The sequence below is a fragment of the Apium graveolens genome, chromosome 11, assembly GCF_009905375.1.
Source record: "Apium graveolens cultivar Ventura chromosome 11, ASM990537v1, whole genome shotgun sequence".
NCBI classification, from domain to species: Eukaryota; Viridiplantae; Streptophyta; class Magnoliopsida; order Apiales; family Apiaceae; genus Apium; species Apium graveolens.
The window spans coordinates 197,179,705-197,323,883 of NC_133657.1; the positions used below are offsets into that span (position 1 = coordinate 197,179,705).

General features: G+C 35.7%; 9 protein-coding genes and 2 pseudogenes across 9 annotated transcripts; 5 read left to right on the forward strand and 6 right to left on the reverse strand.

Moving 5' to 3' along the window:
- Positions 1-10,059: 10,059 nt before the first annotated feature.
- On the forward strand, positions 10,060-16,196 carry LOC141696796 (oligopeptide transporter 7-like; annotated as a pseudogene).
- Positions 16,197-16,672: 476 nt separating this feature from the next.
- Positions 16,673-19,665, reverse strand: LOC141698102 (MA3 DOMAIN-CONTAINING TRANSLATION REGULATORY FACTOR 2-like). The gene is made up of 4 exons (XM_074502714.1): positions 19,603-19,665; positions 19,188-19,494; positions 18,823-18,914; positions 16,673-18,676 (listed from the first exon to the last, which is right to left on the reverse strand). Exons 2-4 carry the CDS (start codon positions 19,435-19,437, stop codon positions 16,856-16,858), a joined length of 2,163 nt encoding a protein of 720 aa, XP_074358815.1. The 5' UTR covers positions 19,438-19,494; positions 19,603-19,665; the 3' UTR covers positions 16,673-16,855.
- A 25,876-nt stretch (positions 19,666-45,541) lies between these two features.
- On the forward strand, positions 45,542-53,068 carry LOC141697352 (N(6)-adenosine-methyltransferase MT-A70-like). Its single transcript, XM_074501674.1, has 7 exons — positions 45,542-46,849; positions 47,717-47,815; positions 48,299-48,382; positions 48,478-48,821; positions 50,386-50,602; positions 51,326-51,405; positions 52,386-53,068. Exons 1-7 carry the CDS (start codon positions 45,671-45,673, stop codon positions 52,663-52,665), a joined length of 2,283 nt encoding a protein of 760 aa, XP_074357775.1. The 5' UTR covers positions 45,542-45,670; the 3' UTR covers positions 52,666-53,068.
- A 54-nt stretch (positions 53,069-53,122) lies between these two features.
- On the reverse strand, positions 53,123-54,080 carry LOC141697353 (early nodulin-like protein 8). Its single transcript, XM_074501675.1, has 2 exons — positions 53,793-54,080; positions 53,123-53,705 (listed from the first exon to the last, which is right to left on the reverse strand). The coding sequence occupies exons 1-2, from the start codon at positions 53,986-53,988 to the stop codon at positions 53,338-53,340; spliced, it is 564 nt and encodes a 187-aa protein (XP_074357776.1). The 5' UTR covers positions 53,989-54,080; the 3' UTR covers positions 53,123-53,337.
- A 1,445-nt stretch (positions 54,081-55,525) lies between these two features.
- On the forward strand, positions 55,526-58,060 carry LOC141697658 (ASI1-immunoprecipitated protein 1-like). Its single transcript, XM_074502150.1, has 3 exons — positions 55,526-55,612; positions 57,193-57,648; positions 57,722-58,060. The coding sequence occupies exons 2-3, from the start codon at positions 57,202-57,204 to the stop codon at positions 57,872-57,874; spliced, it is 600 nt and encodes a 199-aa protein (XP_074358251.1). The 5' UTR covers positions 55,526-55,612; positions 57,193-57,201; the 3' UTR covers positions 57,875-58,060.
- Positions 58,061-64,435: 6,375 nt separating this feature from the next.
- Positions 64,436-67,141, reverse strand: LOC141698701 (uncharacterized). The gene is made up of 3 exons (XM_074503469.1): positions 66,717-67,141; positions 64,903-65,257; positions 64,436-64,811 (listed from the first exon to the last, which is right to left on the reverse strand). Exons 1-3 carry the CDS (start codon positions 67,101-67,103, stop codon positions 64,627-64,629), a joined length of 927 nt encoding a protein of 308 aa, XP_074359570.1. The 5' UTR covers positions 67,104-67,141; the 3' UTR covers positions 64,436-64,626.
- A 624-nt stretch (positions 67,142-67,765) lies between these two features.
- Positions 67,766-71,857, forward strand: LOC141698431 (uncharacterized). The gene is made up of 7 exons (XM_074503122.1): positions 67,766-68,183; positions 68,269-68,415; positions 68,638-68,736; positions 69,352-69,543; positions 69,661-69,780; positions 70,657-70,728; positions 71,377-71,857. The coding sequence occupies exons 1-7, from the start codon at positions 67,881-67,883 to the stop codon at positions 71,599-71,601; spliced, it is 1,158 nt and encodes a 385-aa protein (XP_074359223.1). The 5' UTR covers positions 67,766-67,880; the 3' UTR covers positions 71,602-71,857.
- A 607-nt stretch (positions 71,858-72,464) lies between these two features.
- On the reverse strand, positions 72,465-75,434 carry LOC141695223 (uncharacterized). The gene is made up of 6 exons (XM_074499479.1): positions 75,133-75,434; positions 74,391-74,609; positions 73,902-73,981; positions 73,247-73,322; positions 73,034-73,135; positions 72,465-72,946 (listed from the first exon to the last, which is right to left on the reverse strand). Exons 1-6 carry the CDS (start codon positions 75,259-75,261, stop codon positions 72,806-72,808), a joined length of 747 nt encoding a protein of 248 aa, XP_074355580.1. The 5' UTR covers positions 75,262-75,434; the 3' UTR covers positions 72,465-72,805.
- A 1,826-nt stretch (positions 75,435-77,260) lies between these two features.
- LOC141696440 (uncharacterized) lies at positions 77,261-79,009 on the forward strand. The gene is made up of 2 exons (XM_074500581.1): positions 77,261-77,270; positions 78,261-79,009. The coding sequence occupies exons 1-2, from the start codon at positions 77,261-77,263 to the stop codon at positions 79,007-79,009; spliced, it is 759 nt and encodes a 252-aa protein (XP_074356682.1).
- Positions 79,010-102,181: 23,172 nt separating this feature from the next.
- On the reverse strand, positions 102,182-103,461 carry LOC141696441 (uncharacterized). Its single transcript, XM_074500582.1, has 2 exons — positions 102,921-103,461; positions 102,182-102,795 (listed from the first exon to the last, which is right to left on the reverse strand). The coding sequence occupies exons 1-2, from the start codon at positions 103,459-103,461 to the stop codon at positions 102,182-102,184; spliced, it is 1,155 nt and encodes a 384-aa protein (XP_074356683.1).
- Positions 103,462-105,995: 2,534 nt separating this feature from the next.
- Positions 105,996-115,572, reverse strand: LOC141697016 (uncharacterized; annotated as a pseudogene).
- Positions 115,573-144,179: the final 28,607 nt, after the last annotated feature.

Consider the following 144,179-nt stretch of genomic DNA (forward strand, 5'->3'; position numbering starts at 1 on the left):
GGTTTGACAATATAATAAAATATGAGATATTTTACTTTATATTATTATAATAGCAGTTGAGATATGTGTGAATTAAATTTATTGATCATGTGAGATATGTTTTTATTATTTTTGTTTTCCAATTAATATTAGGGTATTAACGTGTATTGTTATTTAGATTATTGTCCCACATTGATTAGAAATAAGAAGGGGAAACTCTTCTTGCACTATATAATGTATGTAGTGTATTGTGTTTAACTTGTGTGCTAGGTACTTGGCTCACTTCCCACATTGGTGAGAATGAGAGTGAAGTAGTATCCTTAAGCTATAAATGAAGGCACATACTTGTGGGATGGACTTACAAGTGTGCTAGTTTAATGTTTAATTCCAATACATTAGCTTTTGTCCCACATCGAGATAAAAGTGTGAAAGTGTTAGCCATTTGTCTATATAACTAGAAAGATGTTGAATTTCTAATAATTTAAGGATTTACATAGATAATAACTTCCTAGTTCTAAGGTTTCTTTTCTGTTTTCCCATATTGAGGAGAAGTGGGAAGTAAAACATCAAGCTAAATATTTAAACTCATTTGTTTTCATGATTTTCGAGTGAATAAGGATTTGAAGCATTTGCTTTGTCCGTTATTTTCCTCTTAGAGTAAAATAAAGCAAGTAACTGAGGTTGAGTTGTGTATATAAGAAGTTGAATGTTTTTTGTGCTTAACTCTAACTTGAAATCCCACATCGAGGTGAATAAGATCTGAAAATTTTCTTACTCTCTGTAAGAGTACAAGGTACTTGTAGAGGCATGCAAGTACTTATGTTTTGGGCTTTCTAAAGCACTAATACTAATATTTAGTTAAAATTTATAAATCCAAGAAAAGAAAATAAAAAGCATTTAGAGTTGCCCATGTAAGAAATATTCTACCTAAAATACCATAACGATTAAAAGAATATAAACTTGCCTCTATAAAAGGATTTGTTCGAAATCTTAATTAAAGATCAGAAACAACTAACTCGTATGTTGGGAGATGGGAAGTACACTTAACATCTTAAGTAGTGCAAGTTTTCATAAACATATTAGAGTCCCACATTGATTTGGATACAAATAGTAGGCTGCTATTTATATAGTACTATTAAGCATACATTTAAAACTTAGTTGCACAAATGATGTGGGCGCTGGAGACAACAAAATGTTGGAGTAAATGTCGCAAGTCCACTTGGTTTTATTTCAATCAACTCAAATATCCCACATCAAATTAGTAGGTGAGTAGGGACAAACTCTCATCTATATAAGTGAAGGAAGTCATCCCCTCCTAGAGAAGTAGGAATCAAAGTTAAGCTCAACTTTGAGGTAACTACTTATCTCACTTCTTTTAAGTTATGTATTTTCTACTTATTTTCTTGAATAATATTTCAATATTTTATTAACTTCTTAGATAGTACTTATAATATTATAAGTAGTTATTTAAAGGTTGAATCATGGTTTAATTAACTTAACTAAAGATATAAATTATATCAGTGGCATAGAGAACGATTTATGACAAAGGAAAAAATGTATGATTTTAGGTGATTCTAAAAGACCTTGATCGAAAGTATCTTGTTGTTTAAGCTGGACTTGAAGTAAGTAAAGTACTTAACCGCAACACAAGATTACTTCTTTGAATCTGTCCTTGGTGATTGTCAATTTTGTTGTTACTTTGTGATGATTGAAATGGTTGTAGTTACGTGACTTGATGCGTGTATTTATCATGAAATTTCGATAACATATATTGTTATATATATATATATGAACTTATGCATGATCAATTGGGAATATGAATATATATTGAATTGTGTCACTGTTACGAGAAGATGAGTTTTTACCAAGCCTTTTGTAGGCTAGTAAGGGTAGTCCATGATGGGCAGGCCAGGTTCGGTTATCGAATATGAATTGATCTTGCCTCCTCCATGTGATTAAGATCTATGTGATCTAAGATCTATGTGATCGGATACCGCAGAGCAAGGCCGCCTTAGGTCTTGAGCTCGACGGGGCAACGATGGAATAAGGTATACAACGAGCCACTATGTTGGTAATGGCGCCAGAGGAGGTTTCCCATGGGATATTATGTTGTGAGAAAGCCCTGCAGGCAAATGTATTGAACATGGTGCACTAATTAAATGTCTCGTGATTCATAAATAATAAAGATAAGATGAAATTCACTTATACATGATGAGTTTCTTATGTGTGTTATTTATCTTTAGTTACTTTACTTACTGAGCGAAGTAGCTCATAGTTTTCTTGTGTTGCAGGCAAGGGTAAAGATAAAAATAGGTAGAAGTGGGACCGAGCTGAAGCAGAACCTTGCCTGGATGATGTACATATGGCTACTTTGACCTGGGGATGGCCTATCTATATGTTTTGCTATATGTCACCTAGTAATGACACATTTTATAATACGTTTTTAAGTATGGTTTGTATTAAAGAATAAAAGTAGACTTTATATGTGTGTAATGTGGTTTTGTTGGAGTTAAAAAAAATCATTGAAACACATTGAAACTGCACCTATGACCCAAAGAACAGATTTATTTTCCATTGAGTGGAGAAGAGAAAGAGAGAAGATGAAAGAGAGAAGAGAAACAGAGAAGATGAGGAGAAAGATGAAGTGCGGGAAAAAAAATATATTAGACAATCGGGCCTTGTGCTAGAAGACTATAGTCTTGTACTATAGTCTTTTGTTATAGCCTTTTGGGATGGATGTGACAATTAGAAGATTTTGCTAGATCTTACAAAATATTTCTGACTAGCTATTAAAACTCCTGCTCAAACTGAAATTCACTAAAATAAAATATCTTATTTTATTGATTGGAAAATATGATTTTAAATATTTTATTAATTACTTGTTATAATATGATTTTGGATAATATCTTATATGCTTACATGGTATAATCTTTAACCTTCTTTCATTAATTTATGTTGTTCTTTTTATTTCATTTTGAATTTTTATATGTTACAATTGTTGTGTGATAACCTGGTTCTTGCAGTGGTCGACTGGTTGTTGCGTGATCGTGAGAAAATCATAGCTGCAGCGGGGGTGTATCTGAGGATGCCTTTGTAACACCCCAACCCGAATTACTTAACGAAAGAAAATATACTAAAATAATATTTCGATTTCATCATATAAGCTTCAACATTTTTTTAACTCCAACAAAACCACATTACACACATATAAAGCAAGGTAACTGAGCTTTTACTCTAGGAACGTATGTTTCTAATGTACATAAATTCACACTCTAATTATCTGAGTTCATTTTACACAATATACAATTCAACTAAGAAAAGTACTACATTGAAGTAAAATATTTTCATACTAAAATTAAAAATTTGAAGTACTTGAAGACCTGAAATTTTACTTATAACATTACAATAGAAACGGGTGATCCTAATGTATATTATAATTTTACATTAGTAACAGGCATGTTTATTGTACACCGTCCGTTACATTATAGAAATGCTCGTTTCTATTTTACCCTATTTGTTACATTATAGAAACGCCCGTTTCTATTGTACATATGTTCTCATATTACAGTTCAGTTCCTGATGTGTTGATGTGCTAAAAAACCAGGCGTCGAAGAATTGAAGGATGCGAGTCAACTGATCAAAACGTTAAGTCAAGACTCCTAACATAATCAGCACGTCGAAAACCAGACTATTACTAGAGAGGAAGAAATGAGGATAATTAATACATTCCAAAAGTTAATCATACAACACTTAAATTAGAAGTTTGGGGATACAAAAATTAGATAATGTCCTAACATAATCTATAAAAGTTAAACATAAATCCCAACCAAACCCACAGTTAACATCCTCAAAAGATGATCACGTTCACGCCTAGCTAAATTAATATCTCCCTCCTTACTTCGACTTGTTGCTTCCATGTACATAGACCAATGGATAAAGAGGAGGTGACCAAATTTCATTCATCGGATAAAGCGTAGGTGACAGAGACGAGACCTATGAATGAAAAGAAGGTGACGGAGATGAGGCCAATGAATGAAAAGAAGGTGATCGAGACAAGGCCAAAGAAGCATCACTGCAAGCACTTTGTGAATCGAAAAGGTCCTTGAGCATGACTGCCAAAACAACAAAAATTAAATAAGAAGTCAGGACCCTATATCAATCAGAGACAATTGGACGCAATTATTATTTCCTGCTAGGGGAACTAATGTGTAGCAAAACTATAAGCAAACAAAACAACTGCTATTATATCAAGTATTTGAGCTAGTCACACAGTTATTTTACCACAAAAAAGTCAGGACCCTATATCTGCACAGAATAATCTAAAGCCCTACTATTAGAAGTCGAAGCAGGCATTAATCCTTGTGGCATAAATGTTGTATTAATACTTTCTCTTGGCTGAAAACTCCTTAATTGTAATGCCTTGCCTTAAGAAGCAAGGAGTTCACTGATAGGTTCGAGTTTAAGTACAATTACCGTAAACTATTCTGAGCATGGTATCATGGTCGGACTCAAACTCTTGTAACACTAATATCATGGTCGGACTCTAAACAATTAGTTCTGTAGAAGGAATAGTCAAAGAACATTAATATCATGCTCATCATAGTTGAAGCAGCAGCTAAAACAATATGAGCATCAAAAGTGAAACAATACCTTGAGGCTCCTCCATGATGGTATATATAGGATATCGATCAAAGAGGGAGGTTTGTAGGTGGTGGAGGTGGAGGTGGAGGTTTGTAGCCCATTAGACTCCTAATGGCATGCCTACGAGAGGTGGAGGTGGAGCTGGAGGTGAAGGGGGAGGTGGAGGTGGAGGGGGAGGTGGAGCGGGATATTATCCAAACCAATACCCAAAGACCTAAAGCAATAAACACATTGAAACTGCACCTATGACCCAAAGAACAAATTTATTTTCCATTGAGTGGAGAAGAGAAAGAGAGAAGAGAAATAGAGAAGATGAAGAGAAAGATGAAGCGCGGGAAAAAAATATATTAGATAATTGGGCCTTGTGCTAGCAGACTATAGTCATGTGCTATAGCCTTTTGTTATAGCCTTTTGGGATGGATTTGTCAATTAGAAGATTTTGCTAGATCTTGCAAAATATTTCTGACTAGCTATTAAAACTCATGCCCAAACTGAAATTCACTAAAATAAAATATCTTATTTTATTGATTGGAAAATATGATTTTAAATATTTTATGAAATCCTTTGGGTTGTAAACTCTGCATAACATATGTGTCCTGGGTCCACATAAGATCGTGTTTAATAGGAGAAGTAATGGGGAAAGCTCCCCATCCCCAATCCCTCCTAATAGCCTCCATCCTCTCCCACTTTAGCCTCTTATTTATCTCTCATTTCTCTTCCACAAGGCGGCAGACATCCATCTTCTCAGCCCTCGAAGAAGACGACACTGATGCAAATACAGATGCATGTGTAGGGGCCTGTGACACCTGCTGAGACGGCTGTGTCATGTCAATGACATCGGGCTCTCGAATCCCTCCAACTGCAGGCCTCATCGCCTTGGGAGATAGCTGAACATGCTGGAACAATGGAGCCTTATATGTCGGACCTCTAACATCCTGCATGAATCGACAGTACGGCTCCACAATCATAGGGGCGATCCTTCCAAACTCATGCTCATACTCGGGGGGAATGCTGTTATCCATATCTTGCAGACATGTCAACCCCTTCTGTATCTACAAAGACATTTGTGGAATATAATCAGATGATACTATAATGCAAAGGAAGAAACAATTATATAAATATGGGAGTATAGTGGGAAACAATTATAACAAACTTCCAAGGTCAAATGCCTGTGAGTTGTTAAATAACTCCCGGGTGCTGTACTATGGCTCTGGAACTGGGTTTGGCTTCCCAACACACATCCGTGCAATGCCTGAGTACCACTGCATATAGCCTGTGTCATCCACTAAGTCTGGCTATTGAGCCACTACAACCTCGGGGTGATGACTAAAATGGTTCCACTCACCAATCTCATCAAATCATATACCCCGCCAGTCATAGGGATTGAACGGAATCATAGGCTTCCTATACTCTGTCATGTTAACCGGTGACCGTGGGATACCCTGTCTGACCCCGAACTGTCTCATCACCCTTCAGAATGCTGATACTCAACAACATCATAACATAGCACTGGAACCCTTGCAAGACCAAAGAAATGAGCCTCCCAATCCTCAGCAGATATGTCATGATCCTCATCTGAATCCTCCTCTACCTCGTGAAAGTGGGCATATGGCGTCCACGCCACAATATCAACTGCAACTCCATCAAACTCGCCTCTATAATGTGGCAAACTATGATGAGGCTCCAATCTACAATCATGCTTTCCAATAGCCCGTTTCCTCTTAACAACAGTTCCAGTCCCAAGAACATCCTCATCCATAGCATCATCAAGAACAACATCATCCTGCACCTTACCCTTCCCCCTACCCTTACCCCTAACCTCCTTCTCCTCCGTCACCTTCTTCCCCTTAACCTTATTCCCCTTCACCTGCTTCCCTTTCACCTCCTTCATCTCTTTCCCCTTTTTCTCCTTAGGCTCCTCATCCGCCTCCTCATCCACCTCCTCCTCCTCCTCAGCAACCACCTCATCAACCGGCCTAGCCAGAACTCAGCAACTGGATATGAATCCCTGGTAGAATCAGGAAGAGGTCTCTCAATCAAGAAGCACTCATATGCCCACAACTACAACAACCACGTACAACAAGAAATCCTCTTCGCCCCCTTCGCTGATGCATGCTCGAGCCCCCTGTATAAATATGAAAGAACCGCAAAACCCCAAGACCATGTATGCACACCCCTAAAAAAGCGTAGATTTCTAATGTACTTCGTGTGCACCACATTCCTACTACTGGTAGGAAACAGGACAGAACTAACAACCATGAACAAGTATGCCTGTGTGTGGATAACAATCCTTCTCGGATCAGGACCCGGATCAGCCCTCCCATATCTCTGATACAACCATGTGTACTTTTTGTCGGCTCTAGCCCATGCCACCTTCACCTCCTCTTCATCTAACGGCTTAAACCAATGTCCCGCAAAGTACCCCCAAACCACTCTCAAGACCGTCGCCAACTATCGGAAGTTCAGCAACCGGTAAACCCAAGATATAGCCAACATCCTCCAGAGTCACTCTCATTTCCCCTTGTCTCATGAAAAAGGTGTTGGTCTCGGGATACCACCTCTCCACAAGTGTCGTGACAAGCCTCGCATCATTCTGCAAAATCACACCCGGATTTGCAAACACACCAAACCCAATGCTATGCAACAAGTCCTTCTGAGCATCAGACAAAACCCAATTACGCATATTTCTGTTCCCACAATAACACTCCAAAGGACCACGCTCATGTCCCTCCCAAACATCCGAACTCACATGATACTCGTTATCAAATATAACAGTATGACTTACTTGACCCGGCAATATATTATCCATCCTAAAATAATAAACATGAAAATAATTCAATAAACTAAACGTAAACCATATAATCCAAAAATTTGTATGTGCAAGCTATCCCAACGACAATAATACACAACCAATCTCAATCATATAAGCAAAACTTTGAATATTCTATTCAACAATTTAACCAGTTTCACAAATAACATTCATCTCCCGAAAGAATAACACAATCATTCAATTATATATACAAAGAACTGCATAATCAAACAAACTCCATTTCCATAAATCATAAAACATACGCATTCTGTATAATCAATAACACAATTATTCGATTATATATATAAAGAAGTACACAATCGTTCGCAACTATGACAAGAACAAGAACACGAAAATCACAAACTAAATTTGACAATACAGTGTATATTCTGCTGGTCTAACATCAGAAAGTAAATCCTAAAGAATTTTCAAGCTTCACAACACTGTCAATTACAAATCCACCAAAACATCCATTCAAAAACCTCCCAACCTCCCAAAAATCAATTCCAATATACAAAAGCTAACAGAATACAATCACAAAACAATAAAACCGCATACATAATCCAACCAGGAAACATTACACCAGGAAACATTCGATATTACAATTTATATGTATATAAATAAATAAATCACATACATAATCCTAATTAACCAATAGTACATGATAAAAAACATACATAATTCAAATTCAAGCACAAGCACACGGATTATCAACGACAATAACACGATCATCAACCGAATCGTGTTCAAGAACTAACCTAACCCTAAAAACCCGATTGTACCCTAATAACCCGACACAACCTGACAAAACTACATAGAATTAGATAGAAATCGAACCTTTTATGGGTGTTGAACCGTGTTTATGCTTTCTCCTCTCCAATCGCACAAAAATCTCCTACAACTGCTCAGAATGTGTAAAATATACGACTTTAACTGCTATCCGAGTTAGAAATTGGGTTTAAACGACTCTCCAGGCCATCCGCGTAAAATAAGCGCAGAAACAAATTAAGAAAATTTTTGTCATTACCCGTTCCGCGTATATTATGCGCGGAAGCCCTTCGTTTCGCGAAAAAAAAAAAGCACGGACATGGGATTTTTTTTTAAATGCTGGCCGCCAAGAAGCAGTGTGTTGGATAAACGTTCCCTGACACATGATTGTCAGGGAACAAGACCCATCATTTTAATCATCAAACTTAACGGGTAATATTAAAATCACTAAAGTCAAAATAAATATCAAACAGATACCTCAAAATATGTGTTCGAAAATTAAAAATTTATATTATGGAGTACTAAATTTTTTTCTTAAATCCTATTACAACCAAATTAAAATGTATGAATTCTAGTATTTTATATTATATAGTAAGATTTTTAAAAATTTATCTACTATTTATTTTTAATTTTGTAGTCATATTATTTGTTTAAATAAAATTAATTAGTAGATAAATTTTTAAAAATCTCACAAAATTATCTAAAATACTATGAATTCATAACTTTTTATTTGATTGTAATAGTATTTAAGAAAAATGTTTAGAACTCCATTAAAAAAATTTAATTCTCGAGTACATATTTTGAGGAATCTGTTTGATATTTATTATGACTTTAGTGATTCAAATAATATCCCGTTAAGTTTGATGATTAAACTGATATATGGTTTTCAATTGAGTGACTATTTTGATATTTAACCATTTTCAAAACTACATCTACATAGTATTATAAGAAAGGTCTTAATCCCTGTTAACATCAGGAGTCGAGTGTTTTATCTCTTAGATCATTATTCAAAAGGCCGAAATTTAAGAAAAAAAATTCTCGAATAGAGATTTTTTTCCGCGAAAAATATCAAATATAGATCCAACATTTGTGAACTAGTGTGTTATTTAAATGATTCATGACCAGGACCCATATAAGAATTGTTTGTTGATTTGCCTTCTTTGATTTAAACTCGTATGTGATGCTAATTAAAACAAAGGTTGTGTTTACTTGGGGAAAATGAAATGGAGGAATGAATAGAATGAAAAATTAAGCAAAATATACGGAGAAAGAGAGTATATATAATAATATAGGGAATGAAAATGAGGGAGAAGAAATTTTATATGATGAAAATTGTATAGAAAATGATGAAAAGCAAGGATGGAGTATTCCCCCCAAAACACATGGATTTGAAATGTTTAAATTGTTTGGAAAGTAATTAAGTAAAGAATGAAAATTATTAAAATTTCATCCAATCTTACCTAAAAAGAGTAATTTTTCAGATTCCAACGCAAACCAAATTTTGAAAAAAAAGTAGAAGACTCAGTTTAAGGCCTGCGAGAACCAAAAATTCTTTTTTGATTTCTTTATGTTTTCTCACGTTTTCGATAAAACCTTCTCGTAAAAGTATTTTATCTGGCCGAACCAGGTCATGTTGTAAGTGCGATCGAGTTTTTCATGCTCTTTTCCGGATTAGATATGATATTAGAGTTTTTGAACCTCTTGTACACACTACCCCCTGACAAAAGAAGTAAAGTTTTGAAAATGCAAGAAACAAAAAGTTAAAACTTACTGTAAACATTTCTTTTTCGGAAATCCGAAATAGTAAAATACAAGTTTGTTGGGCAATTCCGAATATATACATGAACAGATGCTGCATTGAACTCACAAGTCACAAGTTTACAAGGTCATGTAAATATCTTGTACAGTTTTTACCTGAAGAGAAATTAAACAGCTGGCTGTTATCTCTTTAGAGCAAAAAAGCATGGATGAAGAATCAATCTCTCATGAAACACAAACTCCTCTATGTAAGTATACAACCATCTTACTTCTCATGTTTCTATAAATAGTATGGGTGTGTGCTACTGTATTTTTTATAGTAAGTAACCGCGGTTAAACTGCAGCCGTTATCATTCGGGTATTTATTGGGTAAACCTTACAGGCTGACGTAATATGCTACAAACCATGTGTACTGTGTTAGCTACGATTAACCTTAAATTTCAAATTTTTTGACCAGTATCGAATTTTCCATCAAGTTCATCACCAAAACAAGAAAATGAAGAGTTGCGCGATGAGTCTCCGATCAGGCAGGTGGCACTCACTGTCCCTAACACCGACGACGATACCCTGCCAGTACTCACATTCCGAATGTGGGTTTTGGGGACTCTCTCCTGCGTTGTCTTATCATTTCTCAACATGTTTTTTTGGTACCGAACGGAACCCTTGACCATCACGGCGATCTCAGCTCAGATCGCCGTGGTTCCACTAGGTCAACTCATGGCAGCTAAAATTACTAACAGGATATTTTTCCGAGGAATGAGATTCGAGTTCACTATGAATCCAGGGCCATTTAACGTCAAAGAGCATGTTCTTATTACAATTTTCGCAAACTCTGGCGCTGGCTCTGTTTTTGCCATTTACGTGGTCACGGGCGTAAAGATTTTTTATGCGCAACACATCACCGTTCTTTGTCTCTTTGCTTCTTAGCCTAACAACTCAGGTATCACCCTTAATATTAGTACTCTTCCGTCCCAAAATAGGAGTAGCTTGGACCTTTAGCACGTATTTTGCGGTGTGAAAACAAATCTTTCGTCTGTTATTTCTCAAATTATAGCATACGAAAGTAACATTTTTACACCTCAAGATACGTTTTCAACAGTAAAACAATTGGTTTACTGGGGATATATGAAACCTTATACTAAAGTTTAAACAATTGTAAAAATTAAAAAAAAAATGGTTGTGTTGAATGGTAGATAATGGGGTTTGGATGGGCTGGAATATTCAGAAGATATTTAGTGGAGCCAGCTGCTATGTGGTGGCCTGCTAATCTCGTTCAAGTCTCCTTGTTCAGGTACTTTCACCCCAAGTTTAACTGAATATAAACTCTGTTAAAATTATTAAAATTAACATAAGATCTCGGCAACGACATTTTTTAGCACAAAGTTTTAGGAGAACTGTCCGGTTAACAGGTTAAAATGTCTCTATTTTGGATCAATCATTAAGGATTTGTGTTCAGTTGTAAAGGACTTGAGGTCCTATCTAGTTTATTTTGTTAAAGATCAGCGAACTTAGCAGCTCATTGTGGCTAGGGAGGCAAGTTCTTTGACTAATCGTAAGGAGTGGCTATCCTTCCCAACCTTTCTTTATCAATGTAATTCTTCGTGATATGCAATAAAAGATCTTTTTATTTTCAAAAACAAAAATGACTCAAAATTAGTTTAACTATGATTTTATACTCTAGCTTCGCCCCTGGTCGAATAATTTTTAGGCATGTAATAAATGGCTATTAGACCAAGTGGTATAGATTGCACATTTGAGAAATTTTAAAATAAGTACCTTATAACTTAAAATGAATAAGTGACTTACAAGTGATAAGTAGATGAACACTTATAAATTACATAAGTGTTTGGATAATTTTACTTATAAGTCACACTTATAAGTTACATAAGTGTTTGGATAATTTTACTTATAAGTCAGAATTTTTTTTACTTAAATTATTCAAAATAACTAATTTTTAAATATAATTATCTTATTTCGTGAATTTTATATTAGATTAACATTTAAAAATATTTTTTTTAAACCTACGTTAATAAAAAGTCGAAAAATCAAAATAAGTTGAGAAAAAATACGTTGTTACTAACATTCAACTTATCAGTTTATAAGTTGAAAATCTAACTTATAAGTTGGGTCGACAAACATCGTCGATAAGTACTTACGGACTTATAAGTTAATAAGCTAACTTGTGGTGCCAAACAGGCAGTAAGAGTGTAAATGTTCATAAATAAATGGTTCGACTTCAGGAGCGAGTTTGTGCAAATTGTTCATATAACAATGTACCTCTGAGCACCATACTGGGGATCATCTTAACTACTCTAGTTGAGCTTTTTATACAAATGATGGACGGCTTTAACAATCTTTTGTGCAGGGCTCTTCATGAGAAAGAAGAAAGGTCCAAAGGCGGATTGACTCGTACTCAGTTCTTCCTGATCGCGTTCATTTGCAGCTTTGCTTTCTACGTCTTCCCTGGCTACCTCTTTCAAATGTTAACCTCCTTTTCATGGATCTGCTGGATCTTCCCAAGATCAGTTCTAGCACAACAACTTGGTTCTGGACTCCACGGCCTAGGAATTGGTACCATTGGCCTTGACTGGTCTTCCATTTCCGCGTATCTTGGAAGCCCATTAGCAAGCCCATGGTTTGCCACTGCCAATGTTGCTGTGGGTTTTTCCTTACTCATGTATGTTGTGACAACTATAAGCTACTGGCTGAATTTTTTTGAAGCAAAAAAGTTCCCCATATTTTCAGATGGTCTCTTTACCTCCTCTGGCCAAGCTTACAATGTTACAGCCATTATTGACTCAAATTTTCACCTGGATTATGTGGCTTATGAACGCGAAGGACCCCTTAATCTTAGTACATTTTTTGCTTTGACATATGGTGTTGGATTTGCAGCTCTCTCTGCCACTGTTGTACATGTTTTTCTATTTCATGGAAGGTAACATTTTCTAATTCTCAATTACAGATAGTGCACTTGTTTGGCGTCAAAGGTAATGTCCAAGTATTTCATTAATATATGCAGGGAAATATGGGAATGGGAGCAAAGCAAATCAAGTTTTAAAGAAAAGGAAATTGACATTCATACAAGACTTATGAGTAAATATAAACAAGTTCCGGAGTGGTGGTTTTTGTGCATCTTAGTGACCAACATAGCACTTGCAATATTTGCCTGCGAGGTTTACAATGATCAACTACAACTTCCTTGGTGGGGTGTATTACTAGCTTGCCTCATTGCCTTCTTTTTCATTCTTCCTATCGGGATCATCACTGCAATTACTAACCAGGTTTCACGCGATATTGCAATAACTTGAATTCTCTCTGTATCTGTTCATATACGAGTATACAGCATGTAATTATAATCTAAAAGTCTGTCATAATAATTTTCCATAAATCTATAGGCACCGGGCTTAAACATCATCACAGAATACGTAATAGGATACGTCTATCCAGGGTATCCGGTTGCTAATATGTGCTTTAAGGTGCTTGGTTGGGTGAGTATGTCTCAAGCAATTACCTTCCTTCAAGACTTTAAGCTTGGTCATTACATGAAAATTCCACCCCGGACAATGTTTATGGCGCAGGTTAGTTTAATATTCATATATCTAGAAATGCAACATTTTTTAGGGTCTGATTATTTTCAATTTTTTCAGATAGTGGGTACGCTTATAGCAAGTTTAGTGTGCTTGATAACAGCCTGGTGGTTAATGAAAACTATTCCTGAAATTTGTGATACTGCATCTTCTGGTGGCACTGTATGGACTTGCCCAATGGATCATATCTTTTATGATGCATCCGTTGTCTGGGGATTAATCGGACCTCGCAGAACTTTCGGAGATTTAGGCACTTATGCAATGGTGAATTGGTTCTTTCTGCTTGGAGCAGTTGCTCCTGTTTTTGTGTGGTTAGCTCACAGAGCATTTCCTACCCAAGACTGGATTAAGCTCATAAACATGCCGGTACTAATAGGCGCAACAGGACTGATGCCAGCTGCTACTGCAATTAACTACAGTGCATGGATTATAGTTGGATTTTTATCTGGATTTGTAGTGTATAGACATAGACCGGATTGGTGGCAGCGCCATAATTATGTTCTTTCTGGTGCACTTGATGCTGGACTGGCTTTTATGGGAGTGCTTTTGTATCTATGCTTAGGACTGGAAAAAATTGGTCTTGATTGGTGGGGTAATGGACTTGATGGATGTCCTTATGCTTCCTGTCCAACAGCTCCGGGGATTGCAGTTGATGGATGCCCTGTGGTTTTGTAGCCACAAATCAGGATCAAAGTCATGCATATCTTTCATTGTGGCTTCAGTCTGGAATTGTTGGTGTCCAGAGAATTGTGCAAATTGCTGTCAGTTGATTCTTGAACAAGGTGTCTAATGATTTACGACTCACCCGACAATCCAGTATCGAATGATACAGCTTAGGCATGATACAGGAAAAATGTTATTTCAAGGAAAATTAACATTTGAAGATGAAATACATTTTTACTAGTTATTGCATTGTTGACAGTCAAGTATAAATTTGGTTTTGATCATAATGTATGCCAAGAAAATCTTCAGCTCGGTTTTGTTAGTCGCTAAACGGTTTGAATATACTGATTTATGTCCGCTGACAACATTTTATGCTATTCGAGTTCTTCCTTGCAACATCATACAAGGATGATTTGAGGCTAGTTGTGGTAGAGTTGAACTATATATATGATGCTCTTTTCACCAAATTGCGTGTGTTGCATCACAAATTCGGCTACTGCAGCAGAACTCGGTCCTTCATTGCAGTAGTTATTTCCTTGGTCCTTCATTTAAGCATCAATTAAGCCGGTTCTCAGACGTAAGGATGAATATACATTGTTATTGTTCAATGCATCTGTATTGGCCAAAGAGTTAAAACTTTTCGTTCAAATCTTCTTAATTTTTGCTGGAACCTTTAGAAGGTCTTCACACAAATGGATTGTCATTATTCTGTGGTTAGCATATTTGCTTGCAGATGTTGTTGTTGCTGTTTTCGGGCTCGGACTCACTGTAAGCAGGCAAAGTTTGTATTCTATATACTGCGGTGACAGTCTAACCTATGCTTGTTACCAAGAGATAAACTTCTGGTCAGAATGAATGTGGATGCTTTGTCTCAGTTACAAGTATTGCAGTATGCTTTTGTATACTTCACGACATTCAAAGGACTTATTGTCGACCTCATTCTCGGGATCCATGAAGGCAACCAGAGCCGAGAGTTCTTCCTTGCAACATCATATAAAGATGCTTTCAGGATGGTTGTCGTAGAGCTGAATTATAATTATGATGTTCTTTTCATAAAATTGCCTGTTTTGCATTAAAAATTCGGTTTCTGCAGCAGAACACTGTCCTTCATCGCAGTTGTTGTTTCCTTAGGGCTCTTCCATTCTGACGTAAAAGGGAAACCAATTTTATAGAGTGATTCAATTTTTATGCTACTTTTCTCTGACCGTCCGACCGGACAGTTGTAAAGCTTAGGCTTCTGTTTGATACAGACGCCAAGCACAAATCATGGAAACATGAGTTTGTTGATTGAATATTGTTTGGGAAAAAGATTTTTCTAGTCTGTGCCTATGGGCACATGCTAAAAGTTAGTTCTTGATGAGGTGTCCACAAAATATTGGTGGAGAGCTCATTAATAATGATGGACCCCCTGCATGCATAAAAATCTCCACCAATAAAATTTTTACAACTAATTAATCACACTTTCTTAGCATGTGCCCATGGGCACACACTAGACAAACCGTTGTGAAAAATACTAGAAATTTGTTCCTAGATTGGTCGTCTGGTTTCGTTAGAGACAGAGATCATCATTGCGCGTCAAAATTTACTAATCGTAGCTGGGCTCAATCTTTGTCAACATTCAAGTTCCTAGATACTTGCACCGAGGTCAAAAAATTATTTGACACTAAATTACCTGAACTAAAGAAGAGAACGTGCTGTTTCTTTGGCAAAGACAGCAAGGAGAGGGAGGCCTTACAAATTAAGGCAAATAATTCTTAGCATCAATAGAGAATTTAAACCGGTTGTCGCACAGAAGGATAAATATAAATTATTATTGTTCAATGCATCTGCATTGGCCAAAGAGCTAAAATTGTTATCCTTGGAGAAGAAATGATTGGCAATAAGCAAATTGTGGGTGGAACTGCTATCATTTGTGGCAAGTCATATCAGGTCAAGTGCTCATGCTCAGCAACTAAACAAAGGCGGTGAGCTAATAACTGTTGTTTGCTTACTGGTGGCTCATTTTGGCTTGGGAGATCAATACGAGATTAGCCCGGGAATGGAAGGAGAAAGCTGATCGTCTAAGAAGTCCAATATTTTATTATTTTTCAAATATTGATACTGTATGTGTTATTTCTTGTTTGTGCATGTAATGATATGTTCCTTATATGTTTTGTTTTAAACAACTTCTGTTAATTTTGGTCATCCAGAACTTCAGGATATTCAGATTAATAGCTCAGAAAATTATTAAGAACTCATACACTTTCTTTAACTCGGTAATGGGGATTATTGGTGACCGTCCTTTTATCTATTTAAGGTGCCAACAGCCAAGTAATGGCATTACAACTTGGTTAGTATAATTACATTAATCTGTGACAAGTATAGCTAACACAAAATCAACTAGAAAGGGATTTGGGAACATAACTTCGTGTTTTGGTCTTAAACAGATGTGTCCTCTCTAATGTCAAATTAAGTAATTAGCTGGATGAAAAATCAACAATGATGATGAACAAGAAATAAGTATCATCCAGTGGTTTAAAATGTTAAAAAAACAATCTTGAAAGTAAAATGTTATAAACAGTTACAGCAGATATCTACGCATATCATGGATTCAGATGTAGCTAAATGTAGTTGTAATTGGAATGAGAATTAATAAAGCCAGCCTTAAATATCATGAGAAAGCTCCATTTTCTACAACATGTCCCGATCTCTGGAAACTCACAGATGAATCCAACCAGCCTTCAGCCTTGGCTTGTTCAACATACTGTGCAAACTTCTTCTCCGCATCAGGAACATCCAAAGCCAAGTCATCAAGTGATTCTGCTAATCTGCCAAAGCCTTTGGTCATCTGATTCATGGTTATGAGCCCGGTGCTAAAACACTGTCTGAGTAAACCCCACAACCTGTCATTTTTCTTTTCTATGAGTGCCACTAGTGATTTCTTAACAACCTCATGATTGAAAAATGGCATATTCAACTCCTTTATGCAACGACAAGCTTCTCTAATATCGCCTCCAGACTCATACTCCTCCAACAGCTTACCAATCTTGTCTTTGACATCTTCAATTGCCCTTCCACCACCACCCCAACACCTCAATATCCGTTCTCCAGAAAGACGAGCGTTGAGCAATGATTGTGCCATTTGCAGCACTTTGTTCCCACCCGAGTCTGTCCCTGAGCACTGGCTCTTAATATCTTCTAAGTGTGAAGGAGCAAGCACTTCATCTACCACTGCCCTAGCTAAGAACATTGCAAGGTCCTCAACCACAACTGGATTATCTAAAGCAGTATCATCAGCAGATTCAATTAACATAGTAAATCCATTTATGACATCATCAGCTGGAAAACACAAAGACGACAACAGAACAGAAGCCATCTCTTTCTCTCTGTTCTTACGGTCCATTGCCAGCGTTATTAGCCTCTTAACAAATATTGCATTCAGTTCGGCTGCACAAAAACTGTTTTTTGAATCTAGACACCGACTTACCTCTTCAATATCGCTTGAAAGAAAATACTCCTGAATAATGGACTGGGCCTTCATCTTGAAAGCTTTGGCCGCTCTATCTTCTAATCCCTTCTTTGAAGTCGGTGATGACAATGACTTCAAAGATGAGGCGCATACCCAACCTTCTGATGCTGCTTTTGATATAATATTCTGCAATTTCTCCCTTGCATTTGGTATGTCAAGTGACAAGTCATCAACAGTGTCAATAATCCGACTAAATCCTTTTGATATTTGACTAGAATTGATTAAACACTCATCAGCGGCAGTATTTAATAGATCAAGAAGACGTCCCTCAGCTTGGGGCCTTTCCATTGCCATTATTATAGCTCGTTTAACTATCTCATGGTAGAAAAAAGGAACATTAAGATCTTTGATGCATCTGCATGCCTCTTTTTTGTCACCACTGACAACATATTCTGCTAAGAGGTTGTTAATTTGAGCCTTGACATCTTCAACAGTTTTGTTCTTGCTTCCACCCCAGCGCCGCTCAATGATTTCTGCATGGAGAGGGGCTGATAAATATCCCTTCTCGGCTCTCTTAATCACATCTATTCCTTTAGAATCCTTGGGCAAGGACTCCAAAATCTTTTTCAGAAATGCAGGAGGAAGTATGTCATCTACCACAGCCCGGGCAATAAACAATGCGAGAACATCAACTGTGTCTGGAATATCTACAATCAAGTCATCTGCTGCTTCCACTAGCTTACTGAATCCCTTGTAAACTTGTGGGGGATCAATGACATCGGCATAGAGGGAGGATAACAGAATAGCGGTCATTTCTTTTTCTTTGTCATGCCTATCCATTGCCATAGACACAAGCTTCTTAACAAAGTAATAATTAAAATTTGGCATTCCAAGTTCCCGCAATTCATTAGCAGTTGAGACAACATCATCAGTCGCGAAATACTCATCCACAATCACTGTTGCCTTCTTTTTGTACTCTAGAAGTGGTGAATTTGGTTGTGTTGCACGTGTTTTATCCTTATCCTGCAATAACAGAATTCCTTGACAAACATATATAGTTGGCTAATACTAATAAATTTACTTGTCAAAATTCCCACAAGCAAGAATAGAAGGTTTTAGCAGCAATTTCTTAAAAACGCAGAAAAAGGAGTTAAGAGTTACTATTTTACCTCAGCACTATTATAGTTTGGGTCATTAGGGTCAAGGTGTTGATCATTCATATCAAGCATGCCACCCCAGGTTCCTTTCCCCCCACAACCGCCTGCAAAACAATTACACCATTCATCAACGTGACCTGTGAACTATCAAATAATCTTTACAATATCCATCAACATTATCTTCTTTTTTTCTAAAGAAAATTTAGAAACTACATGCTACAAACAGCAAATATGCGACAAGAAGGCCCTTTAGAGTACTATGGTTATAAACTTATAATCATTGAAAGGCAGTAGGACTTTATCTTTTGCCGGAAATGTACTGCAAGAGAATATAAATGTTGTATTCATGATACCATTATAGCAGATATGTCGGTTACCTTTCTTAGGGCGACCGTCTCTTCCAGAATGCGAATGCCTGTCATTCTTAAGTGGACTCCCAGGCTTGGCAGTGCCATGTTTTCCATGATGAGCATTAGGTGACCTTGGAGACTTTGGAGATCTGGGTGACTTGGGAGATTTTGATGTTGAAATCTGTAATGGAGAAACCGATAACGGGTCTATACTTTCTGAAGCAGCTCTAAGTTGTTCCTGGCGCTCATTCGACATAAATTTGTCACCATACTCCATGTTTAGAGCAGCTTCAACTTCAACTCGGCTTCAGAAAACCATGGTTTCTTAGAGTTTCTGCAACACATTACATAACAGAACCACATTTATATGAACAAAAGATAACAATAATAAAAATTGTGTATGCATTTAGAAACATTCATGAAAAAAGTTACAAGACATTACCAGTTAAGAAATGGTGTAAGAAATGATGATGTGAAAAGATAAAATTAGCATGATGAAAGAAATATAAATAGAATTAAGCGGAGGAAGAAGAGGTCTTTGAGTAGAAAGTGTGGCAAGTAACGTGATTAAGCAAAAAAATGGGAGAAATTACAGGGTCTGATGACCTATTTATCATATGACCGAGGATTTGTGTCTGTTGTAGGTTTCATCTGCCCTTTCTCTAACATAAAAATCATGTTACATTTGTACTTTATTATCCTAGGATTTTGTATTCATTTGACGTTTTACTACAAGACTTATTAAGCTGTTTTTGTAATTACTGTTTTTTTTATAATTAATACAGTTTTATGTTTCTCTTTTCCATTATATTTTTTTATAGGTAAAATAATTCGCCAGTAAAATATATGGCGCCTAAAAAATAATTAAAAGTAAAGGAACATATGAGAAAATCAAATCACATTTTTTTGCTCAAGCTATAATTATGAACATATCCTGCCGTGTGGATCGTCTCTTGCTCGTATTTTCTGGGAAATACATTTTTTTCATATCTTTGGGTTATACTGATCTTTTCAAAAGAAAATCTAACAATTTAATTTAAAGGTCAAAATTATAAATCGCTCCATTTTCAAAGAACTCACATAGTAAAATTTCAACAACAATCGAAATATCATCGATGAACAATATAGTAAGTCGCTTTTATGATTCTACTGCTATTGGCACAGATTTTTGAAAAAAAATTGATCTATGTATTTTTACCATTTTTTTACTATTGGACCAAGTTAAAAAATTGATATAATATTTTTTTAATACTTAAAAATATTATTCATTCTGCACCTGTATATTCTATAGCATGTAAATCATCGGCCTTTAATTCTATTGTGAGCTACTTTTCATCTACGGTGTTTAGACTTTTTTACTCGGTTTGTTATATTTACGGGACGGTCCCTGACAATGATTTGCCAGAAAACCTTATACAACAAAGAGTTTTATAGCCGTTAGATGGTTAATCCAACGGCTGTTATTGAAATTCGATGGCTCGATAGATAAAATAATATTCTAACTGTCAAAGCAAATGGGACAGTCTCTTATGCAAATGGGACAGTCCCTTTACAAATGAGACAGGGTATGAGACAGTCTCAATTACACTGCAGAAAATAAATAACAGAAATAAAATGCAGAATGCTGAAAACTGAAAAGTAAAAACACCAGAAGTTTTCACTTGGTTCGGCCCCTACACCTAGTCTATGGCCTACATCCAAATCCCCATGCCAACTAGCATAGAGAATGTATTATATCAACTTTAATAAAAGAACTTACAATCTTTTCCTTGATTACAAATATAGCACCTGAAAGAAACCCTTTCCCAAGCTACCTTGCTACCTAGCCCACTGCTATTCCTTAGCCTTCTAGCTACCTTGCTATACTTTGAAATCAAGCTTGCCACAACCCGGCACAAAGTTGATATGAATACACAAGTATAAGAATAAACAAATTGATTACAACTTAAACTAGGTTTCTTGTTTTTCTGGATATGAATATCTCGGGTATGAAACAAGAAAATGATTTCAGATGATGAAAGATTCTCGTGAAAGTGTTAGCTACAAATCTGAAATGAAGAGTTGTATTTATAAGCAAAGTTCTAACAGATTTATTTTCAAACACAAGATAAGGTTGGAAGATAAGTTTGTTTGAAAATATTTGAATGAAACTTTTAAACTGATCTGTTAGTACGTTTGAAAAAGAGATAAATCAAGTAAAGAGATAAGGCTTGAGAGATTTAAACTTGATTTATAAGATAAGGTGATGAGTTTGTTTGAGATAAGGTTTATCCAGATAAACAAGATTAACACAAAACCCTAACAAACTTAATCCTGAGAAATAGCCTCTGCTGGAAAATCTGAATCACTGCAATCTCTGGACTCTAAACTGCTGTTATGTTGCAATCTGAATATCATCATAAACTCGTAGATTAACATTCTCCCCCTTTTATGATGATGACAAAGAAAGCATAAATGCTCCCCCTATCAAAAACACTAAAGGCCTGTAAAACAGAGTTAGATACAACAGAATATTTTGCAGTTTATGATATGTGCAATCAATATGAGAATGAGACAACTAAAGACTGAGTGAGACATGAGATCAATATGCATAAAAGAAACAGTCTCAATCAATAAACCCTTAAAACAAAAGACAACCCATCCATAAACCAGGATGTCCAGTTGCAATAGTTATCTAACAAATCCAGAATATCAGTTAATCACAAAGTCATCCAAAAACATTCATCAAAAACATAAACCAACATCACAAAGTCATCCACAAAACATCCATCAAAAAAAAACACCCATTCAGAAACATAGTCTTAACCAAATAAACCCATAAACCCATCATCGTCTAAAAATATCAATCAAACATCTTAAAAACATCTCATAATTTTCTCCCCCTTCATCATAAAAGGGTCCTTCAATCAGAATCGTCATCAACATGAACTGGAGCTTTGTCTTTGCCTTTGCCTTTTCCTGAATCAGAAGCCTTGTTCTGGGATGAAGGAAACACCGGAGCTGAGCCGTACTCTGAAAATAGCTTGTCAAAAGCTTCCTGAGCTGGTGCCTTCCCGTCCCGTTCACGAAGCCATTCAAATATCTTAGCCTTGTATTCTTCTCTGGTCATACCAAAAACTGAAGGTGGAGGAATGGCAGGGAGTGGCAGAGGAGCAGTGATTTCTTCTAAAGTACAATCTCCAATCCAGTCTCTTTTCTTGTGCCAATACATCTTGCTCTTGTCTTGCATGGCTGACAACTGCTGAGATAAAAACTTAGTCTCTGACCCAAGCTTAAAAAACAACTTAACAAATTCCTTTTCCCATGCCTTAGCAGAGGAAACCATCCCTTCTTGCAGAGTCCCAAACTCAAAATCTATGGTCTTAGACAACTTGACATCAGAAGTATGCAATACAGAGAGTTTAGCATTGATATCATCCAAAGACGAACAAACATACTTCCTAAACAACTCAAAAGAAGCATTTAGAATACTAACTTCAGAAGTTAGTGATCCAAGAGTTTTGACAGAAGCAAAATGCTGATTTAAATTAGCCAAAGCAGCAGAATTTTCATTTAATTTGATTAACAGAGAATTAAGAAGAGTATTGGTAGGCTGATCAAAGGGGTCTGAGGCATAATTAGGAGACTTAGGAATACCACCAACATTCCTAGAAGCATCATCAAAAACTAACTCATTGGACTCAGAAACAACTAAACCATTTAAGGTTAATACTGACAAGTCAAAGATTACGGAAATCTTATCAGACACAGAAGCAGGGGTCAAGGCACAAAAATATTCAAATACTCGAGACAAAAGACCAGGGTATGGCAAGTGCATAGAACCATGCTTGGCACAGTGAGCCATATTGGATATAATCAAAGAAGCAACATTGCACTGAATCTTTTTAACAAAAACAGACATAAGAATACAATCTTGAAAAGTGACTCTATCACGACCAGATTTACGAGGCATAACATTCGTATGAAATAAACGAAACAAAACAAGAGAAACTGGGGTTAAATCATTTACCGAAGGTTTGACTGACACCGAAACAAAATTGTCACCAAGAATGACCTTGAGCTGTTCCTCGTACTGGAGACCAGGAACGTCTTGAAACGCTTGATGAGTTGTCGACGGACAAACTCCCTTGTCAGAAACACCAGTAAGCCGTGCCAGAAGATCGGCCTTAAAACAAACAGGATTCCCTTGGACTTCTGAAAACACAATATTTCCATCCAAAATACGAAGCTTGGCATAGAATTCTTTCACTAACTCGGGATAAATAATCTCCGGGGGCGACAACAATGACGAACAACCTACTGAATCAAACAAGTCCGCAATACCGATTTTCTTCAGAAGATCCAGATCACACAGGCGTTCCTTCAGAATCAACTTTGACATCACTTTCGTCGAAGTAGTCTCCTTTGCATGTCGCTCAAAAGAACTATCAGACATTCCGCTTGATACTTCCGGTTCAAAATTACCGACCCATTGACGCTTGGAACCTGAAGCCGCATCAGTTGGGGTACGTTGAGCGGTAGATCGAGAACGAGTGAAAGGGGTAGATTTGCGTGCCATGGATAGAGGCGAGAAAATAGAAAAGAAATGGAGAAAGGTTTTCGATTGTGTTTGAGAGAGAGAAGATGAATAGGAAACTGAAAGGGTTAAGAAGATTAGGTTAAATAAAAAATGAGAATTGAAGAGATAGAGATTGAAAAGAAGTCGAAGAGATGCAAGACAGAAGTTATGTACTGAAAGAGTAATACATGCACGAGTTTCAAGGATATGAAAAGTCTAATCAAAAGATTTACAAAATCTAATGTTATATACACGCATAATCACACGGACAAATAAAATAAAATAAAAAAAAACACAAATTCATAAACAGGAACCTAATAACTCAAATAATAAATACACAACATATATTTAAGTATTATGACATAATTCATATTTAAACACATAAATTACATAAAATCACGTAGTAAATTACAGAGAACACATACCTAATTCACGACGCATTTTACAAAATCTATCTTCAGCTAAAGGCTTAGTGAAGATATCTGCACGCTGTTTCTCAGTAGAAATATAAATAAGCTCAATATTACCTTTAGAAACATTATCCCGTAGAAAATGATGACGAACATCAATATGCTTAGTACGAGAATGCATGACAGGATTTTTAGAGATATTAATTGCAGAGGTATTATCACAATATATAGGAATATTTGAGTAAGAAATACCAAAATCCTGCAATGTTTGTTGCATCCACAAAATTTGAGCACAGCAACTTCCAGCTGCAATGTACTCTCCTTCAGCTGTAGAGAGAGCTACTGAAGTTTGCTTTTTACTATGCCATGCAACTAAACAATCTCCTAAAAATTCACAAGCACCACTTGTGCTTTTTCTATCAACCTGTGACCCTGCATAGTCAGCATCTGAAAAACCGATTAAGTCAAAGGAAGAGGAGCTTGGATAAAATAATCCCAAGTCACTCGTACCTTTCAAATATTTAAAAATACGTTTAACGGCATTCAAATGAGATTCTTTAGGTTGAGATTGAAAACGAGCACACAAGCATACACTATACATAATGTCAGGTCGTGAGGCAGTTAAATATAACAATGAACCAATCATACCTCGAAATTTAGTGACATCTACAGGTGTACCTTGTTCATCCTTAGTAAGCTTAACTGAAGTACTCATCGGAGTTGATTTAGGTGTGACATGATCAAGTGCAAATCTTTTGAGTAAATCCTTTATGTACTTGCCTTGGTGAATAAATATTCCTGCATTAGACTGATTAATTTGCAAACCTAGAAAGTACTGCAATTCACCCATCAAACTCATATCGAATTCCTTATGCATGCAATCAGAAAACCATCTACACAAAGATTCGTTAGAAGATCCAAATACTATATCATCAACATAAACTTGAACTAAAAGAAAGTTATCACGTTTATGAAAAATAAAGAGAGTTGGATCGAGTGTACCGCGAATGAAACCATTGTTCACAAGAAATTGACTGAGACGCTCGTACCAACAACGAGGGGACTGTCTCAATCCATAGACAGATTTTTTGAGCTTGTAAACATAGTTAGGGTACTTCTCGTGAATAAAACCTGGAGGCTGCTTCACGTAGACTTCTTCCTTGAGATAGCCATTTAGAAATGCGCTTTTGACGTCCATCTGATAGAGCTTGAACTTCTTGTGAGCTGCAAAGGCCATTAAGATTCGAATAGCTTCTAAACGAGCTACTGGAGCATATGTCTCGTCGTAATCGATTCCTTCCTGCTGGTTGTATCCCTGAGCAACCAACCGAGCTTTATTTCGAATGATATTTCCATCTTCATCTTTCTTATTCTTGAAAACCCAACGAGTACCAATGATCTTGGCATCCTGAGGAGGTGGGACGAGTTCCCAAACATCACAACGCTCGAACTGGTTCAATTCCTCCTGCATTGCAACATACCAGTGTTCGTCTGCAACTGCTTCTTGAGCATTCTTTGGTTCGAATTCAGCAACAAAAGCACAGAATGCACATAGATTATAAAGTCTGCTTCGAGTAGAAATCCCTTGATCTAAATCAGTAAGAAGATTATCTGGTGGATGATTCTTCACAGTCCTAGAAGACTTAGGAAGTTGAATATTACTCATTTCTTCCTCATTAGAATTGTCTGCCTGGAAATGAATAGGAGTTGTCTCATTCAAAAGAGACTGCCTCATTTCCGCTTGTGAAGATTTATCCAGAGGAGTAACAGAATTCAAATTTGAAACACTATCGGGAGTCTTTGGAGAGCTAGAAGATTCAACTGAAGCTTGAGTAGATCCGCTTCAGCCCAAAATTTTCTTGGAAGCTTACTCTCATGCAGTAGATTTCTGGCAGTTTCCTGTAGCGTCCTGTTCTTGCGTTCTACTACTCCGTTCTGCTGAGGAGTTCGAGGAGCTGAGAATTCATGAGTGATTCCTCTTGATTTACAGAAGGTTATGAAATCCTTCTCGAATTCACCTCCATGATCACTACGAATAGTCTTGAGCTTAAATGAATACTTAGTCTCAAGGTTAGTAATAAGATCCTTAAACTCAACAAAAGCTTCATCCTTAGTTCGTAAAAATAATACCCAAGTGAAACGGGAATAATCATCAACTATAACAAAAGCATAATTCTTACCTCCTAAGCTTACATACCTTTCTGGACCAAAAAGATCTAGATGAAGGAGCTGCAAAGGAACAGAAGTTGATACTTTATTCTTAGCAGTAAAGGAAGTTTTCACCTGTTTTCCAAGTTGGCAAGCTGAACAAGGTTCTATTTTCTTGTACTTCAGCTTTGGTAGACCTCGAACCAGATCATGAGAAGATATCTTCCGAAGAAGATCCATGTGAACATGGCCAAGACGTCTATGCCACAGATCTTGTTGTTCTTGAAAGGTAGCTAGACAAATTTCTTCTTGCTGTTCATCAAAATCTAATACAAAAATATTTCCTTTTCTTTTGGCAACTAAAGCAAATTCGTTAGTATGAGTACCAATATAGCATACATCTTTATCGAACTTAACCTTATGACCAGCATCAGTAAGTTGACTTACACTAATAAGATTATATTTCAAACCATCAACTAAACGAACATTAGAAATGGCAAACCTATCATTACCAATGGTGCCTTTTCCAATAATTCTGACGGTGTTTGAATCTCCAAGAGTAACTAAGCCACCTTCCTTGGCAACTAGAGATAGAAACTTGGATTTATCACCTGTCATGTGACGTGAACAACCACTGTCGATGATCCATTTATTTCGCGGAACATGGACCTTCAAACAAACCTGCAAAAATTGCTTTATGTCTTAGGTACCCACTTAACCTTGGGTCCTGGTTGGTTAGTATCACGAATCTTATATAAATGTCTATCTGATTTCTTAATCCACATCTGAACGATATTAACAGAAGTATTAGCAGATTTATATCCAACAGACGATTTATAAGATGAGTTAGAGAAGTGGTCCTTGATACCACATAATCTAGATTCAGCTGTAGGGTGGCCAGCTTTGCCACAATCTCGACATTTCTCATAAGGCATCTTATATTTCATAGGAGCTCGCTTATAACCGCCTTGAAATGCACGTTTCTTGATTGACTCACATCCTAAACCTCCTTTATCGAGAGAAGATTTTTGTTCACCAAGAAGAGCATTCAAAGTTCCTTCTCCATGAAAACATTTAGCTAAATCCTTTTCAAGCTGTTCGACTTTCTGCTTTAATTCAGGAACAAGGGGATCAGGAGCACTGTCTTCTTTAACGGTTTCTGAATCAACAGATATTGACTCTTTCTTCAAGGCTTCAAGGCATACATCCTTCATCTCAATCTCATTTTTGAGATATTGATTTTCTTCAGTAAGTTTTGAAACCCTTTCAAGTAATGATTTGTTCTCGGCAACTAGGGCTTCTTCCTTCATGGAGTCATCCATTTCACTAAGAACTTCACTTAAAGCTTGCTTTAAATAAGCATTCTTTTCTTTCAACTTCTTGACCTGGACCTGCAAATTTAAAATAGACGAAGATATATTTGAATTATACTTAATATTCTGTACCTCATCATTATCACTGGAGTCGTCCTCTAGTCCAGCAAAGCAAAGTTGAGCAACTTCATCGTCTGAATCGATCTCCACGTCAGATTCATCATCACTCCAAGTAATTAATGCCTTCTTTTTGTTCTTCAGCTTGTAGCAGTCCTTTTTGAAGTGCCCTTTCTTCCCACACTCAAAACAAGTATCTTTGCTTTGATTCACTTTAACCTCCTTGCTCGAATTAGATTTGAAGTCCTTCTTCATAAACTGCGATTTCACAGGTCGTTTGGAGGCATTCCGTTTGGCAAGAAATTTATGAAACTTCTTTGTTAGAAGAGCAATATCTTCATCAGAATCGTCAGGAGACTCATCTGCATTAAGTGCAAGAGTTTTCTTACGAGGAGCTTCATCTTCTTCATCATATCTACGTAGCTGATTTTCGAATTCCTCCAATTCACTGAACAGTGTTAGAGTATCCATAGTCGAAAGCAGTGTTGAATCCTGCAGAATGGTAACCTTTGGAGCAAACTTCTTTGGCATTGCTCTGAGGATTTTCCTATTTATCTCAGATTGAGGAATGATCCGTTCCAGAAGTGAGATGGAGTTCATCAATGTCAGAAACCTCCCTTGAGCATCTCGCACGCTTTCATCTCTTTCCAAACTGAAACCTTCATAGTCACTCATTAGCATACTTAATTTTACTTCACGTACCTTAGACGTGCCTTCGTGGCTGACTTTGATCGTATCCCAAATCTGTTTGGCAGTAGTACATGCTGAGACTTTTCTTAATTCTGTAGCTACCATGCCATCGAGAAGTGAATTCATAGCTTTAGCATTGGAATTCATTGCGTTCACTTCTTCGGGAGAGAGATCCTTGAGAGATTTTGGCTTCCCTTCTTTCATAGGAATTGTGAAACCATTTTCTACAGCATCCCATTCAAATGCATCACGCTGGAGAAAGATTTTCATCCGAAACTTCCAGTCATTGTAGTTTTCAGCACCATGAAGCAGTGGTGGATAATTGTTTGAATACCTATCTGGTTGAGCCATGGATCGCTAGCAAAATAAACACTAAAAAGAGAATTAAATGCACCTGCTCTGATACCAAATGAAATTCGATGGCTCGATAGATAAAATAATATTCTAACTGTCAAAGCAAATGGGACAGTCTCTTATGCAAATGGGACAGTCCCTTTACAAATGAGACAGGGTATGAGACAGTCTCAATTACACTGCAGAAAATAAATAACAGAAATAAAATGCAGAATGCTGAAAACTGAAAAGTAAAAACACCAGAAGTTTTCACTTGGTTCGGCCCCTACACCTAGTCTATGGCCTACATCCAAGTCCCCATGCCAACTAGCATAGAGAATGTATTATATCAACTTTAATAAAAGAACTTACAATCTTTTCCTTGATTACAAATATAGCACCTGAAAGAAACCCTTTCCCAAGCTATCTTGCTACCTAGCCCACTGCTATTCCTTAGCCTTCTAGCTACCTTGCTATACTTTGAAATCAAGCTTGCCACAACCCGGCACAAAGTTGATATGAATACACAAGTATAAGAATAAACAAATTGATTACAACTCAAACTAGGTTTCTTGTTTTTCTGGATATGAATATCTCGGGTATGAAACAAGAAAATGATTTCAGATGATGAAAGATTCTCGTGAAAGTGTTAGCTACAAATCTGAAATGAAGAGTTGTATTTATAAGCAAAGTTCTAACAGATTTATTTTCAAACACAAGATAAGGTTGGAAGATAAGTTTGTTTGAAAATATTTGAATGAAACTTTTAAACTGATCTGTTAGTACGTTTGAAAAAGAGATAAATCAAGTAAAGAGATAAGGCTTGAGAGATTTAAACTTGATTTATAAGATAAGGTGATGAGTTTGTTTGAGATAAGGTTTATCCAGATAAACAAGATTAACACAAAACCCTAACAAACTTAATCCTGAGAAATAGCCTCTGCTGGAAAATCTGAATCACTGCAATCTCTGGACTCTAAACTGCTGTTATGTTGCAATCTGAATATCATCATAAACTCGTAGATTAACAGTTATTATAAAAATTAGTCAGAGGGATCGCGGACAATGTTAGGAGTCCGGACAAATTATTTTTTTCCCTCCGGTCACGGACCGCGGACATTGTTGGAGGTTAGGACTTTAAATCATCCGTTGATGTTAATGTAGGGGCAATCTATTTTAAGTCTCAACAGCTGACAATATCCGCGATCCGTGAACAGGGACAAAAAAATTATTTCTCCAGACCCCAGACAAGTTCAAGGACCAAAAAAGTAATTTTTCCGGACCCCAGACAATGTTTGTGGTCCCTGTGACTAATTTTTTTTAATAACAGTCGTTGAATTAACCATCTTACAATTATAAAACTCTTTGTTGTATAAGGGTTCCCCGACAACGGTTTGCCAGGACCCTCATTGTAATATTGATCATAAAGTAGTATGTTGCCCGACAAAAAAAAGGTGGTAAGTTATCTTAATAATATTAAAAAACTAGTATCTAAATAAATTTTACACATTTGTTAATAATTATGAGTAAGTTCTTCTTTATTCAACTATAGAGACCAACAATGTACCTTATATACATCGTTAGGTGGCAATGGGGAGACTGACGAGTTGTTCTGGAACGAAGATCTGAATGATAAGTATATTGTTAGAAGTACTTATAGATTGTTTCAAGCTAAGTTTAGCTGGTGGAAGCAGTGACTTATGGAGGAAATTCTGGAGAATAAAAGCTCCTCCTAAAATGATAAATATGGTGTGGCGAGCAATAAATCGGTGTCTACCAACAAAGGTTAATCTGGTATTTAAACGAGTTCCAGTGAGTGAGATTTGTCCAATATGTAATGGTGGTGCTGAAATAATTATTCATGTTCTAGTCATTTTCCCATTTGTCAGTCAATGTTGGAGATGTAGAGGTGGTTTTAATCAAAGTGCAGATGATTATACTTTTGATGAATGGTTAGAACATACAGGAAAAGATGTTCATGGAGAAATAGCAACTGTGTGTCGGACTATTTGGTAGGCAAGGAATGGATTGGTGTGGGATAATTAAAAAGTTCAATAAATCATGTAGTGTTTTCGACAAAGCAGTATCTTGTAGAGTGGAAAAGGCCCAAAGTAGTTCGACAAAGGCTCTGTATCGAGATGTAATTCAAGAATACGGAGCAAGTTCTTGGGTTGGGCCAAAAATGAATAGTCTGTTGGGATAATTTAAATTTGGTTTTATGTTTTATTTTATGTTTTAGTTTTAATAATTCAACTGTAACCATATGTTTATGCAGTTGCGTTAAATCGACTTAGTCGTAGGTGAAAGTTTAGCTTTGCTGGGTTTATGGAAGTAGTGGAGTAGAAATAGGATTCTTGGTTGCTGGTTTACAGGCGTCCACCTCTTAAACATTTATATTGCATGTATTCTCAGGTTTTCATGTTCCAGACTCTTACTGTGTAAAGTGTGTGTGAGTTATAAGTATATCAGCTTTATATATATCATCTGTCAATCCTTTTATTTGGTATCAAAGCAATATAATATACTCATACTAATAACAGGACTGCGACATGGATGCTGGAAAAAACAATGGAGGATCTTATGGGCTGAAATATCCAATGCTGGCCAAAACAAATTACACAGCGTGGGCATTGAAGATGAATGTGTTTATGCAAGCTCAGGGAGTATGGACCGCCGTAGAACCAAGTGATGGAAAAATGGTTGAGGAGAAGATCGATAAGGTTGCTTTGGCTATGATCTATCAAGGCATACCTGAGGAGATGTTACTGTCGATTTCTGAGAAGCAAACGGCAAAGGAGGGTTGGGAAGCCATTAAAGTCATGTGACAGGGAGCTGATCGCGCGAAGAAGGCCAGAATTCAGACACTTAAGGCGGAGTTTGAAATGCTACATATGAACGAAGGCGAGCAGCTCGAAGATTTTTATATGAAGTTAAATGGGTTAGTGTCAACGATCCGAGCTCTGGTGGAAGAAATGAATGAGTCCTATGTTGTCAAGAAGCTGTTGCGGCCTGGAGAACATATCTGTAGAGTAAGCCATTGTTTCACTTCAAGCTCATGAAGAAAGGCTCAAGGGACAGAATGAAATCGCTGGAAGCAAGTTGTTGCTAACAGAAGAGGAGTGGTCCAAACGTGAGCGAAACGAAGGCAAGTTGTTGCTTACCCGGGAAGACTGGTTTAAAATATTGAACAGAAAAACTGCAGATGGGCAAACGAGTTTCAAAGGTGGTCGAGGTGGTCGTGCTTTTCAGGGTGGACGAGACAAGAGCACTGTGAGATGCTTCAACTGTAATATTTTGGGTCATTATGCCGCATAATGCAAGTGATGAGCGCGCACTTTATCTTAATATTATCCATATTTTTTGGTTATTTCGCATTGATTTGAATTTTTATTTAATAAATATTAATATTTTATTGTAGGTATCAAGGATATATAATAAAGGAAGGTTTGGAGTTTACAAAATCAGATTTGGAGTTTAATTTGATTAAAAATCGGATTTTATGGCCAGATGCGCAGTCCACACTGTTTGGGCCATATCTAGAGTTTTAGAAGTCCGATTCTGACGATTCAACGGCCCATGGAAAGCTTATGAGAAGAGATTCAATTCATAATTGGTCTTGAATTTATAATCCAGCCGAATCAGCCCAGAATTAGAGCCCAAAAGTCAACTACGAATTTTCACTTTCTTAGAATTCAATTCTAATTGGGAAATCTCCTTATATTTGCTTTAATTCATTAAAAAGACTTTTATTATATATTATTAGATTATACCGGACCTAATACACAGAGTGAGGAGTCAAGAGACAAGTAGTCGCACGAAGGAGGAGGAGAAAAAACCATCAACAGAGAAGAATTCAGCCACTGAAGACATTCAACTGGCTTTGTTTTCTCTTATCTTTTATTTATCTCTTCTTATGAACATGTGTTGGTTATCTTGGGATTGTTTTGATACTTTGATTATGAACTGAATTTATATGAGTTAGGATTTTTATGGAACCCTAGTATGTGATTGTTGGTGTTTTGATAAGAAGTATTGTATGCAGTTTGCGGTTTATTCGTTCAAGTGTTTTTCACGATACATACTTGCTATTGTCTGATCAACTCTAGTAGGTTAACGAGTTAATTATAATACTTAGAGGGTTATAGTTAATTGACACAATACTTGAATGGTGCATGCTTATATCTTTTGATTATAACATTGTTACGGTATAGACATATATTGTGTCTATGCATAGCTTTGTGAATTGGTGCTTAAATAAATTCTGAAGAGTAAATTGACATAGACATATGTTAGTTTATTTTATAGGAATTATACCGTAGTGATTTCGAGAGGAACCTACGACCATTGAAGTCTAGCTATGAGCTGTGATCTTGCTATAGTATTACACTGCTTTATTACCGACATGAACATATTAGGGGGAAGTAATTATCTTGACTCGGCTTCTTGTATTTGAACATCCAACTCTCTTTGCTAGCATATTATTAATTAGTTAATCTAGTTATTAAATAGTTTAATTAGATAAATCAAAAACTTCATTCTTGTGTTCTATAACCCAATTATTGGATATTAATTGTGATTTATACAAACATACAGTCCTTGAGGAACGATATCTGGCATTTACTACTATATAACTTGTTTGCGATTGTGTACACTTGCACGTCAGTATTTTATGCAATAAGTTTTTGGATGCAAATCTTGCTACAAGTCACTAGAATAGATTCTTTTGAGGAGCGGAGGAGGTTGAAAATTATCATCAAGGATGTGGTCCCGAACAAGATAATTAAGTGGCCATTACGAGATGCGGTGTGGAATTTTACACCACGGTGTGAAATTGTCAAGTAAAGATTGGTTTTACATCTAGCCAAAGACGTTAAAGAAAAGCGCTTCTTGGGAGGCAACCCATGATTTTGGAAAAAAATCTTAGTTGAAGCTTATTAGGAAAATCAGAAATTTTTCTGGAAATCAGAACATAGAAGAGGAGCTGATACTGAGTCTCACGCACGTGACTTTATGTTTTTTGGATCAACACTTCGTGCTTATGCACTAGGGGAGTGTTCTAACTTTTATTTGTATTTTTTATATATTCTTTTTGTATTTTTTTAGGATGATATTAGTTATATATTATATATTTTTATTCATTGAGGACAATGAACCACTTTAGTGTGGGGAGGGGTTTTCGACATTAAATTAAATAAATAATTTAAAAAAATAGAAAATTTAAAAATTGATTGTCGTGTCAATATAGCGTGTTAATAAGGATAAGTACACACCATGCACACTTATTTTTCGTGTGTCATATGTATGTTTTCTTGGCGTAAAATACCTTTTGCATGATGATATCTTGTACGTACTTGCAAAAATTTCAAAACTTGAATGTACGTCATTGTCAATTTTGACGAGTATAGCATGCTATTATCCTGTGAGATCTTGGGCTTAATTTATGATTGATGCATACTTTTATCAATCTATTTTTTTTGTGAGTTATTCGTCATTGTGCATGTTGCTCTAGAACTTGCTTTAAAACTAGGTGGTGTGCATACTGATATTGTGTATGTGTAAAAATGATAAATGCACTAGGATTAACCGTATTGTCCCAAACAGTACCCTAAAAAATAATCCTTAGTGAGCCCCCTTGAGCCTATATCCTTTTTTTCGTATATCACCAATTAAATCTTGAGCTTAATTATTTATTCTTGTCTTGATTGACTAGTAGAGCATGGTGAGTTATGTTTGGGATGTGTAAAATTATAAGTGTGGGTATTTTTTTGTTCAAGTAGGATATTTGGTGGGAATTAATTACTTGATCTTCTAAAAAAAGAAAAAAAAATGAATGCATTGCAACAAAGTATCAAGTACTCCTTTGAGATCAATGGGTGACAAGTGTAATGTCATATGAAAGGAACGATCCATGTACATGTGCTGGTATTAAGTACAATGTCTTGGTGACTTCTCACTGCCCTTGGTTACCGGAGAATGACTTGACTTTGAAAAAATACAGAAGAAAAAAAATTGAGCAAGAAGAAGATCAAGTAAAGTTGGTGTTCACTGGTTTGTATAATGTGAAAGTGGGAAGGTACGTGATCTACTTTTCATGTTGGGTGTTATAATTAAAAGTGAATACTTTGCTATGCTAGTTATCAAGTTTAGCCACTTGTTAGCTTATGTCTTTGATATCCTACCCTTCACCTAAGCCTCGTTACAACCCTTGACAAAGACCTTTTGATTTATACATGCGCAAAGTCTAGAGATTTTGGTCGACAAGCAAGCTTATGGTAGCACATGTGCATTTGATTGAAATTGAGTGATACAGTTACACCTAAACACTTGTGTGATTTGAGTGTTTGTGAGGTTATTTTTCTATCCAAAGCATGTTATTTTCTTGTTGATTGAGACTTTGATGTTATTCATGATTATTTTAGTCTTGTGAGACTATGTGTGCGTGCTTGAATAGTTGTGTTGGTATGTAAAGTTGAGGAACTGTATTATATGACATCTATGAGCTATTACATCTCTATGTTTGCATGTGTGGAGTGTTATGATATATTTCATGTTTGAGACTTGGCAGTTAGAAAAAATATGGGAATTTTGTGGGTACATTCACTATAGGCCCTCATGAGACCTTACTCGTCCACTAGGGCTACCTTGGGGTTTAAAGGGCTTCTTGCATATGCCAAATGCAACCGTGATCACCTACGGAAGTGGTACTAGTAGTTTAGGACTTAGACTTTTTATTTATTCTTTGCCCGAGGAAGTGCAAGATGCTAAGTGTGGGGATGTGATGAGCGTGCACTTTATCATAATATTATCCCTATATTTTGGCCATTTTGCATTGATTTGGATTTTTATTTAATAAATTTAAGTGTTTTATTGTAGGTATCAAGGAGATATAATAAAGGAAGGTTTGGAGTTTACAAAATCAGATTTGGAGTTTAATTTGATTAAAAATCGGATTTTATGGGCCAGATGCGCAGTCCACACTGTTTGGGCCATATCTGGAGTTTTAGAAGTTCGATTCTGACGATTCAATAGCCCATGGAAAGCTTATGAGAAGAGCTTCAATTCAGAATTAATCTTGAATTTATAATCCAGCCGAATCAGCCCAAAATCAGATCCCAAAAGTCAACTATGAATTTTTACTTTCTCAGAATTCAATTCTAATTGGGAAATCTCCTTATATTTGCTTTAATTCATTAAAAAGACTTTTATTATATATTATTAGATTAGACCGGACCTAATACACAGAGAGAGGAGTCAAGAGACAAGCAGCCGCACAAGGTAGGAGGAGAAGAAGCCATAAATAGAGAAGAATTCAATTGGCTTTGTTTTCTCTTATCTTTTATTTATCTCTTCTTATGAACATGTGTTGGTTATCTTGGGATTATTTTGATACTTTGATTATGAACTAAATTTATATGAGTTAGGATTTTTATGGAACCCTAGTATGTGATTGTTGGTGTTTTGATAAGAAGTACTGTATGCAGTTTGCGGTTTATTCGTTCAAGTGATTTTCATGATACATACTTGCTATTGTCTGATCAAAGACGTGTATTATATCCCAACTCTCTGTAGCAACATTATTAGTCTTGGGCAGATATCTGAAGAAGGACGCAAGGTAGTGTTGCAAGGTGAATTTTTGTGGGTTTACGAGAGTGATGGAAAGCTGCTTATGAAGGTGAAGAGATCAACAAACCGGTTGTATAAGATTTTACTCGAGGAATCTTACCAAACGTGCATGCTTATGAAAACATAGGAAAATTCATGGTTGTGGCATTCACGTCCGGGGCATGTAAATTTTAAAGCAATGGAACTTATGAAAAAGAATGATATGGTGGTGGGTCTACCAAAGTTGATGCAGCCTAAAGAAGTGTGCAGGGGATGTCTTATGGCCAAACAAGTGAGAGCTCATTTTCCTTCTCAGTCTAATTACATGTCAAAGAAAGTACTGGAGCTTGTACATGGTGACATATGTGGACCAATCATACCTCCAACACCGTCCGAAAAAAGGTATTTCTTACTCCTAGTTGATGACTAGAGTCGTGTGATGTGGGTTTATTTTTTAACAACAAAGGGCGAGGTATTTGAGGTATTTAAAAAATTCAAAATGCTTGTTGAAAATGGAACTGAGAAATGGATCAAGGTTTTACGTATAGACAGAGGGATAGAATTTTGTTCTTCACAGTTTACTAATTATTGTGAAGAGGGAGGGATTCTTAGACATTATACTACCCCCTATTCACCACAACAAAATGTTGTGATGGAACGGAGGAATATGACATTGTAATGCCTATCAATACTTCATCATTTTCTCTTTTTATATATACTGCATGCTCATATGGGCATTTCGTAAAGCCCAAACTCTCCAAACATTTATTTAATTTAGCGTACCAAGCCCGCGGAGCTTTTCGAAGCCCGTATAATGCTTTTGCCAGCTTATAAACCATATTCTCCTTCCCAGACTTTACAAAACCTTCTGGCTGCAGTACATACACATCCTCTTGCAAGTCTCCATTTAAAAAGGCCGATTTAACATCAAGATGGTGAATTTTCCAACTATTCTTGGCTTTCAAGCGTGTAACGGGCGCAAACATTTCCTCAAAATCTACCCCCTATTTTTGGACGTAACCTTTCGCGACAAGTCGTGCTTTGTATTTAACAATTTTACCTTCCGTATTTTTCTTTAGTTTGTACACCCATTTCAACCCTATAGGTTTCTGACCTGTTGGCAACTCAACCAGTTTCCACATGCAATTTCTCTCGATAGCTTCAATTTCGGTTGTCATGGCAACCTACCACACTTTTTCTTGTACAACCTGATGGTACGTGACTGGCTCCTCCACAGCCAGCAACAACAACTCTTCTTCATCAATTTCAATTTCCTCTGTATTTGCATACCTCTGTATTTGCATAAATATCATACAGATTTCTGAAATGTTTTGGGGTGGTACTCTTGTCCGACTCCTCTGTATCTGTTGCACTATGTTGAGACAGCACATGTGACTGCTCAAAAGGCGATGTTGGAGACTGTTCTGGGGTTGCAGGCTCCTCTGCATCAGTTTCATATATACTATGTGTGTTATCTCCTTCAACCAGGAATTCAATATGGGTCTGTTCTGCAACATTTCCCGCATCTACCCCTTTAACGTGCTAAACTCACTCCTTTGCTTCTACAAAAACCACATCTCTACTGATGTGAATCCTTTTCTCCTCTGGGTCATATAAACGCTGAGCTTTGGTGCCTGGTTCCCTACCAAAATATACTACATGCTTGCTGCGATCATCCAATTTTTTATGTGTACATTGGGTACCTTCATATACGCACAACACCCGAAAATCTTAATATGACCCACATCCGATTTTGTTCCAGTCTAGACTTCATATGGTATAGCATTTGACAGTGCTCGAGTGGGCAATCTATTTAAAACATACACAGAATGACACACCGCTTCCCCTCAAAATTCTGACGGAACTTGTTTTTCTTCGAGTGGGCAGTCGATGATGTATTATTTTCTGAGTCTTCGAAATTATGGTGTTGGTTTGCTAGCATGGGATGGTGAAGGTCAGGTCGTTCAAGTTAGATCAGAAGTATTCGAGGGAGAGGTTAGACCGGAGTTTGTAGAAGTTGTAGAAGTAAAAGAAGTTTTAAGTTGGTTCAAATCTTGTGGCTGGAGAGAGGTGGTGCTGAAATCGGATTGTTTGGCAGTGGTACAAGCTATGGGTAGTAAGATTAATTTATGGTCTCCTTTTGGTAGTATAATTATGGAGTATCTTAGAATGCTAGTGGAGTTAAATATTAAATTATTTTTTATTACACGATATGCTAATATGGCCGCTCACTGTTTAGCCAGGAAATCATTGTTATTTCCGGGTCATATTTTCGATAGAAAGTTTGTTCCTGTCAATTTGCAGTCTTGTTTGATAGCTATTTTCCAGAGTAATATAATTTTTTCATCAAAAAATATGAGTAAAGTCTTCATTGTAATATAATTTTAACAATATTTGATAACCATACACAAATTCTTGGTAACATAAATGAGGTTATTTTCTTTATAATTCTTACAACATTTTGTTATGCCCAAAAATTGGTATAAACAATATTCATATTGAGATTGGTAAAATAGTCAAAATTGAGGAAGAAACTCCTAAAAATGAGGAACATATAAGATTTTTTTTCTATAAAAGGAAAGAGCACGCCCTATGTGTAAGCAGGACGCGCCTTATGGTGAAAATGGCTGATGGAAAGTTGTAGAAGTTATGCATGTATGGGGAGGCGCGCCCTCATGAAGGAGATGAGGCACGCCATGTTATTGAGAAAAAGATGAGGGATTCCCTGATTGGGTCCTTCCTTGAGGCAATCCTTAGGGCACGCCTTGAGTTAATAAAATGTTTTAGGAAGACTTCAACATGAAAACTTGGACAGACTCTTTGGAAGATCCAAGGAAGATGGAGAATTATTATTACTAACCCATTTGATGCAGGTACTCTATTGAAGAACTCTTTCTTGTAGCACATCTACAGGAAATACGGTGTACGTGGTCAGAGAACTCTGGGGGTATGCCTGATGAATGAAGACCTCCTCCTGTAGTCAATGGGTGTCCTCATTGGGGATGCGGGGTAAAATCTGGTGTGTGCTTTGGGAGCTCTGTCTCTGTAGTCAACGGGTGTCCTCGTTGGGAGACTTTGGAGTATCCTGCACTTTGCACCCAAAAGCTTGGGATCACTTGTCCTATAATCTGGTAGGGGCTCCTTATCGGGGACAAGGATGCGTCCAACATTTGGGGTGAACCACGGGTGTATCTCCGTCCACGGGCTAGAGAAACAGCTGGTAGCGGAGGATTTTCCTTGGCCAGGGAGATGCCTTATCCGTGAAGTCTCGAAGCTGCGGACGAGCCTTGGGCCTTTGTGGTTGGGCCTCATCGGCGTACATTCCTAAAGCTAGTAGAAGACGGTCTCCAGTGGGTTTCCCATTGGGCCTCGGGATAAGAAATCTAAACCCGTTAGGTTTTTTGTTTCCCAAGAACTACGTTGGCTTGATCCGCTATAAATAGGGGTATGTAGGCAAATTGTAAGGGGTCAGAAGCGAGAGCGCAAAGGAGCCACCACTAACCCTAAGCAATCTCAGCCACCAATAACCACCACCACCAAACACTGTTCATCTTTTCCGATGAATACTGTTCATCGGATCCACCGATTACTGTTCACATTTCCGACAAAGAACCACCATCACAGATCTTGTTTTCGGCTACGAACCTCAGACTTTGTTGCTCCCAAATTCCTCCGTCAACAAATTGGTGCTAGAAGGAGGGGCTCATCAATATCTGCATCTAGGAGGAGAGATGTCTCAATACCGTGATGGATGTTTTTATGATGGAAGCTCTGAGGAAGAATCTGATCATGTCTACGAACATGAACCTTACGTTCCGCCAATGACTGATCGTCCCACTCCGGATGTTGGGGGACAGCCGCCCGTGCTCATCAGCAACGCTGACTTGTTGGAACAACTGTATCGCATGGGAGATGCTCTGAATGGCTTCGATTCAAGGCTGAGCACCGTGGAGCGGCGCAAGACCAGAAGGGGCCTTCGCCGCAGCCGTGCTACTCATGCACCTGGAAAGCACCTATGACTGATAAAGATGCCTCGGCCGGCCACGGTCATACTGGAGGAGAACGTGTGCCGATAACCCCGCGACGCCTGAACTATTCCAATGATATATCTCTAATCATCGAGCTGGTGGAAGAAGATGTTGATGGTCGAGAAATCCTGCGGACGGATAACCGGGAGGTTGCCCATCCGCACCGGTCTGGACGTCTTTCCTTGACTTGGGTTTGTCGCCAGGGCGCGCCCCAAATGATTTGAGGATCCTCGGAGGAGCCATTTCTGCGCAAAATATACGACAAACATTAGTCAAAAGATAACAAAACGACGCGTCAAGAAAAGAGGACGCGCCATAGCAAGTTTTGAAGTATAAGTCCAAGGTAATGTGATAGACGCATAGAGATGACAAGAAAAGATAAAAACCGGAACAAAGTACAAATAAGCAATCTATGATTAAGAAAAAGTAACATATCAAGTAAATAAGGCGCCCTCACAAAAAGGCGCGCCCTTAAGGAATATGAAGTCTAAAATCTAACATGATATGCAAAGATTGAGACTAACGAGAGATTGTGCCTAAAAATAAAGTTCCTTTTTATAAAGAATGCGTGCCAACATGGGGAGGCGCGCCATACAAAACTTAAAATGGATAAACCTGAAGGGAGCTCGCCTTGAAGGGAACTATCCTCCAATTCTTCATCTTCTTCCTCAACGTCTTCATCACTGTCTAAGTCCATAGCACACGAGACAAGAACGCCTTTCCTAAATCTCATGAATTTACGTCTCACCCCCATCTGGTCAGAAAGGAATCTAACCCTCATAAGGTTGGTCCTGGTAACCAAAGTTTTTTAGTTCCACTTCTCAACAGAAACTCTGAGCAGAGCTTCAGCCCGCCTTTTGGGCTCGCCTCCGAGAGCTTTCATCACTGGTTTGTCTAAAGGAAAAGGAGGGCTATAAGAAACAAGCAATGAGTGGAAATGGAAAAAATGAAAGAGAAGGCGCGCCCTTACTTGGGGATGTGTTGAACTGAATTCTTATCCTTGGAACATCGTACAGATAGAAAATGTTTTCTTTCCAGCCCTTTTCATGGCTGAGTTTTCCGGAAGAAAACCCTTTTTTGTTGTACTGAGCTACTAAGTAATAATAACCTTGGTCAGATTTCCTTAGGCTAAAAAAGTGACTTACCTCGGCCATTGTGGGCTGGGGAATACCTAAATCAGTGTAAAGGATGAATAGAGCGAGGACGAATTTACAGCTGTTGGGGAAAAGTTAAAGCGGAGCTACATCATAAAGCTCGATCACCTCCCTAAGAAAGGGGTGTAGAGGCGCGCCCACTCCAAGTGAAACCAGCTTAGGGCTGGTCACCTTTCTGGGAATCCTAAAATTCTGTCCATAATTGAAAATATGGGGCCGCATCATGCTTAGAGGGCGCGCCCATATACCTTCCATATCGTAATACTCCATGAGTCACTCTAACTGTTCGTCTGAGCAGGCTCAAGGGAGTCCAACACAGAATAGCTTCCCATGCTCCTTCCTGAAACGTTTCTTCACAGCTTCAGTACATGGTTCATATTCATTCCAGTCAAAGTTCAGCTCGCTATCAGAAACTTCCTAGTGTTGAAAAGGGATGGGAGAAGGATCAGGAGAGGTAGAGAATTGGAAGGTGTCCTCATTAAAAAGTTGCTCTCATCACAGAGAGGCGAGGTGTTCTCTTCAGATGCGCCCTCAGACTGTTGAGGAAAGGGCACGCTCTCAGAATGTTGTGGAGAGAGGCTTGGAGAAACAACCCTGTAAGAGACCTTGGATGATCTAGCCCCTACATTGATACCAATTTCAACACCCCTATATCTGTCCGCATTCAAGCTCTCTAGCCAGCCATCATCATCTAGTTTTGTACTAACAGGGACTGGGGATCTCTCCTTTTGGATTAGCTTTTGTTTCCCATTCCTACGAGACAAAGGGACATTGTCCATGGAAGAACTGTTTGAAGAGTCAGCCATCAGGGTACCTTTTTTGGAATCTTGAACAAGACGCGCCACCTGATTCAGAAACTCGGGAGTATGGTGGGCGTTTGGAGGCTGAGGGTCGAAGTAGGTGTTTGGGGGCGAATAGATTCCCAACTTGATATGGAAATATTTGAATGGGTGAAAAGGAGAAGACGCGCCCTCGTCTTCCAGCTGCCAGTAAAACCAAAGAAATATTGAGGGCGCGCCTAATTCGAAAGAATGAAAGAAGAAAATATAGAGGAAAACAAATAAGAAGTGGAGAGTTTGAGAAGATAGTATTCATTGTGTTAAGGGTGACCTATGTTACCCTTTAACTAAGGCGCGTCCTATGTTAAGAAGGCGCGTCCTATCAGTTACAAGGCCTAAAAAGTTTATTTTAAGATGTTTTGGGCGCGCCCTAGAGAGGTCTCGCAGAATATACGTTTTTAAACCTAATTGAACGTGAACAGTTGGGATTCCTAGAAACATAAAATTGAAAATTGAACCAAATGATTTTGGATCTAAAACAACAAAGATTCAAAATTTTCAAATATACACAGATATATACACCGTTTATTATACATCAAGAACAATTAAAGAAGTCGAAAAGACAAAGTGATATGCAGTATGACATACATAATAAAACACAAAAAGGAGAAAAGCTTTACATACCTTTTTGAATAGAGAAGAGATTGATCGGAAGAAACTGGGGAATGATGTCCGAGATAGAGGATTCTGAGCAATAAAGTAGTACCGTCGGTGGTGGTGCTTTGAGAGAGAGAGGGTAAAAGTAAAAAGTAAAAGAAAGGATGTGACTGGTATTTATAGCTGAAAAAGTGACAGCTGTTAAAACAAGTCACATCAATCACGTCGGGCACGATTTCTAAATAATTAGGGGAACCGTTTAAAAATGTTTAAAATTCTAGGACGCGCCCTCTTGAAGGCGCGCCTCATATGATTATCACGGTAACTTGAAATTCTGAATGCAAAAATTTGGAACTTTAAAAAGGCACACCCTGTTGAGGGCGCGCCCAGTAAAATAGTATTGGAAAGTTTGTTTATACATATTTTGATAAAGATGAGGAAAAATTTCAATCCCATTTTCAATGACATATGGAATTTGGGGGGTAGTTGTCATGCCCAAAAATTGGTATAAATAATATTCAGATTGATATTGGTAAAATAGTCAAAATTGAGGAAGAAACGCCTAAAAATGAGGAACAGATAAGATTAACTTTCTATAAAAGAAAAGAAGGTGCGCCCTATGTGTAAGCAGGACGCGCCTTATGGTGAAAATGGCTGATGGAAAGTTGTAGAAGTTGTCCATGTATGCAGAGGCGCGCCCTCATGAAGGAGAGGAGGCGCGTTATGTTATTGAGAAAAAGATGAGGGATTCCCTGATTGGGTCCTTCCTTGAGGTAATCATTATTGCGCGCCTTGAGTTAATAAAATGTTTTAGGAAAAAATCAACATGATTGCTTGGACAGACTCTTTGGAAGATCCAAGGAAAATGGAGAATTATTATTACTAACCCATTTGATGCAGGTACTCTATTGAAGAACTCCTTCTTGTAGCACATCTACAGGAAAGGCGGTGTCCGTGGTCAGAGACCTCCAGGGATATGCCTGATGAATGAAGACCTCCTCCTGTAGTCAATGGGTGTCCTCATTGGGGATGCGGGGTAAAATCTGGTGTGTGCTTTGGGAGCTCTGTCTCTGTAGTCAACGGGTGTCCTCGTTGGGAGACTTTGGAGTATCCTGCACTTTGCACCCAAAAGCTTGGGATCACTTGTCCTGTAATCTGGTAGGGGCTCCTTATCGGGGGACAAGGACGCGTCCAACATTTGGGGTGAACCACGGCTATACCTGCGTCCACGGGTTAGAGAAACAGCTGGTAGCGGAGGGTTATCCTTGGCCAGGGAGATGCCTTATCCGTGAAGTCTCGAAGCTGCGGACGAGCCTTGGGCCTTTGTGGTTGGGCCTCACCGGCGAACATTCCTAAAGTTAGTTAGAGACGGTCTCCAGTGGGTTTCCCATTGGGCCTCGGGACAAGAAATCTAAGCCCGTTAGGTTTCTTGTTCCCCAAGAAACACGTTGGCTTGATCCCCTATAAATAGGGGTACGTAGGCAAATTGTAAGGGGTCAGAAACGAGTGCGCAAAGGAGCCCCCACTAACCCTACGCAATCTCAACCAACAATAACCACCACCACCAAACACTGTTCATCTTTTCTGACGAATACTATTCATTGGGTCCACCGATTACTGTTCACGTTTCCGACAAATAACCACTATCACCGATCTTGTTTTCGGTTACGAACCTCATACCCAAATTCCTCCGTTAACACATTTGATAACCATATACAAATTTAGATTCTTGGTGACAAGTTGTTTTACTTGTTAGTTTCTTTAAGTTGTTAAATAAATGCATCCGTGAAATTACGATTTTTGTTTTATCAAAATTTACAATCTTTTTAACTTAACCATACTATTATCACACTGCCAAAATTATATTTCCCCCTTTCGGTGAATTAATGTTCCCTTGTACTTATATGTCATGAGTTCTCCTATTTTTTTTTCCCAAGAATTCTCCAAATTTCAATATACTTAAAGTTTAAATATTTTAAAAATGAAATTCAATTTTTTTTGTACGTAATTATATTTTTAAACAATGTTGAAAAGTGTGTAACCAAAGAATACTCCTCAATATAGAATGCCATTTTTTTGTCTTATTTACAAAATTTAAGTGCATATTTGGCTGGTGATCAGATACATATTAATAACAAAATATAAATTATAAATCAGTGACCAATTAGTGATTGATATAGATATAATTAGTAATTATAAATAATTCATTTATATATTTATGACGATGCCACCATTTATATATTGATCAATTTTATGTAATTTAGTGATTATTTTTTGGTAATTTAGTAATCGCCTCTAAATTGTTAATATATAATTTAATTTTATATTCAGTGATTTTCAGTATGTAAATTAGTGATTAATTTATAATTTTTATTTTAATTTAGTTTGTATTTGAGTAAGACTCTATCTATATATTTTTATGGACAATTTTTGCCAGTTTTTTTTTTAAATCACCTGTTTTTTATAAATAAATCTTACAACATGTCAAAACAATTTTCAGAAAAGAGAAAAAAGTGTTTTTTTTAGAGTGTAATAGTATAAAGTTAACATACTCATAATTTTTTTCGAATTTTCTCATTAAAAAAATGCACTTGCTCCAAACAGCACCTTATTTTTCTCCCTCTAAATTAAAAACCTTCATAAACCCTAATCACAAAAAACCCAAATCAAACACCTATACATACACACACATATCTTTATCCAAATTGAACACAAACCAACATGGAGGACAAAGAAGCAGAGATGAAAGAGAAGCTAGAATCAAGAATAGACAAATTACACAATGCCCAGATGGATCTAATTGCTTCTCTTCAAGTTCAAGTCCCTGACATTGTGTCTGAAATTGATCTTTCATTAAAAGTCATATCTTCTTTTAGTGGTAAGCCTTTTACACCTTTATCTAAAACTCCACTTCCAATTCCTAGTAAAGTTCCCAAGATTTCAAAAACCCAGATCAAATCTGTTGAGAGATTGAAGAATGAGGGTGTTTCGCAATCTTTAGGGGTGAAAGATGAGATTTTTAAGGGTTTGAGTAAGTCGAATGAGGTTTCAGGTAGTGGGGATGGGGAAAGATTGAATCTTGATGGGAATGTGGGTGGGGGGAGGAGTTTTTTGTCGATTGTTAGGTGTATGGTTGCTGGTTGTTTGATGGAGAGGGTTCCGTTTACGCCTATTGATTCGTCGACTGTGTTGATGAAGTTGGAGAATAATGTGGGTGGGAGTGAGGTGGAGAAGGTTGCGTTGAGGGAGTTGGGTGGGGAAGGGGGGATTGGTGGGGTGGAAATGGCGTTGAGGGCGATTGCGGAAGAGAATGGCGGAGTGGAGTTGGAGGAGTTTGTGGTGAGTGGGAAGTCAAGGGTTATGGTTGTGGAGATTGATAGGGGGAGGTTGGTTAAGGAGTTACCGGAGAGTAAACAGATTGTTGTTAAGAGTGAGGGGAATACGAGTCAGGGTCAGCAGACAGGGGTTACAGGAGGGGGAGGAGGTGAGTTTAATAATATTAATAATAATAATAACGGGATGTTTGGGATGGGTCCGATGGGTAGAACGATGCCAGATGTGTGGATGGGACCCGGGGATCCACATTTTCAGGGAATGCCACCGATGTTTCCTGGGGGCGGAGGTCCGGGTGGAATGATGGGTCCAAGGGGACCAAGAGGAATGGTGAATATGATGGGTGTTCCTCCAATGCATAGGCCTCCGATGGGTCCGAATGGACAATTTGGTGGTCCTAGTCCGACTTCTATGAAGCCGCCCAGGAGTGAGGAGGATGATTTGAAGGATCTCGAAGCATTACTTAATAAGAAGTCTTTTAAGGAAATGCAGAAATCGAAAACTGGAGAGGAGCTTCTGGACCTCATTCATCGCCCTACTGCTAAAGAAACTGCTGTTGCAGCTAAGGTTTGTTATTTGAAGAGCTCTAAAACACACACACGCCCACAATACATTTGCCATTTTGATGAATTAAACAAACTTGGGTTTGTTGATAATGACATTTGGCATCTGCATTTTTTAAGCATAGTTTAATTTGCAGCAACTTTCTCTGTGGTTTTTTAATCACACATGGTAGACAGCTTGTAATGTAGAACAATGTTTAAGTTTTGTGAGCAAATGGTGTCTAGGACATATTGGTGCATAAAACGATTTTTTTTCATGATTATTATTATAATAATGTGAAGCGGCTGAAAATCGAAACTGGTGGATTCCTGATCGATCAAATCATAGACTGTCCTATTGCCTCCTTTTTAGGTGTGTATAATTGATAATACAGTGAGGATATGGGAGAGTACATGGAGTATCTGTGTTTTTGCATTCTTTTATGTCATGGAAATGATAGTAGTCTACATGTTAAGATGATAGCTGAACATTCTAATGTGATTGTGTGCGTCATTTTTATTTTTGATACTTTGTATTAAGTTGTCTGCGAACCATCTTTATCCTTTAATGTAAATAAGTGGGTAAGCCAATGTATTATGGCATTTTGTCCCTTCTTTGATATTAGTCCCTGTCTCTAGTTAGGAAATAATACACATAGGCCCACACACACGCACACGTTTTGATTTGGTTTGTTAAGCTGGTAAAAAATGAGAGGTGGCTAATAATTTATGTTACTGTGGAAACTTCCATATTTTGCAAATTATGTGGACATTATTCTTTGTAGTTGTGAATGTATACAGTACGTACTTCTGCATGCCCCTGGTTTTTTTTTTGGCTTACGTTGTTAGTGCTTTTACCATTTTGACTGAATTAGTATTGCAATTATTTCAGTTCAAAAGCAAAGGTGGTTCCCAAGTAAAGGAGTATTGCTCAGCTCTTACCAAAGAAGATTGTAGACGTCAATCTGGTTCCTTTTTTGCGTGTGAGAAGGTCAGTATAGCTACATTTCTTGTCCTTTCGTAACTTATTACAAACTCTGGACGCAACTGTTGCTAACGAAGTCAACTTATATTCTTATTCTAAATGTCAACGAAATTGTTTTGTCTATTCTTCTAAAAATCAGATATATATTACTTTGAGCTAGATCTATGTTAGGTACTTTTTAAATATTGTCACAAATGACGCCCTAATAGGTATTTGCGTGCTGGTTCAGTCAGCTTTCAACTCTGGGTGACTTTTGGCCTGTTATGGTGGTTTTAATAACTTGCAGCAATGACTATAAATTCAAATAAGATAGCTAAAACATGAACAGCAGTGGCTACTTACGTGATTTGATCTTAAAAGCTGTTAATGAACACAATTATATATGTTCATTTGATGGAATGTAAAAAGAAGGAAATTGTAATTATGGAACTACTCTGTTTGAAACAACCACAGTTATTTAATGGTGTTAAATAATTTTCATGTTCTCAGGTTCATTTTCGGCGCATTATTGCCCCCCATACCGATGTTAATCTTGGGGACTGCTCCTTTCTGGATACATGCCGACACATGAAGGTGAATTCCGTATTCTTTAAACACTATATATGCAGGGAAAAATATTCTTGTGATTTACTTTACTAACAATTCACATATTTGTTATTCTGTGATAGACATGTAAGTATGTTCATTACGAGCTCGACTCAACTCCAGATATATCACAAGTGATGATGGGAATTCCTCAAAAGACACTCAAGCCTCAACGTGCAGAATATTGTTCGGAAGTTGAGCTTGGTGAATCACAGTGGATTAATTGTGACATTCGCAACTTCAGGATGGACATTTTAGGGCAATATGGAGTTATAATGGCAGATCCACCATGGGACATTCATATGGAATTGCCCTATGGTACTATGGCTGATGATGAAATGCGTACCCTTAATGTTCCTGCATTGCAAACTGATGGTCTAATATTTCTTTGGGTAACTGGACGAGCGATGGAGCTTGGACGAGAATGGTATGTCACCACATGCATTCTGACTTATAATGACAAAATTGATATTTGGGCTGAGTATATTTTTGGAGAGTACAAGTTATAGAAGTTTATGATCTCCTTTTTGCCCTAGATTTTTCATTGATTAGTCATTACTCATTAGATATGATTTTGTTTTATCTTCCTTGTCTGTTCCCTGCTTCTTCTTTTTCTGCCTTTCGCATGTCGTAGCACCCTTTAGGTAAATTTCAACTTTTGCATTACTTAAAGCCTTAAATGCATATCCAACCCTAAAATTTTCCCTAAATTTGACTATCAAATGCTGATGGTTCGATTTTAACTTCGGAGGTAGATAATTAAAATAAGCCTTTTAGCTAGAAAATTGTTCAATATAATTGATATGGCACATATATGAAGTGCATTTTAATTGAAGAGTGATTTAACTGAAACTATTTGGTTATCCCTTTAATTTAATTGCAGATCATGTCTTCTCTTTTTAGTCATGAACGTACAAATATCTGGCTAAGAGTGTTGTGTTCTAATTATGTTGAAATCTGTTTGAACAAAATCAAAAGATCAAGTTCGAGTGTCAACATGCCAAACTTTGTGGTATACACTAGTCAAGTGTATATTATATTGTTTTGTGTTTATCTCAAAGTAGGAGTGTAAAAATGCAATGTTATGAAAAGCACTCTTACACTGGAAATGCAATTCAAAAAGATGCAATTTGATGCAAGTTTCAAATTGGCCCAAAAAGTGTGTTTAGTCGTGCTTAGTGACTTCCACTTTAATATCGACTCTTGTACTTTTTGTGCGTTAGTGCCTTTCACAACAGTCTTGTAATAATTTAGCAAAAAAAAACAGTCTTGTGATGACCTGTGTTTAATTTAAGAGTTCAACCATTAGATAAATGCATTTAGTGAGTTTCTCTCTCTATCAAAGAATTATCACCTCTATATAAACAAGTCCTTAATATTAATAATCTCTTGTGTCAAATTTTACACGTAGATCATTGAATACTTATAAGCTTTCTTTGTGTGTATTAAACTTTTATCACAATAGTTAATGTCATCTTTTTGTGGTCACTTCTACTCGGCCAATTTTCTAATTTGTCATTCAGATTTTACATATTCCTTTAGTCTAGATGTCTATTTAGCAATTAGCAGTCCAAATCTTATCACAACAATTAGATATAGAAACATTATGTATGAACATGCTTGCATAGACATTCAAACAATTGCGAGACAATTATAGGTATCACCGTATAGAGCAAATATGTGTTTGTTTTCATTTCAATTTTTGAATTTGATATCATGTGTTAGCCTGCTTAATACAATAGTTTAAGCTTTGTACTGTTTCCGTGAGCAACTGTGTATCACTTTCGTTTATAAATATGATGTTATGTATGTTAGCCTATACAATAGTTAACCCTCTATGCTGTGTCCTTGAGAATGATGTTTGGGCTAGAGCAAACATTTTCGTGCATACTGTTCTGTTGATATCCTACAGCACCTTTTTGTTATGCTAGACAGTGGCTTCAATGTTGTATCTTAGTTTGTTTGCTTTGCATCTTTTCTTCTATTTTCAGTCTTGACCTTTGGGGGTATAAGCGTGTGGAGGAGATCATCTGGGTGAAAACTAATCAACTTCAGCGAATAATCAGAACAGGACGCACAGGTCACTGGCTTAACCATAGCAAGGAGCATTGCCTTGTTGGAATAAAAGGAGATCCAATTGTAAATAGGAACATCGACACTGATGTGATTGTTGCCGAGGTTCGAGAAACAAGTCGCAAGCCAGACGAGGTAAAATACGTGCATGTCCTTTTATCTAGATCTAATTGTTAGATGCTTGTTACAAGCTTATAATTTTTTATATTTATATCTAACACTAATATAAAAAATGAAGATAGGACCAGAACAATTCAGAAATGTTCAGATATTCAAGTTGTCAAAGCATGTACGAAGCAAAGCACTTGAAAGCTAATATATAGTTTTTTGCTAAGCAAGCTAATAATATAGAGTTGATTTACTGCACATACACAATGGTTAAATTAGGATACATTTCTGTACTATATACATTGATCAATGAACATGGATGAATAAAAACCCTTACTAAGTATTGGCTCAGGAACATCTTAATCTTTTTGGGGCAGCATCTGCATACACAGTCATGAGCGGTCACATGAATTTGAAGACATCTAAATTCCAGATCAATCAAGATAATTTAGGTCTTCTGAAACAAAGTAAACTTTTTTTTTTTTGCTTTTTTCCCCTGTATTATTCCCTGAAGACTAAAGGTCAAGCATGCAGAGAATAAGGACGTCACATGCTCTTTTCCTTTTAAAATGGTTACTGTTCTAATTTTAAGTAGTCCATTGATAATACACCTAAATAAATAATTCTATTGTATCTGGCTTCATCCTTTTAATATTTGTTGCACATATTTTGGGCAATCAAGTTTTGTTTTTTCTAAGTGTCGTTAAAGATTTGAAATTAGCACTAATATAGTGACCTATTACTTCATAGATGTACCCAATGCTCGAGAGGATAAGCCCAAGGACAAGAAAGCTTGAGCTGTTTGCTCGCATGCATAACACACATGCAGGGTATGTTTTCTTGCCAATTTTTAGTTGAAGTGCTTTTGAATTTTTTGATAAATGAATTCAACCGTTGCCATCTCCTGCTGCCAAGATCATCTCTGTTTTTTTACCGGATAAATTTGCTGTAAATATGGTGTGAAGTAGAATAGAATGATGCGTAACTATCCAAATAATTTCACCATTTTAGCTGGCTGATGTCTGCAAAATGAGTTTCTATTCCCAATAGGAAGAGCAGAAGCTCTATCTTTCCGTATATGAAGGACCCAAAGTGGAGTCAAATAATTAAATGTTGGTTCCCTATATCTGCACTGCAGTATGTACTAAAAAATCCTTTTCTGATGGAGGTAATAATTGTTGGTGCCCTGTAAATGCTTCCTTGGCATAAAGCTGGTGCTTACTGCATTTATAAGAAGTTGAATAAATTACAGTACAGTATAATGAAATGGGAGGAAGATGCGAGTATGTTAAGACTGATATTTATTATGTTTCAGTTGATGATTTCGATTGTAGAAATTCGCAGCAGAATACAAGTATCTACATCTCTTTCAATATATATACATATACCCAAGTTTTAAAATTTCCAATTCAAAAGAGCTAAACCTGTCAAGCAATTTCTAGTAACAAAGATTTATTTGATATAAGAAATCTAGGCTTGTGACCCTGCGACGGGGTTAACTGTCTAAGCCTCTTCAGCAATTGCTATTAATAAAGATTTATTAATTGGTGTTTGATAAAACATTAAAACTAGATTAAAAAGCCACGGGTGTGCTGATTTCCGCCTCTTCCTGCAAAAGAATGTTATTATATTTTTTTATGTGCTGAGTGCTTTGCTGTTCTAGAAAATAGTTTTAAACTCGTCACTTTTAAGCTAAATTGTTTGGTTCTTGGTGACAAATTGCAATTAAATTTGAGCTAAATTCTTCCAGTTTTGCAAGCGTTAGCTGTAGTATGGGATTTCCCTTTAACCAGTTCCTTGCATAAATCAGGTGGATGTCACTAGGGAATCAGCTGAATGGAGTACGGTTGGTTGATGAAGGGCTCCGAGCGAGGTTCAAAGCTGCATATCCAGAAGTTGAGGTCCAACCTCAATCTCCTCCCAGGCCTTCTGCTATGGAAGTGGACTCTACTGTGCCTCAACCACGAAATATGTCCAAAGGGGGTGAATCAACATCTACATCAGCACAGTTTGCAGAAGAAAGAGCTCAAGAAGCGGCCTATGTACCTGACAAAAAACCAGTAAATGTTGATGTGGAAATGACAAGCTAACTGTGTTCGTTCACAATAGTAGGTCACAGCTGTTTGGAGTTCATTCCAGAACCTACATAAGATATTAACGGACCTCAATACTGAGAGGATAGCCCAGAAAGAAAATCTTAATCATAATGTCTATATACTAGGTTGGTCATCACTGTTTTGGTTGCTTTGGAAGTGAATTTTGATGCTAGATACAAATTTGTTGTGCCCATAGATTAACCTTGTGTTCGATGGAAACTACATAGAGGCTTTCTATCTAGCACAAAAAATGAAAAGGCTCTTGTATCAACTCTGTAAATTCTGACAGGAATTGTTAATGGCATCTCTGTTCATTAGTTTTTTCATGCCTTACAAATATTGTCACTTAAATGGCACCTTTTTGTCCAAAAAGTTATCACAAGGAAATGTTCACCTTTGTTCTAGTATACTCTTTAAAACTTCAGAAAACTAAATTTATTCTTTAAACAAAGAAACATAATAAGCATTAAATATATAACAGATGTGACTTTATAACACTTGTAGAAGTACAAAATTGGTCCCCTTTAGAGTTTTACACTGCTTGCCATAACAAAGAATCTTACACATATGTTAAAGAATCAATTTAAGTATTGAACCTATAATGAATGAAGTATTTTTAGAATGGACAGTTGAAATTTAGTGTGTTGTTTCATATGGCTGCCAAGACTAATGAACATAAACCAGGAACCCCATGGCTACTGACAAGAAGACTGGAATGTTGATCGATGGCGATGAAGAAGGCGGTGCTGGGATTGATCCAAACACATTTTGATAAGAGGGTGATGCTGCTGGACCATAAGGAGGTGCTGGTGCTGAAGAAGACCCATTACCCGAAAGCATTGAAATCTTGAGTTTCTGGTATTTTTCACAGTGGCCCTTTTGTCCACTGGTGAAATAATAGTTATCAAGAGAAGTAATGTTGAAGACAGAGTTGCCATTGTTCATATACAAGATTGGATCTGCAATGTTACAGCTGTTATAAGCTTCTTCCGTTACTTGCACAACTGAATCTTCACTTGGTGGATACAGAAAAACTGCAACATAATAAACAAGATATACTTAGAGCTGGTGATTGACAATGCAGTCAAGAGAAAAGATCAAACAAGAAATCGACAACTTACGTAGAGAGTCTCCAATCTTTAAGCTGTATTTTTTTGACCATTTGGCATAGACATTTTTATTCGATGAAGAGGGAAGTCCCCAGGCACGTAAATCTCCAACCTTGTATTGGTAGCACAAGACTTGAGTTTGGATCAGCATAAAAAACAGGAGAGTTGTAAAACATAGCAGCTGTTTCTGAAAACCAAGACTCCCCATTTCTGTCAATATTTCTCTCTGGCTCTTGGTTTATAATACAAGTACTGTGGGACAGATTATATACAGTTGGCTAGAATAGTGATAGAGATCTAGCTTATTGGACTGTGAAATGTCAAGTTGAAAGGTATTTTTTTTAATATATTCATGAGCATCATGTAATGTGATTGGCAGCTTCATCTGTGGACACTTATTTAATAGTGAACCCCACATATTGATGACAAAGATAGCACAAAAAATATGACATCCCAAGATCTACTATATAAAGTTTGGGGTAAATAGCACAAGGGTCTAGGATGATCCCAAGTCAAAAACTTGTATTCTTTATAGTTCATACAAACTTTAGGTAGTAGACCAAACCTTTGATACTGCATTACACAGAGAGATGTTAATCTATATGCACGGGACTGAAACAACAATTGTTAAGAAAAGTTAAGAGAAACAATTTAGAATTTTTACCTTCCCCGATAATAAGCGTGAAAAGTGTGAAATTTTTATGAATACAGGATGTAATCATGTAAATGCATGATTAGTAGGCAGAAGGACTAGACCAACATGAACATCAGAACAATAGCATGTGAGATGACAGTTGTAACATTACATCAAATGCTGCACCATGAAACAATGGAAAATGATATGCTAGGAGACCAAAAGACGGTGGGATAGATTGCGTGATATTTCACAAGTATTTACACATTTCATTTGAGATAGTAAAATCTAAACACTAATCAAGTTAAGTTTACAAATAACCGAGTCCAAGTGATGATCTTCACCTAAAAAATATCAAAGCAATTCAGAAGAAATGATAACTTAACAAATATTTTAAAATGAAGGTACTTGGTTTATACATATATTTTATGTATTTCAAATATTTTTGGATATAAGTACTGATTTTTTTAAGGTTTTTTTGAAAATATTGGCAAAAATACGGGACAATCAATATGCAACTACTTATATCGATCTTTTTGATTATATCTGAGGTTGTACGTAGGTTGCGACCAGTTGCAAAAAATCATATTTTAACAAAAAAAAATTTGAAAAACATTATTTTTGTAAATAAAAAATATTTGAGAATTTACTAAAAATACTAACTTTTCTAAATTTTTTTGTGATTTTACTATCTTCAGATTTTTTTGGGCAAAAATACGAAATCAACCAAAATCAACCAGATATGCAACTAGTAATGAAGTTTTTTTTGTTGCATTTGAGATTGCATGTATTTACAGAAACTCGTCAAATGTTAAATCAAGTTGATTTCAGTCGACAAAAACCGTATTTTTGCAAAAAAAATTGAAAAATAGTATTTTTGCAAATTAAAAAATATTTTTTACAATTTTTTTTAAAAAATAACAGTGTTTTTGAAAAAATATTTTTAGACTTGGTTATTTTTCAAAAAAACCCAAAATATTTTTACAATTTTTTTTAAAAAGTGACAAGATTTTTGCAAAATCGTTTTGAATTTGGGTATTTTAAAAAAAAGTTCAAAATTACATAAACTACACGATCTAATATAAAAACGGATCAGAGACAAATTAAAAAAAAAACATAATAACCCCCTTAAACTAAACAGTGCTTTTCAGTTTTCAAGTTTCAAACTGTCGCTTCGCTCTCTCTACCTCTCTGCTCGGTAATTTCTTATCTTCTTCTTTTCTTTTATTGTATGTATATATTTTTGATTTTGTATGTATACATTACTGATTATCAGACATACAATGATCTTCGTTTTGTGTTATTTTTAAATTGGGCACACATATAAACCCTAATTTTTTGAATTTATTAATTTTAATTGTGTCGCAAAAATTAATTTTATTGAAATTATCACAACATTGAGAATAATTGTAGATGATCAATTGCTTAGAAATTGAGTAATGGCCTGTTTGTAGATATTTGAATTGCATTTTTTAACTTGTTTGTGGTATTAGAGTAGTTCTGCTTGATTTTTTTCGAGCTTCGGTAATACTTATTTGATTAGTATTTGATTCTGGATTGGGAGACAGTTTAGTTATTTATTTTTTTGGAGTTTTTTTTAGTCTTTGGTAGTTTTGTTGATCGTAGTAGTTAATAGTTAGTTTACGATTTTGTAATTTCGATTATATTCGGAATGTAGTTTTGTTTTGGAAGAATTTATTGTGATACTTTGATTGGTTCATTGTGGTAATGGTTTTGTACTATTGACTTATAGTTGTTCTCGAACTATTGCACGGCCTTAGTAAGTCGTAATGGTTCGTAAATATGTATTTCAACATTAGAACACTATTTATGTATTTCAATATTTGAATACTGCCCCGATTGAGTTTCAGTTTATGTGGATGTAGTCTTGAAATATTAAAGTATGTAATATATGATCGTTATTTGTTAGAGCAAGTCCAACAATGTCCTAGTGAATGCCGTATAATATACCCCCTCTTGTCCACAATATAGGTCATTTGATTTTTTGCACACAACTCAATTGCTTTGAAAAATGTTAATCCTAACTATGTTTTCAAAGCTCTTAAAAATACGTAAAAAAAGCCAAACACCCTATATAATGGACGAGAGGGAGTATCTGAATACAATTGGAGGGGAAGGGAAAAGATTACAGGAGAGAGATGTGTAAAAAAAGGAGGGAAATTAATTTTTTTATTCATAGAAGTGAAATAAGGCATGCATAGTGGTGCCTTAGAAATAGGGCTTGAAGAGTTTGATGTAGTGATATATAAGGTATCATTAGGACATTATTGGAACAACTTTTTTTGTCAAATAACTTAAATTTTAACTTAGGACGACATATAAGGACCTTGTTGGACTTGCTCTTAATAAAGCATTTGTTGTCATAAATTTGTAACCCGGGTCAAATCTCCTGTCTTTTTCCAAAATCGGGTCATGTTTGGATTATGTGTCCGAAATTAGGTAAAGCATACGGGCCCAAATACGGGCCCAAATGCAGCCAATTTACCAAAAGTCCACCACAAGCCCCAAAAGATCATGATTTGTTGGTGCACATAAGTAGTAGTATTTGGCCTTATAGAATGAACAGAAGTTCCAAATTTTATCGACATGGGACTGGGGTGTTACAAAATTGGTTTTGGTCATTTCTTGATTAGGCTATATGTATGTAATGTAATGTGACTGATTTAGCTTTCGGAAAGGTTTTATCCAAGGGAAATTTTCTGATGAACTTCTTGTAGAAATTAGGTAGTATTTAATTGTTCTCTGCTTTTCATGTAGTTTATTGCCATGGAACTCTCGGATGAAGAAAAATATGCTGCCTTTAGAGAGAAGGTGAAAAGGACGGTTTATGTTGACAACCTTTCACCTCTAGCAACTGATGCTGTTATGAAAACTGCTCTGGATCAATTTGGAAATGTTCTTAGTGTCCAATTTATTCATAACTACGTTGGACCTAGTAATATGCCAGCTGCTGCCTTAGTGGAGATGGAAACCGAAAAGCAGGCTTTGAAAATTGTAGAGGAAACTGCCGAGTTTCCTTTTATGATATCTGGGATGCCAAGGCCTGTAAGGGCATTTCCAGCCGAGATAGAGATGTTTGAAGATCGTCCAAGGAAGCCAGGTAGAACGATACAATGTCGATGGTTGGAAGAAAACGATCCTGATTTTCAGGTAGCACAACAGATCAAAGAACTTGTTAAATACCATGCCAGTGAGGCGGCTTTCTTGCTCAAGGTAGACTCCAGCCTTCCTCAAATCTGTCATAGTTATTAAACTGGTTTAATTTATTTTTGTTTTTTTTTTGTAGCAACAATTGGCGGAAGAAGAGAGACTTCATAATAAGCATGGAGAAACCCTAAAAGCTAACCGCAAGAAGTATGATCTGATAGAAAAAGTTTTAACTGATGGAAGTGCTAGAAAGTTAGGGAGCTGCTATAACATAAAGTTGCAAGAAAATTAGCACCGGATATATAGTCTTAAATGTCGTTCATGTAGTTTTCATTCCAAGTACAGTTGCAAAATTTTCCAATGTGCGAGTACTTGGAGGTTTTTATTATAAATTTTAATGTATCCAACTGGAATCAGATAGATAAGCAGCAAGCCCTAAGATTCTGGGTAGTGCTATTCATGAATGTTAATTAGTTATTGGGGAAACTGTACATATTATGAATTCACTTGTCGGACCATCTCGAACCCACGTTTACACCATTGTAGTGTAAAAGTAAGTTTTAACCGTTAGGGCTTGTTTGACAAATCTGAGCTTAATGACTTATAAACGTAATGATGTGTTTTTTCTCAACTTATTTTTTATTTTTAGCTTTTTTATTAATTTTAGTTTTAAAAAATATTTTTTAAATGTTAATCTAACTTAAAATATAAGAATTAAGATAATTATATTTAAAAATTATTTATTTTAGTTCATTTAAATATAAAGAATTCTAAATTATAAGTAAAATTATCCAAACACTTACATAACTTATCAACTTATCAATTATAAATCACTTTTAAGTTATAAGTTACTTATTTAAAATTATCCAAACATTACTTATTTTAAAATTATCCAAACATGCACCAAGTCCAGAAGTCACATTATATCAGTGGAAATTTGGTGTACTCTGAGAGAATTATGATTAATCTTTGGGTTTGAAATCAGTAATTGTATACCCGGTATTGGTCATAACTCACGAGTTTTTTGAAATCTCTTCAGATAGATGATTTCTTGATTTGATGATCCCCAACAGTGTATCAATTTCCTAATTTGTTGATGCCCAATACTAAAATATTGTATAAATAATTGCTTAATCAAGTTTAAATACCATTGTTTTAAAATTGTCGTCAAACAATCGTGAATCATGTCAACAATAAAATTCGATTAATCAAGTTTAACCGTTTTAAGTTGTAATGAATTAACTTGTTTTAACAAAGAGAAAAAGATAATTTTACTAATATTAGCAATGGATCCACGAATATTGATAGTTTACTGGGACAGAATCGAGACGCCCAGCCGCCTCCCTATCTCAGCTATTACACAAAACAATTCATCCCCCAAACCCTAGCTTCTCCCCCCGTTAACTCTCTTCCCCCTTTAATTACTATATTGCCCTTTGACCCCTTTCTTTTTATCCCACTGTTCACCCAAATTAGTATTTTACTTTTTTACCCTTCCAGCTTTGTTTTTCCTCCTTGAATACATCATTGGCTGTTTAACGGACACTTGGGGTATCACATTACCTCGCCCCCAAAGATTCACCTTGTCCTCAAGGTGGAAAACAGGAAATTGCAATGCTGTCCGTTCCACATCTTCCCAGGTGGCCTCGAACCTTGGTAATCCCTTCCATTTGATCAGAGTCTCCATCTTTACAACGGGGCCTTGTTGCACTTGCCGCACCTCCAATAATTCTTCAGGTTCGACCATCATCTCCAGTTCTGCATTCAGCTGGTATGGGAGAGTTGGGTTTACTGGGACATGACCTACAGCTCTTTTAAGTTGCGAGACATGGAAAACTGAATGTATTTTGCTGTCTTGTGGAAGATCTAACCGATAGGCCACTGCTCCTATCTTCAAGATAACTTTGAAAGGCCAGTAGTACCGGACTGCCAACTTCTCAAAAGGCCTTTTTGCCAAGGATTGTTGTCTATATGGCTGGAGTTTGAGAAATACCCAGTCCCCAACCTCAAAACTTTCCTCACGTCTATGTGCATCAGCAGCTTGCTTCATACGTTGTTGAGACCTGTGCAAATGAAACTGCAAATCATCTAAAATATGGTCCCTTTCGAGAAGCATTTCTTCCACACTGTTCACTGTTGCCTGACCTCTGTCGATTCTCAGCACGGGTGGTGCCTCTCTGCCATACAATGCTTTAAAAGGGGTAATTTTAGTGGAGAGATGAGGGGCGGTGTTGTAAGAATATTCTGCCCAGTGAAGCCACTTGGCCCAATTTTTAGGCTTACCCCCTACGAAACATCGAAGATAAGTTTCCAACCCCTTGTTCACATTTTCGGTTTGCCCATCCGTCTGGGGATGGTAAGCTATGTTGCGCTTCAATGTCGAGCCCTGTAGCTTAAACAGCTCTTTCCAGAAAGTTGAGATGAAAATACGATCTCGGTCCGACACGATTGATCCTGGAAACCCATGCAGTTTCACAATCTCCTTAATGAAAACTTTAGCAACAGAGAAAGCATCAAACGGATGGCGAAGACCCAAAAAATGTGCATATTTGGTTAATCGATCGACAACCACCAATATAACATTGTAGCCCTGGGACATTGGTAGTCCTTCTATAAAATCCATCGTTATATCTTCCCACACCATAGTTGGAATAGGTAGGGGTTGCAATAGCCTTGCTGGTGATTGTTGCGAAACCTTTTGTTGTTGACATGTCATACACTTTTTGACGTAAGCTGTCACATCCCCTCTCATCCCTTTCCAATACCATTCACCAGCTAACCTCAAATACATTTTTACTTCCCCTGCGTGACCCCCAACAGGTAAGTCGTGGTAAACTTCCAGCAGTTGAGTTACGACCTTTGAAGATCTTGGCACCACTATTCGTCCCTTATACCTTAACTTCCCATCGACCAAGTGGAACTTGCCGGGTTCTGGGTTAGCTTTCTTTAACCCTTGCATGATTAATTGCAGATCTTTATCAGCTGCAATCTCCCTATCTAACTGTTCCCACAAAACCCCATGTATCGACACCATTTCCCTTAACACTACCTCTCCTGTTTTCTTCCTGGATAGAGCGTCGGCCACTCGATTTGCGGCCCCAGGTTTAAATTGTATTTCGAAATCAAACCCTAACAACTTAGCAACCCATCTTTGGTAATCTGCATTAATTTCTCGCTGCTGGGTTAGGAAATGAAGGCTCTGTTGATCAGATCGTACCACAAAGTGCCTTCCCAATAGGTAATACTTCCACTTTTGGACTGCCAACACAATAGCAATAAGTTCTTTTTCGTACACTGATTTTTGCCGCCCTCGTGTCCCCCACAATTTGCTAAAAAATGCTATAGGTCTGTTCTGCTGCATAAGCACCGCACCTACCCCATATCCCGAGGCATCAACTTCGACAATAAACGGTTGCTTGAAATCCGGTAATAGAAGTACTGGGGCATGGGTCAGGGCTTCCTTGAGGTGGTTAAAGGCTTGCGTTGCAGCCTCACTCCAGCCGAAATTGTCTTTCTTAAGTTGTTCGGTGAGGGGTTGAGCCAACTGGGCATAATGTAATACAAATTTTCGGTAGTAACCGGTCATCCCCAGAAAACCACGCAACTCCCAAAGATTAGTGGGTTGAGGCCAGTCCAGAATTGCAATGATTTTATCTTGATCCACTTCCACTCCTTTGTGTGAGATGACGTGCCCGAGATATCCAATTGACTATTTACCGAATTCGCATTTCTTTCGATTTGCTACTAGACTGTGGTCCTTCAATTTAGCCAAAACTGTTTCAAGATAGGTGGAATGTTCCTCCTTATTTTTGCTATACACCAAAATATCGTCGAAGAACACCAACACAAACTTCCTTAAAAATGGACGGAACACATCATTCATAAGCGATTGGAAGGTGGCCGACGCATTCATTAGCCCAAATGGCATCATCAAAAATTCATAATGCCCATCATGTGTTCTAAAAGCCGTCTTATGAGTATCCTCCTCCCGAACCCTTATTTGGTGGTACCCCGCCTTCAAATCTAACTTCGAAAACACGGTTGCTCCATTTAATTCATCAAGTAGCTCATCAATCACCGGAATTGGGTACTTATCCGAAACTGTTTCTTTGTTCAATGCCCTATAATCAACACAAAAACGCCAAGACCCATCCTTCTTCTTTACTAAGAGCACCAGGATTGAAAAAGGACTTATTGATGGTTTTATGATTCCCGCAGCCAACATGTCCTTGATGAGTCTCTCTATTTCATCCTTTTGACTCTGGGGGTATCTATAAGGCCTAACTCCCACTGGACTACTACCTTCCTTCAATCTTATGGCATGCTCATGAGCTCGTTTTGGTGGCAGACCCTGAGGCTCCTCGAATACTCGGTTATACTGCTTCAGACTTTTCTTCAAAAATTCTGGGACTCCTGATTTTTCCTCAGTTGTATGGGGAGTCCATGTCTCTGTCTGTTGTAACGCAACAACCTCCATCTGCCTGCATTCTACAACAAATCCCCCACCTAGTTTTTGCATCGATTTAATCATGGCTTTTAGCGAGATCTTTGACCGCATAAGGGAGAGGTCCCCTGTTAGAGTCACTGGGTTTCCTTGAATGTTGTAGGTCATCTCCTGCTTCTTCCAATCTGTCATTACCACCCCTAAGGTTTCTAGCCATTACACCCCTAGAATAATGTCTGAGTTGCCCAATCCTAGAGGTAAGAAATCTGATATCACTTCTACACCCCCTTCCAACTGTAACTTCATCTTGCGGCATATGCCATTTCCTTGAACCGAGTCTCCATTACCCAAACACACGCCAAAGCTTCCCGTTGGTTCCACGGGAAGGCCCAACTCCTTAATCAACTCGAGTGACACGAAATTGTGTGTCACCCCGGGATCAATTAACACTACCACTTCATAATCACCTATTGTTCCCTTTAGCTTCATGGTCTTGGGGTTCGACAAGCCCACCACCGAGTTCAAAGACACTTCTGTGATGACTTCCTCTGGGGTTGAAGGTAGGCTTTCCCCGTCTTCCCTTTCGAATTCACCCTCTTCTTCTATTAGCAATACACTCAACTCCTTTTTTTGGCAACGATGCCCAATGGACCACTTGGCATCACAACAATAGCACAAACCTTTGGCCCTCTTCTCTTGTAGTTCCCTTTCTGTTAGCCTTTTAATTTCTCCTGGCACATTCCTGGATGCGGACCTTTCACTTGGGGACTGGACAGAGGCTTGGGACTCATGAGATCTTACACTCCAAGGTCGAGACACAGGGGGCTGGTAGGAAAGCCATAGGATTGTTGCGAAGTTGATGACGTTCCTTTAGAAAAATTCATAAATGACCCAGTACGAATAGCACCCAGCCCGGATTTTCTCCCTCCTGCCACACGATTTTTCTCCTCCACCCGCATAGCCACTTCCATTGCCTGCTCTAAACTCATAGGGTTTATCAATCACACCTCCATTTTCACTTCTTCTTTCAACCCATTATTGTACTGCCCCAACAAGATATTCTCAGCAACACGATCTAACGGAGACGCCGTCTCAATGAACTTTCGGTTGTATTCACTCACAGTAGTTGTTTGCACGGTGGAGAGCCATTGTTCATATAGTGATCCCTCACTAGATGAACGAAATTGTCGCAAAATGAAAGTTTTCAAATCAATCCAACGACGAATTGGGTGCCTCTTGTTCTCCCACTAATACCACCTCAAAGCATCACATTCAAGTGCTACTGCTACCGCATCTAACATCTCCTCTTCTGCTAATTTATAAAACTGGAAATAGCGTTCCACCCTAAGAATCCAACCATCTGGATCACTACCATCAAACACTGGCATATCCAGTTTACGAAACCTCCAATTTCCAGGACCTCCTCCAGAACCATTACCTTCGTTTCTACCCACACCTCCACCATACACGTCCCAATGTCGAACACGAAAACCTAATCCATTATCATCAAAATCCAATAAAGGAGTAGGAATACCTTGGACAGGAGTGTTCACACCCATAATCCCCGAGCCTGGTTGATTTACACTGCCTTCGAGCTTCTCATTTATGGGTACGTGGATAGCTTGAAGTTCCGTCAAAGTGCTGCGTATCTCGGTTTGGAATTTGGCCTGCTCATTTCTCATGCTGTTAATTAACGACTCCTGGTACTCCCGGCTGCGATTAATCCTTCCTTCTAAACACTCAGCCACAAGATCCAGCTCTGCCCCCAATTTTTTTGTGGCTTGGTTGTATCCATCGATTAAAACCTCGGTCAACGAATGCTTCATAGCCTCCACCGCCTTTTCCACGGCGTTCGAGACCATCGTCGACACCGTCGTCTCCAGATCTGCTAATTTTCCTTCCATTTCCTCTACTCTTTGGTTCATCGTCGGTGGTCCCATCGGAAATGTGCTCTGATACCACTTTGTAATGAATTAACTTGTTTTAACAAAGAGAAAAAGATAATTTTACTAATATTAGCAATGAATCCACGAATATTGATAGTTTACTGGGACAGATTCGAGACGCCCAGCCGCCTCCCTATCTCAGCTATTACACAAAACAATTCATCCCCCAAACCCTAGCTTCTCCCCCCTTTTAACTCTCTCCCCCTTCAATTACTATCTTGCCCTTTGACCCCTTTCTTTTTATCCACTGTTCACCCAAATTAGTATTTTACTCTTTTGCCCTTCCAGCTTTGTTTTTCCTCCTTGAATACACCATTGGTTGTTTAACGGACACTTGGGGTATCACATAAGTATCATATCTTTGACATTGTCCTCAAACAATCGTGAATCATATAACTCAAAAATCTTATTATATCAGATGAAACTCAACAAGGATTAATATGGTGCTAACACGAAATCACAGTAGAAGTCAATTGCAGTAAACATTGAGCATAAAAATTACATTGTATCTATTTACAATTCTTTGATGAGCAGGTACTTGATCCTCCTACCAGCACATGAGTAACACTTTAATTCTTAAGATAAAACTAACATTATATGAAGATGAAAATTATCTAAAGAATGTATCCGGAAGTGACTAATTATTTTCTTTCTTCAGTCCGAACTTTCGATAGGAAATGGGCTTATAATCCGCAATTTCATACAGAAATCCAGACCAACAGTAGCAAAAAGAAAAATCAAAAGATTCTCAGACACAGAAATTCCACCATCATAAGCATGGGACAGAAAACTATTAGCATTAAACTCCAGAGGAGGTCCGCCTCCAACAGCAGCTAGGCCTGCGTAGCAATCAAGTTTTTCATTAGCCTCAGACAAACTACTAACTATACTTCTGCTTGATGTTTCAAATGATAGATAACAAAAATGTACCTTTAACGATGCCAAACGCTGCAGCTGCCCCTGTCTTCAGGTGAATATCTTCCAAATCTCTTCGTATCACATATCTGTAGGTTACACCATATAATGCACAACTGGCGAAAGTGATTCCTAAAGGGATTATTAGCTCGGTAATGTTGGTCGGTCGAGCCAAGGAGAAAGGCAGCCCCGCTAATGTCCCAACTAAAGCTGCAACGATTGCAGCTTTTATAGACTCCAGTCGTTCTTTATTCTTTCTGATTGCTTTGATTTCATTCTCCGTGAGGTCATCTGGTCCAACAGCTAAAGAGCGCTCTGCCTCTTTCACTAATTGACTAGCTTCAAGAATTTCTCTCTGACATTCTTCAATCTTCATAATTGAAAACATTCATGATAAGCAACTTGGGACTTCTGGTATATGCAGGAAAGCTATTTGTTTTAAAAAAAAAAATTCAAATTCTGATGTACAAGACCAAATGTGACGAAATATCAGTAAATTCAATAATTTTTTGGAGATCAGTAACTACGACTGATTGAAGAGTGTTCCTTATTCTATACTTCATACTGGCATTCTATACAACAAGAACTATAATATCTAGGAGATCAATAACTAGGACTGATTCAAAAGTGTTCCTTATCCTAAACTTCATATTTGTATTTTGTGTCAATTTATGAGCATAAGCCTTATTACTAGAGTAACAATAAATAGAGAATTATCATATCTTAATAAGTACATAATATCAACTTAAATAATCAAACAATCCATAGCATTTCTCATGGATACTAAACAGTCGCTTCGCTTGATCATTCAAAATTATGAAATCATACCAACCAGTATCAGGTTAAATAGCTGATACAGATATTAACAAGTACACAAATCTACCATTGCCTAAGCATCTCAACCACTGAATATCCCAAGCATACCAATTATCAAAAAAAAACAATAGACAGCAGTTTTTCAGAAGCCCCATTTCATAGTTAGTACTGGATGTTATAAATGAAGAAAACAAATGCAATCTTCCCCGCTTGAATTTATGTCGGTACCAAATGTTGTAAATATCAACACAAATATTTGTGCCCTTCATAGTTGGTACTAGATGTCCTAAGATTCGACAAAAAGATTAAAACTTTAACTTTACGCATAGTATACAAATTACTACATAACTACTCTTTTATATAGTTCCAACTGTTACAGAATTTCAAAGCAATCGTGTTCTATAAAATAATAGAAAACATCACATAATACATTTTCTTTTTTTGAAATTGAACATACTTAATAGAAACCACCCCCCCCAATAAATTTTTGGTTCCTGCAGAGAGACCCTTCTACTAAAGAGGGAGAATATACCTAAATATACACTACTCCATTACATATAAACAAAAAACAAATATAGACATGATCCGAGAATTTTATTCATTTATGAGATCAGTTAAGTAGGTTGGGACCTATAATAATATTAATTTATCGATATTGTACAATTTAATATTTATACCCCAGAAGCCCTGGCTTCAAGCTGTTTAACATAGAGAGTGGACCTTTAACTACATTTACATACAAAAATTGAATTAAAATGTACATGATAAATAAATACACTCTGAACCGGAAAATTTTACTCATTTATTGAATGTCAGGACCTAAAGAAGATATTAAATTTATCGAGCTTATTCATTTATCGAGATTTTACTATAGGTACCTCAGAAACCCGGCTTCAAGCTGATTAACATAATCTTGATCAGTTAAACTCTATTATGTCAGTACCGAAAAAAAAGATATTAAATTTATCTAGCTCATCCATTTATCAAATATTCATTTATCGAGATTTTACTACCTCAGAAGCCCTGGCTTCAAGCTGTTTAACATAATCTTGAACTCTCTTAGCCTCAGCTTCTTGTTTTTCAATCTCAGCAAGTTCCATTCTTGCAATCTCAACTCTCTCAGCAGCTTTTTCCAACCCATTCAACAACCCCTTGTTCTCTTCTTTCTCCAAAAGACTCTGCACTTGCTCATCCACTATTCCATACACTACATCTTTAAGCCCTCCTTGTTGGTTTTTATTTTCACCATTAATATTTGTACTAAAGCATTTGAATTTGAGAGATGAGGAAGAAGATAAGAATGGTGAAATGTGGAGGAATGGTGAGTGTGGTGGATGGTGGTGGTGAATGAGGTTCATGGGTGGTGATTGATTTAAGGTTGGAGTGATGATGGAGGTCATCTCAACTGTGAAGCCAATGGATGTGTGTAGATTTTTATTTTATCTCGTTTTTGGAGGAGAATGTGTAGATTTATATTTTTCCATTTATATTTTACTTGCCAAAATATAAAAATAAAATTGCTTTTTGTTAACTCACATTCACATCACATAATATTAATATCATTATTTGAAATATTATAGTTAACAAAAGCTTTAATAAATAAATTAACGATTTTTCTATTATATGATAGTGGGCATCTGATAACCGATAAGTATGAAAATTTACAAGTTCAGTGTATTTTGATTGATTTCTTTTTTTTATAATAGCGATGATCCCGTGCATTTATACAATTTTTTTTTTAACTTAAATCCTTGCTCCCGAGTTTTTTAAAGGGAAGGAAGTAACCGATTAGGCCCATTTTTGGAATGAAAGTTTTGGGATGAAAGTATACTAAATTTATATTTATTATCACTTATTTTCTTCCTTTTTAAAATTCGGGAGCATAAATAGGAGTGATAGTAAAACTATTTTACTTATTTTAGGTTTGTTTCCCTACCTCTTTATAACTCGGGAGCAGGAGGTAAATAACTCATTTTTCAACCACAAAATAAAAATTCAGATAATTTAATTAAAACAGTACTTGGATTCATGGCCCTTGAGTAAATCAGATTACTGCAAAAAATAAGAAACTGAAAATCGATTGATATACTTTTGACTGTTTTGACACCTTCATTAACAACTAGACCCTAAACCCAAAGGTCCTGTCCTATATATAAAACACACACACATACACAGTAATGCTTTTAACAAGACTGCCGCAACTCAACACACACTTTCAAAGACTACCCTTTACAAAACTCGACAAAAGCTTCAATCTTTGCAAACCCATTTTCACATTCTCTCTAATGGCCTCTCCTTCACCTTCGCAATCCCCAATTAGGGTTTCATCTTTTTCCACAAATTCCCCAACTCCCCTCTCTTCAAAACGCGTTGGGACCCACAATGGGAGCTTCCACTGTGATGAGGCACTTGGGTGCTTCATGATTAGGCTTACCAATCGGTTCTTTGGGGCTGAAATTGTTAGAAGTAGAGATCCTAAGGTGTGCACGCTAAGTGTTTGATGAAATGTCTGACTGGGTTTTTGTGTTTTTGATGATTTGTGATGATGGGTTTTGGTTTTTGTAGGTTTTGGAAGAGCTTGATGCTGTTCTTGATGTTGGTGGGGTTTATGATCCTAGTAGAGATAGATATGATCATCATCAGAAGGGTTTTGGAGAGGTTTTTGGATATGGGTTTAATACTAAGCTTAGTAGTGCTGGCCTAGTTTATAAGGTAGTTTCATGTTTTGTGATTGGCCCTTTGTGTTTTCTTGCCTGTTTATTTTGAAATTTTGAAATTTTGGTGTTTGTTAAATTAGAATATCGTGTCTTGTTTTATTTAGTATTGTTTTGTGCCTGGATTGTTATTAAATATGGGTTAGTTTTGTGTAAGCAATTTTGTGAAGGTTTATGTTGTTTATTTAAGGCAATCTGAGTGGGAAATAATATTTTGTAGCATTTTGGATTGGAAATAATTGCTAAAGAGGTTCAGCTTGATGAAACTCATCCTGACGTGATGCGCTTGTACTTGGCCATTTACAAAAGCTTCATGGAGGTACCAAATTTTGAATTATTGTTTTTTTTGTTTAGCCTGTGATATATGCTGGTAATAATGGATCTGGATGATACTTTGTCACATGTTGGGCATTGCAAAGTGGTTTTGTGGGACAGTTTGAAGTAAGGAAAAAATGAGTTTATAAATCTCAAAGGAGTAAAATTCTATGCAAATTATTCCCTATTGGGTAATGAATTATCTGTTAATGTATAAATGCATTTTGTACTTCGGTTTGAAATACCATTTGTTTTAATAGTTTCAGCTTATGTGTTGCCACAATGATTACGATAATTATGTTCTTGTTCTTCAATTTTGTCTTGTAATTGTCATTGGATTTTTTTCTACAACTTCAATTTATTCCCACAAGGCCTACAAAGCTAATATCATGTTTTTAGCAAGTTCCATTGAGGTATTTATTGGCATAACAGGCTAAAAGTGAATTATCTCTCTACATACACGCATTACACTTTGAGTCACTTGAATCGTGGCTTTCCATAAGCTGGAGTTAGTAAACTGAATATCACTTATTTATGTGTGGTTTACAAAAATGATGGATATCATAAAGTTAAATAACTAGGCATCACCAGTTATTACTAATAATTTTCTTCACAACAGGCAATCGATGCAATTGATAATGGGATCAATCAGTATGACACGGACCAGCCTCCAAAGTATGTAAACAATACACATTTGTCCTCGAGAGTTGGAAAGTTCAATTTGGACTGGATTGACCCTGATCAATCTTCTGAGAAGGAAAATGAGGCATTCCAACGTGCCATGGCTCTAGCTGGAAGCGAGTTTCTCGATGTAAGATTTCTGTTAGGAGACTGAACATCTAAATTATGGGTTTTCCAAAGTTGAAGGTGTTGGGAGGTATTCGTGGATCAACATTTTTATGTTTTTTTCCTTTCCTTTTATTCTCAGAGTGTTAGATTTCATGCAAGATCTTGGTTACCAGCCCGCTCAATTGTGATGGAATGTCTTGCAGCAAGGCAAACAGTTGATCCAAGCGGAGAAATTATGGTTTTGGATAGATTTTGCCCTGTAAGTAGTCATTTCAATGTCTCAGATCATGTTAACTTATTTCGTTATCGCTAATTTGAGCCAGTCCTAGAGCCTAGAGGAGTGTTAATCGCTTGTATGTTACTAATTTTCAGCATTGATAACAAACAAGTTGTATTAATCTTGAAATTCAATGCGATTAATTCCACTAGTTCGAATTAGGGTTTCTCATATTGCAAGTCTCAGCAAAGATTAATTCATATGCTGCAATATGGCCGCTGTTTCTGCAATAAAAATAAGATTTAGTCCGTTGATGATGTGCATTATACTTTTTTCCTCAACTTAGTAAACTGAATTGTCCATATAATTATTTAAAAACTGATTGGCTAATAGGATGAGGGGAAGGCTTATGTAGCCGATTTCAAAATGTTTGCCAGTGGTCAACCTGAACTGGGTTTTTTTTTGTTCATAGGGAAAAATGTTTTTTTTTAATTTGATGTTTTCTGGAATTACTTAGTTACTGTCATTTCTCAGTTAATGTTCTGTATGTTTTATATAATTTTCATGATTGTATGTTATTTTCTGTACAATGAAGTGAAGCACTACTGTGCTAGATATTATTGGTCCTAGTTTCTGTTTATTGTAAATGCATCTGGAATAACAGTTCTACTGCTATCTATTGTTATTATATTTTAATAGTTCTCTTCTCTGGAAGTGCCTACTCGCAGTTCTGATGTTTGTGCAAGCATTAGTAGAATGTTTCTTAATTACTCTTGCAATTGTCTGTGCTTGTGTTTGTGTATTATTAGATTTTGTCATTAGATAAACTTATAAACATGTCTGATCATTTTTTAGGATTTACTACTAACTATGATGGTGAATTTATGTTAGCGATCTAATTTAATTTTTATTTAACAGTGGAAGCTTCACTTGTTTGAGCTTGAACAAGAGATGAAGATAGAGCCATCCATTAAATATGTTCTCTATCAGGTCTGAAAGTTGATCTTGTATTAATCTCTTCTTTGTTCACCTATGTATGATTTATTTCTGTGAGCTACTTGAAATGTTTTGTCCCCTTGTGAATATGTGGGTATGGGGGGTGGCTTTGAGGGTGATATTATGCTGCGTATGTCTTAAGGGTATGATATCTATCGTTTTTTTGCCAAACTGATATCTATCTTTTTTACATTATGAAAAGCCATTTCAAAAAGAAAAACAAAAAAATTGAATTTATATGTAGTGCAGACTGTTAAGGTTTAGGTACTAGTACTCTGGAAGGAGAAAAGTAATGTAAGGATATATGGAAGTAAAGAGTACCTGTGCAGTGGTCCTGTTTCTGGTCCATTTGGCATATAAACTTCTCTAGATTGTTTTTAGGAGGCCCGGTTGTTTGCGAGTATAGTGAATTTTTGTTTCTATCAGCGTGCTCTATCAGCATATCTTAACACTTCCCTAGATATTATTAAATGACTTTTGAGTTACGGAACTCTTTATAGACTTATAGTAACCATGCTTATTTCTTAATTATCGCATGCCTTTCCCTTGTACATGTTGTCAGTAGTACATTTTTCAATAAAATTGCATATCTTTGCTCTATATTTCTGAAATTAGTTTTTTTCTTAATGATAAAAAACATAGGATGAAAGAGCCAAACAATGGCGAGTACAAGCAGTTTCTTTAGCTCCGGACAGATTTGAGAGCAGAAAGGCCCTTCCAGCTCAGTGGCGAGGTTTGAGAGACGATGAGCTGACAAACGAGGCAGGAATTCCTGGCTGTGTTTTTATCCATATGAGTGGTTTTATTGGCGGAAACCACACTTTTGAGGGTGCACTGGCTATGGCTAGAGCTGCATTGACACTTTGAACTACTAAAGCTGCTCATTGAGATATACTGGCAGCAGCACTTGGGATGTTTAAATAGACCATAGACAACAATGGCAATTGTTTTCAACCAAAAAAGGATTCGAGACTTAGCAAAGTTATCCATCACAGATTGTTGAGTTTTGTAACTTGAGAATATAGTTTAATATTTAAATCAATTGATTAATACTTGTCCTCATTTTAGGTCAGCAAATGAAGATTATATAAATTTTCAGAATGTATGTCAAAATCATTTGAAAGTTTTGTTCTGTGTTTGTTTATGTGCTGAAACATAAAGTAACCTTGACATCTCAGAATCTCCCCAACTATTATGTATACTCTATATTCATATTCCTATATATCTGCTAATATTCTCTACAATCTCTATTGTAGAGAAAATTTGCCCTCATTTTTCACCCAACCCACCATCTGTTTTTTACTTCGTTAAAATTAGCTAAATGCCATCCTTTACTTTTTTAGTTCATCAGCTTCCACCCCCATTCTCTGTGACCAAACAAAGCATAAAGATCACATTGCACCATTAAGGAGGCATTTGGTATACGTGTATCACGAGTAGGGGTGAACAAAAAACCGACAAAACCGTAAAACTAACCCAACCCATTCCTTATTTTGGTCGAAGAAGCCGAACTATCCAAAATCCGAAGTTTAATTGGTTTAATGTTTATCAACCCGAATATAATGGGTTGGGTCGGGTTTAAAAAAATTTAAACCCTTGCTAACCTAACATCCAAGTTCTTGTCTTAAGCCGAGATAAACCAATAGTAATGTAACTTTCAGAAAAGCTTGATTTGAATTATATAAGCATAATACACATAAGCATTAATGTAAAATAAGCAAACACAGCATGATGAAATTGCAAGCATTGTGAATAATCCTTGAGATGAAAATTTAGCTCGTAATCAATGTTAAATTCCTTTAGTTAGACTATCAAGGACATAGCTAAACTATTTTTCTTCTCCTAATCCACAGATAACAAATATATATGTCAACTTTCTAGATCATATACCTATTGTACTTTTCCTCTATAAACCAAACATATTGAAGAAGCAAATATATGATAAACTATTGCACAAGTAGATTATGCAAATGACACTATCCTACACTGACAAAATGCTGTTTCTTCTGTTGCTCGAATTTCAAGCATAAATGAGAATGATGTCTAACATGTTCATAATCCAAGAAATCTTCTAGTGGATTTCCTCATCATCAAGTTCACTCTGATTCGATTTTTCAAATTCTTCAGAAGGCTTTTCAGGAACTCTCCATCCATCTACCTTTCGAGCTTGTTCCTGGGCAGAAGGTAGGTTCTGGTAATCTTTTCTCCTCTCCTAATCACACACATGAGACGTAAGTACAAATTTAACTTACCTTAACCTATAAATCTTATACGGCACACATGTCTCTGGTCACTGTACCTCACTAGTAATCGTGTCATCTTTCTTTCCTAATAAGTCCTTGGCACCTTCACTAAATAATCGAAAACCCTGAAGATCGCCATTTTTTATGCTGGCTTCTAGCTGTTAATGGATAAAAAAAGATACAGGATTGCTTTAAGGGGTACCGAGAAAATAAAAACTATAGAAAACACTACTTTACAAGCTATCAGAAAGAACGCAAGGAATTCCTACCTGAACGTGAATTATGCAGGAAATAATGCTGGCAATAGGCAACCAGCTATCTTCAGGCAATAGTGACATGTTTGACCTATAACCAAAGAAACATTCACCTTTATAGATGAAAATACTTGTATAAAATCACATGAAATACCCAAATCAACAAATAAACAATTAATGCTTATCAACAACTGGCTTGTACATTGCCAAGTCCACTAAACCAACATGATGTCATTGTAACATTGTAATAGCATGATACTTTATGTTGAAGTTCTTTTCTTAAGCATGAAATTGATAATTTGAGCTACCTTAGTCGTTTCACTCAGAATCCTTAAAGTCTTGTAAGGAACTCCGACTAGTCCTAATTATATTCTTTACTTGCATTTTTATACATATATCCCAAATAAATCACTTTCTGCTCAAGTATACTTAAGCTCCATAGTTTGCAGAGACGATTACAATACTAGTAGTTGGATAAGAGGGCAAAGACGAACTATTCTGTATGAAGGTCCGCTTCTATCTAAAAAATTATACATCTCCCAACGTCCTTTCACGTGATTACATTACATTTTCCGCAAATTTGATACTTTTACTCTATTGTTTTTGGGTATGAAGTTATAATCAAAGCCTCACATTGTACAAAAGGTGTACATACGAATGAGTAGCATACCTGAAGTAAGGTGCCAGGTAAACTAATGCATAGACAGCATAGCGCCTCTTAGCTGTATCAGTCCACGCAAACACCCAACTCTACATAAACACAGACACGGGCATTATACCTCAAATAATTGTATATACAGCCATCGCTACTACAATAAGTAGTCAACTAGTAATCGCTATAGCAGATAGGTAATATTAAAGAAAACAAATATCAAACACATAGCATACAAGATAAAATAGGATTAGGAATCGGGAGACTACCATACATATAATCATATAGACACATTTAGGATCATAATAAATATGCTACAGCCTACAAACCAATTTAGCCTGCAAAATCTATAGAGCAGCTACAAATCAATAATCGTGGTAGTACAAATCACTGTCACAATATTATAAATCCCCATCACTGTACTACAAATCACTACTTTGTAGGCCAAATTAGCTTTGCATTGAACGAAAATTTATACACACATTAGAGAAAGGAAAGGGGGCTAACCAGCCAATTGAAGTAAGGGATGAAACTTATAATCCCCATGACAGCAAACCTCGTATCATCAGCATCAATTACAGGGGACTCAGAATCTTGATCATCATCTTGTTTAGTAGGCGGTGTCTGAAAAACTAAAGAATTCAAAATGCAAGCACCAATAGCAACTGCAAAAGGGGCATCCTGAGATAACACTGCCTTGCAACACCATCCTTTTCTCCTCATCATCTACAATCCAATCATACCATTAATTCGACATATAACACCAGCAAAAAGTTGGGTTCTTTTTACTTACAAGTCACAATAACACAACATATATCATAAAGTTAGGATCTTTTTTACTTATAAGTTGCAGTTAGTCTTTATACTCAACAATTCAACTATATAACATCATACACACAGTAAAACACACACACACAAATTATGAAGTTAGGATCTTTTTTACTTAAAAGTTACAGTTAGTCTTTATACTCAAGAATTCAACTATATAACATCATACACAGTCAAGAATTCAACTATATAACATCATACACACAGTAAAACACCCACACAAATTATAAAGTTAGAATCTTTTTTACTTATAAGTTACAAGAAGTCAAATTATACTCAATAATTCAACTATATAACACCATATACGCACTAAAACACACACACAAATTATAAAGTTAGGATCTTTTTTCACTTCCAAGTCACAAAAATAATAAAAATAAAAATTTAAAAAGTAAAAAAGATGGTGAATAAAAATTTAAACCTGTTGATTTATTTTTGTGGGAGTGGAGAATAAAAGATGGTTCTGCGTTCTTGGAGTCCATTGAAGAGAAGTCTTGAGGAAAAAACAAGAAGATGGTTGAAGTCTACTGATCACCAGATTCAAAGACATTATGTGTGTGTGTGTGTTTGTTGTGATTGTTGGGTTAAACACAACTAGTTCAAGTGACTGGGTTGTACTACTAGTCTTGTACTGTGTACGATGATAAACAGAGCCGTGTTGGGGATTGTGCCATAAATTCGAGAGTTGCCCTTTTTCTTGTGTTCTTTAAAAATTGAAAACTTTTGCTTTCCTGACTTAGGACAATGATCAAGACATTCACCTTGGCCCATTGAGATTGACTTTTTTTATTTTAAAAATTTTTAACTAAAATTTTTTTAGAGAAGCCATTTTAATGTTTCCAAAACTTTTAAGCAGAGAAAGAAAATTAGAAAAGACCTGAGTTATTTTTTCTCAAAAAACTCTTGAAATTGAAAAGATTGCGAGGAAAGACAAATATTGTATCGTAAAATGTCTATAAATTAATAGGGGTAATTATCAAATAGATCATTTATTACATCCAAATGTATCAAGTGAGTATTACAAAACTAATTGAAATGAGTCACTTATTTAAAAATTTGTTTCAAAAATATTATCAACATTTTTAAAAGTATTATATATTGAGTTTCACACATTTTCAATGAATGATATTACATCCAAATGAAAGGTTTCGAGTTCTACTATTTTAGATAATACTGTTAGATTTTTAAAATTTTATCAACTATTTATTTTTAATTTTTTGATTATTTTATTTGATTTAAATAAAAAAATAGTAAATGAATTTTAGAAAATTTAAAAATATTATCTAAAATATTAGAATTCAAAATATTTCATTTGGATGTAATATCATCCATAAAAAATGTGCGAAACTCAATTTATAATACTTTTAAGAAATTCGACTAACGCTAGAGTGATATTTTTTATACAAATTTTCAAATGAATGACTCATTTGAGTCAGTTTTGTAATCAGCAACTCACTTGATATATTTGGACGCAGTAAGTGACCTACTTGATAATTAACCCTAAATTAATATTATCGGCATTGGTAAAATTTATTGAATTATCGATATTATTAAATGATTGAGATTAAATATTTTTTCGTGTTCCTAGTATATTACGAGTGATAAATAGAGTAATACACATTCAGTTACAGCTCTTGTTAGTCTAAAGTCACAGCACAAAGCCACAATAGCTCATGCCTTGGATTCTCAAATAAGCAAAACATTACAGAGTAGTATTTGGACTTGACAGCTGGCCATTCTATTACATTCTATTTTTTCATGTTGAACTTTACTATAAAAACCAGTGTTGTCTTCATTTCTGTAACTTTGATAAAATAGACTTTCATTTCTTACTTTTGAAGTTATGTAGTTATATACATTTACACATCTATATCAGCAAATCTATTATGGTATCAGAGCCTTCATGATTGTTTCGATCAATCTCCGCATAATGACAATGATATATACATTCTAGATCGCTTCGTCGTCAAATATATCTTCAAGTTTTCGTCTTTTCGATCGCGTTTACGATCTCTACAAACCCTAGATACAGGTTTTTCGTGTTTTTCGTCAATTTCTGATATTATCTCTTCTTTCAGATTGTCGAGATAGATATTGTGTTGCTTTGAGATTGTTTTCAAGTTAATTTCTTCTTATTTCGCCGAAATTTTATTTTCGTACAATCGCAATTGTATGAAACCATAGATTTACATGTTATTATTATTTTTAATAATAATTATTATTTTATGAGCTACATATAAATATATCAATTATATTTGCTATTTATTATATTGCGTTAAATTAAGTGATCAAATAAGAAACCCAATTAGATTTTATTTTATTGTATGGACCTAATAAGTGGGTACATAATATCAGGCCCAATTAAATTATAATGGGAGATTTAATTAGGTGGTATATAAAAAGGGTTATAGTCCCCAATATATCAAGTACACGCGCTTATCTTCTACCCATCAGAGAGAGCTATTGAGAAACCCTAAGGAGTACTTGGTTGAGGAAGATAATAATCAAGAAAATAATACAGATTCAGATACCACAACAATTATCGTCTTATGGATTCAGGTACGCTTCTGCCTTCGGTATTAATCTCGATAATTAGATATGATGATTACGGTCCTTGTCTCTATGTTAGAGAATTATATGTTTATAGAATTCTTAGATACTATCAATTGATATCAGAGCTTCTTCATATATTAGTTATCGGGAATTATAATTTTTATTTATTTCGAGATTGTGGCGTTTGGCATGTAAGTCTAGTGTACAGTTTGTTTGTTTTTTACACGTGAATTGCTTTTGTCCGGATATTATGTATATAGTATATGTTGGATGCTTCTTTTAGCTTTACCAGGAGAAGCAATATTCTAATAATCAATTTTGGAGTTACATACTTATGTTGTGTGTATTTATATTGATTAATTAACTACGGTTCATTTGTCCTCTTTGTATACATAATATAATGATGTGGATGTCCGATCGGTATTTAGTCTTATACAAATTAGTACCTTTGTATATAGCTGAACGATTTAAATTTCGGATCATGCGGTACAATAAGGAATATTGTTATATATTTTGTGATGTTAATTTAATATTTGGCAATTAAGTTTAATTTATTTATTTAAGTGGTCGGATATTTTAAGTTAATTGATTGAATCAATATGTCGTCAAAGTGGCCTCTTTTGTGTAGATTAATTAAATTAAGAATATTATTATGATGATAGAATATTTAATTTTATGCAAATTTTATCGGCCCAAAGGAAGGTAATATTTAGATAAAATTAAAATATTCTTGTGATAATAAGTATGTAACAATATCAAGTTTTTCATGTGAATAATAAGTCGGTCCAAAAAAAGGCATATTATTTGACAGAAATTAATTGTTAATACTTGATTATTGCGTGGAGAGTACCAATTGTAAATTAAATTTTCTGTCCAAAGACTAAAATTTAATGTTGCGCTAGGTATCTTGTGATGGTGCTGCCAATATTTAAAATTTATCACATTATTGTGTATACTAGTTTTGAGCATTTGTCATATATTTGATTTATATTTCAGTTACTGCTAGTGTTAATTCTGCTTCTGCTCAATTGAGCATGATTCCAATGTTGAATGAGACAAACTATGTCACGTGGAAAGAGAATGTTGAAATCGTTCTTGGGTGTATGGATCTTGACCTTGCGCTAAGGAAAGAGCAACCAGTTCCCACTACGGATGATCCCAAAACGGATCAAATTGAGAAATGGGAACGCTCTAATCGCATGTGTTTGGAGATCATGAAGCGAACGATTCCAACTGGCTTTCGGGGCTCTGTTGCTGAGAGCACAAGTGCCAAGAAGTTCCTCTCCGAGATTGAGCGATATTTTGCTAAAAATGAGAAAGCGGAAACGAGTAATCTTCTGTCAAAACTCGTGACCATGAAGTATAAAGGAAAGGGGAACATAAGGGAGTACAGCATTGGGATGTCTAATCTTGCTGGCAAACTCAAAGAACTCAAGTTAGAACTTTCAGATGAGTTACTTGTTCACTTGGTTCTTATTTCTCTGCCTCCTCAGTTCAGACACTTTGTGGTGAGTTATAATACTCAAAAGGAAAAATGGACTCTTAATGAGCTCTATTCACACTGTGTGCAAGAGGAAGAGAGAGTTTTGCGAGAGAAGACTGAAAGTGCTCACTTGGCATCAAGCTCTAATGATAAGAAAAGAAATAGAGGTAAGGATATTGCAAGTGGAAAGCCCAAGCATCAGTTGCAAGAGAAGCTGGATAAGGGACAACCTGCTACTTTTGTAAGAAGGGTGGACACATGAAGAAAGAGTGTTCCAAATATGCTGCTTGGTGTGTGAAGAAGGGTAAGACTTCTGTCTTTGTTTGTTCTGAAGTTAATTTGGCTTCTGTACCTAAGGATACTTGGTGGGTAGATTCTGGTGCTACTACTCACATAAGTGTATCTATGCAGGGTTACCTGTGGAGCTGACCTCCAATTGATGCCGAAAGATTCATTTATGTGGGCGACGACAATAAAGTTTCAGTTGAAGCTGTTGGAACATTTAGATTATTATTAAAAATTGGTGTTTATTTGGATTTACTTGAGACCTTTGTTGCACCGTCTTTTAGATGGAATCTTATTTCTATTTCCTGTTTGGACAAATATGGCTACACTTGTTCTTTTGGAAATAATAAAGTGTGTTTATCTTTAAATTCAAATGTGGTTGCCACCGGTTCTTTAATTGATAATCTTTATATGTTTGATATTGTTACTTTTAATAATGAAATTTTTCACTCAAGTACAAGAGGTACAAAGCGTAAGTTAACTGAGAATTCTGCTATGTTGTAGCATAAGCGATTAGGTCATATCTCCAAACAGAGAATTAAAAGGCTTGTGAATGATAGAATTCTTGATCGTTTAGATTTAAGTGACTTTCAAGTCTGTGTTGAATGTATTAAGGGAAAACAAACAAACTCGATAAAGTTAGGTGCCAATAGAGCTACAAGTGTCTTGGAACTGATTCATACCGATATATGTGGACCATTCCCTACGGCCTCTTGGAACGGTCAACGATATTTTATCACGTTCATAGATGAGTACTCTAGTTATGGTTACCTATACTTGATACATGAGAAGACACAAGCTCTGGACGTATTTAAAGAGTATAAAGCTGAAGGTTTAGTCACGTAAAGTTTGTGATGAATGCCGCCATAATCTCATACATATATAATATACGAACCGAATTATTTTGGTAAAATCTAAGGACGATAAATAGCATAAAGTTGCGCACTAAAGTTTTGTATAATTGATTCTTGATTCATATGAAGCCCAAGTGGGAGATTGTTATTATTATTTTTAATAATAATAATTCTTTATGGGCTACATATAAATATATCAATTATATTTTCTATTTATTATATTGGGTTAAATTAAGTGATCAAATAAGAAATCCAATTAGATTTTATTTTATTGTATGGACCTAATAAGTGGATACCTAATACCAGGCCTAATTAAATTATAATGGGAGATTTGATTAGGTGGTATATAAAAAGGGTTATAGTCCCCAATATATCAAGTACACGTAACGGTTTATCTTCTACCCTTCAGAAAGAGCTATTGAGAAACCCTAAGGAGTACTTGGTTGAGTAAGATAATAATCAAGAAAATAATACAGATTCAGATACCGCAACAATTATCGTCTTATGGATTCAGGTACGCTTCCGCCTTCGGTTTTAATCTCGATAATTAGATATGATGATTACGATCCTTGTCTCTATTTTAGATAATTATATGTTTATAGAATTCATAGATACTATCATTAAAGTCATGATGCGTTATAGCTATGCAAATCTTGTACAAGGTGGTGAGACTAGTAAAACTGCTAATTCTGCTCATACTAATGAAGATGATAATTCAGATGAAAATCAACAAAATAATATACAACCTCCTCCATTGTATAATCCTGATGTTGTTGATAACAATTTTCATCCCTTATTTTTTCATAATACCGATCATCCTGGCTTAATTCTAATTGCAAAGAAGTTAATTGGACTGGATAATTTTGCTCCCCGGGTTAGATCTATGTAGATTACTCTTAATGCTAGAAATAAGTTTGTCTTGGTCAATGGCACTTATGCAAAACCAGATGTTACCTCTCCACTTTTTGCACAATGGGAGCGAGTAAACGATTTAGTCATTACTTGGATCCTTAATTCTGCGGTAGAGGAAATCAGTGATGGTTTGAACTATGTAACAACTGCTAGTGAAGTATGGCAGGAATAACATGAAAGATTCTCGGGAGTTAATGGGAACATAATTTTTCAAGTTCTAAAAGATATTCACAGTCTAGAGCAAGGAAATAAATCTGATGAGGTGTATTTCCATAAGTTGAAGGATTGTGGGATAAATATTCAGTGTTAGAGCCTACTGTTAATTGTGTTTGTGGTGCACACAAGGTTCAGGTTTAAAGGGATCAAAAGAGGAAGCTACTTCAGTTTTTGATGGGGCTACATGACACAATGCTACTATTCGAGGACAAATACTTATGATGAGTCCTTGCCTTCACTTTCACAAACTTATGCGTTTGTCAAGCAGGATGATAAAGCAAGACAAGGATATCAAAGTATTGTTGCTACCAATACTCCTTTTGCTAATGCATTAGTCACTAATTCTGGAAATGCAGTAGCTGTTCATTCTAATTTTGGTTTTAAGAAACCATCTCAGAGTTTCAATGGTACTTCAAGACCTGTGTTGAAGTGTACTTACTGCAATTTTAATGGTCATACAAAGGAAAATTGTTATAAGCTGATTGGTTATCCACTCAACTGGAAGAAAAAGAAAGAAGGTGCTGGTGTTTCTCCAAGCTTATCTTCAGGAGGAACTGACAATGCTGGTCAATTTCGACCATTACCTAAAGCTAATCAGGAAAATGCAACTGTTAATTCTTCTTCTGATCAGTTTACACAGATGCAACAACAAATCAATCAACTCAGTCAAATGATGACTTTCTTTATGGGTTCTGGCAAAGGTTCTAACAACCCAGAGGATCACCTTGCAGGTATGGTTACTTCTACAGTCAATTTAGTTGTTAAAAACTCTTCTACTTATGCATGGCGTATAGATACAAGGGCCACAAATCATATGTGTTGCTCTCTGTCACTTCTCACCGATGTTCAGTCTTTAGTTACCCCTATTAATCTTGCATTGCCAATTGGAGCTACCATTGTTGTGCATAAAACTGGAATATTCAGAATTCATCTACAATTGATATTGTACAATGTGTTTTTTGTTCCTTCTTTCAATTATAATCTTCTCTTTGTTTCCAAGTGGATGACTGATTCCAGAGGGTCTGTTTCATTTTTCTCGGATCATTGTGAGTTTCATGATCACATTTTCAGCAGGTTGTTAGCATCTGGTCAATTTGTTGATGGTCTATTTCATTTAGAATTTCAGCCAATTATAACCTCAACAATTACTGCTTCATCATTTTATATAAAACCTTGTATTAATGTTGTTCAAACTAAAACTCAGTAGAGTGCCCTTTGGCATTTATGATTGGGACATGTTTCTAGTGATGTTTTGCATAAGATTCCTGAGATCACTAATTCTGTTGTTGACACTTGCAACCAATTGTGTCCTATGTGCCCTTTGTCCAAACAAACCAAATTGCCTTTTCCTCTTAGTGATAGTCGAGCTGTTTATAGCTTTGACTTATTACACATCGACTTATGGGGTCCTTATGCATCTAAAACACATCTTGGTTGTCGGTTTTTTTATCACCATCGTGGATGATTTTTCTCGAAATGTTTGTACTTATCTTATTCCTACTAAACAACATGTTGTTTTTCAACTCAAAAGCTTTTTTGCTTACGTTGAGAATAATTTCAAATACCACTATCAAACAAATCCGTAGTGACCATGGCACCGAGTTTTTCAATGCTGCTTTCAATTCATTTCTTCTTGATAAAGGTGTGTTTCATCAAGCCTCTTGTGTGGGTACACTAGCTCAGAATGGACATGTTGAGCGTAGGCATCGATAATTATTGTCTATCTCCAGATCTTTACGTTTTCAATCTGGTTTATCTATTCGTTTTTGGGGGGAGTGTATCCTCACAACTACTTACATTATCAATACGATTCCCTCTCCTGTTTTGGATCATAAATCTCCTTTTGAATGTCTTTACAACATGACACCAGATTTTAGTCGTTTCAAGGTTTTTGGCTGTTATGCTTCTGTGCATGACAATGATAAGTTTGAACCACAGGCAATCCGTTCTGTTTTTCTTGGGTATCCTCATGACCACAAAGGCTACAAATTATTGAATCTTGATACTAAACAGATCTTTATTTCTCTTCATGTTGTCTTTAAGGAAACTGTATTCCCTTTTCACAATAATACTCATACCAAGTCAAGTCATGATCCTTATTTTCTTACTCAATGGTTAACTAATCCTGATGAAAATGGTTCTCTTTTGATTTCTTCTCCATCTAATAGCCAACATGAATTTTCTGCTAATTCAGACGTTACATCTCCTGGTCAACAATAACTTTCTGATATTTTTATTTCCGAACCTACACCTACTGAATTTTCTCTTGTTCTTCATTCTTCATCTCCATCTGATAATTATTTTATTGATCAATGGCATGATTTACCTCCTGATATTGATACTTTAACAAACTTGCATGCTGACATAAGTTTGGATGTTCTTTCTAATGATAATTTTGTTCGAAAATCCACCAGAGATCGTAAACGTCCTTCATGGTGGGACGATTATCAATGTCATACAGGTTCTTTAAAATATCCAATGACAAATTTTATTTCCACTCATTATTTCTCTCCTACACATGCTGATTTTATGACCCAAGTTGTCAAGCTCAGAGAACCAAAATCTTTTGCTCAGGCAGTGATTGATCCCAAGTGGGTCTCGATGCCATGAACAAAGAACTTGCTGCCTTAGAGGCTAATAATACATGGGTTCTTGTTTCTCTTCCTCAAGGTAAACAAATCATAGGATGTAAGTGGGTTTATAAGATCAAATATCATGCCAATGGTGATATTGATTGTTATAAAGCCCGTTTAGTTGCGAAAGGGTACACTCCAGCTCCTGAAACTGATTTTTCATGACACTTTTGCACCTGTGGCAAAGGGTGTTACAGTCAAGGCAGTTATTGTTGTCGCTTCTTCTAAAAATTGGCCGAATTTTCAGTTAGATATTAACAACGCTTTCCTTCATGGTGATCTTTTCGAAGAAGTCTACATGGATTTACCTTTGGGTTATAAGGTGGATTATTATACATCTCATTTGGTTTGTAAATTAATCAAGTCGATTTATGGTTTACGTCAGGCTTCTCGTCAATGGCATAAGAAGCTTTCTGATTTCTTGTTGGAACTTGGTTTTAAACAGTCTTTGGTCGATTATGCCTTTTATTTACTCATCAAAATGGCTCCTCTTTTACTGTTGAATTAGTCTATGTTGATGACATCTTATTGACTGGGAATCATCATGATTTTATTGTTGACATAAAGGCTGCTTTACATTCCAAGTTTAGTATTAAGGATTTGGGACAAGCCAAGTATTACTTGGGTCTTGAGATCTCCAGAAATGAGACTGGTTTAGTCTTAAGTCAACAAAAATTTATCTTAGACATGTTGTCTAGCACCAATCTGTTAGATTCTAAGCCTCTTTCAATTCCTCTCGATCAAAATATTAAGTTGTTTGACAATGTTCAGTCGGAAACTTTGCTTAAATCTCCTTCTGTTTATCATAGTTTGGTTGGTAAAATGTTGTATTTAACTTTTACCCGGCCATACATTAGCTATCCCGTACATTTACCGAGTCAGTTCTTGCATGCTCCTAGACATAAGCATTTTGATGCCTTACTTCGTGTTCTTCGTTATCTCAAAAGTACTGCTAGATTGGGTTTGTTTTTTCCTGTCAACAACCCTTTGGTATTGTCTGGCTACTGTGATAGTGATTGGGGTGGATGTACCATTTCTGGACGTTCCGTCACTGGTTTTTGTCTTAAGTTAGGGTCTGCTCTCATTTCTTGGCAAGCTAAAAAATAGTCTGTCACTTCTTAAAGCACAACTAAGGCTGAATATCGTGCTTTAGCCTCAATTACTACTGAGATAATGTGGCTCAAGTATTTGTTATATGATCTTCTTATACCTGTCACTGATGCAGTTCATGTTTTCTGTAACGACCGAGAATTTTGCGTCTAATTAAGAGAATAAAGTATGTGTTATGTGATGAGATTATAATTATGTGATTAAGTGATGATTATTTGTCTTATCTGTATACTAGAGTTAAGGATCGTGGATAAAAAACGTTCCAATTTAAAGAGTCAGCTTAGAAGTTAAGCTTGATGTCGGGCCGTCAGGTAGAACGGAACCCGTCCTAATACGGAATTAAATAATATAAAATGTGAGTTATATGTGAAGTGAATAAATAAAGTATTTCGCGTCTTAAGAGACGTGTTGATTGGCAAAGATAATGAAAAGCGTAATCGAAACGCTGAGCGTCGGGCCGTCAGGCTAAACATGACCCGGTACGCGTAAAAGAGGATAAGGATTAAAGAGGGATATATTCTATGATCAGACCTGAGTCGTTATGTGACTATATGTGTGTGATTGCTTGACTGTGTGCATGACTATGTGTTCTGTGTCAATTTTGTGAATTTTAAAGGAATTACGTGATTTAAGTAAATGTTTAATTAACCTTCGCGCATTTTTATAAAATCATCCGAGAAGGATAAAAAATGGGATTTGTTCTGTTATCTTCGTAAAGATCCTAGAGACTTTTTAAAAATAATAAGTGAACTTGATTGTTGATCTTTGCATTTTTAAATTGATTTTATGTGGAAAATATATTTATTAAAGCAAGTTTGCGAAAATTCATATAAAATCAACCGTTCGCTCAAAAATTTATTATGAGTAATGGTTGGAAAGCTAATTTCGAAACCTACGTGTTAAAGATTTTTATTCAAGAAAATTTCATCTTTCCGAGAGAGAAATATTTTTATTTTGAATTTCATTGCATTTGAGTAAAAAGAGAAAGAAAGTGCCAGTCAAAAAGGAATTATTGAATTACTATTTTGCCCTTAATCTTGGTGGAGTATAAAATACTCCTTCCTCCCCCATTTTCTTCTTCTTTTCCGTGCACTCACTCTTTTCTCTCTTCTTTTTTTCTCTCCTCTCTCTCTCTCTCGAACACTCTCACTCTCTCTCTCTCACTCCCTCTCGGCTCTCTCATCTCTCACCTCTCTCACTCGCATGCAACCATTAAAACACACTCAAACACCGAGATATTGCTTCCATTAGTTGTTATTCTTGGTATATACTTCGATTGCTACTTGCATGTAAGTGATTATAAAGGTTTTGTTGAAGTAATCACTATGGTTGTGTTTAAGAAAAACAATTTCTTGATGCATAACTAAGAGAGTGAATTTAAGCGTGATTGGAGGTCATAAACTCGAGAAGAGATCCGTTATGGACTCTCTCAAGTTCGACCACCACCGGTCATGATCCAAAGGAGAGCCGGTGGATTTTCCATGATGAGATCGTTGGATTTTAGTGTTGCATGTTATGATTTCTTGAAAATTTAGAAAAGGGTTTTGTGTCTTTGATGAAATTCAAGTGTGTGCTTGATTAAATGATTCCATTGATTGTGTTAGGAAGAAAATGAATGTGTGCATATGATTGTTGCTTAGAAAATCAAAAATTGAGGATTTGCATGTGAGTTTTTGCTTCGGTTTTTGCTAATAAAGAAGAGGACTTCGGGTTTTGTGGGTTAATCTTGTTGAACACTAGGTTGATGTGGCTTAAAGGTGATTGCATGATAGTTTTAAAGAAGATCAATTAGTGCATGTTATTGATTAGTCATTGAGTTGAAAATTATGTTTTTGCCGAATGAAAACAAGATAAAAAGGGGTTAATTATTGATTGAGCAAATGCATGTTGGTTGAATGAGTTAGGTGTTACATGATTTGGTGTTTAAGTGAATGGAATGATCTAGTTAAGAACTAAAATAAATGGGAAATGTGATTTATTGCTTTGCATGTTAAAATCCATTCTTGTATGTTGATTTATGGAAAAAAAAACCCAAATGGATTCTTAGGAATAAAAAGGTGAAATTAAGTGGATTGAATTGCTAAGTGAGATTTTGATTGCATGATAAAGATTAAGAAATGATATGTTCGAATTTTGGTAATTAAACTGGAGTGTTGATTTCGATCTTAATAAAAGTAAGATTCGGAATGAAGTTTAAAGTGCTAAATGATCCTTGTGAATTGCATTAGTTGTGCTTGCTTATATGAGGTTGAAAATGAATATATGTGGATGTGTTTTGTATGTATGGTTCGAATTAAGGAGCAAAAGAAAAGGAAATTAAGTTGATTGATATAAGTGATAGTATATACGTAAATATTTGGTTGTAAATAGATCTTGTACTCGTAAAAGAGAGTCGTGTTAGTGTGAATTGAGACATAGCCAAGGTCAAGCGAGTACGCTTTGATTGCTAAGTATATAAGGATTATGATATGTGCTAAGTGCTATGTGCTTATATGTATAAGCTATATTTGTATGCTCGAGTCAAGGATATAATCGATTTACCGTATAGTGGGATCGTTCCGGGAACGAGAGTTGGGAATCTAATTAAGATTTTGGTTTTATTATAGATTCGGAGCGTGAGGGCATTCACGCTAGGAAAGGAAAGGATTTACTAGGTGGCAGTAGTTCAACCCTCAGGAAAGCAAATTCAGGCAAGTAACTCTGATTACTTGTGTAAATGATTATAAAGGAAATGTTGTTCATACCATGTAGAGTATTGAACTGTTTAAGCATGAAACCCTTGTTTTATGAGACCCATGTTTTATGAAACCCTGTTATTGATTTAAAGAATCCATGTTCTTGATAACCTGTTATTGATAAGCCTATTGTTTTCACTCATTGATAACCTGACCTTTCTGTTCAAGTTACCTATAATGTCATGATTCATATTGAACCTATTGATTATCTTGGTTAACTCTGTTTAATGATACCCCGATTCTCTTGATCACCCTATTGATCCCTAAGTCAATGCTGATCTTTCTTATCTAGTGCCTTGTCGTCCTTGATACAGAATTCTTGTGAATTGTTCCTTGCGTATCTTCGATTCACTCCCTGAACTTTGTTTCTTTAAAATCTGAATGGAGAATGAGTTTCGACTTGAAAGAGTCTGAATGATTTCAAATGCTTGGTAATGATAAAATGAATTTTAGAAAACCTATTTGTTTTTCCATACTCAAGGTTTTCCAAATGAATTCCTGATGGATTGGATTGAGACGTAAGAGGCTAGTGGGACTAGTCCAGTCATGGTAAGAGGCTAGTGGGACTAGTCCAATTTAAGGCTGAAATTATGCCGATTGATACCTTAAAGACCGGAATGGAGGTCGATACGGGCTGATCACCCGTATATAATGAAATGGAAAGATAAAGTGATCCAATCAAGGGTTCTAAGTGAATATTTAAAAGGGAACTGAAACTTTTATTCAGTAAATTGATTTTGGAAATGAAAATGGTTTATATTGCTTTGAAAAGAGTTGATTATGTCATTGTGGAGCTTAAGGCTCGAGAACCCTGATTCTTGAAATTGTTGATCATATGATTGATTCTATATCTTGAAATGCTGTTGCTTTCCTCTATCGGAAGATCTATTTTGATCCTATAATGATTTGTGATGAATGTCGGCTTTTGTCCTGTTTCGAGCCTTGTTTCTTGAAAGCCCAACTATTCTTCGGATACCTTTCCTTATCCCAAAGAAAAAAAATGGAAATCTGCCCCCTAGATTAATTAAAGTAGAATGCCCTAGTTTGTTCAAAGTATATTATGATTTGATATTATAGAACTGCTATATAGTTACTTGATGAGTTTTATACTCATTTGTTTTGTCTTAATCTAACCATGACAGTTAAGCAAGAAGATGGTCAGGCTTAGGCGCACTGCTCGTAAGAGCGTACCTGGTGGTCCCTACCGTGTTGAGGGCTTCCGGTTGCCAGAGCAGGTAGTGGTTGTTATGAGTGAGCTCACGCCTAGAAAGAAGTGTTTAAAGATACAATGGGTTATCTATCGGTTCCCAGCCGGAATCGATATTGTTTATTTAATAGTATTTCGGGCTTGTAAGTTATATTTTGTGATTGGTAGTTGTAATCTTGTCTCATACTTTATCCTGTTGATCCTGTTAGTAGTTAATCGGGGTTTATGCATATTTAATTATTAGATTAGAGGTGTGTGAGTCCTCATTTCCTAACCCCGAGATTGAGGGCGTCACAAGTTGGTATCAGAGCTACAGGATCTAGTCCCTGAGACAAGTTAGGTTTTAAAAAGGGTATTTTGGGAATATATCTATATCGCGAGAGAGTTCGACTCATTTAGAGTTGAGTTAGACTATTAGGTATAGTCTAAGTAAAGTGTTGATTGGTAGACGGGCCTTTAAGCTCATTGGCAGTGGAGCCATTTCCAGTTTGTGAATCCTGCTTGGAAGGTAAAATGACTAATAGGCCTTTCAAGGCAAAAGGGAATAGAGCCAAACAACTGTTAGAATTGGTTCACTCTGATTTATGTGGACCCATGAATATCCAAGCAAGAGGTGGTTATGAATATTTCGTCACTTTCATTGATGATTATTCTAGATATGGGTACATTTATTTGTTGTACCATAAGTCTGAGTGCTTTGATAAGTTCAAAGAGTACAAAGCTAAAACGGAGAAGCGACTTAATAAAAGTATCAAGTCACTACGATCAGATCGTGGTGGCAAATACTTGCTTGGAGAATTTAGGGAATATTTATCAGAAAATGGGATAGAATCCCAGTTAACTGCACCAGGCACACCCCAGCAGAACGGTGTAGCAGAGAGAAGGAACCAGACTCTTTTAGAGAGTGTTAGATCGATGATGAGTTATTCGGATTTACCCAAGTCATTTTGGGGACATGCCTTAGAGACAACAACTTATCTTCTGAACTTAGTACCTTCTAAGTCGGTTCCTAAAACCCCCTTAGAATTGTGGACCGGGGATAAACCGAGTCTAAGACATATTCGAATATGGGGTTGTCCAGCACATGTGCTAAACAAGAACGCGACTAAGTTAGAATCTCGTACAGAAGTAAGGTTGTTTGTAGGCTACCCCATGGGAACGAAAGGATATTTATTTTATAGTCCGAAGAATCGGGATGTCATTGTTAGCACCAATGCAAGATTCTTGGAGAAGGACTATATAATGAATCACAAACCCATGAGTAGTGTCGTTTTAGAGGAACTAGTGGGAGGGACAAATAATACCCATGAAGCTGTAGTACAAGTAGAACAACCACAACATAATGTACAGCCTGTCACTAATACCGCACCAGTGCCTCGTCGTAGTGGGAGGGTTGTTCAACAGCCTGATAGATTCATGTTTTTGGGAGAGTCTTCAGACTTGGTCCCTGGTGAAGATGATGATGATCCCCGTACATACGAAGAGGCAGCACAAGACAAAGATGCAGATCTTTGGCAAAAGGCGATGGAATCTGAGATAGAATCAATATATTCTAATCAGGTCTGGGAGCTCGTGGAACCACCCAAAGGTATAAAACCTATTGGATGTAAGTGGATCTACAAGAAAAAGAGGGGATTAGATAAAAAGGTGAAAGCCTGGAAAGCAAGACTTGTTGCGAAAGGGTATACTCAGAAAGAAGGTATCGATTATGAGGAAACCTTTTCACCAGTAGTCATGCTTAAGTCAATCCGTATTCGTTTATCTATAGCAGCTCATCTCGATTATGAGATTTGGCAAATGGATGTCAAGACAGCTTTTCTTAATGGAAGTCTTGAAAACCATCTATATGTAGCAACCAAAAGGATTCATTGAGGAAGGCCAAGAGCATCTGGTATGTAAGCTTAAGAGGTCTATTTATGGACTTAAACAAGCTTCTAGAGACTGGAATATTCATTTTGATCAGGCAGTCCAGTCATATGGATTTGATCAAAGTCCAAGCAAATCGTGCGTGTATAAGAGAAGTGAAGGTAATGCAGTGGTTTTTCTAGTACTATATGTAGATGATATTTTACTCATTGGAAACAATATTGAGATGTTGTCATCAGTAAAGGCATGGTTGTTCAAACAATTTGACATGAAGGACTTAGGTGAAGCGGCATACATCCTTGGGATCAAAGTTATAAGGGATCGCAAGAAAAGGATGTTGGCTTTATCTCAAGAGCCCTACATTGATGAAGTATTAGCTCGTTTTAACATGCAGAACTCCAAGAAAGGTTTTTTATCCTTTTAAGCATGGAGTTGCTCTATCTAAGAAGCAGTGTCCTTCGACACCTAAGGATATAGAGAGCATGAAAGCAGTTCCTTATGCTTCAGCATGTGGAAGCTTAATGTATGCTATGTTATGTATGAGGCCTGACATCTGCTTTGCTGTAGGCATGGTTAGTAGATATCAGTCGAACCCAGGTCAGGAACATTGGAGTGCAGTAAAAACTATACTCAAGTACCTGAGAAGGACTAAGGAGTATATGTTAATTTACAAGGCCTCATATCTATTTCCTTTGGGATATACCGATTCAGATTTCCAATCAGATAGGGATAAGAGGAAATCAACCTCGGGATATGTTTTTACTTTGGGAGGTGGAGCCGTTATATGGAGGAGTGTAAAGCAGAAATGCATTGCAGACTCCACCATGAAGGCCGAGTACGTGACGGCCTCTGAGGCTGCCAAGGAGGTTGTATGGTTCAGGAACTTCCTTTTGGACTTAGATGTGGTACCTAATTTGCCTAGGAGCTTGACGGTGTATTGTGATAACATTGGTGTTGTGGCAAATTCAAAGGAACCGCGAGACCACAAAGCAGCTAAACATATTGAACGTAAGTATCATCTCATACGAGGAATCGTAAAGTGAGGGGATATAGTTGTGGCTCACATATCATCAGAAGACAACCGAGCAGATCCTTTCACAAAGAGCTTTCCAACCAAGGTTTTTGACAAGCATGTGGAAGCGATAGGAGTCAGATGGATGGACACATAGATTTTTATGTAATAGTGGATTAAATAAACACTGATGTACACATATAAAATTTTGAGTATAAGTGGGAGATTGTTAGTGTATACTGAAAATATTTATTTGAAGTATGTACATTTATTTCTGGCCAGTTTATTTGAGAATCATTTGAATGTTTACATGTTGTCTAATATTATATATTGTGAACAATCTAGTATCAAATGGGATACAGAATATTAGATTTTTAAATACGGTTATATAATATAATAAGGTTCACAGCACAGGTGGTGTTGGACAATCCACTGGTATGACTGTAGTATTATTTAGATTAGTTTATATAGACTAATAAATAATACTAGTATACTTTGTGTATATTGAACAAGATCAAATTTAGAATTGTTCCCTTAATACTGATTAAGAAGGAGAACTAAGATTCTATGTTATTATTAATGCTTAGGTTCTTAATCCGGAAATAGTAATTGACACGTGTATATTATTTACATGCTTTGATTTATATATGAAATAATTCTTTTGAATTATATCATTATATTTTGGGTGATGGAATTATATACATGGTGGATATTATTTATTGAAGGAATCCATGTCCTGATAATATTCGGGTTAATGATGTCCCCTTGAAAGCTCAAAAAGATTTAATTATGTGAAACCCTGCAGGTGGAATTTATTCTGGCATAATTAAATAAAGGTTGAGTGGATGATCAAGGATAAAAGATATTAATTAAATAAATTATCAGTAATTTATTTAATTAATGGACATATGATATTTTAAATATGGGGAATTTAATAAGCAAATAATATTGGAACCGAATTAATTAAATTACGGTATTAGGAAAGGTAGTGCAAATATTAATTCTTTAGTGGATTGAATTAATATTTAATTACATTGGGCTAGGCTCAAGATGTAATTAGAAGGCCCAACCTAATTATCCATGGTCCCTATTGTAGCCTATATATATTCTTATTCTCTTCTTGCTTGACAATTGTGTGAAAATATATTGTAGCCACCAAGGAGCAAGTAGAGAGGATAACTTGAGAAGACGGAGGCCACACTTCGCTCAAGGGAATTTGGGAATACAATAGAAGAGCGTGGAATCAACCATTAACAAGGTAATCCTCTTTTCGTAATCTTTATCGTAAAACGTAGTAACACCCTAAGTCCGTGGTTCCCAACATAAAGTATATCTTTACTTAGAAAGAACTGAATATGCGACAAAGAAGGTGGTTGGAATTGATCAAAGATTATGATTGTGCGATAAACTATCATCCTGGAAAGGCAAATGTGGTAGCTGATGCTTTAAGTCGAAAGGAAAGGTTGAATATGTTAACGTCATCAGAAGAATTAATCGAAGACTTTGACAAAATGGAAATAGAGGTGCAGACTCCAGAATGTGGAGATGAAGTTATTTATGCAATGCTGTTTCAACTTGAAATTTTGGAAAAGATTCGATGTTGTCAAGAGCAAGTGATGAATCGCGAAAGGAATAAGTTGACGGGAGAAGAAATTAAATCTCAAAAGGATGGAAAAGGGATATACCGTGTTAACTCACGTATTTGGATACCTAATGTTGTGGAACTAAAGTACGAGATTTTGCAAGAAGCGCATAACTCGAGATTTTCAATTCACCCTGGGAGTACGAAGATGTACCAGGATTTAAAAGAGAATTATTGGTGGCCAAACATGAAAAAGGAAATTGCGGAATGGATAAGTAGATGTTACACGTGCCAAAGAGTTAAAGCGGAACATCAAAGGCCAAGCAGATTGCTTCAGCCACTGGACATACCTGAATGGAAATGGGAACATATCGCGATGGATTTCGTGGTAGGATTACCTAAAACCAAGTCAAATCACGATGCGATTTGGGTGGTAATCGATCGGTTGACAAAGTCAGCACATTTCTTGCCGATAAACGAAAGGTTTTCATTAGAGAAGTTGGTCAAATTATATCTGGATGAGATCGTGATGCATCATGGAGTTCCTGTATCTATCGTGTCTGATAGAGATCCAAGGTTTAATTCGAGATTTTGGCAACAATTCCATGATCATTTGGGAACGAAATTGAAAATGAGTACGGCATATCATCCACAGACAGACGAACAAAGTGAAAGGACAATTCAGACGATTGAAGATATGTTGCGAACCTGCGCAATAGATTTCAAAGGAAATTGGGACGATCATTTGCCCTTAATTGAGTTTTCCTACAACAACAGTTATCACGCAAGTATAGGCATGCCGCCTTATGAAGCGTTGTATGGAAGAAAGTGTAGATCCCCTACTTATTGGGACGAAGTTGGTGAGCGCAAGTTAATTGGCCCAAAGCTAGTTCAGCAAACGAAGGAAAAGGTTGAAATGATACGAAAGAGATTAATTGCAGCTCAAGACCGACAGGCAAAGTACGCAAATCAAGAACGGAAAGATGTACAATTCGAAACTGGAGACAAAGTCTTGTTGAAGATATCTCCTTGGAAAGGTTTAACTCGATTTGGAAAGAAAAGAAAGTTAAGTCCAAGGTACATTGGACCATTTGAAGTATTGCGACAAGTTGGGAAAGTGGCGTATGAATTGGCGCTGCCGCCGCAAATGCAACATCTGCACAATGTGTTTCATGTATCTCTCCTGAAGAAGTATAATGCTGATGCGAGCCATGTGATCGAGTTGGAACCAGTGGAAATCCAACCAGATTTATCCTATATAGAACAGCCTAGTGCGAATTTTGGATCGAAAAGAAAGGACGCTTAGAAATAAAGTTGTACCTCTAGTTAGAGTGTTATGGAGAAATCCATTAGTCGAAGAATCGACTTGGGAATTAGAAAGCGAAATGAAAGAAAAGTATCCCCATCTGTTTGCTTAGACTAGATTCTGGGGACAGAATCCTTTTAAGGAGGGTAGACTGTAACGACCGAGAATTTTACGTCGTAATTAAGAGAATAAAGTATGTGTTATGTGATGAGATTATAATTATGTTATTAAGTGATGATTATTTGTCTTATCTGTATACTAGAGTTAAGGATCGTGGATAAAAAATGTTTCAATTTAAAGAGTCAGCTTAGAAGTTAAGCTTGGTGTTGGGCCGTCAGGTAGAACGGAACCCGTCCTAATATGGAATTAAATAATATAAAATGTGAGTTATATGTGAAGTGAATAAATAAAGTATTTCGCGTCTTAAGAGACGTGTTGATTGGCAAAGATAATGAAAAGCGTAATCGAAATGCTGAGCGTCGGGCCGTCAGGCTGAACGTGACCTGGTACGCGTAAAAGAGGATAAGGATTAAAGAGGGATATATTCTATGATCAGACCTGAGTCGTTATGTGACTATATGTGTGCGAATGCTTGACTGTGTGCATGACTATGTGTTCTGTGTCTATTTTGTGAATTTTAAAGGAATTACGTGATTTAATTAAAGGTTTAATTAACCTTCGCGCATTTTTATAAAATCATCCGAGAAGGATAAAAACATGGGATTTGTTCTGTTTTCTTCGTAAAGATCCTAGAGACTTTTTAAAAATAATAAGTGAACTTGATTGTTGATCTTTGCATTTTTAAATTGATTTTATGTGGAAAATGTATTTATTATAGTAAGTTTGCGAAATTCATATAAAATCAACCGTTCGCTCAAAAATTCATTATGAGTAATGGTTGGAAAGCTAATTTCGAAACCTACGTGTTAAAGATTTTTATTCAAGACAATTTCATCTTTCCGAGAGAGAAATATTTTTATTTTGAATTTCATTGCATTTGAGTAAAAAGAGAAAGAAAGTGCCGGTCAAAAATGAATTATTGAATTACTATTTTGCCCTTAATCTTGGTGGAGTATAAAATACTCCTTCCTCCCCCATTTTCTTCTTCTTTTCCGTGCACTCACTCTTTTCTCTCTTCTTTTTTTTCTCTCCTCTCTCTCTCAAACACTCTCACTCTCTCTCTCACTCCCTATCGGCTCTCTCATCTCTCACCTCTCTCACTCACATGCAACCATTAAAACACACTCAAACACCGAGATATTGCTTCCATTAGTTGTTATTCTTGGTATATACTTCGATTTCTACTTGCATGTAAATGATTATAAAGGTTTTGTTGAAGTAATCACTATGGTTGTGTTTAAGAAAAACAATTTCTTGATGCATAACTAAGAGAGTGAATTTAAGCGTGATTGGAGGTCATAAACTCGAGAAGAGATCCGTTATGGACTCTCTCAAGTTCGACCACCACCGGCCATGATCCAAAGGAGAGCCGGTGGATTTTCCATGATGAGATCGTTGGATTTTAGTGTTGCATGTTATGATTTCTTGAAAATTTAGAAAAAGGTTTTGTGTCTTTGATGAAATTCAAGTGTGTGCTTGATTAAATGATTCCATTGATTGTGTTAGGAAGAAAATGAATGTGTGCATATGATTGTTGCTTAGAAAATAAAAAATTGAGGATTTGCATGTGAGTTTTTGCTTCGGTTTTTGCTAATAAAGAAGAGGACTTCGGGTTTTGTGGGTTATCTTGTTGAACACTAGGTTTATGTGGCTTAAATGGTGATTGCATGATAGTTTTAAAGAAGATCAATTAGTGCATGTTATTGATTAGTCCTTGAGTTGAAAATTATGTTCTTGCTGAATGAAAACAAGATAAAAAGGGGTTAATTATTGATTGAGCAAATGCATGTTGATTGAATGAGTTAGGTGTTACATGATTTGGTGTTTAAGTGAATGGAATGATCTAGTTAAGAACTAAAATAAATGGGAAATGTGATGTATTGCTTTGCATGTTAAAATCCATTCTTGTATGTTGATTTATGGAAAAAAAAACCCAAATGGATTCTTAGGAATAAAAAGGTGAAATTAAGTGGATTGAATTGCTAAGTGAGATTTTGATTGCATGATAAAGATTAAGAAGTGATATGTTCAAATTTTGGTAATTAAACGGGAGTGTTGATTTCGATCTTAATAAAAGTAAGATTCAGAATGAAGTTTAAAGTGCTAAATGATCCTTGTGAATTGCATTAGTTGTGCTTGCTTATATGAGGTTGAAAATGAATATATGTGGATGTGTTTTGTATGTATGGTTCGAATTAAGGAGCAAAAGAAAAGGAAATTAAGTTGATTGATATAAGTGATAGTATATACGTAAATGTTTAGTTGTAAATAGATCTTGTACTCGTAAAAGAGAGTCGTGTTAGTGTGAATTGAGACATAGCCAAGGTCAAGCGAGTACGCTTTGATTGCTAAGTATATAAGGATTATGCTATGTGCTAAGTGCTATGTGCTTATATGTATAAGCTATATTCGTATGCTCGAGTCAAGGATATAATCGAGTTACCGTATAGTGGGATCGTTCCGGGAACGAGAGTTGGGAATCTAATTAAGATTTTGGTTTTATTGTAGATTCGGAGTGTGAGGGCATTCAGGTTAGGAAAGGAAAGGATTTACTAGGTGGTAGTAGTTCAACCCTCAGGAAAGCAAATTCAGCAAGTAACTCTGATTACTTGTGTAAATGATTATAAAGGAAATGTTGTTCATACCCTGTAGAGTATTGAACTGTTTAAGCATGAAACCCTTGTTTTATGAGACCCATGTTTTATGAAACCCTGATATTGATTTAAAGAATCCCTGTTCTTGATAACCTGTTATTGATAAGCCTATTGATTTCACTCATTGATAACCTGACCTTTCTGTTCAAGTTACCTATAATGCCATGATTCATATTGAACCTATTGATTATCTTGGTAAACTCTGTTTAATGATACCCTGACTCTCTTGATCACCCTATTGATCCCTAAGTCAATGCTGATCTTTCTTATCTAGTGCCTTGTCGTCCTTGAAACAGAATTCTTGTGAATTGTTCCTTGCGTATCTTCGATTCACTCCCTGAACTTTGTTTCTTTAAAATCTGAATTGAGAATGAGTTTCGACTTGAAAGAGTCTGAATGATTTCAAATGCTTGGTAATGATAAAATGAATTTTAGAAAACCTATTTGTTTTTCCATACTCAAGGTTTTCCAAATGAATTCCTGATGGATTGGATTGAGACGTAAGAGGCTAGTGGGACTAGTCCAGTCATGGTAAGAGGCTAGTGGGACTAGTCCAATTTAAGGCTGAAATTATGCCGATTGGTACCTTAAAGACCGGAATGGAGGTCGATACGGGCTGATCACCCGTATATAATGAAATGGAAAGATAAAGTGATCCAATCAAAGGTTCTAAGTGAATATTTAAAAGGGAACTGAAACTTTTATTCAGTAAATTGATTTTGGAAATGAAAATGGTTTATATCGTTTTGAAAAGAGTTGATTATGTCATTGTGGAGCTTAAGGCCCGAGAACCCTGATTCTTGAAATTGTTGATCATATGATTGATTCTATATCTTGAAATACTGTTGCTTTCCTCTATCGGAAGATCTATTTTGATCCTATAATGATTTGTGATGAATGTCGGCTTTTGTCCTGTTTCGAGCCTTGTTTCTTGAAAGCCCAACTATTCTTCGGATACCTTTCCTTATCCCAAAGAAAAAAAATGGAAATCTGCCACCTAGATTAATTAAAGTAGAATGCCCTAGTTTGTTCAAAGTATACTGTGATTTGATATTGTAGAACTGCTATATAGTTACTTGCTGAGTTTTATACTCATTTGTTTTGTCTTAATCTAACCATGGCAGTTAAGCAAGAAGATGGTCAGGCTTAGGCGCACTGCTCGTAAGAGCGTACCTGGTGGTCCCTACCGTGTTGAGGGCTTCCGATTGCCAGAGCAGGTAGTAGTTGTTATGAGTGAGCTCGCGCCTAGAAAGAAGTGTTTAAAGATACAATGGGTTATCTGTCGGTTCTCAGCCGGAATCGATATTGTTTATTTAATAGTATTTCGGGCTTGTAAGTTATATTTTGTGATTGGTAGTTGTAATCTTGTCTCATACTTTATCCTATTGATCCTGTTAGTAGTTAATCGGGGTTTATGCATATTTAATTATTAGATTAGAGGTGTGTGAGTACTCATTTCCTAACCCCGAGATTGAGGGCGTCACATTTTCATGTGATAACCAGGTTGCAGTTGATATTGCAAACAATCCGGTTCAACATGCTCGAATTAAACATATTGAACTGGATTGTCATTTTATTCGAGAAAAGGTACATGCTGGTATTATTGTTCCTGTGAAGATTTCTACTAAAGAGCAGATAGCAGACATCTTTACTAAGGCATTGGGGAATGTTGCTAATTGGTATTTCTGTTTCAAACTTGGTTTACACAATCCTTGTGTTGCTCCAGTTTGTGGGGGGAGTATTACGAGTGATAAATCGAGTTATACACATCCAGTTGCAGCTTTTGTTAGTCTAAAGTCCCAGCACAAAGTCACAATAGCTCATGCCTTGGATTCTCAAATAAGCAAAGCATTACAGAGTAGTATTTGGACTTGACAGCTGGCCATTCTGTTACATTCTATTTTGTCATGTTGAACTATACTATAAAAACCAGTGATGTCTTCATTCCTGTAACTTTGATAAAATAGACTTTCATTTCTTACTTTTGAAGTTATATAGTTATATACATTTACAGATCTATATCAGCAAATCTATAATATTATGTTGGAACCAAAATTTATATTAAAATTTCCTAATTTATAGTAGGTAATTAGTTTAGAGAGACTTTACTCTTAAAGTTTTTTTTTTTGAAGAGAAATTTCATTAACAGGCAAACTCAGAAGGAACCATTTCCACCAACAAATCTGGAGGAGATGTAAAACAATTAAAACAACTCAACAAGCATGAAACTCGAGCCATAAAATGCGCAGCCCTATTTGCTTGTTTCTTAACATGATAGAGCGAAAGATCGCTTCTATTCATCAAAATCTCACTACACTCATCAAGGATGTGTCCAACTTCTAACTGATACGGCTCCCTCGCCTTCACTGCATTAACTACCACCTGTGAATCACTTTCAATGACAACATTGTAAACCTCAAGCTGTTGGATCCATTTCAATGCCTCATACACTCCTCTAGCTTCTGCCTCCAGGACTGAGACTTCACCTGCAATCTTCATGTTCTTTCCCATCACAAACTGACCGGTCTCATTGCGAAGCACCATTCCCAGAGAGAATAAATTATTCCCCCTAATAACCGATGCATCAACATTTAATTTGCAGAAGTTTACATCAGGAGGTTTCCACCTTACACTCTCCTGCAATTCTTGTCCATGGTTACTACTAACGGCTGAGACCTTACACTTATTTGCTTCTTGCAAATCCTGAACTTGCTTGTTACATAGCTCCATGGTCACTGTCGGAGAAACGACTGCCTCCTCCCAGACTTTTTTATTCCTTGCAAACCAGATTCCAGATAAAACAATAGCCATCCTCTGAACTGTGTCTGCACTTTCTTTGCTAATCATCTCAAGTAGCCAACTCGAAGCCGATTCTACTTCCTGAAAATCAAGCGATAAACCTGATTTATGCCAGCATTCTAATGCAAAGGGGCATTCACAAAACAGATGCCTCAAGTGCTCTATGTCAATGTCACACATAGGACACATAATCGTAGTTTCCACCCCTTTACTTCTTAATAACTTTCTAACAGGAATATTATTTCTGCAGAATCTCCAGAGAAACAATCTTAACTTGTAAGGCAGATCCATCCTCCTCAGTCTATTCCATCCTTGAGAATCAACTATATTTTCACTACTTATATTACACTCTGCCCAATACCTGTAACATGATTTCACAGTGTATATGCCCTTACTCGAACCAGTCCAAGCTAAACGATCCTTGACTTCTTTTTGTGGAATCTTAAACTTAAGAATGAGTCCGCTATCATCGACATGAAAACTCTGTTCTACCTTATGCACGTCCCAGTCTTTACTATTAGAACGGAAGTATGAACAAACCTTCTCATCTCTGATTGCATTCAAGTGACTATCCTCAACACAAAAATCCTCTTTACCCTGCAACCACGGGTCTTTAAAAGCTCTGATCTCATGTCCATCCCCCAACACCCAATGAAATCCACCCTTCAATCTCTCCTTAGCCTCCCAAAACCCAATCCAAATAAAGCTAGCTTCATTCCCTTTATCTGCTTGCAAGATATGTTTACCCGGAAAATAACGAGCCTTGAAGACACGTACAACAAGAGAGTTTGGTTTTTGACTAAAACTCCATATGTGTTTACCAAGAAGGGCCAGATTGAATCCATGTAGGTCACGGAATCGTAATCCCCCTTTACTCTTCGCAATCGCCATCTTGTTCCAAGCCAACCACCTTAAACCTCGACTGTTATTTCCGCTCGATTTCCACCAATAGCCGTTCATTAACCTTTCAATCTCAGAGCAAATTGATTTCGGGAGTAAAAAACATGACATGCTATATGACGAGATCGTTTGCGCCACATTCTTCACCATTACTATTTTACCAGCTTTAGATAGCATCTTATGACTCCAGTCTTGAACCCTTTTCCAAACCCTGTCTTTAACAAAATCAAAAACCTTTTTTTTCGATCTTCCCACAAGCGAAGGAAGACCTAGATACTTGCTATCTCCCAGGTCTTGATGCACTTCTAGAATATTCTTGATCTCTTGTTGCTTATCCCTTCTGACATTGGCACTAAAAAAAATACCTGATTTCTGATAATTTACTACCTGCCCAGATTTACTCCCATATTCAACCAACAAAGATTTAATAGCCCTTGATTCATCTCCCGTAGCTTTGAAGAAAAGGAAGCTATCATCTACAAACAGCAGATGAGTAACTTGAGGAGCATTTGTGCAGATTCTGCACCCACTAATTATCCCTTCATTCGCTGCACTTGAAAGTGATTGGGAAAGACCCTCGACACAGAATAAGAATAGATAAGGAGACAACGGGTCTCCTTGTCTTAAACCTCGAGTAGGAGTGATAGATCCCACTGTACTTCCGTTGAAAGCTATAGAATAACTAACTGTTGTGACACAGAGCATGATCCAATTGATCCACGTACTACTAAATCCCATCTTCCGCATCCTCATTTTTAAATAGGACCAATCGACTCTATCATAAGCTTTCGAAATATCCAACTTCAATGCAATTTCACCCTCATGACCTCTATTTTTCTTCTTCATAAAATGCAAAATTTCGAAGGCAACTAACACATTATCAACTATATTTCTACCTGGCACAAACGCGGATTGATTTTCAGAAATCACCCCAGGTAGGATGGTCTTTAACCTGTTAGCTAGAACCTTTGCTAGAATCTTATACAAAACGTTACACAGAGCTATGGGCCTTAGGTCTGTCATTCGATCTGCATTATCTTTCTTTGGAATAAGGATCAACATAGTGTCATTCAAGTTTGCTGGAAAAGTGCACTCAGTCAACCACTCTTTACAGCACTGAAAAACCTCCACTCCAAGTAATTCCCAGAAATTCTGAAAAAATGCTGGATTAAGCCCATCAGGCCCAGCACTTTTGTCTGGGTGCATTTGTTTTACAGCCAACCTGAACTCCACAAAGTTGATTTCAGATGTAAGCTTTTTCATTCTGAGCATCAGATATAACACGATCGACTTCATCATCAACATTGACAGAACTGCTATTAGCTCCTGTAAACACACTCTTGAAATATTCCACAGCCTCTCTGCACATATCATCATGACTGCTAATAATCTCATTCTCATTGTTAACGAGATGAGATATAAAATTACTCTTCTTCCTCTTCGATGTTGTTGCATGAAAGAACTTCGAGTTTGTATCCCCTTCAGTCAGCCAAAACGCCTTAGCTCTCTGCTTCCAATATTGTTCCTCATGTAGTAATAATTCCTCCAATTTTCTTCTTTCCCCAAAGTAGCACCTGACACCCTCTTCATCACTTCTGTCAATCAGTTCGTTCAGAATCGCCTTCTGTTTTTTGACTTTGTCCCTAAACTTATGGAAAAAATTTCTTCCCCATTTGGCCATAAACGACGATATAGACATTAGCTTCGGGAGTAAATGCATCCTAGGAATTTCCTTCCACTGATTAGAAACCTCCTCTCTAAAACTTGGTTCGTGAAGCCAGGTATTTTCGAATTTAAATCTAAATTGCTTCCTAGAGAACTCACTGTTAAAAAGCTCTAGAAGAATAGGATCATGATCTGATTTAATTGAATGAGTCACAGATAACTTACATAGAGGGAACTTTCTCCACCACTGATCGTCTGCAAAGGCTCTATCCAGTCTTTCCCTCACCCAATTTTCTGTACCTCTACCTTTTTCCCACGTGAATTCACCCCTGTTAAGTCTAACTCCACTAGACTACTATCTTCGATTGCTGCTTTGAAACCATCCAGTAACGACTGAGGATGGCCATGAGACCCAGATTTATCCGTCACAAATAACATATTATTGAAATCGCCATATATGCACCACATAATATTATCATGTTTAACTAAGCTACGAATAAGATTCCAAGAATCATGTCTTCTATTTCTCTCTGGCAAACCGTAAAAGCAAGTCAATCTCCAATCAACATTCGACCTGTTCATAATGTGGACATCGATATAATTAATTGAGTGATTAACCACCCTGCAATCTATAGTCCTTTTCCACATAATAGCCAAACCACCTCCTCTCCCTACTTTGTCTATAGCAAAATAGTCAAAAAAACCAAACTTCTCTGATAACTTCTTAATAACCTTTGTTTCCACCAATGTCTCTGATAAGAACACAAAATCAGGGTTACGCGATTTTAATAAATCTCCAAAAAGACGAACTGCACGGAGGCTCCCCAAACCTCTGCAGTTCCAGCTTAAACAATTCATAATGGCTGGCTAGCTTGCACTGCAAGCTTAGCCAAATCCGTCGAAGAAGAAACTAGACAATCAGAATTAGAAAGACTAGTTTCAGAGTACACGTTTACTTTTTCACTTCTCTATTTCCATAAAAGAATTAACATCTGGGCCTCTCCTTCTTTTACTACGTTCCTTAATATTAAGCCCATTTAATTCCTCCTCAGAAGGCCCAACTTGACTTTTGAAATTGGCCGCCAAAACAATCTCATTTCTATTATTATAATTAATATCCAAATTGACAGCTTTATTAGAAAATGAGTTGCTAATATTACGCCCAGGAACCTCGCGATACACCACCTGTTTACCAGACTCCCGTGAAAAGTGTTGATCAAAATTTGAAATCCCTTGATTCGCGCCCCAGGCTTCATCTCTCTCATCCCGGAGAAACTTACTCCGATCATTTCCTGCCGCTCTTCTTGCCGGAGCCCTAAGCCAAACCCCCCATTCTCGTACACCATCTTTGATTGACAGACTAAGTTTTTTATCACAGAACCTTTCCGTATGCGTCACGAGACCACAAACGAAACAGAAATCCCCGAGTCTCTCATACTTACATTGAACGATACACTCCGTACCATTTTTCCTACATATCTTCTTCTTACGCTTCAACGGGTGCCTTACATCGACACTGATTTTGAGACGCATACTTTCACGCCAGATGCTATAGTTGTTATTTGGATCATAAGAGATAAATGAGCCAAAAAAATTACCCAGTTGAAACTCAACCGCCTCTGTCATTAGTCCCGAAGGGACACCATATAATTGAATCCAAAACTGTAACTTAAAAAGAGGGACCTCCAATGGATCTTCACCAGCATTAATCTTCCCAATAACAAGCATTACATTGTCAAAAGTCCATGGGCCACCATTCAACACCCAATCCATATCATCAACATGGTAAAACTGAAACAAATAGACACCTGGCCTCAGGTCCTTAATGTTGATTCCCCTTGCTGGACGCCAAATATCTGCAAGTTTGGATTTATAGCCCTTACATTCAAGTTCTTTTCTGTCAAAAAACTGACCCACTAAACACATCTGAAACTTATTGGATACGTCCTCCGCCTCCTCATCGAAGATGAGTTCTGTATTCTCCTCATCATCGATTCCCATCCCTTCCATTTGAACATTAATATCATCAACCCTCGCTATGACAAAAGCTCTCACACTCTTACTAAGAAGATAGGAGAGAAAAACAAAGGCTCTCAATTCATAGGAGCAGAAAAATATTCACTTATTAAATTTATGCATACTCTTAAAATTATTTTATTCTATCCCGGTGACATTTTTTTCTCTACAAAACCTATAATGTAGGGGGTTATAACGATTTTTTTCCGCGTAGATTGAACTGAATAGTACCAACTTTATTTTAAAACTAAGTAGAGTAATTTATAAAATTAATAAAATCCACAGTTCATTAGTGAGAACGTATTCAAAACCTGAAATAAATAAATTATTACTACTTTCACGAACATCCTGTATTCAGGCCAGACCATCTGTCTGTTTATATTATGTCCTTTTCCTACCTTGATCTTATAATTTGTTCATATTTCTCAGTTGCTAAGTTCAGCCATGATCTTCCTATCGGCATTGCAATCTCTCATTTTGCGGATACGGACTAGGCCCCCACAAATCCCCTAAAAATTCATATATGTTGTTGCATTGAAATACAATATCACCATTCACCATCATAGGTTTGCTGTATATTACATGTACAGTATATTGTCACGCCCCGCCAAAATTCATTTTTTTTTGTAAGCGAAAGATTTAGAAAAGATCGGAATGCTCTGGATGACTCTAGAATATAGCAGAATATTATAAATATCTTTAGAAGGCGCTTGAAGATTCAAGAATGATCTAGAAAAATAACCTAACTCGGGGAGCATGGTGGAACCTCCTTGGAGTTTTTTAGAGATTTTGTATGTGTGCTTATGTATATTCTAGATAGGCAGATTCTATATTAATAATGTATATATAGTTATTGAAATAACCTAGAAGCATGTGAGATATATGAATAAGCAAGACCCCTCATTTAGAAAGGCATAGAAGAAATTGCGAGAAGTCAGGGGAGAAGATCTCTTGCTGCGGAATGACCGTACCCTTACATCTCAACTGTAAGAGGGACATGTGTACTGCGAGCGAGTGCTAAACTTTGTAATACTGGCAAGAAGGGTTAGTGTGGATCAAGATCCGTAATATTGGATTACTAAGAAGGGTCATGGATGGACTTGGAAGGGACGAATTCCAAGGCCGTGAAAATATGTTCCAGGCATAAAATGGGAACAGCATAAGAAAACACAGTTTGCTGCAAAACAATACCATTTAAAACTCTTCAACGGATACATAGGTAGCTTACTAGCTTCGATGCACGCATCTGCGGCCAAGGACCTGTATCATATTTAGAAGCAAAACTACATGTTGCACCGTTGTTTCACCATTATGACGGTACTTTGCTGCCACAAAACTTGTTGATTATTCACAAAGATAGTACCCAGAAAAATAGCTAACCACAATGTGCTATTTAACTACTACAAAATTCTGGTATTATAAATTTATAAATTTATGATAATACAAAAGATAACACAAATAAAAAAGGATCCATCAGATCCAAAACCAGGCTCCCGTTTCTACATTCTCATGACGACTGAATCATGAGATTACCAAAAGTACCATCTGGCCTAGAGAAAGGTTTCTTTTTTTGTTTGTTTGAAATATGTATCTGAACCAAAAGCTTGAGAGCTGATTATTTTGCTTATGTGCACTTCAGGGCTGGAATCTTTAAAGTTATTAGATGATTTTGGACAAAACCCAGACTCCAGATGTATGACCTATCACCGCCTCTACTTCTGCAATTCAGCAGCAAAGAATATTACTTAATAAACAAGGGAAAAGATACATATTATAATATTGTCAAGGGTGACTGGACTAGTAAACATAAACAAGATTCTGAGCATGAAATTTACCCGAAAATGCAAAATGGTTTCACTATACACTTCTATGAGAACCATCTAGTTACATATCTCTTAGCCTATCCTCTTCCCGACCATTTGTAGCATTTAGTTGCTGTTGCAACTGAGAAACACAAGAAAAGATGTAAGTTGTCAAAGCACATCCAAAGATTATCCAAAGATATTTAATTATATCCATAACAAATTGAGCAACGTAAAACTCACCTGTATATATTTAAGTTTTTCCGCAGTCAACTCGCTAGTTAAGCTTACCAACCTGTAAGATACCACACACAAAGAAGCCACGAGATTAAACTTGCACGTTAGGTATTTGTGTATACTTTTTTACCAACAGATAAAGCCTCTTCTGCTGCCTACCTAGTTTGAAGTTCAGAAATCTTGAAAAGCAGTAAACGCTCCCTTTCAGAAGCAGATTCAACCTGAACACACGTAGAGTGGTAGGCCATTACGAAATAGAAATTCTATTAATAACATCGTTACTTGTAACTGCAATGGGCCATGTATACAGAATAATGACTACATGCTCAGGCATGTGGGTTCAATATGTAACCCATCACTTTATACTACCAAGGAAACATCTAGTGTTTTTCAAAATAAGAATCAGAACAAGGAGCACTTTAAATTTATTTATACCAACTACCTTTTTTTTTGCAAACAAAACAACCTTCCTATTAAGGTTAGCATACCAAGTTCTAAGCCACAATTTTTTCAATTGAAAAACATGATTAAGCCTTTTTACAAGCATAATCTGCTGTCCCCTCCCCCAAGCTAGAGTTAAAACATGAAAATTAACATATTACGCGGAAGCAAGTGTCAATTTACATTTGCTTTAAGTTAAATTTTGTCCATTTACCCACATGAATCAAATATAATCATGTAGCGCTCCACTAACATATAACACTAAAACAAGTGTTCGAATCTAATGCAAAATTTATATAATGTGCATGTTGCAGTTCAATTTATCACTAGAAATAGTACAAAAGCCTTAAATATGGATATATGCACCTACCGTGCCATTATTTTCTGAACTACGAGGTAGAGGGGGTAACTTTCCATTTGGAGAACCTGAAATAAAAAATAAAATGTTAAGCTTTCATGTTCGCAAAAAAACATGATCATTTTCCACCATAATGTAATATTACACCCCCTCCATTACAAAAGAAGAGTCCCTTTCAGATTTTGAAGTACTACATGAGCAAGAACCCCAATGCAAATTTGATCTGTTGCACTTTTAATCTCACCAAGTGCATAAAATAAATATAGAGACATGGTATACACGAGCTAAAAAGAAGTTCTATATTAGGAACGCAGAAAGTAATATGATTTTTTAAAATTCTGCTCACCATCTACAACCTCAGACATTTGCAAGCTATTCAACAAATTCATAATGAGATCCTGGCATAATAACAGAAATTCATTAATCCCGTATCCAAGTCTACATGCCAAACATCAGATTCTAGTTACAGTCATGCAAGGTCCTACTTTACCTGTTGGATTGATGTCTGCTGAGAAAGGTTTTGAAGATGTGGCAAAAGAAGAGATGCAGGCAGATTCTTGTTGCTAGTCTCCTTGGGTGATTGCCCAACAGGCTGAATACATGATAACAATTCATAAGAAAACATAAGACTACCAATGAACATAAAATTCATACAATTAACAGACATGAATACAATAGCATCTCATAACATACAGCAGCACCCATGCTTGAAAGTTATATTGGCAGAGAATAAAATGTCCAATTTGCTATCTTCTGTTAATTGTGAATTTTAAACAAGGAATGACAAAAGGTAAAAAGAGAGAAGGTAGCCTTCATTTTATTTACATTTCTTATAATGCCACTTGTGAGATGGAGGAATAAAGTTCTTTTTCTATTTTCTTGACATGAAATAGAAAGCAAAAAGAGTATTTTCATGTCTTTGATATTTGCAAGAAAAAAATGCATGTTATATTATTCTCTCCTCTAATCAAATACATTCCCGTGTGAAGTCTTATTCTGTTACTGGGTTTCAATTTCATAAAAATTCAAGAGTTCAGCAGACAAACCATTTGTTTAGAATCGAACATCCAATCTCCAACGCTAGCAGACTTCTTTATAGGGGAACCCTAGAAGATAGTGTAACATATATCAGAGTGCACAAATTATACATGAACATACTTCACACACTACTGCGGTAAAAATCATTACGATCATTCAATCAAATAGAATATCTTAAGAAAGTGACTTTACCTTGAGATCTACATTTTCCGATGTTACTGAGAACCGCCCCCTTATTTGTACAAAATTTGTCTTTGACTTGTCATCATCTCTGTATCCTGTTACAAAAATTACAACATTACACAATTAGTTATAGAGTAAAAACTTAATTGTTCTCCTCAACATTATGCTGGCAGCTAATAATTTAGTCATCACATTCATAGATGTCATACTGGTGATGTGCATGTAAGTAAAATCTAGTATAACCTGCTGAAGGTTTTATTGGAGCTGATAGACTGTTTGCTGAAGCTCGATTTGGTAGCATCAAGGGACCGCTAAAGCTGGGTGCCCTCCGTACTTCACGGTAGACTTTTTCGGCTGGTTGTTGGTTTTCAGTCTCGGACCTAAATCAATCAAACCATAAGACTAAAATAACACCACCACAGAGACATTGCTCATATGTAAAATAAGATTCACCTAGTAGAATGTTATGTATCTCAAGGTCATAAACATGAAAAATATGCAACATAGTGAAATCACTGTCATATGCATATATAACATACAATACAATAAAGTACATCAAATCTATTAGTACGTGCAGAATAACCTTTCTAAGATGCGCATGCGCTCTGATATTGCACCAGCCACAAGAGGTCCACTCTGGCTTTGGCGACTTGTCCCGGTCAAAACTTTAGTCTTGGCCTGTGCTGTGCTACTTTCTGATGCGGAAGGTAGTAGATCGGGTTTTGAACTGTTTTTTACTGTTGGACTGGCAAGCATCAGAGAATCACTTTCAAGATTTTTTCCTGTCTTGTTTAAGCTTGCAGCCATAGGTACCTCATCCCCGAATTCCTCTTCCCTAGTAAAATAAAGAATAACAAATATAAAAAATTAATGTAACACGACAAAGCACAATATATATAGGAACAAACACAAACATAGACCAGCAATGGGGGCACCGTGCTGCCGTGTTGAATAGAAAACAGAGATGAGGGAAGGAATAAATTCTCTTTTATAGATAAGACAATTCGATTAGTTGCTCCTTCATTCCAAATAGATTACCCCAAAATAGAGTAGAGACTTCACTAACAGATAATAGAGGTTATCAAAATATTTAATTAGAGAACGATGAAAAAGCATAAGGTACATAAAACAAGAGTATATCTTTTTTTTTAAAAAAATACCAAGTGATCTCAAAGATCACATACAGGCAAACATACAAGGTTTACAGAGAACAAAAATAAAGTCTACAGTTTCCGGTATAAACATTTACAGGTAGTACAAATTATCCAAACATAAATGAAAAAACATTTGCTAATTTAAAATATCGTAGGAGGAGAAACCCTTTCAAAGAGGGATTAGGCCAGGATAGATCGAGTTCTATCAATCTTTGTCATTAGCAAGACTTTACTTACTGTAGACGTCTGCTTTCACAATGACTGTAGGATATCGTAAATATTAAAACTGCGTGGTGGCAGAATATTTACCTGCAGACAATATCACTCGTGGAAATGGATTTCTGTAAACTAGAACTAGGACCCGCATCCTGCGAAGAGCAAGTAGTTATAGCAATATTAGCTAAACTTGAATTGAATGACCTATATGTAATACTGCTATGGTCCATATTAACAAAAAAAGTACAAAGAACCAACCTTCCCACGCATATAAGAGTTCATGCTTTCATCTCCCAACCTACTCTCGACTGTTTCGTCATCATCTTGCACCTACCAATAAGTAGCAGTGTTGTACATTGATCAATTATTATGATGAGCTGTGTGGCTTAAAGAAAAAATTAAAAGTATAGGTACCAGTGATGCTTGCACTTTTAAGTCCTCGATGTCGAAGTTCCATGCACTAACACCTCGTTGGTACTCACTCTGGAAAGAATGGATAAAAATGTTACTACAAATTGATGAAAGGAAGGAGAACAAGGAAATAAAAATGCAAATGAAGAAAAGCAGGAGATGAATTGATAAATTAAAATTGAAATATATTCAAATAATAAACATTCAGTATCGTTCATTATCTCTGTTTAAATGTTTTAGCAAGACAAATATTCAGGGCCATAGTAACCTGATCGAGTATTCCAAAGAGCAATTACTAGTAACTATCACTTATACTATATGGTACTGGGTTAACAATGGAACCAAGTAATTACATGCATAAAGGATTTTGCATTCAGACCAATTAAATATCACTATTGCCTCGGTCAACAGCTATGATTAATTATGATAAATATAATTATATAGTCCTTAAGCAATATTGCTAAATTTTGCAGTTACCCAATAAACAATTGGGAAAGTGTATCAGAATTTGTAACATGAGATTTATGAATAAAAACAAAGAATTTACAGTGATAACACAAGAAAGCATGGCGTTTAACCTATGTTGTAATGCCTCTACCTGAGAAATTGCTTCTTGCTCTGCAGAAGGCATTTTTTTAAGAGCTAATTGTGCAGCATCTTTTTGCTGCAGAAAAAGTATAGGTAAGCTCTAAATTAAAAAAATAACAATAATAACAAAATAAAAGAAAGAACTCAGATTCTAAATACGACAGCATGCCTGGAGGGATTTCACACGATTCCATAGCGGTGGCAAGTCAGCAAAAAGTTTCCTTATAGAAATCTCGGGAGGCTTTGCATACTTGAAAAAGGAATGTTTCAGAAGCTTTTCAGCAGTTGGTCGTTTTGTTTGATCTTTCACCAAGCACATTGCGACCATTTCTTTGAAAGACTGTTGACAACTGGATGTTTTGTAATTATCAATCTATTAAATGATACATAACAATAAAAGAAACACACAGCTTCTTCAATGAGTTAAGAAAACATTTAATGTTTACGCCTGCACAGATTGAGACATAAACATATTAATGTGGCATAAACAAAGAGCCAAAACAAACAGAGCACCTTGGAGAATCGTTTGTCACGGTCATAGTCCAGTCCAGGTGGTGCATTTTGAATGGTCATTAAGAGAACCTGCAGAAGAGCAGAAGAGAGTACAATGTTGTCAATGCCGGATGCAAAGTAATTGCCTTAAAGGTAATACAGATGCTTTGTTATATTCATTCTGTCAGCATAGTGACATAGACACTGTACCTTCATTGGAGGATATTTTGAAAACGGAGCGTGCCCATGTGCCAATTCCAATGCAGTAATTCCAAAAGACCATATATCAGCTCTGTCAAAAAATACAACAAAGAAATAACCAAATGATAATTATCCTTGTGATCCCCTTACTCTGTTCATAGAAAAAAGAGCAACCCTCGTACAAACATGATAACATCTTGTCATTAATATTGAGTTTTTAGGAATATAGTATATTCGTATCGAAATACTTTGGAGTGGACTACATATTAAAAAAACGACTGCTTGAGAATATTAAATTGAACAGATGAATAGATTTCAAATATGTATATAGATAACCAATTAACTTCCTACAAAAGACTCAAATAATTAAATAAAAAAGTTATAATTCTATTCTCTATTTCTCACTCACTTTTTGTGTGTGCGTGTGTGTGTGTGTACGAGGGAGAAGCATATAATGTAACGAATGAAATGATTAGAAAGGATATTAATAACACTCACAAAGTTATTAAATTACTCTACATTATTAATTATGCAATATCTGAAAGGTGGAATCTAGAGGCATCGCATCTCAAAAGTGATAGAGAACAGCTAAGACCTTTACTATAAGATATCAGGGAAAGAGAAACAAAATTTAACTTTATTGGTCGTCCAAAGTTGACCAGTAAATATATATTAATTATTTATTTAATAAAACGACCATACGGATGTAGTAACAGACTAGCACTGCTTTTTCCCCATCCTTAGCATCACTTCAGTATAAACTTTATTGGTAAATTAGATACAAATATAGATACCTAATCATAATGCTTTCCTCATTTCAATCTTTACCAAACAACAATGAAAAATTGTGCGCTTGTGTGTTTCTGTGTACAAAATTTCAGAAAATGCCAGCATCTCAATTAATAATCTGCATGCCATGCACATTCCTTAGAAGCCGTGTGCACTGCATGAAACCTAGCTCAAGCTACTGTAATATGTATGCACACAAGAAATTATAGATTCCTATTACTTGCCACTTATTGGAATACAAACCTAGAACTACAAAAGTATAACTACAAAACTGTGCCAAAAGACACTTTATAAACAATTCAGCAATTTAGGAAAACCAATTATAATCGCTGAAATAACAATCATGAGTTAAAAACAGGTGGTATTTTAACTATTACTTGTCATATTGTACTTCTCACTTCTATATGGTCATATAAATACTGCTACTAAGGCCATCTACTATTCATGGAAAAGGAATGATAAAGTTTTGAAGAAAAAATGTTGACAAAGATATAGAGTTGTTATATATTAAAAATACAGTGGTGAAGAAACACTCACTTGAAATCATACCCACTTCCAGGTTGTAACACCTCTGGAGCCATCCTACAAAACAAAAGAACATAATTAGATCAATCTGTATCATGTTTAGATGCTTGATGTATAGTAGGGATTCCACTTTGCTTTAAATACATCTTGCTAAAGAAATTCAATTTAAAATACAAAAGTACTTTGAACTATGTATTTTAGATCTTCAATTATATTCTACTTCAGTCTACATTTCAGTAGTTTTTTTTATTTTATATTCCTCTTTTACAGGTTTCGTACTCATTTCTTTATAATCAGAAGTTCTGATTATAGTTCCGAGTCAGAAGTATAATGTGACAAAAAGAGAAGGGATCGGAAAGCTTAGTTTCCATTAACAAATTTTACCAGCAAGGAGTTCCCACAAATGTATTTCTTGACCGCTGTCTGTCACCTTGGTCAAACATACAAGCAGAAACACCAAAGTCTGCAAGCTTCACCTTCCCATGACTATCTAGAAGTATATTACCAGCCTGCAACATTACATTTAATAAATTAACATATAAAATGAGTTAGGATAATTAGATAAATTAAAATTCTCCTATCATTGCAACAAATGTCAGATTCAACAACCTTAACATCACGATGGATATGTCCATGGTGATGTAGGTAGACCAAAGCCTTGAGAGTTTCTTTCAAGAAAGAAGCAATAGCAGACTCTTCGAATCCATCTGGGTATGCTATTTTCATGAGATGAAGACAGGAACCTTCATCCATAAAAGGCATCACAACCCAAAGATTGCGGTCGACAACAAACGAACAATGTGCCGTTATAACATTGGGATGCTTTATTAGACTCATTGTTTGAGCTTCCCTGCGAATGTCATCCTGCAATAGAAAGCAATCTCAAACGTCAGCACAAACGGCAAATAATTCAGGGAACAATAAATACATAAATAAACTAGGGTGAGCACGTGATAGGTAAAACCAGACAATATGGCAAATGATAAACTTGACCGTTAGAAATGTAAAAGCACATTGGAAATTCAAAGAACGGAACTTTTACAGTTATTAAATCCCTTTTAAGCCATAGTCCCAAACACCCTAAATTAAGTCATCCAACGTCATCGATGTTCCCCGCCAATTTCAATCAAACAGTAGACTTTCATTTAAACAACAGAAACTGCATTTACTCATTCGTAACCACAACAAACGCTACAGTAACAAAACCTACAAACAGAATGCATTAAAAAGATAAAAAGTTTCCAACATCTATCTCATTTTTGCAAGTAATTTCCCTATATACAGACAAAATATCTCAATAACAAATCCAAATACACATCAATTCAAACAAATAAAATTAAAACCATTCCATAAATCATACATCAGCAACAAAAATAACAAATGATAAAATAAAAACTAATATGTTTACCTTTTAGTGACCACAACAAACCCTGCACTGAAAAGGCCTCTAACAAAATGCATTTAATAGTTAAAAACTTTTCAAAAACTATCCAACATTCACAGTTACTTTGCCTCCACAAAAACATCAATTCTCAATACATCCCAAACTAATCAGATACAACTACAAAGCAATTCAAGCAGTTAAAACATTCCGTGAATCACACATTAGCAACAACTAAACCAATAACTAAAGTCACATAACATTATAATACAACCAAAAAAAACTAATCAATTAAATATTGTTTTGCAATCAATTCTTTCCTCCATAGCCAAAATCAACCAACAAAATGAAACACAAAAACAAGTTAGCAATTATACACTAATATATTCACATACATGATACATACAAATATATATCAAATTCAACAAGTTAAACCCACGCATTTCACAACTTATAAAAACTCACTAGCAAATCCAAACACATAAAAACATTCCGAAAACCAAACATATCAAACAACCAAAATTTGTTAAATACATACACAAACAAAATCAAGCAACAAAACAATCAATCAACTAAATCCAAAGTCAAATCAATCCGATACAAATAAACACATACACATAAAGATTGAAACGAAATGAATGAGAGGGGGGCAAGAACAAACCAAATTGCTATTACAAGCGATCGAGATCCAAACATTTAACAGCAATAGTTTCATTAGTTGGCACATAGATCGCTCGATACACAGTAGCACTTGCTCCATATCCAATCTCTTCCAACAACTTATAATCATTCGGTGTTGCTGAATAGCATCTCTTTTCGCCTCCCATGGCATATAATTTGTATCTCTCACCACACACAATCCGCCTGTTAAACACACACAATTTCAACTTTCATTTTACAACTCATGAAATTATTACACAACATAAATGAAACATAAAATAAACATAAACATGTTTGTATATGTTTGTGCAAGTATACTTACAAGATGTGTGAGTTGAAGAGACTTGGTTGGACTCCGACCGATGTGGTTTGTGTTTGAGAGTTTATGTTTATGTTTTGTGTGTTGTATGTATAGATTGGTTATAGATACATGCGATTTTCTCTATGCTGGACCTTATATCTATCTTATGAGTAGACACGAGGTACAGAACTGCCTTAACCCCGATGCCACGTGGGCGCCGCACTATATGGGACTTTGTGGGACCCTTTGTCCTTTTTTTTTACCTTTCTATTTTTACCTTTTTGTGATTATTTTATTAGGTAAATTAGCTAGGAAATTAATTTCTAATATGGATTTATTTCATGGTTTTTAAGTAATATAATCATTTCTCACATAAGTGTTTGAAACAAATGTACAAAAGTAATATAAATAAAAGGTTAGTTTACGGGAAAAACTTTATTTCAATACATTAATGTGCAATTTATTTAAAACTAATCTTTTGACTTTACTAAAAACAAAGATGTATGTGCCTATGCTTTTGATATCAAAAAAAATATCCTTATTTAAGGTATTGTTAAAAAAGTTTTATGAAATGGGGTGGGGTCTTTAATATATATGACATTCCAAAACCCTACATAATTAGGAATACAAATTATTTTTACTTTTGATAACCCTACATTGAGAGACGATAGCATTTTTTTTTGCAATTTGGTGATATGGCCTCTACATTCAGAGAGTTTTTATGTTCTACATATTATAAAATTAGGAAAAAACAAAAGTCCTTAGATGGAAATTACATGAAAAGATTGATCCCCTTGAATTTGTATAGGACTTTTATTACTCATTTTTAATTTTTTAATGTTAATTAATTTTTTTTCATAAACTAAAGTAACAAATAAAGAAAATATGACAACTCAAGAATGCACAACAAGAACCATGTTTACCAAATTTTACAGTTTCATTTGAAGTGAGTTTACCTTTATGTGAATGAAATTTAATTTCAAAGATAAGTATGAATTGAATATAAATATTGTATATGACGCTATAATAGTTTGACCTAAGGATTAAAAAGAAAATAAAGTTTGTTGAGAAGGCCGATGGTTGGAAGGAGAGCGTTAGAGATAACAATAAAGTAAATTGACAAAGGTAGGAAAGCGTTAGAGATAACAACAAAGTAAAATGAAAAACGTACTTAGATTGATGTCTTATGGATAAAGATAAAAAGGACGTAAGCAAATTTTGTATAAAAAAATATTATATTCTAATTTGAGATGACGGAGAAATTGATATCTAAGTTATTGAAAATAATAAAATTAAGAAAATGTGGACCGAACATTATTTAAAAAAGACATATAAAAGAATATTATTAATATTTAAAAGTTTATAAAAATATAAAGATTTATAGGGATTAGAATACAAAATAAAGTAATAACATTTAACAAGAAACAATATTAGAAACTCAAATTGACACAATTACAAGTTTCGCTAAAATAAATAAATAAATACAGTTTAATTTGTACACAAATATAGTCCAAATAATTTTAAAAACAAAAATTATAATATTGTAAGACAATGCAATAGCATGAAACAGAAATTATAATAATATAAGACAATACAATAGCATGTTAATTAACATAAACTATGATTATTGATAAGAACTTATGGGTCCTAAAGTTAATTTTAGATAATCATCTAAAGTCATGTAACTTTGTTAGTACAAAAATATTTTTCATTTTATATGCAAAATATTAGTAATTCTAGATATTTTTTAAAGTTAATTTTAGAAATTTGTTCTCTATTAATAAATTTGATTAACAATATTATAATGTCTATACAGTATATAGTATTATAAAAGTGAGTTAAACCATTTAGAACAATATTCAAAATTAAACTATCAATGTTCTATTTAGGCTATACGCAACTAATTATTAGATTCTCAAAGTAGTAGATAAATAATAAGTTAGACTCAAAATATATTATCTTTCACAACATTTAATCACAACCTAATTTATTTTGAAATATGGAAAACATAATTATGTAGAGAAACTAAATTTTTTTCATATTAGCTTTGTATTAAACAATATAAAAATGTAGTTTATTTTACTAAGTAATATAATGGTAATTTGGATAATTTGTTAAAAGTTGATAAAAACTTACTTATTAATAGTTTTGATAATAATATTTATTCAATTAATATTTTCAAAAGTTAAAATTTAGCTTCCTAAATAGTCAAAAAAAAATTAATTTACCTAAAACTTAAATTATAGATTATTTATTTTGATTTAAAATATTTTGCACACTAGAAATTATAAACAATTGATCTAGTAGTGCCTCATACTACAATTCTTTATTTAAATACAATGATCACTAAAATTAATGATAGATTTTACTTATAAAAATTATGTATAGAATATTTTTATATATTTGTTCGGTAACATTATATTCACATATACTTATAAAATATAAGTAAATGTATTTTGTCAATATTTTCAAGTGAAATTTGATGATTAAAAAATATTTATTAATATAATTTCCTTCATGCTCAAAAGCATACCAATAAAATGAGTCCTTAGTACATATTTTGAACTTTGAATCAAATTGGTTTAATTAGTGTATATTTTAGTTTATTTTTTTTATTGTTAACCTAAGAAGAATGGGGATAGTGGTATTAATATGTGAATATGAAAGTTTTCAATTTGTACATGAATATGAAAGTTTTCAGTTGATTCGAGGTCGTAGATAATTGAGAGAAAGTAAATTGTACTTCCTCATCTCCGTAATCTTAAATTTTCTTTTTTTAAACTAAAAATTTAATTTAAAATTTTTAATTAGATGTAAAAGGTTTTAAAAATAATTTATGAAATTATGGGTGTGTGGATCTCTTTCTCTCAAGAATCTAATGGGATTGAGGGAGTATAGAAAAGTATAGTAAGGTCGATGATCGTACCATCATGCCAAAGTCAATAATCCTAACAATAGAATATAGTAGGATTGCATGATCATGTTAATGGAATGTTTGGTCATGCCAAAAAAGACCCCAAGATTGCATGACCATGCTATTTTATTTAATACTTTAATTTATTTATATTTTATTTTATTTTAGGGTTTTCTATACCCATATAAATAATGTTACGCTTTAATGTATGATAATTGTTAACTGATTTTAAAACTCTAAAAGTTTTTCTCTTATCTTTCTTGTAGATTCAAGGTTTGTCTCGTAGATACAATGTATTTAAGTACTTCTCGTGTACGAGTACTTGCGAGGATTATCGTTTATTTTTTCTACGCTTGCGTGTTATGTCAATTGACATTAGTGCATACTTTTTCATTTCCTTTTCATTATCTGAAATATTATGGGATAACTAATTACTAAAAAATATCTTTGAGAGTTTACGACGATTTTAACCGCAGCTCTAAATGTGAAAACCCAGGTCAAATTCCGAGTCTTTTTTAAAATTGGGTCAAATCTCGATTCTGAAATAAGTCGAAGCCAACTGGCCCAGGTATGCCCAACTGTAGCCAACTTGGATAAACAACAAGCCCACTACATGACCCCAAAAGATCATGTTTTATTGGTGTATAAAGTATGAATACTTTACCTTATAAACTGAACAGAAATCCCAAATTTTATCGATGTGGGACTGTGGTGTTACACTAAAGGTTTTTGCCTATCGGGTAGATTCGTTGACATTCAAAACGAATAACAATAACAAGCAAAGTAGATAAGAGAGAGAAGATCGAAATCAAGTCCCCCAAAATGGGAATTATCATGTTGGTGAAAGTTTTTACTCGAAGACAGATACGTGTAATTGGCTTAATAATAGCAATTTAGTTAAAGCTGATATCCTTTCATTCTGTGGGATACTGAGAGTTGATGAGTTTTCAAAGTGGCTTATTGATATTAATAAATTCTTTGATGTCACAGGTATTCCTCAGAGTAAGGAGGTGAAAATAATAGCTATCATATTAAAGAATGTTGCTTCGATTTGGTGTGATAAACTAATTATTCAAATAAATAAGAAAAAAAAACTTATCAGAATATGGTGACGGATGAGACGATAAATGTTAGAGATATTTTTACTAGAGGATTATGATTATAATACATATATGAAGTGTAAGCAAGATGATGATTCAGTTCAACAATATAATATTGACAATGTATTTTATGAATGTCCTTAATTAAAACATGATAATTTGTTGTGTGTGGGAAAAAAGTTTGATTATGTTATATGGAAAACTATTTCAAAGATTTGAAATATGTGGAGAAAGTTGGAGAAGATTGGTGAGATAGCAAGTTCCGAAAATTGCATGTCTACATATTATGATAGATTTGATGTGGTCAAACAAGACGACCATGACGGGGATGGAGAATAAAATAACAAAGAGAGTCTTTACGATGTATAGGAGTGGATAAGATGTCATTGGACAATGGACATGCAAATCGGTAGATGATTTGCACCATAATAACTTCATTCAATCATTATCCAAGGTGAGTCCTAAAATATTGAAAATTGTGATAAATTGTGAATATCATGAGAATTTTTATTTGAGAGAGACGATTGGTGAAAATAAATTGTCTCTACAAATTTATGTCACACCAAATAATGTTATTTTAAACAACACTAGCATAACACCGTACCTAAATGTCTCCCTTTATGGATTTGAGATAGAAGAATTAACATGTTTTGTTTCAAAATAGATTGTATATGTGGCAATGTAATCGAAATGTACGAACAAAAAAGAATGCAAGTGAAAGCACACCTTTTCATGAAAGATAATGACAATGCATAACAAATGAAAAAATTGAGGAGTTATTTAAAGAGTTACTACAGGTTCGAATTGATACAATTAATGATAAAATGAATAAAAAGCACTTCTTTCTTTTCTTAGCTATATAACCTCGTAAATATTTATTGTTATATATATTAATTTCTATCTTAGATGTAATTGGTAGTTATTGAGTAAGGATGAAAATGATTGTCGCGTATTGTGCCTCCATCAACGGGGCCTTGAACTGGTATGCCTGGTCCTCCCATAAGGTGTCACCCTATTTTGATTCATATTGGAGCAAGTTGTATTGGAAGAAAAGAAAATCTAGGTAACTACTTAATATATAAAAAAAGATTGATTAAAAGAAGCATGACTGAAAATCCCGTTTTAGTAAATGCATTTAAAGACACGTATCTTTAATCAATATATTAAAATATATACATGTATTAGTATACGATTTCTATTCTACTACTCATAGTATGTAGTCCTTTGACATATAACACTTCCAAATAAATCGTGTAATAAAGTTGCAGGAGGACACAAACCTCAACATGAAAATAGCGGGCTTTAATATCCTTATTTCTTGAAAACATGTGTGCAGTCCTAATTCCTGAGCGCGTACATCGATTGCAAGAATTAGTCTTAGGTTATATTAAGTGGATAACAAGTAATGGAGTCTAATGTTCGCATTCATATAACGTACACACAAATTTTATCGATTTCCTTTTCTATGTCTAATGTAATGGTGTCCTCAGCTTCTCACATCTAGTACATAATCAACTCTAAGTTGAAGGATAGTTATTAAGTAGTGGAAACAAAAGTTTAAACTTAATCTCTAAGTTTGTAGGTATCCCTCTGTCTGTAGCATACATCTTAAACATCTATATCAAAAGTCCGGAATTCTTAAAAGAAAATTTAATTCTAATATGTGCAACGAACCAGTTATTATATATTTCATTTCACAAGATATAGAACTAAAACAACACCTCAAATTTCATAAGTATGAAAGTTTGTTTGGTGCCTTGAAATGGTAAGTTCATCCCTAATATGCCAACACAAAATTTTAGTATAACAAGTTAGATGACGGTCTAAATAAGAGAAATTGTACATAACAAAAGTCAGCTAAAATGTTTATGATAGAAAAAATATAGTTTTTACGCTATCAACATAGTCGCATTTTTTCCACAACAAAATGAAAAAGCTAATCTTACAGAGGCCCGTCTAAATTTTTCTTTTTAGAAAGACATGATACAAAGGAATTGAGAATTTTCTAATTATGAGGGATTTGATATCATTTCAGCAGAAAATTTTCCAGCAAGGTAGAATCGTTTTCATTCCATGTTCTGATCTTGAAAATTATTTTCATAATTTTTTATGACCGCCACTTTTTTTGGAAAAATAACATTCCAAAAGTAAATGACACGTGTCTATACAAAGTTTAAAAAGTATACCACATGCGAATGAGGCTTGCACTTTCTGATTCTGACAGATGTAAGACCATTTTGGCAAAAAAAATCGGCATAAAGAAATATATGAATGAATTTGCATTACAATGCTATTTATAGTTGAGGCCCTTCAATGTGTGCATCTGAATAAAAACCTCTAAATATATATTTTAATCAACCTTTAAATATATTAAAGCAATTCTTTAGGTAATTAGCATAAAATAAGATAAATAAAAAATTTCAATCAAGTCAATTTAGAAATTCCTATCGGTCCTATTTCTACATGCCTCGTGTAAATTCAGCAGTCATACACGCGCAATATAAAAACTGCGAATCTCTTCCTATATCCTAAGATTTAAGACTATATTGTTGTTTCCCACTATGGCGTCAAACCAAAAATGATCAAACAAAATAATAAGTGAAATATAAAAAAAAATTGTACATTTAAAAAAGTTCGCTATAAAGATATGTATTAAGGACGGAAACAAACAAAGTAATGATTTATTGAATTATTTATTGTTCCTGATCTAAAGATTTGTGCATTTTTCGGAATTCTTTGTGGCACCGAATTTGTGCAGATAAACATTAAGGATGTTTAGAGGTATCAACCGTTACTTAACCAACTTATTTATAAGAAAAATATATGAAGCTAGAAAATGCATATACCATGATTAAAATAAAGATACATGTTTTGTCTATGATGCATGGCTTTTTATTTGAAAAAAATATCATTAGTTAACTTATTTGTTCATCTCACTGGCCTTATGCAACATTGTTGTTTATGGTTAGTCATACTGTAGAGCAGGAAATATTAGAAACACGGAGGAAGAAATTTTTTACTATGAATGAGTTTCAAACTCCAGTGATCATTATCGATTTGATATATTTTCTTTAATTTTGTATATGATCGCGTACCTTTTTTCCTATAGATTTGAACATAATTACTACGTTTCTATGACTTTATGCCACAACGATCAATCTTGGCAATTTAAGATATGCATTCCCTTATCCCGGCTGGTCGGCGGGGATATTTGTAAATTTATGGTCTTAGATTTCTAATTCTATGTTAGATATAATTGATGATATCAATATTTAGAATTATCAGAGTTTGCCATCAGTATTTGTGATATCAGAGTTTGACAAAGGATGATGTCATCATCATTTGTCATCAGTATTTGTTGATCAGTACTTGTCATCAGCATTGGTGCATATCAGTATTTGTCAAATTGGAAATCAGGAGATTTTACAAGAGGATATCTTTGCAAAGATATATCGGTGTGGGACTTTATTTAATTGTAGCAATCAGTAGTTGGATATGTATTGGGATTCCTTATTCATGTATATTATATCAACTAAATTGATTGTGTAACTGTGCAGTATATAAGCACAAATTAGGTTAACACTATATGTCTGATCATTGTTTTATCATTTTGTGTAACCTAGCAGCTCTCAAGGATATATGTTCATCCTTTGAGTGAGTTTTATAATCAGTTTTTATTCATCAATACAAAAACTGTTATTGCTATTAAGAAGAATAGGAAAACCATCCTCACTCCGAAGTATGAAAACTTTGACTCAAAAGCTGATAAGTCATTGACTGAGATCTATGACAGGTTTCAAAAATTGTTGAATGACTTGTCTCTTGTTGACAAAGAATATGATCTAGAAGATTTAAATCTGAAGCTTCTTCTTGCACTTCCAGAAAAGTGAGATTTAAAAGTCATTTCCATAAGATACAACTATGATCTTGAAGACACATCTCTGGATGAGGTTTATGGAATGTTGAAGACTCATGAACTGGAGATGGAGCATAGGAGCAAGAGGAAATGGTCAAGAACTAGACCAGTTGCACTCAGTGTTGAAGAAAAACCTAGAGAAAGAGCTATGAGAAAAGGCCATTAAGAGGAAAGACCATGATTGTAAAGTCTGATACCGAGTCATCAAATACCGATGATGACTCAAACTCTCATATCTCTAAGGACTCTAAAAGTGATCATGGAGATGATGAAAAGATCTTGTAGATGGCTGCTTTGATGGTGAAAAGCTTCAGGAAAATGGCTTACAATGACTTTAAGAAAGGAAAGAGATTTTCCATAAAAGACTCCAGTTCTTCAAACTCTGATAGGAAGAACTACTTGAACTATGATAAAAATGAGTCCATGTCTGGCAAGATTGACGAGTTCAAGGTCAAGTGTTACAACTATGATGTAGTTGGACATTTGCAGCTGAATGCAGGAAGCCAAAAGCTGAGAAGAAGCAAGCCTTGATCACAACGAAGAAAAATTTGGATGATACATCAGAATCTGATGAAGGTGTCAATTATGCTCTCGTAGCAAATGCTGATAGTGAATCTGAGGCTCCTGAGATGAAGGTACCTCAAACTACTCTTACTTTTGATACTGATGATATCTATGAATTAAGGTTATTTCTCAAAACCCTGTTTGTTAGTTATAGGGATCAATCTTTGGGAAATGCTAGGATCAGAATTGAAAATTATGACATAAAGAAAATGAATGATCACCTAGAAGCTGAGTTGTTGTTAGGAATATGTGTATTAGTTTGATGATAAGTTAAGCAAAACACTTAAGTAGAAATCTAGTGTTTGTAGCCTCAACGGATAAGACCATCTTGGCTATCCGTTGAAGGAGTAGCCTCACTTAGCAATAAGTTTGGTATTGTAGCACATTTCACTCTCTGGTTTCAAGCTGTAATTCTTAGATGTTGTTAGGAAATAATCAGTCATGTTGACTACTAATGGATGTACAAATAGGAGGGCTAATTGTAAATATTTCATGTCTTGTAATTTTGTATAAGTGAAGAAGTGTCAACGGATATTGAAGACCTTCAACGGATAAGAAACAAAGCTTCAACGGATGTCTCTAATGCTTCAACGGATAATATCCATCAACGGATAAGTGCTTCAACGGATAAAGCTTCAACTGCTAGAGCATCAACGGATAAAGCCATCAACGGATGAAAGCTTCAACGGATGCTCAATCTCATAGCAGTTGATAGTGACAGTTAACAAAGCTGACAGAGGCACATGGATTGACAGAGATGTGGTAGCCTATTTCAGGAACAGCAGAAAAAGCAGCCGTTTTTAGTCTGGTTCAAAATGGAAAGTCAACAGATAATTCCATATTACACTGGATAAAAATGGAATAGAAACAAGTGGAGAACTATTTTCTTATTGTACTTTATCTTTGTCTTCACTTGTAAACTTGGTGATATATAAACCAAGTAGTAGCTAGTAATTAGATGTGAATTTTCCCTGAGCTGTTTAGAAATATCAAGAGAGAAAATCATCTAGTTTGTACTAGGAAGCAGCTGTGATTTAATTTTGAATCACAGATTTTCTGAAATAACACATCTCTGGTGGAACAACAAATCCACCAGAAAAGTTTTTAAGTTCTTTGTGTTCATTACATTTGTGTTTGAATATATATCTGTCTGCATCAGCTCCAAGCAATTCACACACATTTGATCACTCAAACACTTAGCCTTACAAACTGCTCAAAACTTGAAAAAGTTTTGAGATTTACATTCAACCCCCCTTCTGTAAATCTCATTATTAGTCCACTGGTAATAACAGTTGTTTTTCATGCTAGAAACTTAAAAAGAAAGAGATAATGATGTGTATGTTAAAGATAAATTGTTAGAGAAACATGCTTACTTTGAAAATGAATTAGCAAAAGAAAGAGAAATAATTAAACTTTAGACTACTTAGGAAAATCAACTCAAGATATAATAGAAAGTTATTGTTGGGGATCAGGATTAGGTTATGTAGACAAATATAATACTGAGAAACTAAAAGAAAAAGAAATTGAGGAGTGTAAACCGATAAATGCTAAAAAAACATGTCAAAAGGAAAAAGTCTCAGTTAACACCCGTTAAGTTTAACTTAAGTACTGATGATCTCAAATCAGTAAATGAGATAGGTTCAACATCAGCACCTAATTCAAACTTAAAAACTGGTAATATTAAACATGTGAAAGCTAAGTCAGTAAATATTGGTTTAATGACTCAAAAGCAGCTTAAGCACGAGCTGAAAGAGATTAAAATTAAACACAAGGAAAAACAGCCTAGAAAGAATGGAAATGGTAAAGTAGGTGTGAACAATGACAACAAGTATAAACCTATTTCTAATACACCTAGAAAGGCTTGTCTGAATTGTGGTAGTACTAATCATCTTGATGTTGCTTTCCATAAGAATAAAGGAATAAATATTGTTCCTCCTAAATTAAAGTTTAAGAACATAACAGTTAGATATAGAACACAGAATCCTTGTTTTCATTGTGGCAGTATTTGGCATTATATTTACACATGTAAAGAGTATAACAGTTTGTATTATGATTATTATGAGCTGAAACCCTCTTTGAATAAATCGAAAGTCATTTATGCATGTGTATCTCTTGATATTAAGAATGTTGGCATAAACTCTGATATAAAGACTTCTGCTGCACATGTTAACAAACTTAATAAGGCCAAAGGATCCAAGTAAGTCTGGTTCCTTAAAAAATCTAACTAATGGCTTATCTGATTGCAGGGCAATATGAAAAATACTCTAGTCTTGCAAAGTGGATACTCAAGACATATGACTGGAAATAAAGCCTTACTATCAGAGTTTAAGGAGAAGGATGACCCAAGTGTTTCTTGTGGAGATGGCAACTTAGGAAAAACTTTGGGATATGACAATATCAAACTTGGGAATGTCATTATTCAAAAAGTAGCTTTTGTTACAGGATGTTGTACAAGACATGCCTGTACTATAACAAGACTAAGTCAAATTGACAGCCCTAAGTAAGTTGTATGATAATCTAAGTTTGCATTTTGTATTGTATCACTAAAGTCTGTAAAAATTGTAAATAAATTAGACTGGAGTATTTTTCTGTAAACAGTCTCAAGCCTAATGAAAAAGCTCTAGAAGAAGATCATGCCTCAGAGAAAATATGAAGAAGTTTGGAGTTGAATAAATCTGTTTTGGGAAAAATATTCTAAGTCAAGAAATCTACAAGTCACAGATTAAGTCTTATAGAGAAGTCATTCGAGAACTCCAGAATGACTTATCGAGAAGTCAAGAAAAGCTTATAGATAAGTCTCAGAGATATCGACAAGCCAAATTGAAGACATGAAGATTAGAAATATCGACAAGTCATTTCTTTACTAGAGAACTCTGAGATATCGACAAGTCAAAATATCACTAGAGAACTCAGAGATATCGATAAGTCAATTCTACATGCAAAGAAACTGAAATCATTCAGGAATGCATCTGAGTTGGTTGGTCAGTACCATGAGAAGAACAAGCCATGTGCTAACATAGCTATTGGTCTTGACTATGATGATTTGAATAGCAACAAGAAAGCTGTAGGTGATAAAGGAAAAGCAACAGAAAATGAAGATGTCCCAGCTATGCTGAGAAAGGTTGGTTCACCTATGTTCAAAGCATGTGAAGTAGATTTCAGTGAAGAAGAGTTGATCATAAAGCAATAAATTGTTGTTGAAGATAATGAGAAGAAAAATGTTGAAACAAATCCAACTTCCAAAGCTGAAAAGAAGCCCATGGTCAACCAAAATTCCAAGACACCTGTCAAGGAAATGAAAACTGAAGATGCAAGAAAGAAGAAGAAGAATAGAAATGGAAAGATTGGGATAAACAAAAGCAACAATTTTGCTTATGTTGCTGATGCTCCAAGAAAAAAATATCAAAAATGTGGCTCTGTAAATCTTTTAACTCACCTTTGCAAAAAGGTTGTTAATAAGCCAGGAGTAGGAGCATGCAAATACAATGAAGTAAATACTGAAGATCCCTACTCATTCTGTGACAAGTTTGATTGCATACCTTGCAACATGAAAGTAATGACAAGTTGCCTACAAGCTGAGAGTTGATCTTAAGGAAATCAATATTGAATCTTCAGCTAAAAAGGACAATACACATCATTCAATGAACTCTATTCTTTCTGAATCATCAAACTCTACCTCTATCAAATCTGTTAACAAGAAGAAAGTACCCAACACTGCTTGGGTTGCTAAACACACTTGAACTTATTATGTGCAGGCCAAAAAGAAGAAAGTCATATGGATCACAGACAGTTGATGCTCAAGACATATGACAGATGATATGGCCCTGCTATCACAGTTTGAGGAGAAGGCTGACCCATTAGTGACTTTTGGAGACAACATCAAAGGCTTCACAATGGGATATGGCATATTGATTTCTGGAAATTTTGTCATTGATGATGTAGCACTGGTAGCTGGTCTTGAAGTGAATCTTCTCAGTGTCAGCCAATTCGCAGATAAAGGTTTCAAGGTTTTATTTAACAAAGAAGAATGCACTTTTATCAGTAAGAAAACTGGTGAAGTTGCTCTGAAAGGAGCAAGGACAGGAAGCTTGTTTGTTGCAGACTTGGACTCAGCAAATGAGGATGGAATTTGTTGCTTCTACACCAAGGCATATGTAGAGCAAAGCAAGCTATGACATAAGAAACTGTCTCACTTGAATTTCAAGGCAATCAATACTCTAGTCAAAAAGGAGTTAGTGAGAGACATGCCTAGTATGGAGTTTGCTCAAGATGAAGTCTGTGATGCTTGTCAAAAAGGAAAAATGAAAAGATCAAGTCACAAAATCAAAACTGGGAATTCTATAAGTGCACCTTTGCAACTTATTCACATGGATTTATTTGGACCAGTTAATGTCCAGTCAATATCAAGAAAAAGATATGCACTTGTGATGGTGGATGACTACTCAAGATATACATGGGTAGAATTTATGCACTCTAAAGATGAAACTCCACACATTATAATTGAACACATTAAGAAGATTGAGAAGCAGACTGAAGATCAGAATTATGTGAAAAGATTGAGGAGTGATAATGGAACAGAATTCAGAAATGCAACCTAAACTGAATTCTGCAAAGACAATGGCATTGTTCAAGAATTCTCAGCTGCTAGAACACCTCAACAAAATGGGGTAGTTGAGAGAAAGAACAAAACACTAGTAGAGGCTGATAGAACAATGCTGTAAGATGCAAATTTGCCAACTAGTTTTTGGGAAGAAGCTGTGAACACTGCATGCTATACTCAAAATAGATACCCCATTAACAAGAATCTTGGCAAGTCACCCTACTCAATCTTGTCTAAAAGAAAGCCTACTGTAAAGCATCTTCATGTGTTTGGAAGCAAGTGTTATGTGTGAAGGACAACTCTGAATATGTGGGAAATTTTGACTCTAAAGTTTTTGAGGCAATTTTTCTTGGATATTTATCAGAAAGAACTGCATACAAAGTCTATGTGTTTGAACAAAAGAAGATCATGGAAAGCACATATGTTACTTTTGATGATGAAAAATGTCCTGGTTTGGAATGCCTTGATGAAAATGAAGCTAAAGCCCCAAGTTTGAAAATCTCAACATTGATAGTGATTCTGATGATGAAGCTGAAGTCAACATAAATCACAGAGTTAATGAATAGTCCAATGAACAAGTGAATCATGAGAATGTAAGCTCATCTCATGAACCTGAATTTGATAGCACAAACTCAGGGGGAGAAAGAGAGGAAGGTTCTGCAAGTCATGCCAATGGTGAGGAAAACACAGAAAACTCAAGTCAACAAACTCACACCAGAAAATGGGATAAAAGTCACACTAGATAAGCAATTATTGGTGATCCAACTGCTGGAGTGAGGACTAGAAGTGCAACTGCAAATGAATGCCTTCATGCATATTTTCTTTCACAAGTTTAGCCAAAGAAAACTGAGAAAACCCTTCTTGATCCTGATTGGATATCTGCTATGCAAGAAGAACTAAATCAGTTTGATAGAAATAAAGTTTGGAAACTAGTTCCTGCATCAAAGAACATAAGTATAATTGGAATAAAGTGGGTATTCAAGAACAAGATGGATGAAAAAGGAATAGTCACCAGAAATAAAGCAAGGTTGGTTGCAAAAGGCTACTCACAGGAAGAAGGAATTGATTATGATAAACCTTTTGCTCCAGTTGCAAGACTTGAAGCAATAAGGATTTTTCTTGTATTTTCTACACATTCAAATTTCAAGGTATTTCAAATGGATGTGAAGAGTGCATTCCTTAATGGTGAGTTGGAAGAAGAGGTTTATGTGCAACAGCCACCTGGCTTTGAAGATCCAGAATTTCCAAATTTCGTATATAAATTACTCAAGGCTCTCTATGGACTTAAACAAGCACCTAGAGCTTGGTATGACACACTGTCATAATTTTTGATTAAGCATGGATTCGCTAGAGGTACTACTGACAAGACTCTCTTCTACAAGAAGCATGGTGATGATATGATCCTAATTCAGATCTATGTGGATGATATTATCTTTGGTTCTACAAATGAAAAGCTCTGCCAAAGATTCTCTAAGCTTATGCAAAGTGAATATGAAATGAGTATGACGGGGGAATTAAGTTACTTTCTTGGACTTCAAGTCAGTCAAAGGAGTGATGGAATCTTCATCAGCCAAACTAAGTATGTCTAAGATTTATCGAAAAAGTTTGGTATGGTTGATTGTTCACCTACATCTACACCTTTTTCTACAGCTACAATATTGGATGAACATAAAAAGGGCAAGAGTGTAGATATCTCAAGCTATAGAGGAATGATTGAATCTTTGTTTTACCTAACTGCAGGTAGACCAGACATCATGTTTGCAACATGTATGTGTGCAAGATTTCAAGACAATCCAAAAGAATCACATTTGATGGTTGTGAAGAGGATTTTCAGATATTTGAAGGGAACTCCAAACTTGGGATTATGTTATCCTAAGGGAACTGGTTTTGAAGCTGTTAGATACATAGATGCAGATTTTGCTGGATGCAGGATTGACAGAAAGAGTACTAGTGGAAGATGTCAGTTTTTTGGACAAAGACTTGTATCCTGGTATAGCAAGAAACAACAATCTGTGTCAACTTCCACAGCTGAGGCTGAATACATAGTTGCGGGAAGTTGTTGTGCTCGAGTACTTTGGATTAGAAATTAGCTAATGGACTATGGCCTAGTGTTACACAAAATTCCAATTATGTGTGACAATACTAGTGCTATATCTATTGTGGCTAATCCAGTTAATCATTCTTGAACAAAGCACATTGATGTAAGGTACCATTTTATTAGAGAATATGCTGCAAATGGTACCATTGAGCTCATTTTTGTTCCAACAGAAAAAAGTTAGCTGACATTTTTACTAAATATTTGGATGAAGCAACTTTCACGAGACTTGTAGGTGAAATCGGAATGCTAGATGAAGGCAAGAACTCAGCTAATGTTTTGCAGCAGATTAATTTCTAATAAATTAAAATTCATTTGATTAATTGGAAATTAACTGAAATATGAACTATAAATATTTCAGAAATCTCTGCATATTTATTTTTTAAAATTCAAAATTTAGCTTGGAATTGCTCAATTCTAAGAAAACTATCTAAATATTGATTTACATTGTCAATATGTAAATTTAACACATGGCAGAATCAAAGTGATCAAGAGTATATAGAGAACTGAGTTCTCGATAAGTCTAATTGACTTATCGACAAGTCATTTTAAGACTTCTCGAGTGAGTTCTCGACAAGTCAATTTTCTGACTTCTTGATAAGCTTTACTATGACTTATCGATAAGTCATTGTAAAGTTCTCTATAAGTGTTAACTCACAGAGTTCTCTACAAGTACAATTTTTGACTTATAAATAACTCAGAGCTGAACTAATTTAATTCAATAAATTATTTTAGTAAATTACTCATGATAAATTTATTCTGATTTTATTTGGATTTATTCAAATAATAATTGGGAACAATTTAGTCCATTTTGGACAAACTGAGTATTTATTTGACATCTCGACAAGTCTGTTTTAGTTATCTAAAAGAGTAAATTAAAATAACTTCTCGATATATAATTCTCTTTCCAAAATGACTTTCTCGATAATCAAATTCCAAACGTTTATTTTTGAGTTCTCAATAAGTCATTTGTTTTTACTATAAATACTCAGACATCTCGACATACATATACTTACGCCTTCGACAACTCTAAGTGACCTAGAATTTTCAATTCCAAACCAATTTCTCTCTCGTTTTGAACTCTTTCTCTTTAATTTCTCTTACCCACTAAACTTCATACTCTTCTCAATGGCATCAAACACTATTGCACCCTTTATCCCAAAAGAAACCAACTTTCTTGCATTTCTGGATGCAAATCAAGCTCCTGAAGCTTTCAAGAGCTTTGTGAAGTTCTTGTTTGAGACATACTTTGTTGGCTTTGTTGGGGCTCTTAATGCTAATCATGTGCTTTACTTGGATGTGTTAGGGGATTTCTGGAATTCAGCAGTGACAAGAACAATTGTGCATGAGAACCAGGCTACATCAATTGTGATAAATTGTACAATCAAGGGCCAACATGTGGAGATTTTTGAGAATGATGTCAACATGGCATTAGGCATACCTATTGACAAGCTGGTGGAGGCTCCAACTCAGGATGAGCTTTATGAATTCATGGACTTCATCAATTATTCTGAGAAGATCAATTTGTCAAGCATGAACAAAAAGAACCTTAGGAGAGAATGGTCCTTTCTTTTTGATTCAGTGATAAGGGATTTTACTTGCAGAAAGTCAGGGTTTGACAATATTTCAAGTGTTGTCCAGAAATTGGTCTACTTAATGACTCACAATAAACAGATAAATGTAGGACACTACATCTTGGAGGAATTGAGCACCAGGCTAACAGTGCCATTAACATCAAGTGGTAAGGAAACTTTTCTTCCTAGACTCATTATGTCTGCTTTAAACTATAAAGTAAATGACATACATATGATATATGGTATAGATAGATCATTAATAGGCAATTTTATGCAAGTTTCCAAAATTATATTTGGATCACTATCTACAAAGAACAAGGTATAGGTGGGTCTTAAATTAACTCCATTCATGTTGTAGAAATTTAGGACTTATCCTTACCCCATGCCCGACATGAGGACAAATGCTCAATCTAGTGCATCAATGGTCCCTGAACCTGTGGAAGTACAAACACAGGAACACCAACAGGGACTTTCCAATGCTGAGACCCTTTTTTCTATACTTGTAGCTACTAGGAAGCCAACCACTTCATCCTCTCAAAAGGGTGAAGTGAGTAAAAAGAAGAGAAAGCAGGAACCTTTACTAATTATAAATGGCAGTGGTGAGGAACAAACAGAACCCGAGTCACCCTTGGTCAAAAGAAAATCAAAGAAGGGTAAAAACTTAGAGTTGACCATTCAAGCCACCTCTGAATCCTCTCAAAAGGATGTAGTTGTAAATAAGGGACAAAAGCAGATTCTAGAGATATCCTCTCAAAAGGATGCCTCTATTAAAAAGAGTACTAGCCCAAATGCACCTTGTATAGAGTCTGCACAACCATCACTTGAACAAATCCAAGTGTATGGAAGGAGAAATAAGGATGGCACACACAAGGAGAGCACATCCTTTAAAGTTCCCTCATCTATTCAGGGGGAGCTGCCAACACTCACTTCTGATCAACAAACTCTAATTTCTAAAATTTCTTCTTCTTACACAACACTTAAATCCAATCCTCAAGTGCAACCCCACTCAAGTGACTTGGTTCAAGAAACCTTGCTCACCACCCAGACACCAAATTTAGATGGTGAGAGACTACTAGCTGGGGTAGACCTTGATGACACCATCACAAATATGGGGGATTCATCAGTTTTTATTGAAGACCCCATGGTGTGTTACATATTGAATTCTCAATGATCAGAAGAAGCTCAGGATCTGGCTGTTCGGGTGTCATCAGGATCTGATGTATCGTCAGGATTTGGCATATCATCAGCATTTGGATGTCATCAGTATTTGAAGACAGTCAACATTAGAGGATTTGTTCTGTTCCTTATAATGTGGAGCATATATTCTTTACGTCTGAGATATGTATCAGTTTCAGTTAGTTTTTGATAATGCATATCTTAGATTGATTTGTTGTAGTTGTGTAGTATATAAACACAGTTTAGGTCATCACTTAGTGAATTGATCTCGAGTATCATTCGACCTAGCAGCTCTCAAGAACATCAGTATTTCTTGAGAGGATTTTGTAACAATTTTTATCAAATATATAAAAAGCTGTTATATTTTGTTACTTGTTCGAAATATTTATACAATTGTATCCAACCCCCCTTAAACAATTGTATCTTTACTGGGTAACAATTAGTATCAGAGCTCACTGATAAATTTACAATCAGGAACGATCTAAACATGTCTCTGAACAAGTATGAAAGCATTAAAATTCCCATTCTGAAAAAGACTGAATATCCAACATGGAAGGTGTAGATGTAATCAATGATGGACCCTTCATGCCAACAAAACTGGTGCCTGCAACTCCTACTGTTGCTGAACATTATCAACTAAAGGAGAAGACTGAGTGGACACCAGAAGAGAAAGTAGTTGTACTGAAAGATGCAAAGGTAAGAAACATTTTATATAACAGTCTTGATTCTGTGATGTCAAATTGGGTTATAGCCTACAAGACTGCCAAAGAGATCCGGGATGCTCTTGAAACTCAATGTCAAGGAACCATGGCCATCAAGAATAACAGAAGGGTTGTTCTGATTCAAGAATATGAACACTTTGAGGCCAAGCCTGATGAAAGTCTCACTGATATCTATGACAGATTTCTGACCCTGCTCAACAATCTGTCTTTGGTGGGAAAGGTGTATGATCGAGAGGATTCAAACACCAAGTTTTTGAGAGCTTTGAGTGAAGAATGGGAGACTCAGACTTCAATCATACGACATCAGTATGATCTGGAAGTAATTACTCTGGATAAAGTCTATGGCATGCTGAGAACTCATGATTTGGAGGTTCAGCAAAGGAGAGAGAGGAAAAGCAATAAAGGGAAATCTGTTGCTTTGAAAGTAAATGATAAAGCTTAAAAAAAAGTCTGTTGGAGCTGTACGAAAGAAGAACAATTTTCCAGAATCAGATACTGATGATTCATCATCAAATCCTGATGATGATACTGATTCTGAAACTGATGAGAATATGACAGATTCTGATGTCATGCAAATGGCCGCATTACTGGTTAAGGGCTTCAGGAGGATACAATTCAGGAAGTCTAGGAACAACAGAAGCTTCAGGAAGAAGTTCACTGGAGGTGAAAGAAAGTCAACTGGGATAAAAGATAGAAAGGACTCTAAAGCTGGGAGGGTAGAAAGGCACAAAGATTAAGTGCTACAACTGTGATGAACCTGGTCACTTTGCCTCAGAGTGCAAGAAAACAAAGCATGATAAAGGGAAGAACAAAGCCCTGATCACTTCAAGCAAGAATTGGATGGACTCCTCTGATTCCGAAGATGAAAACACATGCTATGCACTGATGGCTAGTCTTGATGATCCTGCTGCTTCTGAGCCTAAGGTACAAACTCCTTTCTTCTCTTTTGTTACTGAAAATATATCGGAATTGAAATCTATTCTTAAATCTTTGTATGGTAGTTTTAAGAATAAGAATCTAGAAAATGATAGACTTATTGAGATCTTGAAATCTAGGAATGAACAATTAGAGTCTGACTTAAAAAATCAGATAGATTTGAAGAAAGAATATGAAAGAGCTAAACATTCAGTTAAGATTTTTGAGGCTAGATACAGTATGTTAGAAAATGATCTAGAAAATAAGAGAAAAACCTTTAAAGCCTGGACTATTTCAGGCAAAAAGGTTCATGAGATAATCTCAAAGAAAAACTGGAAAGAATGCTTAGGCTATGAAGATGGAGTTAAGGATGTTGACACTGAAAATAAAATTACTCTTAAAACTCCTGTTAAGTTTATCTCTTCAGAAGCTGATAAACCCAAATCCACTTTTGAAAAGGGTTCAACATCAGTATCACAAGAAAAACTGGTAAGTGATAAAACTCAAAGAAAGAAAAGCAAGGAAACCATTAAGTCTGTTAAGAAAAATAAGAACATAGGACTTTTGTCAGCAAGACAATTGAAAAAGAAAATATCTGAGGTTACTGACAAACCTCAAGTAAAAAGTCCTAAAAGAAACAGGAATGGTAAGCAAGGTATTTCTAAGGATTCAAATTACAAGGTTGTTCCCAATACTTCTAGAAAAACTTGTTTTAACTGTGAAAATACTAATCATCTTGCTATTGATTGCAGGAGGAATAAGAAAGTCAAAACTGCTATTCCCGAGTCTGATGTTAGGGGTAGATCAGTATTTTATAAACCATAAAATCCTTGTTTTCATTGTGGTAGTAACTGACATTCAATTTATACTTGTAGTTCTTATCACAAGTTGTATCACAATTACTATGAACCTTTGCCTAAGTTTAATAAAGTTGCTTGTGTGCTTAATTTTGTTGGTTTTATTAAATCTGCTTCTGACAAGACAAATCCTGACAAAGGAAAAACTGTCAAAAGTACTCCTGACACACAAAGGCTTAAGTTGTCCAAAAAGAGGGCCCAACAAGTGTGGGTCCTTAAAAATCCTTCTAATTAATTATTCTTATGATTGCAGGGTAACAAAAAAATACACTTGTCTTGGATAGTGGATGTTCAGGACACATGACTGGAAATAAATCCCTGCTGTCAGAATTTGAGAAGAAGGTTAGCCCAAATGTAACTTATGGAGATGGAAATGTAGGACATACTCTGGGATATGGCAGCTTGATAATTGGAAAGGTAGCAATAGAGAATATAGCTCTGGTGGATGGACTGAAGCATAATCTTCTGAGCATCAGTCAAATCACTGACAGAGGTTATCATGTTGTATTCAATGACTCACACTGTGAAGTTGTTCATAATAAGTCAAAGAAAATAGTCTTGATAGTATATAGACATGGTAACATTTATGAAGTAAGGCTACATGAAAGTCTTGAAAAGGAAGCTACTTGCCTTATCTCTAAGGCATCAGTAGATGAGAGCTGGAACTGGCATAAGAAGCTCTCACATCTCAATTTCAATTCAATCAATGAACTTTCCAAGAAGGAACTTGTAAGAGGATTGCCAAACATGCTATACTCATCTGATGGTCTTTGTGATGCTTTCCAAAAGTCCAAACAAAGAAGAGTATCTTTCAAAAGCAAAATTGAATTCTCCATTTCTGAGCCATATCACATGCTACATCTGGACCTCTTTGGACCAGTAAATATAATGTCCATCAACAAGAAAAGGTACACACTTGTAATTGTTGATGATTTCACTAGATATACATAGGGTTTATTTTCTACACAGGAAGGATGAAACTCCAGAAATTCTTCTGGAACATATAAGGCAAATTGAAAATGGATCCACTCATAAAGTGAAAATTCTGAGAAGTGATAATGGCACTGAATTCAAGAACTCAAAAATGGAGGAATTCTACAAGTACAAAGCCATAGAATAACAATTCTCAGCTCCTGATACACCTTAGCAAAATGGTGTTGTTGAGAGGAAGAACAGAACCTTGATTGAAGCTGGCAGAACTCTGCTAGAAGAAGCAAAACTACCCACTTACTTTTGGGTTGAAGCAGTAAACACAACATGTTATACTCAGAATATCACTCTGATAAATAGACATGGTGTTACTCCTTATCAAATGCTAAAAGAAAAGAAGCCCAATCTCAAACATCTTCATATATTTGGATATAAGTGCTTTATTTTGAGAACTCATACTGATCAGCTTAGAAACTTTGAATCAAAGTGTAACACCCCCAGATCCGGGTCGTCACGGTCTTTCTTTCCACAATATCACTTCACTTAATTAATAATAAATAACCTTGTGCTGTGACCCCACACTAACACACACCACAACCCGTTATAGTCTCAGAGATGAAATTGAAATAAGTACAAGTCTTTGAATCCACAATTTAAAAGTTATTACAACCCAAAATGATTACTTGATAATTTACAGTTAATTGCCATTATCTGCCACAAGTTATAATTATACATAATTTGATTCTCAAAAGTAGAGTGCCTGGTCTACCAATAGATCTACCTCTGCAGCTATAGCAGCTACAACATCATCGGGAAGACGCGGGATGCTTCCCACGCGCTTGCGCTGGGTCTGCTGGAGTCTGGCCATCTTTCCTAACTGTTGTTGTGTGATGAAGAAATAAAGCAAGAGTGAGCCTTACAGCTCGCAAGATAATATATAGTGATAACAATAATATAAGTATCTAAATGGATACTTACTAGAATCTTTTATCATGTGTAAGATAATTACTTACTAGATATAAGTAAAAACAAGGGATGAAGTTACCAAATACTTCACTACACTTATATCATTTATAAAGCTACTTGAACTACCACTTGTTCAAAGAATAAATGAGCTTTCAACAGTTCATCACATAGATGAGACTACAAGACAAGATTTGAATAGATTAAATCTTTGAAATATTATTAAAGGAAATGAAGTTATGATATACTTCATTAAGTTCTGATATATATATATATATATACACCTATATATATACATACGTTTCCTGAAAACCTCTGTCATGTAAAGTATGAACAGAATTGCAATATCCAATAAATTTGGAAAGGAAAGAATTTTGGCATAAACCTGATATCTTGCTGATCAGGCAAAGATACCAATAAGTAACCTTTTCTACTAGTAGATGGACGAATTCCCCACTGGTCATCACCCTGGTCACAATAGGACCTTATGCTGGACTGCCACTCAGCCACTTATGCATTTGATGGACTCCCACTGAGCCACTTACACTATCATGGACGCCCACTGAGCCCATGTTGCTTATGCCGACTCGATAGATGGACTTACTTCCCGAACCTTGGGTAAGTAATCAATTCATTTACCAAAACTGCAACCTTGTTGCGAATATAAAATACACCACAGAGCCGGATCCCTCTGGTTTTGAGCGAGTATTTAAATCCCCTTTAAAAAGGAAGATCATAAATATAAAAAATGAGTTTTGGGATCCGCTCTAACTTTTAAAAATCAATTTGAAGACTCGAAAACACTTTAAGGAGTGGTTGGAGCAATGCTGATTTAATAAAATAAATCAGTCCCAATGTATTTAGAAAATATCCTGAATATTATTATTTAAATAATATTCCATAAAGAATAATTGAGGTAGAAGTTGGAAAACTTATAATTGAAATGAATAGTAAATAATCAAAGATATACTTATACGAAAGTAATATCTTTATTTGAATAATCAAAAGTAAGTTTGATTATTGAACATTATTCTTTAATAAAATAAAGAATATTAAATACTACGCTGAGTCATAATACCTCAAATGAATATTATAAATAATATTCATTAAATAAATAAAGGAGTCATACATCCTCAAATGAATATCCAATTAATAATCATTAAATAATATAAACTAAGTCTTAAGCCCTCGAATGAATATTCGAGATAATATTCAATAAATAAAATAAGCCGAGTCATAAGCCCTCGAATGAATATTCGAAATAATATTCAATAAATAAATAAGCTGAGTCATAAGCCCTCGAATGAATATTCGAAATAATATTCATTAAATAATATAAAGTTATCGAATAAACCTTATTCGATTAATAGTTTTAAAAACTATATCAATATATAAATATATAAATATATATTATACTCGGGAGCCTAGCCTCCCGGTTTTAGAAAAAGTTCACCTTTTGCTCCCCTATACTAAGGGTATACGCAAATACCGCTTATCTCTAGCATAGGTATTATGCAACGAATAAGCATTTGAACCAACAGATATATAAATCAAGAATACGAAACAGGCATGCATATATACCATATCACATGCTACAATATATCGCAAGAATTTGCTAATAACAAATATGCATTTATCACAAGATCATGCATATACACATATACATCACAACAACAGTATAACGGGTAGAAAACTTGCCTGAGCGACTTGGGGTGATAAAAGGCTCGGGACGAGTTTGGTAACCTATAAACAACAAGTAAGTTGGAATTAAACCAAAGTCACTTGTAAATCTATACTTTAACTAACTTAGACTCTAACGCTTGTTTTGCGCTTATTGATTCTCTTAAGTCACTCGAGTACCCTCGGCTCCACCATTTTTAATAATTTAACCTTTATGAGTTTTAAGGCGATTCCTTCGCGAGTGTCTTACTAAATGCCTAAAACACTTACCATAAATGTTTCATACATTAATTAACCCTTTTTGGTCTTTAACCTATGTTTCAAAGTAAGGCGAGGGGAAAAGTTTCGTTCGCGAAACGCCGTTACTTGAAACGGTCGTTTCTCCTAAACCGTGCATCGGAATCAAACGAACTACATATCAAAACGAAGCTCGTAACACGAGCTATCTAGACATGGCAATGGTCATAATCTAGCAGGGGGTTCTCGGGTTCTAATGTTATGCACAAAAACAGTCTAAAGAAAATCGGACGTTACGACGGCTATGTTTACGCGATTTCCCAATTTAAAACCATTCAAAACCAACCCAATTCAACCTCAAATCAAACATACAACCAACATCCATCCTTATCACATCATATCAGCCCCAACCAATTCAATTTTAACATTCATACTTATGCCTAAGCTTGAATTTAACTATACTACATTCTCTTAACCAAAACAACAACATTTACCATTCCATTTCCATACCATTTCAACCCAAACTCTAAACCACAAACATTAAGCTACAATATCACCATAATAACCAAAATCATCTTATAATACATAGGAATCTAGGGTTTGGAGATGATATACCTTCCTTGAAGTGGTGGGAGTAGCTAGGAAGCCTTAAGAAGCTTTGAGAAGTCTTAGGAATGCTTGGATCTTTAAGGAAAACAAGAAAAATTTCAAGTTAAAAACTTGAAAACACTATTCATTGTCTTCTTCATTGATTAAATGAAGAAGATTGAGAAGGAATTGATAGCTTAAACTCATGATATAGCCCTAACTAAGCATAAAGATGATTAGGGAATTATCTTACCAATTTAGGAGGCTTGGATCTTGAGTTTTGAATTTCTTGCCCTTTTGCAATAGTAAAAGCCGAGAGCTAATGAAGACAATGCCTTGGTTTTCTTTTTTTTTTTGATTTTGATGAAGAATGAATTTGCTTGGCTTGGTTGATTGGTTGTGTGTTTATTTTAGTTAATTACCTATTTGCCCTTGATTTTGTGTGGTTAAAAAGCCACCACATCTCCTTTCTTCCCATGTCATGCCTATGTCATGTTGTGATGTCATCCTTCCCTCTTTGTCCTCCTCTCATTGGTTGGGTGACATCACTCTCTCTAATCCCTTTTGATTAACTTCCTAATTGTTTGCCTAATGACCGCTGATCTGTTATACGGTTCGCTTAACTTTCAGTTTTCGTTTATCGTTTGAGGGATTCATACCCGGGATCTTATTACTTAGGTTCTCTTAACCTTTCTCAATACATTATATTCCTTTTTATGATCCTCTATTATAATCCTTTAATTTAAATCCTTTTTATCCTGTTACCTTATACTCAATTCTTTCCGTATCTATTGGATTTCCGGGAAAAATCAAAGTGTTCGGAATTGGATTCTGACGATCTTTGCATACACTTATATACCATATTGAGTACTAATAAAATCTCAGAATATCCATATCAGAAGTCCTACATAGTGTGGCATGAAAAATTTTCTCATTCAGCAAAAACACTATTCATAAGGGTTTCAAAAATTTCCAAAAATTTGGGGTTATTACACAAAGGCTAATGAAGGAATCTTTGTTGGATACTCACCATTAAAAGCATACAGAGTGTTCAATCTGAGAACATACACTGTAGTAGTCTCCATAAATGTATCTTTCGATGATAAGAAGATTCCTGGTTTTGAAAAAGACACTCATGAAAGCTTAACCTTTGCAAATGAAAATGCATTATTGGAATCTGGATCAAACTCTAATGAACTATCAAATCCTGATGATCCAAATCCTGACACACCTTCAGATTCTGAAGATAATCACTGTACTAATGAACCTGCACATATTCAGGGGGAGCAACAGCAAGGGTCAACTGATGATACTAACACTGAAGAATCATCTCAAGATTCTTCTCAATCTAATCTCTCAGAATCCAATGTTGATTCAACATCAGATGAACATGAATCAAGTCCCAATATCTCATCAGGAGATAACACAACAGATTCAGGGGGAGCCTCAAATGCATTTGAATAGGCATACAATTCAGGGGGAGCATCTAGCTCCAGAAGGACACTTCCAAGTGCCAGGAAATGGACTAAGGATCATACTCCTAATCTGATCATTGGAAATCCTGATGATGGTGTAGAGACAAGAAGTGCAACTCAGAATGAATGTTTATACCATAATCTACTTTCAAAAGAAGAACCAACGAAAGTAGAAGATGTACTTAAGGATGCAGATTGGGTCATGGCTATGCAAGAAGAACTGAATGAGTTCGAAAGAAATGAAGTATGGAAGCTGGTGCCTAGACCTAAGAACAGGTCAATTGTGGGCAGAAAGTGGGTCTTTAGAAATAAGACTGATTCTGATGGAACTATCATCAGAAACAAGGCAAGATTGGTAGCAAAAGGTTATTCCCAACAGGAAGGTATTGACTATGATGAGACATTTGCTCCTATTGCTAGGTTGGAAGCAATCAGAATCTTCTTGGCATATGCTGCTCACAAGAAGTTCAAGGTCTTCCAGATGGATGTTAAGAGTGCATTTCTAAATGGAGAACTTGAAGAAGAAGTCTATGTTGAACAACCACCAGGATTTGTGGATCATAAACATCCTGACTATGTTTACAGACTTAATAAAGCACTCTATGGACTGAAGCAAGCACCTAGAGCATGGTATGAAACCCTTACTCAGTTTCTACTTGAAAGTGGATTCAAAAGAGGTACAATAGATAAAACCCTATTTTATCTGAATAAATGTAAAGATTTGCTTTTAGTACAAATTTATGTGGATGATATCATTTTTGGATCAACTAATCAAACACTGTGTGATAAGTTTTTAAAGTTGATGCAATCAAGATATCAAATGAGTATGATGGGAGAGATGAGCTACTTCCTAGGCTTACAGATTAAACAGACTGATAATGGCATTTATATCAATCAGTCCAAGTACACAAGAAATCTGCTGAAGAGGTTTAATATGCAAGAAAGTGCAACTGTAAGTACTCTTATGGCAACTGTTACAAAACTTGATCCAAATGAAGGTACAGCAGTTGATGTCACATCTTACAGAGGTATGATTGGTTCTCTGTTATACTTAACTGCTAGCAAGCCAGACATTATGTTTGCCACTTGTTTGTGTGCAAGATTTCAGGAAAATCCAAGGGAGCCACATCTTATTGCAGTAAAGAGAATTTTCAGATACCTCAAGGGTACTGTTTCACATGGACTTTGGTATGCAAGGGAAGCTGATTTTGTATTATGTGGATATTCATATGCAGATTTTGTTGGATGCAAAATAGACAGGAAGAGTACATCAGGAAGCTGTCAGTTCTTGGGAGGCAGATTAGTCTCATGGTTCAGCAAGAAACAGAAATCTATTTCTACTTCAACTGCTGAGGCTGAATATATTGCAGCTGTAAGTTGTTGTGCTCAGTTGTCATGGATGAGAAATCAGCTCATGGATTATGGATTATCATTCTCAAAAATTCCTATTTATTGTGATAATCAAAGTGCTATTGCTATGACAGGAAATCCGGTGCAACACTCTCTTATAAAGCACATCAGTATCAGATATCACTTCTTAAGAGAGCATGTCATGAAAGGAACCATAGAGCTTCACTTTGTTCCTACTGATCAGCAGCTGGCTGATATCTTCACAAAGCCATTACCTGAAGCAACATTTATAAAGCTTGTGAATGAACTTGGTATGTTTAATTGGGTTAAGTAAATTTATTTCAATTTATATTTGATCAAATCTTGATGTATACTGATCAAATCCTGATATGTCATAAATACTGTGTTTTTCGATATTAAGCCAGAAATATTTGATGTATTCTATCTTATATGCATGATAAATTAAGTGAATTTATTTGATAATTGTGCATGTCCGAATAAATATATCACTGTCATCATTACACATCAGTCTAGGGAGACGCTCCTTAAAAAGAAATCTTTTGGTTAATTCATTAAGTTAACTCTACACTTAATCATTAATCAGTCCTCTAGTCCCTTGATATTCCTTTGGCCATTTAACCGTCAATTTATCTCATTCATATCATCTTCTATTCTCACACAAAACTATTCTCTCTCTCTCTCTCTTATTCCTCACTATTTTCTTCCTTCATAAAAATGGTTCTTGTAAACATGTTTATGAACTATGAAAACTTCAACGTCGAGTTCAGTTGTGATGACTGGGAGCAGGAATGGCACATCATTGTCATATCCGATGAGATATGGAATTTGGTTCCACAAGAGATTCAGATAAATCTCTTATTCTTTGAGATGGACTATCAACTCCATCTTGATCTCTTGGAAGAAGAATGGAGAGAGGCTCTTCTTCAGCAAGAACGGATCATCCGTCTTACAGTGCTAGTTGTCACCAGCAGGAAGAACTAATCAACAGCCTTACTTCATAGACCAAGGCTGATTGATGTTCACCATCTTAGACTAGGATTATCTTGTAATCTTTTGCATGTAATCTACAAATTTTATGAAATGTACTCTTTCGATACATTAATGAA

Bases quoted from the DNA above. Each gene is read 5' to 3' on its own strand.
- LOC141698102 (XM_074502714.1), bottom strand. From the start codon at position 19,437: ATGGAGTATGGTGACAAATTTATGTCGAATGAGCGCCAGGAACAACTT. The intron at 18,915-19,187 runs GTAACCGACATA...ATTGTTTTGCAG, and splicing joins AGACGGTCGCCCTAAGAAAG to GCGGTTGTGGGGGGAAAGGA. The intron at 18,677-18,822 runs GTAAAATAGTAA...CTGTTATTGCAG, and splicing joins CAAACTATAATAGTGCTGAG to GATAAGGATAAAACACGTGC.
- LOC141697352 (XM_074501674.1), top strand. From the start codon at position 45,671: ATGGAGGACAAAGAAGCAGAGATGAAAGAGAAGCTAGAATCAAGAATA. The intron at 50,603-51,325 runs GTAAAATACGTG...ATTACTTCATAG, and splicing joins CAAGTCGCAAGCCAGACGAG to ATGTACCCAATGCTCGAGAG. The intron at 51,406-52,385 runs GTATGTTTTCTT...TGCATAAATCAG, and splicing joins ATGCATAACACACATGCAGG to GTGGATGTCACTAGGGAATC.
- LOC141697353 (XM_074501675.1), bottom strand. From the start codon at position 53,988: ATGGGGAGTCTTGGTTTTCAGAAACAGCTGCTATGTTTTACAACTCTC. The intron at 53,706-53,792 runs GTAAGTTGTCGA...ATTATGTTGCAG, and splicing joins AAAGATTGGAGACTCTCTAC to TTTTTCTGTATCCACCAAGT.
- LOC141697658 (XM_074502150.1), top strand. From the start codon at position 57,202: ATGGAACTCTCGGATGAAGAAAAATATGCTGCCTTTAGAGAGAAGGTG. The intron at 57,649-57,721 runs GTAGACTCCAGC...TTTTTTTTGTAG, and splicing joins AGGCGGCTTTCTTGCTCAAG to CAACAATTGGCGGAAGAAGA.
- LOC141698701 (XM_074503469.1), bottom strand. From the start codon at position 67,103: ATGACCTCCATCATCACTCCAACCTTAAATCAATCACCACCCATGAAC. The intron at 65,258-66,716 runs GTAGTAAAATCT...TCAATTATGAAG, and splicing joins TTGAAGCCAGGGCTTCTGAG to ATTGAAGAATGTCAGAGAGA. The intron at 64,812-64,902 runs GTACATTTTTGT...ATTGCTACGCAG, and splicing joins AGCGTTTGGCATCGTTAAAG to GCCTAGCTGCTGTTGGAGGC.
- LOC141698431 (XM_074503122.1), top strand. From the start codon at position 67,881: ATGCTTTTAACAAGACTGCCGCAACTCAACACACACTTTCAAAGACTA. The intron at 68,737-69,351 runs GTACCAAATTTT...TCTTCACAACAG, and splicing joins TTTACAAAAGCTTCATGGAG to GCAATCGATGCAATTGATAA. The intron at 69,781-70,656 runs GTAAGTAGTCAT...TTTATTTAACAG, and splicing joins TTTTGGATAGATTTTGCCCT to TGGAAGCTTCACTTGTTTGA.
- LOC141695223 (XM_074499479.1), bottom strand. From the start codon at position 75,261: ATGTCTTTGAATCTGGTGATCAGTAGACTTCAACCATCTTCTTGTTTT. The intron at 74,610-75,132 runs GTTTAAATTTTT...ATTGGATTGTAG, and splicing joins CCACAAAAATAAATCAACAG to ATGATGAGGAGAAAAGGATG. The intron at 73,982-74,390 runs GTTAGCCCCCTT...GTGTTTATGTAG, and splicing joins TCCCTTACTTCAATTGGCTG to AGTTGGGTGTTTGCGTGGAC.
- LOC141696441 (XM_074500582.1), bottom strand. From the start codon at position 103,461: ATGAATTGTTTAAGCTGGAACTGCAGAGGTTTGGGGAGCCTCCGTGCA. The intron at 102,796-102,920 runs GTGGGAAAAAGG...CAATTAAATCAG, and splicing joins CTTAACAGGGGTGAATTCAC to ATCATGATCCTATTCTTCTA.